General features: G+C 45.4%; 2 protein-coding genes across 8 annotated transcripts; one reads left to right on the forward strand and one right to left on the reverse strand.

Moving 5' to 3' along the window:
- Positions 1-54337: 54337 nt before the first annotated feature.
- On the reverse strand, positions 54338-88651 carry MOCS1 (molybdenum cofactor synthesis 1). 6 transcript variants are annotated; one of them, XM_068129291.2, is made up of 11 exons: positions 88459-88651; positions 77174-77288; positions 76259-76426; positions 72020-72184; positions 70887-70948; positions 66926-67037; positions 64490-64602; positions 62355-62465; positions 58701-58821; positions 56928-56990; positions 54338-56817 (listed from the first exon to the last, which is right to left on the reverse strand). In XM_068129291.2, the coding sequence occupies exons 1-10, from the start codon at positions 88573-88575 to the stop codon at positions 56935-56937; spliced, it is 1140 nt and encodes a 379-aa protein (XP_067985392.1). In that variant the 5' UTR covers positions 88576-88651; the 3' UTR covers positions 54338-56817; positions 56928-56934. The 6 variants fall into 6 exon arrangements, with proteins under 6 accessions (XP_067985392.1, XP_078640397.1, XP_078640394.1 ...); XM_078784271.1 differs by having other exon boundaries at positions 76259-76558; positions 77120-77288; positions 88459-88596; XM_078784268.1 differs by lacking the exon at positions 56928-56990 and adding an exon at positions 78612-78724 and having other exon boundaries at positions 88459-88497.
- A 583-nt stretch (positions 88652-89234) lies between these two features.
- Positions 89235-118045, forward strand: JKAMP (JNK1/MAPK8 associated membrane protein). Of its 2 annotated transcripts, XM_068129293.2 has the most exons (8): positions 89249-89413; positions 95491-95582; positions 97553-97710; positions 113203-113403; positions 116053-116234; positions 116353-116429; positions 117006-117066; positions 117402-118045. In XM_068129293.2, exons 1-7 carry the CDS (start codon positions 89410-89412, stop codon positions 117039-117041), a joined length of 750 nt encoding a protein of 249 aa, XP_067985394.2. In that variant the 5' UTR covers positions 89249-89409; the 3' UTR covers positions 117042-117066; positions 117402-118045. The 2 variants fall into 2 exon arrangements, with proteins under 2 accessions (XP_067985393.2, XP_067985394.2); XM_068129292.2 differs by lacking the exon at positions 117006-117066 and having other exon boundaries at positions 89235-89413.
- The last annotated feature ends 26134 nt before the right edge of the window (positions 118046-144179 follow it).

Consider the following 144179-nt stretch of genomic DNA (forward strand, 5'->3'; position numbering starts at 1 on the left):
CACTATTGTACTATAGCAACCTAGTACATGCACTATTGTACTATAGCAACCTAGTACTTGCACTATTGTACTCTAGCAACCTAGTACATGCACTATTGTACTATAGCAACCTAGTACTTGCACTATTGTACTCTAGCAACCTAGTACATGCACTATTGTACTATAGCAACCTAGTACTTGCACTATTGTACTATAGCAACCTAGTACATGCACTATTGTACTATAGCAACCTAGTACTTGCACTATTGTACTCTAGCAACCTAGTACATGCACTATTGTACTATAGCAACCTAGTACTTGCACTATTGTACTATAGCAACCTAGTACATGCACTATTGTACTATAGCAACCTAGTACTTGCACTATTGTACTCTAGCAACCTAGTACATGCACTATTGTACTATAGCAACCTAGTACTTGCACTATTGTACTATAGCAACCTAGTACTTGCACTATTGTACTCTAGCACCCTAGTACATGCACTATTGTACTATAGCAACCTAGTACTTGCACTATTGTACTCTAGCAACCTAGTACATGCACTATTGTACTATAGCAACCTAGTACTTGCACTATTGTACCAAGCCATTTTGTGGTTCATGACTTTTTGCATGCGCTTGCGCCTGTGAGTGTGAAATCATCATGGTCGAAACATGTTTGACAATGCTTGAAACACGTTTGAAACATGTTCATACATGTCTGACTCATGTTTCGACCATGAGGACCTCACAGGGGTATGTACCATCAATGACATTATTTAGGAAAAAAATATTTCTAAAGTCTTTGTAAGCCTCTCAACATGGACGATTTTCATTAAAATTGACCAAAATGACAAATTTATATGTTGAGTGTGCATGAGTTTATAGATGACTCAGATGCAAAATATTTTTTGGGTGAATGATTTAGACCATTTCTAACAATAATCCAATAGAGCATCAAAATCCAGATAAAAAAGTGATTTTTTTGCATTTTTGGACCACCCTATTGTGGATGCACTGAGGGACGAGACCCCACCCATAAGTCCCGGTTTTTTTTAACTAAGTCCAATGGCGGCTAAAAGGTAATAAGACCATAACGCACACAGGGGCATTTCTGCTCAATTTTACAGCGATTGGTTCAGTATATAAAGCTGGGATGGAAATATTTTGCTTAACATGATAAAAGACATATATTTAGATAGATAAAAGGTACGCATGCAAAACTTATATTTCCAAGCAAATTATGTCGCCCAATGGTCTAAAAAGAACAACGTTATTTGTGCATCGGTCACCACTTAATGTCCTGAGATGTTTCACTGTCCAAAGCTAATTTCAGGTTCGATAAGGGGATATTCCCTAAGATCAGCACAAAGAGCCATTCACATAAGTACTGACAAGCAGCGCAAGTTGATATTCCCATTGCAGGTTATGTTTATTCCCTCGTCGCTTACAACTATATACCTGGTGTCGGCCTCATTGTTAGGGTGGCGGGCTTGGGATCCTTAGGTCCTGAGCTAGAATCCTGTTGAATTAACGCCTGGTGGGGTTGACTCAGCCTGTCCATCCTTCCGAGCTCGGATAACTGGCACCAGATAACTGGTTTGATGGAGAGGAGTGGCGACCCCCCCCCCAACATTCCCCGTCTATATCACACACTTACCCATGTGTACCAGCCATAGAAAGGCAATGAATTGTCGGAGGAGACTCGACATCATCATCATCACAACTACCCGGAGAGACAACTATCGGACACGACTCTTCGCTGTGGTTGTACCTCCCAACGCAAGTGTGACGCCAAATCGTCCCCAGTCTTCCCTGCTGCCCGGATTCGTCAGGACTGTGCGGTCACGGTTCGAGTGCTGATCGGTCGTCATGGACCGACTCTGTCTCTCTATTTCTATCTCTCTCTTTCTATCTATCTCTATCTCTATCTCTATCTCTCTCTCTCTCTCTCTCTCTCTCTCTCTTTCTTTCTCTCTCTCTTTCTTTCACTCTCTCTCTTTCTTTCACTCTCTCTCTTTCTTTCACTCTCTCTCTTTCTTTCACTCTCTCTCTCTCTCTTTCTTTCTTTCACTCTCTCTCTCTCTCTCTCTCTCTCTGTCTTTCTTTCACTCTCTCTCTCTTTCTTTCACTCTCTGTCTTTCTTTCACTCTCTCTCTCTTTCTTTCACTCTCTCTCTCTTTCTTTCACTCTCTCTCTTTCTTTCACCCTCTCTCTTTCTTTCACCCTCTCTCTTTCTTTCACTCTCTCTCTTTCTTTCACTCTCTCTCTTTCTTTCACTCTCTCTCTCTTTCTTTCACTCTCTCTCTTTCTTTCACTCTCTCTCTCTTTCTTTCACTCTCTCTCTCTTTCTTTCACTCTCTCTCTTTCTTTCACCCTCTCTCTTTCTTTCACTCTCTCTCTTTCTTTCACTCTCTCTCTTTCTTTCACCCTCTCTCTTTCTTTCACTCTCTCTCTTTCTTTCACTCTCTCTCTTTCTTTCACTCTCTCTCTTTCTTTCACTCTCTCTCTTTCTTTCACTCTCTCTCTTTCTTTCACTCTCTCTCTTTCTTTCACTCTCTCTCTTTCTTTCACCCTCTCTCTTTCTTTCACCCTCTCTCTTTCTTTCACTCTCTCTCTTTCTTTCACTCTCTCTCTTTCTTTCACTCTCTCTCTTTCTTTCACTCTCTCTCTTTGTTTCACTCTCTCTCTTTCTTTCACTCTCTCTCTTTCTTTCACTCTCTCTCTCTTTCTTTCACTCTCTCTCTCTTTCTTTCACTCTCTCTCTCTTTCTTTCACCCTCTCTCTTTCTTTCACTCTCTCTCTTTCTTTCACTCTCTCTCTTTCTTTCACTCTCTCTCTTTCTTTCACCCTCTCTCTTTCTTTCACCCTCTCTCTTTCTTTCACTCTCTCTCTTTCTTTCACTCTCTCTCTTTCTTTCACTCTCTCTCTTTCTTTCACTCTCTCTCTTTCTTTCACTCTCTCTCTTTCTTTCACTCTCTCTCTTTCTTTCACTCTCTCTCTTTCTTTCACCCTCTCTCTTTCTTTCACTCTCTCTCTTTCTTTCACTCTCTCTCTTTCTTTCACTCTCTCTCTTTCTTTCACTCTCTCTCTTTCTTTCACTCTCTCTCTTTGTTTCACTCTCTCTCTTTCTTTCACTCTCTCTCTTTCTTTCACTCTCTCTCTCTTTCTTTCACTCTCTCTCTCTTTCTTTCACTCTCTCTCTCTTTCTTTCACCCTCTCTCTTTCTTTCACCCTCTCTCTTTCTTTCACCCTCTCTCTTTCTTTCACCCTCTCTCTTTCTTTCACCCTCTCTCTTTCTTTCACTCTCTTTCTTTCACTCTCTCTCTTTCTTTCACTCTCTCTCTTACTCTGTCATGGCCTCGACTTCATGAGGGTGGGATTACACAATCCTAAATGTGTGGGATATCTGGGTCGCTCCTGGAAGATTAATCGGCTGTCTCCCTGCCACGGGATTGTTGAAGAGAACTGTCTGGGGCTACGCAACAACAACAACAACAACAACAACTATTGAGAGACTATCAACAACATGTATTCAGTACTCCTCCTCAGCAATCCGCAGGCAAGACAAAGATAAATGTTGAATGCCTGTGGTTAGCATCATGTAGCCACTTTTGGCCACAGATAGAGCTCAAGAAAGGCTCTGAGAAACAAAGACGGATTGTTTGGGGCGTTGTGGGATGTGTGTTTTCGGAATCGTGTTTCGGCAGGAGGAGTCGCCTCCATGTAAAACAACAATTCCCAGAAAAGAAAGGACAGCCCTGACATTATCACATTACGCTTTGGTGGAACACGTTCTGCAGTCGGGCGGACACAATAGGCCGAGCTATAGCGAGGTAGCTTTGCATGTTTATAACTGCAAACCACCGTGTTTAATCACGACCGACGTCATGGTACTGCTTTGTGCTCTGGCAAATTGTACAATCTCCTAACTATACAGTACTAATGATTACAGCAGTATATTAGCCAAAGCAACGTCGTAATGAGTCATCGGTTGTAGTTGTACCTGTGTCCCATCCATTCCCGTGTTATCACAACCTTAATCCCATCCATCACCCATTGGCACGTCTACAACGTGAGGAAGGCATTGGGGAAATGAAAAGAGCTTCTGGTGGTGGAGGTGAGATTGGGAGGGGCCTCAGGTTGGATAACAGGGGGAGATTGGGAGGGGCCTCAGGTTGGATAACAGGGGGAGATTGGGAGGGGCCTCAGGTTGGATAACAGGGGTAAAAAAAAGAAATTTGGCAATAATTTCCTCCAAAGAAAGGAAGAATCATCATTTGTCATTGTAAAAACGAAGATTTATTTGGGTCTTGGGATGAGCACCTGCAGCATCTTGGAGTTGTGTGTCTTTCGAGCCATGTACATCTCAATCTGTCTATCTCATACATAAAATAAACTTTGTCGTTGTACTATTACTTTAACATGACTTGGAGAAATTGGCCATCATTGGAATCTCATGCAAAGAAGCAGGAGGACAAGACCCGTTGCTCGCTCATCGCAGGTACGTTTGTGGCCTCTTCCACCTACCACCGTGCTCTCTTTCATCTTTCTGTTCCTATCCAGACCGTGTCGCATGTGCTCCCTCCAGAAACCTACTCCTTGTGAAAAACCTAAAATCCAGGCTCACTGCTCAGCTCCATTCCTTTGTTCCTCTCTTCCCTCACTCGCGAAACCGCTTCCTTAGTCCGTTTAATCCCAATTTTCCCTCCAGTATTTCAAGTTGGCAGTACACCAAGACATCAGGTGATCCTCCGTCTCCACTCGTGATCTTTTCTACGCCCATTAACCCTTTCGGTGGCTGCCCCCTTTTACTTCCACGTCGTTGCAGTATGTTTCCATTCTGCTCTTCTCACTCATCCTATTCGTTCTGGTTGCATCTACCGCGGTTCCTTCTACTCACTGTCACTTCTGTATCTACCCTTTGTCTTTTGCATTTGAAAAACAAGTTCCACCTTTTTACAAAGTTCTTGAGCATCCGTCTCATTTCTCCAAAGCCTGCAACTATGTCGTGCCCTCGGTGAAGGAATGTCCCTTGTAGGTCATTCTCTTACACATTAGGCCTGTGAGAGCTTGTTTTGCCAGAGGTAAGCCAAATAGAAGTGTTGTTCCTGCACTCTTGACCTGCTGCTCCGTGGAGGTTCCCAGAGGAATATATTTGTCCACGACGTACTCTACTTAGTCTATTGCAAAGGTAATAGAACCACATACCATTTACAAGTGAATCTACCCAGTCAAAATAATTTATACCATACACTCATACTTGTGGGGTTCCAATGCGTGTGAGGGCACGCCTAGGTCATTGCAAACCTCAATTGTGGTAATTTTGTGGAAACACGATAAGGCTTAAAGCGGTATTTGCACGTGCTACCTTTTCTTAGAAATACTCATTTACTCCCCTTATGTGGAAATTGCCAAATTGATAGGTTGAGTGTAATTCCTGGACCACGAGATTGAGGTAGAAAGTGCAAATGTGGGCGAAACTACCTTACTAGGTCCCAAGGCCACAGAGATAAGAAAATCCTGGTCCAGGTGACCCGATCGAATCCAGAGGTCATCAACCTGAAATACCCATTAATTAACTTGTTGGTTTTGACATCATGATGTCATCACTGACCATGTGATGATCAAATTCGAAACGAGAACGACACTCAGTAGAGCTCATGTCTCCACCAGGCTGAAGAGTCTACGTTTTGGATCCCACTGATAGGCCCGATCTGGATGCGGACCTGAACCAAAATCGAATCTTGTCACCTTGTTCTGGCTTGTTCTTGTCACCTACCCAACCTGTCTACCGAGTTTTGTCATAACCCGTTCAAGACTTTTTGAAATATCAAGCTATATATCGTGTTTGGCCCCAACTCTCAACGGTGAAGAAGCGCTTTAAAAATTAAATAATCCTTGTATCCGGATTTTCACCAAAATCGAATCGATTCTTTGTTGTCGCACACCAAACCTGTCCATAAAGTTTCATCAAAATTCGCCAACAACTTTTTGAGATATTTTGCTATATGTCATTTTTGGCCCAATCTCTCAACGGTGAAGAATCTTTTCAAAAATTCATTGATCTGGATCCGGGTCCAGATCTTCCCCCAAGCTCGAATCGATTCTTCCTTGTCACACACCAAACCCGTCCACCAAGTTTAATCCAAGTCTATCAAGAACTTTTTGAGATACCCTCCTCAGACAGACAAACAGGGGTGAACACATAACTTCCTTCCACCTTCGGTGGCGGAGATTGCACAGCACACGCAGGAAGCATGATGGACCCTTGAGGATCTCAATGTCCCACCTTTAAAAGGTCATAACCATGCTATATGTAACTGGACATCCTGAACTAACCTTCGACCTCTCGAGGGCATCGTAGGACGACTTGCACGTGCAAATACAACCTTAAAGGACGTAAAATCTCATCGACTCCTTATCGACAAGAAAAAACAACTTGTTGTTCTGTAATTTTTTGAATCCCTCAGATGATTTGGGAGTTTGAGAAATAATATAAACTCCAAGAGCGATTTTTGTACATGCCCATGATAAAACTACAACAACTCATAAAATGGAGGGTGCCAAAAAAACTCAATTCGTAGCGTGTTCTCAGCCATTGAGCTACCTGGTCTGGGGTTCGATTCTTGGCAAGGTACCAAATCAGGTTACAGGTATCTAGCTGACAATTGGTATGTTTTCCTCTCCTCCGTTTTAGCTCAATTGTCGTTTCTCGGAAAATGTTAATTTAAAGTGTTCAAACTTAATTTCCAATAAAAAAAATTCCGAATTTTTTTCCCGAAATTCCCGAAATTACTTGAACAAGTTACAGGTTTAAATACTCGAGCATGACAGTTCAAGTACTGGGTCATTTCAAGTGTTCACTGTTCAGCCTCGTAAGTCTCATGTTTGTGACTCGATAAGCCGATGGATTGGATTCATGTCCTGTTGATGTAGTGCGGGCATGATGGGGAAAATGGCCTCCTTTTATAACCTAGTGGCTGACTGTGCTAAATCGCGGGTGACTCCTTAAATCCTATCTCAAACGAATGGCTACACCTGCAGTGAAGGCCGGGCAAACAATATTCATTGACTGTAGAGTTGGGTTTTAGGACAATCTAATTATAATGGGATGAGTCATTTCCAGATATTAGATTTCAAATAGTTAATCCTGTAAAACTTAATTAGCCTGTGGACTCTGAGTCTGAGGGGGAAACGGGGTCTTAAACCCCCCCTCCCCCTTGGTACGTGGACAGACCCGGTATCCACAAGCCGCCGGCCGCGACTAAACTCGTGGTCGACGGTTGTGAAGCAACTTCAATCGCCAGTCTCCCAGCCACACGCCGAAGGGTTGCTGGTCAATGAATCCCAAATACCTTCGAGGCACGCGGCCAGAAAGTCCGGGTATTCAACCCTCGCGTTCCCACACCTTGTGGTGTGCCGAGCGGATAACACGGTGTGGGTCGCGGCGTTATCTTCCGTGATTGATGGGCCTGATTGACTAGTCGAATTCGGTTTCGGACGACGCTAGGCCAATGAAGGAAAATACGTTACGAACAGGTTTGAAAAGAACACAATGTACAGCCTTTTATTTACAAGGCACAGAAAAAGAGACGAGAAGCAGTCTTAACAATCCTTCCCTAACCTAATCCCAACAGGCACCTTCACACACACACACAGGGAATGAAGCACACTGGTTATTTTTGTAACGGGAAACGTGCGCTCACGGCCGTTCAGGACGCGCCGCTTGAAGGTCCGCACGAACGACGATTCAGCTTGGATGAATTGCAGCGCAGAAAGGATGACCCAGCACGTCGGACAGCCAGCTTCGAGATGAATGGTGTGAGAGATGAACGCCAAGAGAGAGCCCAAATGACGATGGGCACGGACCTTTATCGGGTGGAAGTTCTTCTCGTAGGTTCCATGGCCTCCCATTGGCCGAAGTTTGTCACACGCGGTCATTCACATTCAGCCCTGCCTCCCGCTAGGAGGGTTTCATTCCTCCTTCCCCCTTTCATTCGGGGAGATTTTACAATCCACCATTGGTCGCCTGCTGGTGACGTAGTTTCAACCTGATTGGTCGCCTGCTGGTGACGTGGGCTTGTTATTTTAGCCACGCCTTCCTGCGCATCGAAATATCTTCCCTCAACTACACGGAGGTTTGAAATCCTGCCTAACTCGACGCATATTGGTGTGGATTACTAAACATTGGGAGGGGAGATAATCTTTACATTTAATAAGAAATAACTAACTACTGCAGGCTACATGTCATCGTGCAATTAACTATAGGGGGTTTGCCTTTATTGCAAAACCACAACTATATATATATCCGATTACATACATATATGTTATATATACATACGTACACACACACACATATATATATATATATATATTGTTGTGGTTTTTGGAATAAAGGCAAACCAAACCCCCCTTTTAGTTAGTTGCACCACAACATGTAGCCTCGCTTAGTTCAGTTATTTCTTATTGAATGTTAAGTATAGTCTCCTTCCCGGTGTTAGTATGCGTTGAGACAGGTAAGTAAGTGTAGGCCTCATTGGGCTGGAATGCCATGTGCTCGGACCAGGACAAGTCGAGGAGGCCCGGAGGGAGGAGCCGGAGGGAGTCGCTGGCAAGCAGCAAACAGCCAATGGAGCTAAGGGGGAGTGGCCAGCAACGGCGGCCAATAAGGACTAAGGGGAGTAACTGATGGGGGGAGATTACGACACGTGAACCCCGGTGGCCAGTGGGGGCCTTTGGAACATTCTAGTGGGGCTCCGGGGGGATATAAGCCCCGCCCCGGACCGCCAAGTAAGAAGGTGTGGTCAAGCTCTCTCGGTGGTGGACATCTCTCTGTGGGCCCAGATCGCTCTCTCTCTGCCCCCGGACTCAAGAAGCTCTCATCGCTCTCTCTGTAGTCAGCGTTCTGCCCCTGCTCTCTGCTGCCCTGTTATAAACGCCTTCGCAGGACGATCCCTCCCATGGCCCGATACTCTAACGATCTCCCTGCCTGGGCTCCCTGCACGAGCGCTTCGCCTCGTTAACTTCGGGACACGCTGGGTGGATTCCCGTGCGTGCACGACCGAGGTCGACGTCCCGTGCCGGGAACATCACAAAGGGGAACGCCCATCGAGCCGTCCTGGGCGAGCTGCACACAGCGGCCGCGCTTTGAGCGCGTCCTCTTCTTCCTTCCTTTCCCCGCGTGAGTGAGAGGGCCCTTGTCTGGGAAATTAAGTTAAGAACAGTTAAGTTTCTACTCTGTGTCTCTTCTCTCTCTGGCCATTGTACAAATTATAATAAACCTGTGTTTTTGCTTCAACTTGGCCGTTCACGTCTTTTCCCAATTGGCCTCGCATTGCACGAAATAAAACCGCTCGATCGGGTCAGTAATAATTAACGGCACGAGTCACGTGACACTCAAACCGCTCGGGCGTATCAACCCAGCATGATTCGTGCGAGGTTCAACCCCCGTCCTTGCAGCGGCACGTGTATCGAAGGTACCAGGGTATTTGACCGGAAACCCTTCCGCGCGCTCGCTGCGGGGTTCGCGGCTGGAATTGCTCAGCAATCCGCCCCTACGAGTGTAAAGTGGGGAGCGGCCTCATGGACTCGAAGCTCGAGGGGGAGAAGGGTTTAACCCCCCTTTGTACGTCGACGGGCTCGAGATCTGCAACAATATATATATATATACACCACCGGTCAAAAGTTTTAGAACACCTCAATTTTTCCAGTTTTTATTGAAATTTACGCAATTTAATGTCTCAATGTACTCTGAAATTAAGCATGGAACAAATAAACAATTGGAGATTTAAAAAAAGGAATCATCGAATCATTTTGTTCAACAAAATTTAATTTAAATTTTTGACTCAGCAAAGTAGCCACCTTTTGCAGATGTAATTGCCGAACACACTTGTGGCATTCTTTCTACAATGGAAATCAAATATTGTTCGGGAAGTTCTTCCCAACACTGTTGCAGAAGTTCCCACAAATGTGTTGCACTTGTAGGTTGCTTTGCTTTCACTCTTCTGTCCAGTTCATCCCAAACCAGCTCGATGGGGTTTAAGTCTGGAGACTGTGCTGGCCATTCCATGATTTGAAGCCTACCGTCTTGTTCTTTTCCTCGAAGGGAGTTTTGACATAGCCTGGAGGTGTGTTTAGGGTCATTATCTTGCTGTAGGATGAACCCCTGACCAACTAGGCGTATACCAGAGGGTATTGCAATTGCATGGCGCTGCAAAATGCTGTGGTAACCCTTTTGGTTCAGGGTGCCAGTCACTCTGTGTAAGTCGCCGACTCTGGATCCAGCAAAACAGCCCCAGACCATCACTCTTCCTTCTCCATGTTTAACAGTTGGTGTCACACACTGAGGAATCATCCTTTCGCCTACTCGACGGCGTACAAAAACCCTGCGTGGTGAACCAAATATTTCAAATTTTGATTCATCGGTCCATAAGACCTTCTACCAGTCTTCAGTATTCCACTGGCGGTGCTTCATGGCCCAGGCAAGCCTCTTTTTTTTCTTATTTTGCCATCTTAGCAATGGCTTTCTTACTGCCACTCGACCTGTCAAACCTGCAGCTCGAAGTCTTCTCTTCACAGTTGAAACTGAGACTTGCTTACTTTGACCAGTGTTAAGCTGTGCTTGAAGCTGTTGTCCTGTGAGTCGCCTATCACGCAAGCTTTAACTCTCAGATGCTTGTCTTCTGATTCTGTTGTGGCTTTGCCAGACCTCTTCCTGTCAGAGTTTCCTCCAGTTTCCAATATACTACTTCCTGCAGTGCAATATTGTACAAATAATGCTTCAGAGGGTGTAATAACAGTCTGTTCCAATACTGCTTTTATACAGACAAGGGGTTTGTAATCAAGTAATCAGCAGAGGTTGGGACACCTGTAGGAATTGTTTGCATCAACTTTCAAGGCTTAATTTACTTACATTGCTCCAGAACAGCTGTAAGTTGTTAACCCATTACTTGTTCCCTGAAGGCCTTTTTTTACAACATAACTGTGCAATTTACATTATTTTCTCGTTTTTGCTAACCTAAACTTTTTTTTAAACCTCGAGCAGTTTACTGCTTACCTTTGTACTATTTCAGGTTATTCACTGGACATTAAACTGCGTAAATTTCAATAAAAACTGGAAATATTGAGGTGTTCTAATTCTTTTGACCGGTGTACATACAGACTTGGCATTTAATATGGAATATATATTTTTTCTTGACTTGGGTTTACTTTCTTAACTCAGTATATCAATCTGGTGAGTTTCCTTTACACTTTGGTGATTTATTTGTTTAAAGAACCATGTCACTGATTGTCTGTCACAGCAAGAATTCAACAACAGGATTATATCACAGGTGGCGTGGCAAAATGTACGGACAGGTGCATTTGATGATTGGCTTCACAGTCGGGTATACAAGGGTTGTTGCATTCTGTATTAGTGGAAAACAACTGCTGCACGTCTCCAAAAGTTATTGCCGCCTCCTCTGGAGATGGTCCGTCAACTCGACAATGCTGTTTGTCATGGAGTGGTGGCTTTATGAAATTACGGCATGAAACAGCGTGCTATTGCTCGGCAGTATGGCATCACTCAAGGTCAGGTGTCAAAGATCCTGAAACGAAATGCTCAGAGGGGTGTCCCTACTCCAATACCGAGGCCAGGACGTCCCCGCAGAACTACAAGGAGGGATGATCGCCGGCTGCACCGGGTAGTCCGCAATGGCCGTACCAAGTCAGCTAATTGGCTTCGGGCTGAGTGGCAGCAACTGACAAATGTGCCTGTATCCAGAAGGCTAGTCAACCAACGACTGGTTCAAGCAGGCTATCGTGCCAGGCGTCCCCTTAGAAAGCCACGCCTGACCAGACAACACCGCCTGCGCCGATTGCAGTGGGCCAGAGAGCACCGTCAATGGCAGCCAGGACACTGGAATCACGTGATCTTCAGTGATGAGTCTAGATTTCTGGTCTATCATCAAGATGGCCGCGTCAGAGTGCGCAGACAATTGCATGAAGCCTACAACAAAGATTGTATAGTGCCAAGAGTCCAAGCTGGAGGTGGTGGGGTGACCGTTTGGGCTGCTTTTCATGCAGGGGGCAAAACTGACCTGGTTGTTCTGAATGGAACCCTGAACCAGTTCAAGTACAGGGCCATGCTGGAAGAAACATTGCTTCCATTTGCTCATGCAGCCTTTCGAGGAAACTTTGTCTTCCAAGATGACAATGCACGGCCTCATCGTGCTCGCATGATCCAACACTTTGTTGCTGACCGTGGTGTAGAGCATATGGAGTGGCCTGCCATGTCCCCGGATATGAATCCGATAGAGAACTTGTGGGCAGAATTAACGCGTCAAATCGACCACTTGGACCAGCAGCCGACCTCTGTGCGTGAATTGCAGCAGGCTATTGTCACTGCATGGCAATTGATTCCTGTCCAAACCTTGGCAAATCTCGTGAACAGCATGCCTTAACGTGTACGTGCTCTCCTGAATGCTCGTGGGGGTTACACGAAGTACTGAACTGTAATTTTACTGTCCGTAATCCCAGTCGTAATTTAACTTTTGTTTTTGGTAAAAAAAAAATTGGCTAATGTGCAAAATAAAGAGATACTTCTGGAAAACGTACAGAAGTTTAACACAGTACTGTCCATGAATTGAGTTCGATATCAGTTTACATCACTTTCAAGGATCAATTTATTTGTTTCGAAATGTCAAATGTGGTTTTTGTTTCTTTTAAAGGTCACATTAACAAAATCTAGAATAATTTCAACATAATTCCAATGAACTTTTGGTTCTAAGACATCTTGAAAAGTAAGTTCACCCACACAAAAAAAATATTCCATATTAAATGCCAAGTCTGTATATATATAATATATATATCCATGTATATACGAGTACATGCATATATATTATATATGCATATATACATACACGCACACACACAAACACACACACACACACACACACACACACACACATACACACACTCTACATAGATAATAAAAAACACCTGAGCGTGTCTGACTATCGTGAGTAACTCGTTCCAAGAACCCTTTGAATGTTCCGGTGTAACCTTTGTTTATCTGTTCAACCAGGCACTTGCTTTCATCATACTTCGACAATTTCCAAAATAAGATGTAAATAATATAATAATAGCTCAGTTCAATGTTCAGCTGATCCGGCCGGTTGTATATTTATTCGCAATACCAGACTCAGTGGTAGGCCTATGATTGGCTCGTCTGCTCTCAGTCTGCGAGGTCGATGGTTCGAACCCCTGCCGAGCCATGTACCAATTAAGCACTTCAATAAATGGTACGTGCTGTAGTGCTGCTACCTGGCTTGATATTCAGCATTTAAAAGGATAGAGCACAGACAAACTACGCCGGGAAAGCAATGGCAAACCACCCAGTGTAACCCTTAACAAGAAACTGCTAGCCTCCCACACTACCACTATCTTTTGTACAGGCAGGGGTAGTGTGGGAGGAGTGGGGAGAGAAAGGAAAGGTGCTTGGGCAAGGATATGAGTAAAGGGACCGGAAGACAAAGGGTAAGTATGATACATACCTGTGAGGAGGGCTGGAGAGGAAATGGGTGGGGGTGGAGGGAGGAGGGAAGGTTGTCCAAATGCCTCCATATTTGCAAACGTAATAAATAGATTGCCACTTATTAAAGTCCATATGTTTCGTATCTTCCAAGTTTAAAGACACGTAGTCAACTCCCCTGGACAACGTCCAACATATTATCCGCTCCCTTTCCCTGAAAGCGAACGGTTTGTTGACAGTCAGGTCCCATACTCATCTGCATGTGACGGGTCCCATTTATCCTGCAGCGACGTTCGCCATTGCTTTTGAAAACGATTCTTTGCCGAAAGGTTTGCTTGATGTCCGTGCGGTTTGCGACCAAAAACAAGTATTTGGCGGGATGGAAAAAGTGCTTTTGAGAAATGAGGAAGCAACCATGAATGAGCAGGACAGTTTGAGCTGAAAGTAAATAATGCAAGGTAAACAGGAGTAATAAAAAATGGGATTTTTCTTGGGGGGGGGGGGGGGAGGGGGGAAGTTCACCCCAAGTAATTTATACCCACATGTGCATTCCATGAGATTGGATGTAAAAGACAGTCTGGAGTTTATTTATTTTTTTGTTTAATACAAGATCGAGGCTCATGTAAGAGCTAACGTCAATCACAAAAAAAACAAACGGACACACAAAACATACAATAAAGGGAGCGGGAGACAAGATGGGGAGAGAGAGGGAAGCACACAAGCACAACAGCAGAGAACAGGGACGACGGAGGATCTGTGGGAGGGAGATGGCTTGGGGGGGATTAAAAAAAAAAAATGGTTGTCACTAATGTTTGCGTGTACGACCAAGTTTGTATTCGAGTAGGACTTGCTAAACTACATTAGCAGCAGCTCAGCAGTTTGGTTTCTGACCTGATGCGAACAGCTACCGATATTGTTCAAACCACAGGAACACGCGTTGGGCGTAGCGAACGGAGTCCCAAGGGTCACGCAAGGGACACACGTGTTCCTCAAATGTTTTCCGCAGATGTTTTTCGATGAGAACGTTTGAGATTATGACTCAGGCATTGCACAATCGAATAAAATGCTACATATATATATATATAAATATAAATACTGTGGGAAAGCCATTATATGTTTTCTTAACATGGTGGGAAAGCCGCCATATGCATTAGATATCTTGGCTTGAAACAAAGAAACGCCCGACAATTACAGCTCGTTTAAGGTCCATGTCAAGCCCTGAAATCTGGTCACAATCCACAAAGTCCATTAGTGGAATGGAACACAGACCTTAAGATTGACCAGGGGACCAAGTCCATGCCAAGGCAACACCCTCAAGACCATGAGTCGACCTTCAGAAGGTTAAAACAAAGTGTCGGGTTAACTTGATTTTTGTTGGGGGGTTTGGGAGGGTTACCATGGAAACCCGTCTTTTCGATGGATTTTTGGTCTTTCTGGACGAACAAAGGTAACTTGGCTGTTGCAGGAGAGATCAACAAGCGGCAACTTTAGATGTCGGAGCAGCGGTGTTCGCAACAGGGCTCCGGGACGTGTGCACCGAGGAGCGAAATGTAGGCCATGAAATGCGCCTTTGATCCGCACAAGCAAAAGCCCTGCCGTGGCTTCGTCCGGTGTTTGGCAGAGCCACCTGCCAATAACCGGAGCTTTCCCTGGTCCAATAAGGTCACACGGGACCGGATTGTCCGCTCCTAGGGGCCAACGCCAGGCGGGCCACCCGGAGGGTTCGGCCACCTGGCCCGAGCACCGAGCCAGCTGTGTTTGCGAGTGTCCACAGATCTTCGATTGCCGGAGATGTTGCCGGCGACGGTGAAATCCTCCGTCGGTGTCATTGGTATGCGTCGAGCAGCACTACGGTGATGTCATCCTGCAGCAGCTTTGGCAGCTTTCTCTGGAACCGCCGCCATAAATCAAACCGAGTATGCCTCCAGCTGTGATGCTTCAACTTGTGTACCATTCATTCTGTGCCCACAAAGCCTGCTGGGAAATCAACTCGAACATTGATTGCTTTGGTGTTTGATCAGCAAGTGGCTGCTGGCTTTGTATGTAGGTTACTATAACTTTTTTATTTCATTTCAGGAAGCCTTTGTTTCAACATGGCGACCATTTCATTACGTAATGAGCAATGAGCAGAAATTATTGCAATAAAGGGACGCGCATGGGCATCAAAATGCGATGGGGTTTATCGGACAGGTGGTTTCAATTGAGAAATGCAAAGTATTTACAAATGGCAACATATGTTCAAGTGATGGATTAGTAAAGTCGTCATTTCAATAATTTTTGTGACGTCATGAACTAAAAATAGTCAGAAACGGTGTGCATGCAACTCAGGTTTGCTATTTGAAGTTTTTGAAAACCCATGTGATCTTTCCAAACAATCCTAATAGATGCTGGTTTGCAGACATGAATATACTAAAGCGCGGCGTTACGCGCGCTGCTTGCGAGCAAGGAGGAAGCGGACAAGCGGTAACTTATAAGCGTCTTTATTTCAGGAGCTCACTGTAACACTAGCGCGCTCCGGGCTGCGCGCCCCATGTATATCCTCAGGCCACGCCTACCCCTCGGGCGTGGCCACCGCCCACTTGGTGCGCGGAATGATGTCACCACGCCAGTGGGCTTTTGTGTCCGCCACACGCGCCCCCCCAGAATTCCCGCGCACCTGGAGGGCCAGTTTGCGGGGCGGACGGATGACCCGGCCGAAGCGCCCCCTGGCGATCGGCGGCGTCCGGGGTGCAGGGATGCCAGGTGGGATGCCCCTGGCTGCCCCTGGGATGGGTGCAGGACCGGGGGGTGGCATGGCGGCGGGGCTGGGCGGTGCCGGGGGTCCGCCCGCAGGGGGGCGGCCCCGATGCGGGGGTCGGGCCACTGGCGGTGGATAGTCCACGTCGAGGTGGGCCGGCTTGAGGCGGTCTACAGAAATGCGGTCAGGAGTACCGCCGATGTCCAGGGTGAAGTGCTTCGCCCCGGTCTCCAGCACGCGGAAAGGCCCGTCGTACGGGGGCCGCAGTGGTGTCCGGTGGGCATCGTAGCGGACGAAGACGTACTCCGCCATGCGAAGCTCCGGGGCGACGTGCGTCGGTGGGTGCCCGTGGCATGCCGTTGGCACCGGGGCGAACCTCTGGGCGGTCTCTTGCAGAGCGGAGCGCTGCTGTGCCGCGGACCATGGTGCCGTGGAGTCGGGGAGGAACTCGCCCGGCACCCGCAGCGGTTGCCCGAAGACCAACTCCGCCGCGGATGCACGCAGGTCCTCCTTGGGCGCCGTCCGGAGGCCCAGCAGGACCCAGGGGAGCCTGTCGACCCAGCCGCCATCACGGAGTGTGGCCCGGAGCGCGGCCTTCAATGAGCGGTGAAATCGCTCACACAGGCCGTTAGCCTGGGGGTGGTAGGCCGTGGTTCGGTGCAGCCGGACCCCGAGCCCCTGCGCGACCGCCCCCCAGAGCTCCGAGGTGAACTGGGGGCCGCGGTCGGACGAGATGTCTGAGGGGGCGCCGAACCGGGCGACCCAGGTGGCGATGAAAGCCTGCGCGACGTCCGCCGCCGTCGTCGACGCCAAGGGCACGGCCTTCGGCCACCGGGTGGTGCGGTCCACCATGGTGAGGACGTGGGTGAAACCCTGCGAGGGGGGCAGAGGTCCCACCAGGTCCACGTGGACGTGGTCAAACCGGCGTTCCGGCACCGTGAACGGGGCCAGCTGGGCCTGGGTGTGCCGGTGCACCTTGGCGCGCTGGCACGCGAGGCACGTGCTGGCCCAGCCGCGGACGGCCTTCCGGAGGCCATGCCAGACGAACTTGTCGGCGATCAACCTTTGGGAGGCCCTCGCGCCCGGGTGGGACAGGCCGTGGATGGCGTCAAACACCTGGCACTACCAGCCCGCGGGCACGATGGGGCGAGGCCGCCCGAGGGAGACGTCGCACAAGAGGGCCGCGCCCGCGCCGACGAATGGCACCTCGGTGACGCGGAGGCCCGTGACGGCGGTCCGCAAGGCCTGGACGTCGGGGTCAGCGGCCTGGTCCGCTGCCATCCGGGCATAGTCAATGCCGAGGTGGACTGCGTGGGCGACGGCCCGGCAAAGGCAATCCGCCACCGGGTTGTCCTTCCCCGCGACGTGCCGGATGTCCGTCATGTACTCGGACACGGCCGAGAGGTGACGCTGCTGCCGGGCCGACCACGGCTCGGTGACCTTGCCCATCGCGAAGATCAGCGGCTTGTGGTCGACGAAGGCCGTGAACGCACGGCCCTCGAGCAGATGGCGGAAGTGCCTGACCGCCAAGTGAAGCCCGAGCAACTCGCGGTCGAAGGTACTGTAACGGCGTTCGGGCGGGCGAAGCTGCCGGCTAAAGAACCAAGCGGTTGCCAAGCTCCACGCACCCATTGCTCGTGCACCGCGCCCACCGCGTAGTCCGAGGCGTCGGTGGTGAGGGCGATCGGTGCATCGGGCGCCGGGTGCGCGAGCATGGTGGCGTTAGCCAAGGCGAGCTTCGTGCCCGTGAACGCCATGTACATCTGCTTGGTCCAGGTAACGTCGCCTTTGCCCGGCTTACCTCGGAGAGCTTCGTGCAGGGGGCGCAGGAGCTGGGCAATACGGGGCAGGAACCGATGGTAAAAGTTCACCAGGCCCAGGAACTCCTGCAGCCCTCTGATCGTGCGGGGGCGCGGAAACCCCTTCACCGCCTCCACCTTGGCCGGCAGGGGGACGGCTCCGTGCCTGGTGACACGGTGCCCCAGAAAATCGATTACGGCGACGCCGAACCGGCACTTTGCGGGGTTCACAATCAGGCCATGCTGGCCCAGGCGTTCGAAGAGCGTGCGGAGGTGGCGTAGGTGCTCTTCGCGGGACGCGCTGGCGACGAGGATATCGTCCAGGTAGACGTAGACAAAATCCAAGTCGCGCAGGACGCTGTCCATCAGTCGCTGGAATGCCTGAGCCGCATTCTTCAGACCGAAGGGCATCCGCAGGAACTCGAAGAGTCCGAATGGCGTGATGACCGCCGTCTTCGGGACGTCCTCCGGCCTGACGGGGACCTGATGGTAGCCGCGTATGAGGTCCACCTTTGAGAAGAAGGCCATGCCCGCCAAACGGGCGGAAAAGTCCTGAATGTGGGGGACGGGGTAGCGGTCGGCGGTGGTGGCGTCATTGAGACGGCGATAGTCCCCGCACGGTTGCCATCCCCCGCCGGGCTTCGGCACGATGTGTAGCGGCGACGCCCAAGCACTCTCCGAGCGCCGAACGATGCCGAGTCGCTCCAGGGTAGCGAACGCCGCTTTTGCCACCGCCAGCTTCGTCGGCTCGAGGCGGCGTGCCCGGGCGTAGACCGGTGGCCCGACGGTGGGGATGTGATGGGCCACCCCGTGCTTGACGGCCCCCGCCAAGAAGGTGGGCCGCGTGAGGGCCGGGAAGCCGGCGAGGAGGCGGGTGAATGCGTCCGCTGCCGGAAGCGTACAGATCAACGTGGCCGGAACCGAACCGTTCGGCAAGCCGCTTGGCAAGCCGCTCGGCGAGCCGCTCGACGAGCTGGGCAGCGCACAAGCGAGCGAGCTGAACTTCTCGGCCTGGACAAGACGTCTGCGCTTTACGTCGACCAGGAGCCCATTAGCGCACAGGAAGTCCGCGCCAAGCAGTGCCATGGGCACGTCGGCGGTGACGAACGTCCATTGGAAAACCTGCCCTCCGAACCGCAGAGAGAGGCAGCGTTTTCCGTACGTACGGATGGGCGTCCCATTCGGGGCAAGCAGCGCGGGGCCCCCGCCCACGGCGTGCTTGTCTGACGTACCGGCGGGAACGACACTCACCTGCGCTCCCGTGTCGCACAGGTAACGGCGCCCGGATAAGGTGTCCGTTATGAACAGCAGGCTGCTCGAACGGCCGGCGCTCATCGCCACTATTGAGCGCCGGCCCAGGCGTTTCCCGACCTGTTGAAGGAGCATGGCGGATGACACTGCCGAGCCTCGTGGCCGAACTTGGTGTGGAACCAGCACCAGGTGATGGAGCTGGAGGAGCGCGGCTGGCTCTGCCAGGCCGGTGGAGTTGGCGGTTTTCCCCACGGTGGCGGTTTTCACCGCGGCGGTGTGCGGGGCGTGGCGGCAGTCACGAGGTGCGTATCAGCATGCTGCGTATGCTGTGTAAGCTGATGCTGTGGTTCAGCATCATCAGCAGCATCAGCCTCGAGGTCCGTGACGGCTGCAAAGTACCTGTCCGCCTCGGCTGCCAATGCTCGGGGTTCCGTTAGCACGGTCCCGGCCAACGCGAGTCGAACCTGCGCTGGAAGTTGGCGATGGAAAAGCACCCGGAATAGAGAACCGGGGGCTTCGTTGCCCAACAGTGACAGCATATGGTCCATTCGGACCGACGGGCGTGTGTCGCCGAGCTCGGGGAGATCCAGGAGGCGGTCGGCCCGTGCGTCGTCCGTGAGGACAAACGTGGCTAGGAGTAGCCGCTTGAGTGCCTCGTACTTGTGGCCGTCCGGTGGGTGGCGAAGGACGGACACAACTCGAGCGGCCGTGCCGGGCCCGAGGGAGGCGACGACGTGGCAGTAGCGCGTGTCGTCGCCGGTGAGGCGCCAAAGCTGAAATTGGGCTTCGGCTTGGATGAACCAGACTTCGGCCTGGGCCTCCCAAAATTCGGGAAGTTTGATGAAGTTGGCCATGGCAATGGCGTCGTGTGTGGAAGGATCGCTCCGGCAGATCCAACATCGAGGTCACCAGTAAAGTGCGGCGTTACGCGCGCTGCTTGCGAGCAAGGAGGAAGCGGACAAGCGGTAACTTATAAGCGTCTTTATTTCAGGAGCTCACTGTAACACTAGCGCGCTCCAGGCTGCGTGCCCCGTGTATATCCTCAGGCCACGCCTACCCCTCGGGCGTGGCCACCGCCCACTTGGTGCGCGGAATGATGTCACCACGCCAGTGGGCTTTTGTGTCCGCCACAATACCCTATTTTCGCCATAAAAACTGATACCTTTTCGCTGGAAATCTTGGCATCGACTTGTACTCAGAATCAACTTATCTATGGTTTAAGACATTGAATTGCATTTACTAGCAACGGTGCGCGGAATGATGTCACCACGCCAGTGGGCTTTTGTGTCCGCCACAATACCCTATTTTCGCCATAAAAACTGATACCACTTGGTGCGCGGAATGATGTCACCACGCCAGTGGGCTTTTGTGTCCGCCACAATACCCTATTTTCGCCATAAAAACTGATACCTTTTCGCTGGAAATCTTGGCATCGACTTGTACTCAGAATCAACTTATCTATGGTTTAAGACATTGAATTGCATTTACTAGCAACGGCCCGCCCTATGGGCAGGGCTTCAATTGGGAGGCCCAAATGAAAAGGCAAAATATCAGAAGTTGAAGGCTTTATTTATTTTAAACGATTTATATAAACATCTGTTAAATCATATCACACGCAAATCATCAAAATCTAAACAGTATTGGTACAATTTCAATAAAAGCCACATCACTGTTCATATCGGTTAAATATTATTCCATCGTGTTTGGAAAAACTGGAAAATTGGAAATTGGGAAAAAATTTGGGTGGGGAAATTGAAAAACAATTTAGCCTATTTTACTCCAGGGGGTCCCAGGATTACCCACCCAAAATTTCGTTGCGATCAGTTCAGCCGTTTTTGCGGTACCTGGGAACGGACGGACAGACAGACAGACATTTGGTGAATTATAGTAAGATGATTTAAAAATTTTTTGTGATGTTTTCAAAGTGTGATGTTTTCTGAAATTTTATAATTGTTAATTTAAAACACCACAGAAATCATTGCATGGAACATTTTCCAATTGAGTGAGCAATAAAATGTTAATCCGCTCATTGACGCATGCAAAATTATCCAATCAATAGCAAGCATCAATATATCGATATCATCAATCGATAATAACAACTCATCAATTAAATTTGATGCATCCCTTTCAACCCTAATCATATGCATCCTTCCTTCCGACGTCATCTCAAAATGTGTTTCGAGTAGGTTAGATTGCCATGTAACAGGGATCTGTTAGAGTAAGTCATTTGTTACAGCAACGCTGAGGCAGCATATGTAATTTATAGACAGGATAATCAGGGTAATATTAGATGCGTAAACACCTCGTTTGTGGGCGGTGCCAGGTGAAGACTTCCCATCACAGTGCCACATGTGTCATGTGTGTGAATAGGCTGATCACGTCCTCTTGGGGGCAGTGTGTGCCAGCCATGGCGGTGTAGTGTGCTGTAGAGCCATAAGTCACACTAGAGTTATTATTTACTAGCAGAAATACCCGGCATTGCCGGGCGGGGGAGGAGAGGGGAGGGGAACGGGGGGAGGGGAGAAGAGGGGGGGAGGGGAGAAGAGGGGGGGAGGGGAGACGAGGGGGGGAGGGGAGAAGAGGGGGAGGGGGAGGGGGAGAGGGGGGGGAGGGGGAGAGGGGAGAAGAGGGGGAGGGGGAGAGGAGAGAAGAGGGGGAGGGGGAGGGGGAGAGGGGAGAAGAGGGGGAGGGGGAGAGGGGAGAAGAGGGGGAGGGGGAGAGGGGAGAAGAGGGGGAGGGGGAGAGGGGAGAAGAGGGGGAGGGGGAGAGGGGAGAAGAGGGGGAGGGGGAGAGGGGAGAAGAAGGGGGGATGGGGAGGGGAGGGGGAGGGATGGGAGGGGGAGGGGAGGGAGGGGGAGTGGGAGAGGGGAGAAGAAGGGGGGAGGGGGAGGGATGGGAGGGGGAGGGGTGGGAGGGGGGAGGGGAGGGAGGGGGAGGGGGGAGGGGAGGGAGGGGGAGGGGGGAGGGGAGGGGGAAGGGGGGAGGGGGGGAAGGGGGGTGGGGTGGGAGAGGGGTGGGGTGGGAGAGGGGAGAATGGGAGGGGGTAGGGTGGAGGGGGAGGGGAGGGGGAGGGGGGAGTCACGTCGGAAGTCATTGTCGTCAATTGAATGTCGCATTTATTTTTTATTCCCTGTCAAATGGCATTGGTCCCGCATTCCGAACCCGGAAGTCGGAAGTCATTGTCGTCAAATAAATGTTTCACTCTCTGTCACATGCCGTTGGTCCCATGTCAATCCGATGAAGTTGAAAAATTAACGTTACGAAGTTTCTCTGGGACGTACTGATTCCGAATATGAAGTTAAAAAATTAACGTTCCGAAATACGCTGATGACGTCATAATTTAAAAACGCGAAGTTTTTTAATTTTAAGGTGTGCTGTAGTTGCTCTGAGACGTACTGATTCCGAATATGCCTTTGGTTTTGCTCTGCGATGAGTAGTTCTCGAGTTATAAGAGGTCAAACAAACAAACAAACATACTTTACTGCTTTATATAGATAGATTGATGCCGCCCTTTGGGTGGGATGGCCCGGGGGTAGGACTCCGCCCAGGAGGAGAGGAGGACGAGATGCTGATCACGAAGGAGTTTGTGAGGCAGAACATTCTTTACTTATAGTTTTCTCAGAATAAGTTTGACATTGACCCAATAGTATAGGCATATTTGGAATTTCGTGTATTTTTTTTGTTAAAAGCAAAAACTCAATTGATTTTGTAAGAAGGTATCATAAGCTTTAAAAAAAATTAGGGTGGCATTTTTTCTGAACATTCTAAGACTATGAAATCCAAGATGGCGTCCAAAATGGCCGCCAAACACTAATAATGCGATATCTTCGCTAGTACATGTGATACAATTACAAATAAAGTGTCTAAATATATGTTTTCTGAGACCAGGAATCGAATGGAATCATCAAATTTATGTTATATGTATGATCTACATGCCAAATTCCAAAATGGCCACCGCGCACCCGCAATGTAAACTATACCTTCTCCCTTCGCATGTAATTACAAACAAAGTATCTATTTAAAGACATGTATTTTTCACATTTCGATTGTTTTTTTAACGGTATCAATGACTTTGTGTCTGCTTCCTGAGTCTGCATTGATGTCTTGCTGATAGGCTTCTCCCAAAAGAGTGGATGTTTCCTTCAAGAAAGCTTCTTCATCAGGCTGAAGTTGCAGGAACTTTCGGAAGTACAAACTGTACAAAGCAAGCAAGGTAACTGAATGAGCTTCCAGTGCTCGATACATGTGTTTTCCGTAGAGTATTTGTCTTACGGTTGTAGGTGAGTAAAGTCCAGCTTCGACCCATGCTTGGTCAATACCACTCCCTTCCACATATTTACCCATGGCAGCCAGTGCCCAGAAGACGATGTGCAGCTCGCCAGGTCGAAACAAGAACTGCTTCTTGATGTCCTCACGCTCCATCCACAACTTCATGGCCATGTCGTATAGCTGAAGATCAAGAGTCACGACTGTGATAGATTCTGGTCCCATGACATGAGTGGCGATAGCACGTGCTCTCATCAGACCTGTGAACAGGGTGTCATACTCTGTTGGTGGCAATCGTATTAGTGGTGGTACAAGGGCAATGTTTGTCTTGGAACCAGATGGAGACAACAGAGAGTTGAAGGCGCCCCATGTTCCTGGAGAAGTAGAGCTTGATTTTACTTCAACTTCACTTTCGTTGAAGTCCAAACAGCCAATAATCCATGCCATATCCTTCTCTTTGTTTGACTGTGAGCTGGACTTGCAGGAATTCAGTGTGCAAACACACTTTTTGTTTGTTGGTATTGATTTGTCACATGATAGTATTTCACATGGAATAGCCTCCTCTAATGTTTGAGACCTTGATGACCAATCGATATCAAGTGGTGTTGCTGGGGATTTGTCAGATGGCAGTCTGATATATAGCGGTGGCAGTGCCATGGAGTGTGTTCATGCCACAAGGCGTGGATTCGAGAAAATCTATGTTGTCCAGTGCAAACCAAACAAACATGTCGTTAACCAACCAAGGTGGTCGATAAATTCCTCCCATGGATTTTATCCTTTCAAGAACAGCATTTGCAACGGCAGTCTCTATTTCCATTACCTTGTTGTACGGGACAGTGAGGTCTAGTTTGCCTAATGTCTCCACAAGGCCTTGGACCTGGTGTTTTTGTGCACATCCAGAGCTAAGCCGACGGTAAGGGGAGTCTCAGTGCGGTGTTTGAAAGTGACATCTTCATGTTTTGTTTCATAGGTGACCTGCCGATCAGACTTGTATGCACATACGAAATGTTGTGCCAGCACAGATGCACTTTGGTTCATAGATTCGGCCCTGCTGATTGTTTTAACAGGATGTAAACCTTGGATAGCAAGCTTGCAGAGGAGTTGAAGCAAAGCAGGTGGTTCATAATTATCAAATGTTCCTTCGAATTTCCACGGGGTTGCACTTGCAATGTCTCTTCTCAGTATTTTAGATGCTTTCAGAAGGACTTTCACATCTTCTCTTAGGTCTTTTGTATCGGAGGCCAACGCACCAGCTAACAGGGTTTCCTTGGATTTTGTAGAAAGTACTTGCTCAGGTTTGGTTTTGTCTGGAGGCCTGGTGAAGTGCACATCAGCGATGTTGTCCAAAATCAGTTGCTTTAAGTATGGTTTGTATCGCGGATTGTCGGGTAAAGGGAACCCATTGGCTTCTAGCAAACCAACATATGATTGTTCAATGTCGTTCATATTCAAAGCTGAACTGTTAGATGGGTCATTGATTTCAGTTTCCACCATGTCGAGCATCTCCAGGTCAGACACTAACTGTGCAAAATGAACATGCTGTTTTGGAGGTCTGTTAGCTTTTTCTATGTCTCGTTTTGCATGGCCTAAGCACAGAAGGTGATACTTCATGTCCTCAGCAACTGCTGTAAGAAGATCAGATGAGCCTACAACATTGCTCAGTCTAACTTTCAAAAGTTTTCTGTCTGTTTGTTGACCAATGGCTTTGAGCTGAGCTCCCATGTTTTCAGTTGAGACGTCGTGCAATTTGTCTGCTTTGTCTTCCTGACAAATGACACACATCTCCTTGTCGAAAGCCTGACTTCTGGTAGATCGCTGTGATGTGGAAGCACTTGTAGATGCAGCATCAGATTTTTTCGGTCGTCCTTTTGTCTTCTGTTTTATATAACTGACGCTGCCTGTCGCTTGTCCTTTCTCATATCGGGTCTTGGCTCGTTCAATGCATGTTTTATGTGTGAGATCCTTATAACATGTCTTGTGGTATGAAAAACCATTCTGTAACAGTTCATGGGCTGACAAACCTTTTATGCGATTCTTTAATGTGGAGAATTCTGTTTCCCCATATGAACATCGAACATCAGTTGTTGTAATTACTTTCTTTACTGAAGGCAAAGAAGGACGAAGCACATAGTTTGTATAATCTGTTTGCTTGCTGCTCAACTGGCAAATAAAGCATAGTTCAAAATCCACCGTTTTTGACTTCTTGTTAGATGAAGACTCTGCCATTTTGGTTAATCTAAGGTCTCTAAGCTATGTTATCCTGGGTGATGGTTGCTGTGGGTACTTGCAGCCTGCAAAAGAAGAAAAGAATATGTTAGTACACCATAAAATGGACAAGTGGAACCTAACACTATAAAGCGAACAAACTGCTGCCGGTGACTGGATTCGAACGTCAATTTTCCGGCCGCCATGTTGAAATAAAAAAGGCAGCCTCTGTCTGAAATTGTGCAAAATAAAAAGATTAGTAGTCAGGTGGAAGTTATTGTTATTATAGTCACCTCTATATACAAGTTCCAAGCAGTTCATGCTGAAAACAAAAATATTTAAACCACATTAAGTTAATTTTAGCGTCAAATTTAGGGCGTTTTGCTACGGTGGCGGCCATCTTGGATTTCAGGCCGTTAGAATGTTCAGAAAAAATGCCACCCTAAATTTTTTTAAACCTTATGATACCTTCTTACAAAATCAAGTGAGTTTTTGCTTTTAACAAAAAAAATACAAGAATTTTTTTTCATGACAAATATGCCGACAGTACAAGCTTCTGTCACCCTGTTTTTGAAAAGGGGAGAAGCGATCGTGCTTAAGAGGAAGAAGAAGCTCCTCAGAGATAGAGGAGAGACAGAACTCCACATGCATGGAGTGCAAAGAAGACAAAAGTGTGTGAAGAAGAAGAGCCTAGAGAAAGTAAGGAGGGCAGACCAGGAGGCCTCGTCTAGAAAGGACAGAGAGCTACAAGGGCTGGTTGATGGACTGATCATCGCTGGTGCTCCTCGTGACTGGTTCACTTCATCGTGCTCTGTTTGGCTTTCTGCATTTAGGGTGGTACTCGTCGCTGGCGCTGCTCGTGGCTAGTTTACTTCGTCTTTGGACTGACTTCATCACTGGCTGTCGCCCTCTCGCACCTAATTTCCAAAGCTGGCTACATTAAGTCCTGCGTCCACCCTGCACATTATAGACAAAGGAAAGTCCCTTCCTGTATTATTATCTTGTTTGTAAAAGTTTGTTCTCTGCCAGATAGTGGGTCAGGTTTTGCGCTTTATTCCTCATTCCTATCCTCGCTTGGTTCATACTGTTTATGATAACGTCTCGTCTACCCTCTTCCCTGTACGTTTCCTTACAAATAAACCCTTTAAAATGTATGCAAATGGTTTGAGCCATCTGCTTCCCATGCGTGTGTTAACATACCGTGTTAATGGAGCCTCAGACGTGACATTATGTTATTGCAAAAATTATCCTTGGAGGTTAAATAAATCCTTAGTATTGTTACGGATCTCAGAGTACGGCACTCCCGTTAGCAAGGGGGGGTTAATCCCCTTGTCTTGTTAAGCTGGCCGTCTCCAGTCCTGGAACTATCCCGCTCCTTTGCGGGGTGAGATTGGCCAGGGTGATTGGTCAAAGGTTTCCCAAATACCGTCACCAATCTCTCCGCAAAGCAGGGAGTTGAGTCCCTGCTCGAACCGCGGATGTGATGGTAATTGCCGAGCGGTTTAGCAATCCATGATCCAAGCCGTTAACAAAAGGACTAAACCCGATTAAAAGCGGTTGGCCAAATCGTGCCACAGGTACTCAATTGGGGACAGGACGCAAGCGATCGGATGAGAGGAACCAAAGAATAAGAAGGGTGAAGGAAGAACAAATATGATTTATTAACTACACTAAAAGAGGAAACGAAAGGCAAGAAGAATATACAAAAGAAGGAAATAAAAGGACATAGGGCAAGCTTATCTAAACAGTCTTAACTTATCACGACCCCAGGACAACCAGACAGACTCACACGGAATGGTAGCTGGTAGGGGAGGAAGGTCCAGGCAGATGGTTCCAGGCGATGAGATCCGTCCAGGTCCGCGGGCGAAGAACGGCAGGCAGATTCGTGTATCGTTGGTGTGCGACCGGACCTTACATATACGAGGGGCTGGAATGCTGTGTACGTATAGCGTGCCGAACACTCTCAAAACCAAACGGCAGTTCGTATCAAACGATCGTCCCAAGCGATCCTCCGCGCAGTGTTCTTATCATCCGCCGCTGGTGTGCTGTTCTCTCCTCGTCTGCCGATCATCTGCCGCATCTGCCGCATCTCCCCCGCATCTGGCGAAGTAGTCCGCGGCGGCGCTTTTATTACAAGCCTCGCGTATCAAGCCGCGTCCGCTTCGCTCTGCCTACCGGTGAACACGCCTCGGCCCGGATTGGTCGCGAGGGTTCATTGGTACCTCCCTTCATGATGCGTTGATGGGGCCATGCCTATGTTCCCGGCGCTCCTCCCCCCTTCTTCTCCAACTTGACCACGTGCGTAATGGCGTCTTGCTGCGGCTGGCAGAGTAGCACAATATGATTTGGAGGGCAGATTACGTCGCAAAATGAATGGAATGGGAATTTGAGAAGGGGCCTAGGTTATTTGATTAATACAACGCAGATTCAACTATTGGAAACAGATCCTTACCTGAAACACATACTAATGAAATAACTAAAGAAGAAGCCTATGGTGTGCTACGTGTTGCTCGTGGCCTAACTAGGGTGCGACCTTTTAACGTTACAAAGGTAATATTTACAAGTTGTTATTTACAAGTATTTACTCGTGAAGGGTTCTCAAAACTGCAACAGTATAGCAGCAGTTATTTGTTAAGTATCTGTTTAGTTAAGCATGTTATACTCCATGTGAATAGCCATGTGTTTCCTATGTAATAGGTAGACATTCACCTGCCTAGTGTTTTTCTAACCCCAGCCTCCCCATCTCATTACATGTATTTTTCCCTGTATCTGTCTCTCTTTCCCCCCTTATGGATTTAACTCTTGCCAGTGCGAGATAGCTTTAGCGACACCCCGGACTTGGTTGAAACATTGCACTACAATTCGGGCCAAAAATAAGATCACACTGCATTAATTCCCTCGGAAAAGCAACCAATCGGCTGATGGGCGTAATGGATCAAGTAACATTCACGCCTCAGTGTTAAACAGCCAATTGGGGGAAGTGCCACCTGTATCGAGAGGAGCTGTAAGGTGTGGTTACACACACTCGATGCTGTAATAAAAGACCATGTAATAGCTTGGGCTGGTAGTCTGGTTGGAGTATCGCTCGTTCCAGCGGCTCACTGATTGGTTGATTCCCACTTCAGTGTCTCTGACTGTACATTCCTGATTCACTCCATGGGCACAGGTGTGGCATAGTGGATCATTGAGGGAAACATTGTCTGTTTGCTGTGTTGGTCTCTTGTGAGGGAGAGGGGAGGGAGGAGAGAAGACGGGAGGAGGATGGGAGGGGAAGGGGAGAGGAGGAGGGGAGGGGGAGAGGAGGAGGGGAGGGGGAGAGGAGGAGGGGAGGGTGGATGAGATGGGTGGAGGGGAAGGGAAAACAGCGTGAAGGGAGGATAATGGAAGGCAGCGTGAGAGGAGGGGATGCGTAGGCAGCATGCTGAGAGGGGAGGAGAAGGCAGCGTGAGAGGAGGGGATGCGTAGGCAGCATGCTGAGAGGGGAGGAGAAGGCAGCGTGAGAGGAGGGGATGCGTAGGCAGCATGCTGAGAGGGGAGGAGAAGGCAGCGTGAGAGGAGGAGATGCATAGGCAGCATGCTGAGAGGGGAGGAGAAGGCAGCGTGAGAGGAGGGGATGCATAGGCAGCATGCGGAGAGGGGATGGGAAGGCAGCATGAGGGGATGTGAAGGCAACGTCAGAAGAGTGGATGGGAAGGCAGAGTGGGGGGGAGAGGAGGGGGGATAGAGTGAGGAGAGGGGAAGGCAGTGTGAGGGGAGGCTAATGTAAGGCAGCTGTGAGCAGAGAAGGGAAGGCAGCATGAGGGGATGTGAAGGCAGAGTGAGGGGAAGGGAAGACAGCATGAGGGGAGGGGAAGCAAAGGCAACGTGAGGAGAGTGAATGGGAAGGCAGAGTGGGGAGAGAGGAGGGGAAGATAGAGTGAGGAGAGGGGAAGGCAGTGTGAGGGGAGGGGAATTTAAGGCAGCTGTGAGCAGAGAAGGGAAGGCAGCATGAGGAGAGAGGAGAAGCCAGTGTGAGGAGAGGGGATGGGGAGGCAGCGTGAGGTGAGGAGAAGGCAGCATGAGGAGAGAAGAGAAGGCAGCATGAGAGGAGAGGAAGCAAAGGCAGCGTGTGGAGAGGAGAGGAGAAGGCAGTGTGAGGAGAGGAGAAGCGAAGGCGCAGCATGAGTGGAAGAGATGGAAAGGCAGCATGAGAGAAGTGGAAGGGAAAGCAGCGCCATAGAACATGGGGGTTTGGCAAACTTAACAACAGGCTCAAAAGAACTCGCACCCAAACCCTACCCCTCCTTCCAGAGTCCCACCCCCACTCCTTGCTCTCCCCACTCCTTCCCCTCCCTCCTCCCACCCCACCTCCAGACTCCTACTCCAGGGGCATATAAAATTATTATTTTGTGAATAATACTGTAGTACAGTACATTATTGAGGTTTTAGAAGCACCCCCCTTTTTTCTAATGATACAATTCACACTTTGAATCGGGAAACGGATAAAGTGAAACTCACCCTAACTTCAAGGACCTAAGAAAAGTACTCAAAGTTGAGCATCAAAGTTATGTATAATCATCAAAGTCAAATGACAAATAAAGGAAATGAAAGGTAAGAGAATGAAATGGTGAACAGCTGGGTTTTCCATCACCAAGCTGCTTATAGAATGCTCACGAAGCGGCTTAAGCAATCAATCATGCTCCTCCGATGAAACGGTTGAGATGCCTGGAGTATCCAACAATATCCGAATTGGACAAATGAACACCTTTTTAGGAGTCGGAACTGCTACCAAAGTCAATTTGGCAGTTCAAATTTTGCAATTCGGTTCAGGTGATTCTCGACCTTATCGCATGTTGGATGTAAAACATTAGTGGAAATTAAATAAAGGCACGAACACTGGCGTTTATAAGCATTGTGATGTATACAGGAATGCAGCGATTCATAGGTATGAAGATCAGGTATATTGCCATTCATAGATATGAAGCTTTATTGTACAGAAACCAACCTGTTCTGAGGCGAGGCATATTTCAGCTGAGTGGACAAAATGGCGGAATGAACACCCAGAGCTGAGCGAGCTGAAAGCAGGCTGACCAAAGGTAAGCCTGTTGCTAGTTTTGTTGTAAATTTTAGCATAAATTATCTTCAAAAGGGGTGTTTGAACACACTCAAACACCCAGTTTCCATTCATGCATTCCATTGGAGGTCAATAAGTATGCACGCAAAGTTTGGGGTCACTAGGGGTCAGTTTTGGAGTTTAGGAGGACAAACACACACTGACTGACACACACAAACACACACACACACACACACACACACACACACACACACACACACACACGGATACACACACACACACACACACACACACACACACCTTTATTATTATTATCAATAGATTAATCATGTTGGAAATGGGGGACATTTCCTTCAGGACGAGTCTCCCATATATATATTGCTCCTGATTTTAACTCAGCCTGGGAATTCTTCCACAGAAACATGCTGTCTGTCTCTATCTCTCTCTCTCTCATGCACAGATTCATCCCACCTCGCCTTCAATTATCTTACCCTTCTTCCAACCCATGGTACACTGAATATTGTGGTGAGGCAGTTGCTCTGAACAAAATTGCCTTCTCTTCCTGGAAGGCTAATCAGACCAAAGTCAAGTGCATTACAAAAAGTCCTCAACAAGTGTGTCCACTCTCAGTAGAGCCAGAAAACAACATCTGCCCAACCTCAAGAATGAACTTTCAAACTTGTTTCCCTCCTCTAAAACATGGTGGCACTTTGTTAAGTCTGTCTCTGGAATACGCTCCCCTTCCATCCCTTCAATGTCTTCAAATGGTACCACAGCCGACTCTGTTCATGAGAAGGCCAAATGCCTCAATTCTGTGTTTGCTTCCAAATATTGCATCCATCCCCTCTGACTCTCTCTCTCTCTCTCTCTCTCTGACTCTGCTACTGAACAGGACGGGATCAGCTCATGTGTCCTAAAACCCTGCTCTGCTGCTCTTGCACATCCTCTCTCTGCCCTTTTCACCCTGTCATTTTCACGAGGTCAACTTCCATCTGCTTGGAAATCTGCCAACATCACTGCATTACTTAAAAGGTGCAAAACTGACCCCCTTAACTACGATCCTATCAGCTTGCTTCCAAGAAATCAGCAAAGTCATTGGATGCATCATTGTTGTTAATATGAAATCCTTCCTTTTCTCCAACAAGGTCATCTCAGATCACAAGATTGGTTTCAGACCAGCTCATGCCACCTTGGACATGCTGTTTCACTCACTCAACAATGGATGGAGGCTCTCAATGTCTGACATGAGGTCAGGGCCGTCTCTCTGGACATACCTCGTGCTTTGATACAGTCTGGCATCCTGCCCTGCTCCCCAAACTCTCCATGGCATTCAATGCCAACTCCACATATGACTTACTGGCTTCCTCTACTCTTGTAGCCTTTGTGCTCAAGGGAATCCTTTCATCTGCTCTCCCTATCAAGGCAGTGGTCTGGGACCATTCCTATTCCTGATCCTCCTCTACTCTTGTAGCCTTTGTGCTCAAGGGAATCCTTTCATCTGCTCTCCCTATCAAGGCAGTGGTCTGGGACCATTCCTATTCCTGATCCTCATCAATGATCTCTCTGACTCTCTGGAAAATGTTCTTTATATATATTTTCTGATGACTCCACCCTCTGCCATGACATCCCTCATCCTTTAGACATGCGGGCTGCAGCCTCTTCTATTCGCTCTGCAGCCTCAGACCTTGAAACAAAAATCACAAGATGGTCCAACACTTGTAACATGTCTTTCAATCCTGACAAATCTCCCACTCTCACTACCTCTCTCCAAAAGGACCATCTGGAAAACCCTCCTATCTACATTCTTAAACATCCCTTTGAGGAAGTTCAGTCATTCAAAATCCTGGGTCTCACTGCCATCCATGATCATTTTTAAGCAAACCAAATTTAAAAGTTGGCCTCCCATTACCGCCGCCAACTGGGCATCCTCCATCATACAAAGTCCTTCCTTGGCACACCTAAACTCATATCCACCTACAATACTTTCATCTGCAGCTTGATGGTGTACTGTTCTCCCCTCTGGTCTGGCTCGCCTGCATCACATCTAGCTTAGCTTGATGCAGTGGAAACTACGGCATTCAAGGTTATTAAACACTTGTGTCTGTGTCTCTATGTCTGTCTGTCTGTGTATGCCCGTCTGTGCCTGCCCATCTGTCTGTCTCTCAGTGTCTCTCTCTCTCTTTGTGTGTCTTTGTCTCTCTCTGTCTGTCTCTCTGTCTCTCTCTCCCTCTCTCTCTCTGTCTGTTTGTCTCTCTCTCTCTTTTTCTCTCTCTGCCTCCTTTCTGGTCTTGCACCCAGTGCTCTTTCTGTGTTTGTCCCACCTCCCCCCCCCCCTCTTGGAGTTTGTGAAAACACACCTGAACAAGCCACAATCCTTCTATCCTTCTATGGACAGATGAGACCAAATTAGAGCTTTTTGGTAAAGCACATCATCTCTATGTTTACAGAAAACATAATGAAGCCTTCAAAGAAAAGAACACCTTCCCTACAGTTAAACATGGAGGAGGTTCCGTGATGTTTTGGGGTTGCTGTGCTGCCTCTGGCACTGGGCGCCTTGAATGTGTGCATGGCGTCATGAAATCAGGAGATTACCAAGGGATTCTGGAGCGCAATGTTCAATGCAGTGTCAGAAAGCTGGGTCTCCGTCGAAGGTCATGGGTCTTGCAGCAGGAAAATGACCCCAAACACACTTCAAAAAGCACCCAGGAATGGTTCAAGACAAAACGCTGGACTGTTCTGAAGTGGCCAGCAATGAGTCCAGATCTAAATCCCATTGAACACCTGTGGGGAAATCTGAAAACAGTTCAGAGAAGGCACCCTTCAAATCTGGGAGAACTGGAGCAGTTTGCACAAGTAGAGTGGGCCAAACGGACAGTAGAGAGGTGGAGGAAGGTCATTCTTGGCTATAGGAAGCGTTTGACTGCAGTTATTTTGTCCAATGTGTGTGCTACCAAATATTAAGTCGAGGGTGTCAATAATTTTGTCAATGCCATTTCTTTTTTTCTGATTTAAAAGGATATACTGTATTAAGTTCTGAATAAAAAATAAAGGTTCTGTAATATTAACAGTGAAATAAAGAATTGTGGAGACCAAATACTTTTGTCAATTTCAACTTATTTTGAGAGAAAATTGTGAGTTCTTTGAAAAAAGTGCAAGGGTGCCAATATTTTTGGCCACGACTGTATGTTACATACCATTCAAATGCAGTAAAATATCCAAAAGTAGAACGTCACTCGGTCGAGCGCATACCTCCTCCAGGCTCAACAGTTTATGTTTTGTATCCCACTGATATGCTGGATCTGGTTCCGCACCTGAACCAAAGTCGAATCAGCTTGTTGTTGTCACCGAACCAACTCATCCACCTAGTTTTGTCATAACTCATCCACAGCTTTTGAAATATTGTGCTATATATAGTTTTTTCCCATCTCTCAATGGTGAAGAATCACATAGAAAAAAAATAAAAAACTCTCTTTTTCAAAAAAAATGATTTTTCAGAATTATTGGAATCTCCCGCGATGAAGCTAACTCCAAGGGCCTCTCACTCACTCACCGCAGGCATGTTGGTGGTCTTTCCGTCTTCTACCGACTCCTCTCTGGCCTTGCCCCCCCCAGCTCTCTCTGGGCTCTGTCCCCCAAATATTCCTACAGGTCGCACAAGATCTGCCTGCAACCCTCTTGTGGTTAAACTGCCAAAATCAAGACTCTCTGCTCACCTTCACTCCTTCATTCCTCTTTTCTCCCACCTCTGGAACAAACTCCCTCACTCTCTTAAATCCCACTCCACCCTCCAGGTCTTTAAAACAGCTGTTCTCCACCATCTGTTATCTTCCCCCATCCAAAACCTTGATCTTTTCTACCCCCGCTAATTTCACCCAAATTCCACTTTTTTGAAATACCAACTTCTGTCCTGGAAGTCCTTGGGTTTTATACTTCTCCCTCCCCCCCCCCCCCCCTTCCCACGCCTCCTCCCCCCAAGCCCTCTCCCTCCCACACATCTCCCTGCTCTCAAATGTTGTGTTTGTGTGCTTCCCCTTCTCTCCCCATCTTGTTTTCCGCTCCCTCTTTTTATATATTTTGTTTGTCTGGTTGATTTGTTTGTGAAGTAAATGTCAGCTCTTTCACGAGCCTCGATTCAGTATACAAAAAAAAAGAAAAAAGAAAAAAAAAAGACGTTCACCAAAATCTAATCAATTGAATGTTGTCACACACCCAACCTGTACACCAATTTTCATCCGAATCCATCCACAACTTTTTGAGATACCCTGCTCAAAAACAGACAGCGGTGTATATATCCTCCATCCACCGGTAATGACGTTTAATATGAGGTGCTCACCTCTGGAGGAATAATGCCCACCTTCCCCCATAAAATAGAAAGTTTCCCTTTTCTTCATCAGTAAATGGACAGTTATATCCAACATTGAAGCTCTTTGGTGCTCTGCTCACATACAGTAGTTCACATGCTTCTGATGCATTTGATTCCTCTGAACTGCGCAAGTGTGCTGACTTAAATCCTCAAAATTAGAATACAAGTCCAAGAGGTACCCAAGTCTTCCTTCACTGTGTGATTTATTGGACGATGACAGCTGGGGGATCCAACAAGCAAGGTGACACACACTGAATGGTCTATTAGTAATCCCATCTGAACCCTCCTCTCAGGATGCAGGGATCTTGGGGTGAAATATCATATACCATAAGTGTTTGACCTTTGGCTCCTAATGTCCTTGGAGATCATGTAAAAGTGCACTGATTACTTCTGCGTTTGTTCCAAAGTTATTTAGATACAAGCTTCCATGAAAGTCTTAAATCGATGTACAATATTCCAGTAATAAAGTAATGATATCCATTTTATCAGCACACATAGCTTTGGCGAGTCAGTTTTAAGCGACTGGTGAGCTTGAGCAATCCAGACTATGAAAGTAACATCAATTCATTAAATTTGGCTCCTTCTTTTTCTTTTGTTTTTTAGATTCAAAATGATAATTAATCTTGTCAAGAAAATGTGCAAAGTCTTATCACATGAAGTTTGGCTGCATGCGATCAGAGGGTTGAAAAGATATACGGTCTTTATAATGCCCACTGGTGGATCTTTAAGATCTTACAATGTCCTTCAAAAGAGAAAGTCAGTCAAGCAGTATAAAAGTACCCTGGGCAGAATGCAAATTAGTAGGACTGGTACCCTGGGCTCAATGCAAATTAGTAGGACCGGTACCCTGGGCAGAATGCAAATTATTAGGACTGGTACCCTGGGCAGAATGCAAATTATTAGGACTGGTACCCTGGGCTCAATGCAAATTAGTAGGACCGGTACCCTGGGCTCAATGCAAATTAGTAGGACCGGTACCCTGGGCTCAATGCAAATTAGCAGGACTGGTACCCTGGGCAGAATGCAAATTAGTAGGACCGGTACCCTGGGCAGAATGCAAATTATTAGGACTGGTACCCTGGGCTCATTGCAAATTATTAGGACTGGTACCATGGGCAGAATGCAAATTAGTAGGACCGGTACCCTGGGCTCAATGCAAATTAGTAGGACCGGTACCCTGGGCTCAATGCAAATTAGCAGGACTGGTACCCTTAGGCTCAATGCCAATTAGTAGGACCGGTACCCTGGGCAGAATGCAAATTATTATGACTGGTACCCTGGGTTCAATGCAAATTATTAGGACTGGTACCCTGGGCAGAATGCAAATTAGTAGGACCAGTGCCCTGGGCAGAATGCAAATTAGTAAGACCAGTACCCTGGGCAGAATGCAAATTATTAGGACTGGTACCCTGGGCTCAATGCAAATTAGTAGGACCGATACCCTGGGCTCAATGCAAATTAGTAGGACCGGTACCCTGGGCTCAATGCAAATTAGCAGGACTGGTACCCTGGGCAGAATGCAAATTAGTAGGACCGGTACCCTGGGCAGAATGCAAATTATTAGGACTGGTACCCTGGGCTCAATGCAAATTAGTAGGACTGGTACCCTGGGCGGAATGCAAATTAGTAGGACCGGTACCCTGGGCAGAATGCAAATTATTAGGACTGGTACCCTGGGCTCATTGCAAATTATTAGGACTGGTACCATGGGCAGAATGCAAATTAGTAGGACCGGTACCCTGGGCTCAATGCAAATTAGTAGGACCGGTACCCTGGGCTCAATGCAAATTAGCAGGACTGGTACCCTGGGCAGAATGCAAATTAGTAGGACCGGTACCCTGGGCTCATTGCAAATTAGTTGGACCGGTACCCTGGGCCCAATGCCAATTAGTAGGACCAGTACCCTGGGCCCAATGCCAATTAGTAGGACTTGTACCCTGGGCTCAATGCCAATTAGTATGACCGGTACCATGCACTCAGTGCCAATTAAAACGGCCGGTACCCTGGGCTCAATGCAAATTAGTAGGACCGGTACCCTGGGCTCAATGCAAATTAGTAGGACTGGTACCCTGGGCTCAATGCAAATTAGTAGGACCGGTACTCTGGGCAGAATGCAAATTATTAGGACTGGTACCCTGGGCAGAATGCAAATTATTAGGACTGGTACCCTGGGCTCAATGCAAATTAGTAGGACCGGTACCCTGGGCTCAATGCAAATGAGTAGGACCGGTACCCTGGGCTCAATGCAAATTAGCAGGACTGGTACCCTGGGCAGAATGCAAATTAGTAGGACTGGTACCCTGGGCAGAATGCAAATTATTAGGACTGGTACCCTGGGCTCAATGCAAATTAGTAGGACTGGTACCCTGGGCAGATTGCAAATTAGTAGGACCGATACCCTAGGCAGAATGCAAATTATTAGGACTGGTACCCTGGGCTCATTGCAAATTATTAGGACTGGTACCATGGGCAGAATGCAAATTAGTAGGACCGGTACCCTGGGCTCAATGCAAATTAACAGGACTGGTACCCTTAGGCTCAATGCCAATTAGTAGGACCGGTACCCTGGGCAGAATGCAAATTATTATGACTGGTACCCTGGGTTCAATGCAAATTATTAGGACTGGTACCATGGGCAGAATGCAAATTAGTAGGACTGGTACCCTGGGCAGAATGCAAATTATTATGACTGGTACCCTGGGCAGAATGCAAATTATTAGGACTGGTACCCTGGGCTCATTGCAAATTATTAGGACCGGTACCCTGGGCAGAATGCAAATTAGCAGGACTGGTACCCTGGGCAGAATGCAAATTAGTAGGACCGGTACCCTGGGCAGAATGCAAATTATTATGACTGGTACCCTGGGTTCAATGCAAATTATTAGGACTGGTACCCTGGGCAGAATGCAAATTAGTAGGACCAGTGCCCTGGGCAGAATGCAAATTAGTAAGACCAGTACCCTGGGCAGAATGCAAATTATTAGGACTGGTACCCTGGGCAGAATGCAAATTATTAGGACTGGTACCCTGGGCAGAATGCAAATTATTAGGACTGGTACCCTGGGCTCATTGCAAATTATTAGGACCGGTACCCTGGGCTCAATGCAAATTAGTAGGACCGGTACCATGGGCTCAATGGCAATTAGTAGGACCGGTACCATGGGCTCAATGGCAATTAGTAGGACCGGTACCCTGGGCTCAATGCAAATTAGTAGGACCGGTTCCCTGGGCTCAATACAAATTATTAGGACTGGTACCTTAGGCTCAATGCCAATTAGTAGGACCGGTACCCTGGGCAGAATGCAAATTATTAGGACCGGTACCCTGGGCTCAATGCAAATTATTAGGACCGGTACCCTGGGCTCAATGCAAATTAGTAGGACCGGTACGCTGGGCTCATTGCAAATTAGTTGGACCGGTACCCTGGGCTCAATGCCAATTAGTAGGACCAGTACCCTGGGCCCAATGCCAATTAGTAGGACTTGTACCCTGGGCTCAATGCCAATTAGTATGACCGGTACCATGCACTCAGTGCCAATTAAAACGGCCGGTACCCTGGGCTCAATGCAAATTAGTAGGACCGGTACCCTGGGCTCATTGCACATCGCGTGTATGACTCTTTCACCAACTTTTGTAATTTTTACCCCCTGTCCGTCTGTTTGTTAGTTGCAAAATCGAAGATTTTTCAGGGTATATTGGTTGGTCTTGTGCGTTATTATTTGGCAAAAACAACAAAAAAAAATTTGCAAGTATGTTGATCACTCCGGTTTTTGTGTGTGTTTGTCTGTCTGTCCACTCACTTATACTTGCCTACAGGTCACAATTTTAAACCGATCTTCACGAAACTTCACCAAATGGTAGAGTTCGTGGTCCGACAAAATCCAATATATTTTTGAGGTCAAAAGGTCAACATAGGCCAAAGGTCAACCACTTTTTATGAATCTCTAAAATCCTCAATTTTCATCCGATTGACTTAAAATTTGAACCGGGTATTCATAGCAGCGAACAGAATTCAACCGCCAGCTATTTTTGAGATGAACATGGGCCAAAAGGTCAACATAGGCCAAAGGTCAAACACTTTTTTCAAATTTCTGAAATCCTCAATTTTCATCTGATTCACTTGAAATTTGAATGGGATTTACATATCAGCAAACGGAATTCAACCACCAACTATTTTTGAGATCACCATAGGCCAAAAGAGCAACATAGGCCAAAGGTCAACAACCATTTCAAATTTCTAAAATCCTCAATTTTCATCAGATTGACTTGAAAATTGAATGGAAGAATCAGGTAACTGAATTCAACCAACAACTATTTTTGAGGTCAACATAAGTCACAAGGTCAACATAGGCCAAAGGTCAACAACCTTTTTCAAATTTCAAAAATCCACAAATTTCATCCGATTGACTTGAAATTTGAATGGGATTTTCATATCAGCTAACTGAATTCAACCACCAACTATTTATGATAACAACATGGGCCAAAAGGTCAACATAGGCCAAAGGTCAACCACTTTTTTTGAATTTCTAAAATCCTCAATTTTCATCCGATTGACTTGAAATCTGAATAGGATTTTCATATCCTTAGGTAGTAGGTTGTAGACGGCAACCGCCCAGGGTAGTACTACCGTCCTGACTTAGGAGCGTTAAAGTGGTGCCCGGAACCGTCTTACACTCTCCATGTCATGATTGCTGGTTTTACTTTCTGTCTCATTCAAACTATCGCTACCGGGCTAGCTTCAATCTCTCTTTCTCACAAACAAACATCACACACTTTTTATCATAAACTTTTCTTCTCTTCTATTTAAGGCCTGGCCTCGACGAGGGCTATATAATCCGTGCCTGGAGCCTCCGACATAAAAAAAAAATATATATATATATCAGCTTACTGAAACCAACCACCAACTATTTTTGAGGTCAACATAGGCCAAAAGGTCAACATAGGCCAAATTTCTAAAATTGCCAATTTTCATCCAATTCACTTAAACTTTGAAGACTATTTGCATATCAGGTCACTGAATTCTACCACAAATTATTTTTTGAGGTCAAAAGGATGCTCTACTGAGGGCCATTCTACTTTGTTCTGTTTTGTTCTTTGTTCTTTGCCAAGTGTCATTCTATGAGTGATTTTTCATTCTGTCTGTCTGTCTGTCTGTCTGTCTATCGCCTGCAGGTCACAATTTTAAACTAATCTTCACGAAACTTCACCAGATGGTAGAGTTCGTCATAACAAAGAAGCTTATTGATTTTGAATTCAAATGTCATAGGTCATCTTGAGGTCGAACTTCTAAAATTGTCATTTGTCATCCAATTGACATGAAAATTGAACAGCATTTGCATATTGAGTCAATAAATTGGAAAAACCAACTATTTATGGGGTCAAAGGTCAACTCAAGGCCAAACTTCTAAAATCATCAATTTTCGTCTGAAAAATCATCAATTTTAATCCAATTGACCGGAGCTTTGATTAAGAGTCAATTTTAATCTTATTGAAATGGATAATTTGATGTATCCATGGCAAATTTTTATTTTGGGGAGGGATGGATTTTGCAAGTATCGTGCTCTGCATGACGTCTTCTTGTTTGCGTATTTGTCTCTGAGAACGATATCTCAACAAGTTATAGATGGATTCAGGTGAAACTTGGTGGACAGGTTGGGTGTGCGATAAGGCCAAATCGATTCGATTTTTGTGAAGATCCGAATACGGATCCAGATACGAGATTTATTGAAAATTTTAAGTACGGTAACTCTTTATCATCGATTGGGCCAAAACCATATGTAGCATGATATTTTCAAAAAATTATGGAGGACTTATGAGAAAACCTGGTGGATGAGTTGGGGGAAGTGACAAGAATAAGCCAATTCGATTTTTGTTAATGTCTGGATCCAGATCTGACGTCTTAGTGGGATACACATTATAAGGTATGCCCTCTATGGAGTGTCGTTCTAGTTATGAATGTTCCTCTTGATCGAAGCGTTTTTGAGTCATTGGGAATGAAATTGCACACTGTATATCACACGTCCCGAGAAAGTCTGATTAAAGCGAATACAGTATGTAGAAATAAACCAAGTATGAAGTAATAAATTATACTCCATGCAATGAAATAAAACCTCAAGATGTTGGACCATGGTAAAGTCAGCACGTTTTGATCGCTCTTATGGTTTCTTTATCAGGAAACGAAACCAAAGGAGGAACCCACGCTTATCGGTCTGCCTCTGTTTGTTTGCATAGAGCAATCTCAGCACAGTTAAAAGAATCCTTTCTCTCACGAACCCAACTTGTGTGAAATGTGTTTTATAAAGATTGCATTGCCACTAATACCGTGCAAGGGTCAATTAAAGGTCTTATTACTTGGAATATATACATATATATACATACATACATATATACATACATACATACATATATATATATATATATATATATATATATACATACACAGTCGTGGCCAAAAATATTGGCACCCTTGCACTTTTTTCAAATAAATTTTCTCAAAAAATATTGTTGCAGTTATGCCATAAAGGCAAACCCCCTATAGTTAATTGCACGACAACATGTAGCCTGCAGTAGTTAGTTATTTCTTATTGAATGTAAAGATTAGCCCTTTCCCATTGTGTAGTAATCAAGACCAATATGCGTTGAGAGTTAGGCAGGATTTCAAACCTTCGTGTGGTTAAAGGAGGACATTTTGATGAGCAGGAAGGCGTGGCCAGAAGCACAGGCCCACGGAATCAATGACGAGTCGGGAACACGTCCCCAGCATGCGACAAACCTCAGCCAATGGGAGGCTGTGGAACATTTTGGAGGCGTGGGCGGGTGTGATAAAACCCCCGCCCATCGCATTTTCTTTCTCTTGCTTTTGGGATTTTGCTGCGCCACGAGATCTCTCTTGCCTTTAACCCTTCGTCGACGACCTTTCTTGCTTTGTGCTTCGCCAATCTCTCGCTCTGATCCGGTGGACCTGCAAGCGTTGGCCGCTCCCGCGACCCATCTTGAAGCTGGTCGTCCCACCTGCGCTGAATCTAGCCCAACCTGCGCTGAAGGGTTTCAACCTGCGCTGAAGTTTATCAACCTGTGCTGAAGTTCATCAACCTGCGCTGAAGTTCATCTACCTGTGCTTAAGTTTGTGGTTCAGATACCTCGTCCAGGCTGCAGGTCCGGATCGAGGATCGAACTGCGCACAGCCGCGGCCACCAGCGAGGCAATCCCAGCACGTACATCGATAGGTACGAGAATAACCAGTGTGTCATTCTGTGTGTGTGAGAGTGTGAATGTGCCTGTGGGGTTTATGATAGGCAAGGAATTGATAAGCTTACATCTTCGTCTCTGTTTCTCTGTGCCTTCAAAATAAAAGGCTATACATTTTGTGGTTACTTTCAAACCTGTTCGGATACGTCTTTTCTCCATTGGCCTAGCATCATCCGAGACCAAATTTGGCTTGAATCAGGTCCGTAAATCACTTGAGGTAACGCCGCTTTCCACACTGTGCAAATCTGCTTGGCATTCGATAAAGTATGGAAGCGAGGGTTCGATCCCCGGTTTCTTCGGTTGCGTGTCTTGAAGGTATTTGGGAATATTTGACCAGCAAACTCTTCGGCACGTGGTTGGGAGGTTGGCGATCGGAATTGCTTAGCAATCCGTCAATCACGAGCTTAGTCGCTCGCGGTCGGCGGCTTCAGTGGACTTGGAGTTTGAGGGGGAACGGGGCATAAACCCCCCTTTGTACGTCGACGAACCCAGGATCCGCAACAATATTGTTATGTCAGGGGGGTAGAGGAATACATAGATGGAGGTAGATCTGTGTAGGTCGAATGCTCCGGGATGTCGCGATAGCTAGAACCCACTATGTACCTTTAACTTAGTATGTGTAGGCGTATGCCGGGATAATTGCGTATGTGTTTCCTGTACGGGGACAGGAAGTGCTAAGTAGTCAGGGTGATAAGGGTAACTTTGTGTGTTTTCCCACCTCTGTGGTAAATCCAATGTCCCTTTTGGCACTGCACCGAGACAGTAGGAATTCATGCCCCTAGCACACCCACATTAATTAATTCCCTTCCCTTTCACATCAATAACACAACATTAACCAAAACGGGCAGGCTGAGACACGCCCTGCCGAGACACGATGAAAAGGGGGCGGATATTTTGACGTCCTGGGGGAAGGCGGACCGATGGACGTCATGATAGGGCCGGGCGAGGACGTGAGGGAAGTGACGACACGAAGGAGAAGAAGGAGAGTTCGGAGTTGGACACGAGGCAGGGCAGATGCCATTTCGGAGAGCTGAGAGAATTCAGTAGTGATCGAGTGCACTGGACATTTCCCTCTCGTTCTTTCCTGCCTTCGTTCTCTCCCATCTTCACTGCGATCAGATGGCGTGCTTGCATGGGCGGCTGTTGTGCCAAGGTTCGCCCCGTTGTTGGCCGCGTTCGTGGCCTCGTGCATACCATTGCCAACCACCCACAATCTCCAAAGCGCCGAGCAGAGACGACAGCCCCAGGGACCATGGTCCTTTGGACGGGACGAACATTCGAGAGTCGCGGTGCGAGAGGACCGGGCCCGGCGAGCGAGTCGCGTCGGGGAGGCCCCCTTCCCACCCACGTATCGGGGCCTAGCTGTCTGAGGCCTGCACTATCTCCACGCCACGCTCCCGAGCCAGCAAAGCTAAGAACGCACCCCCACACACACACACCCTCTTTGTTCATTTCATCGTCTGCCCTGTTGTTTGTTTAATAACTCTGTCGAGTGGGAGTACTCCATATAAGGGGTTTAGAGCATCACATTTCTTTGTTCTCGGAACCATTAATAAATCGTTGTATTATTTTCTGTATATACTTGAATGCAGTTTTCCATGTGATTTATTTAATTTGCAGCGGCATTGGAGACACCCCGAGAACCGGTAAGACTGCAGGGGTCTTGCGCCGCCTCTCCACCCCGCGCAAAAATTTGTATAGCTTTCTGTCTTCGAGTCCGCCATTGAGTTTTCGCCTCGAGAGCTAAGGCCTTCGCGATCGGCTTCCGTGACCACCTGATTTTCATCAGAGGCGGCCACACAACAATATGTTGAAATTGACAAAAGTATTTGGTCTTCACAATTCTTTATTTCACTGTTGATATTACAGAACCTTTGTTTTTGATGCAGAACCTAATATAATCTTTTAAATCAGAAAATAAAGAGAAATGGCATCCACAAAATTATTGACACCCTGGACTTAATATTTGGTAACACAGCCTTTGGACAAAATAACTGCAGTCAAGCACTTCCTATAGCCATAAATGAGCTTCCTACACCTCTCTACTGGCAGTTTGGCCCACTCTTCTTGTGCAAACTGCTCCATTTCTCCCAGATGTGAATGGTGCCTTCTCCCAACTGCTGTTTTCAGATCTCCCACAGTAGTCTAGTCAAATTTCTGGGAAACGTGAATTCATGAGGCATTTTTGAGTAAAAGCAAGCAAACCACTTTTTCTGGGGTAGTTTTTCGTGCTGAATACGAATCTGTTGTTTGCCAAGCCCAAAAATGCGTAATTAGGTCACTAATCAAGGTCAAAGGTCAATGAGTGCAAAATTCAAAATTTTTGAAAAAATGTTTTATTTTACATCACCTATCTGTACATTTCAATTATTTTACAGTATTTTGTCTGGTAAGGTTACTACAGCTTTTCACAATTATGAAAGTAAAGGGAATTGTGAAGGGAAAAAATCAGATTTTTGTGAATATATCCGTAATGAAGCAACTTTTCGTTTTTTGACATACTGTTTTAATTCACTTGAATTGTTGCCTTAAATACCATCAGTGAAGTGGTTTACCTGAGTCCTATATAATAGCAAGATTGTTTTCTACACTAAATGTCAATATTTGACTAATTAGCCACTTAATTAAGGCTAACGGTCACAAGGCGCAAAAGTGCACTTACATGGCAGAAGGCGCAAAATGCACTTCATGGCAAACATGTTTGGAGTGCAGGCAGTTGATCATTATCACATGTATTCTTAATTAATCCTGAATCAATTGCAGTCTGTCAGACTGATTGGCTGGAAGGAGGAGCCATCCAGGGTAATGCCAATTAGCTTAACTGTGTAAGCTCTGACCCCCCCCCCCCCTACTTTGGCCTGTTTCGACATGGTGTTTCACTGGCATTGTACTTGCAGGCCTCAGTGCAGAACTGTTTCCCCCACTTCCGACAAGAGCAACTATCAGAACTGCAACCTTTCTTGCAACCACACTGAGTAAGTTCTCGGCATCCCTTTGGAATTGACGGTAAAGTTGTAAGAACCGGTGACAACTTGTCATCAACGAGTTTCCATCCACAATCAGTCGGCGGTGGCAGATCTGTCATTGGATTACTGGCCTCTCTCCAAATGAAACTTTGGTAGTTTGCACGCTCTATGTGGAACTTTGCTGCATCACTAGATAGAGGTAGGGTCTCCGTTGCATGGCATTTGTTGAACAGTTTAATGCGGGCTTGATTACAGTTCTCAGATGGTTCCTTGTAGATATGGCAAATGAACTTTGCAGCATCTTCTGTGACCTTCTTTGATGGTGTCGGAAACTGCTGTTGTTGGATCTTTTCAACTGCTGTTGGTATATCCAACGTTGACGTATTGGATGGTTTGATGTCTCCAAGACCGCTTTCAGCAGATGGCCCCCTCTGCCAGGCAGCTAACTGAGTAGCGTGAAATGTATTTTTGCCATCTAGGGTAGAGTCATTGATGTCAATATTGTCGCCAGAAAAATGCACAAATCGTCCCGAAACCAGGTTGCTGGTAACAACTGCCCCAGTTTCTTGATCAAGCACTTTCAGAGTGTTTTCAGCCATGGCAGTGTCATACCTAAGAACCCGGTTATAGCTGATTATGTGCCCAGCATTATGGAATAGCTCAACTAATTTCTTTGATCGAGTTGACTGGTGCAGCGTCATACCCATTCCAACGTGTTTAGGCGGTGCCTTCTTGTCTCCACATACACCATAGACCATGTCTTGTCCAATGCTAAGGACCCTTGTCTTCTTCACCCAACCAGTTTCAGACATCTCACTTTCGTCAAACTCAGCATCGACACTACTTTGGCCTCCAAGCAAGATATTCACAAACATGAGTACAGATGGTGGTACACTTGCCAACTCTGCTTTTTCGCTTACATCGCAACCTTCGAATGCAGGATGTGACATGATATCACTGCGGAGTTGCAGAGCAACGTGCACTAAAGACAGAAAATGATCATCCTGTTGCCTAAATATGGGAATATAGTCTGCACTGTTCTGACCGCACACCATTTCTGAAAGAGGTATGTGACTGAAATGTCGTGGAAGAAGCAAAGTTTGTTTCTCTGAAGGCGCCAAATTTCTTAGCATAAGAAATTCATAAATGTCCCCAATGCAATTCGACAGTTTCTTTAAAAGTCCCCAGTCTACTAAGATACGATGTAGGAATTGTGCCGTCGCACTCACTGGCTAACTCTTTGTACCTCTCGAACACTGCAGATAGTTCAAATACGTGCCCTTTCTCAGCAGAGTGACGCAGCTCTTGACACAACCATGATATCGCCATGTCTGCTGATTTGCTTTCAGTTTCCGCCCTTTTGACATCCCTAAAGAATTTACTAAGACAGTTAACATGGTAACATGCCTCAGCTGAGATTAAATCATTCTCATTTGCAGTACGGACTAAGATGTTATGTACAAATTTAGCTTTTTCCGTAATTTCATTACTCATTTTGAAGGTTGTGACACGACTTGTCTTCTGCTTCTTGTCAAAGTTCTGGCAGAACATACACAATGTCCAGTTCATCTTAGTAGTACTACTGCGTAAAAACGGACATGCTTCAGCCGAAACACTCTTTCTTTCAGGATCTTTTTCGTTTTTCGATTGTTCCTTGGCTAGCTTAGCATTTATTTTCCCCTTGTGTGTGTATGCAGAGTAACATAGCTTATGCCATTTAAGTTTGGGGAGACTTTCTGGAGGCTCTGCAAAGAGAGTCGAAAGCCTGTCCACGGCTGATCGAAATTCATAGTGTCTAAGTTTGCATCGGAGCTCGGTCGCCTCTCTGATGGCAGCAATACCCTGGTTTGTCTGGTTGAAAATCGTATCTTTGACCTGGCTAGTTCCCTGACAAATGATACAAAGTTCAAACGACACATCCTCACGCTGTCGCTTGAGGCTGGCAATAGGTTCCATGGTTGGCCTGAGGGGAGAAACAGAAACCAAACTAAGCACCAGGAACGCATGTTCTGACCATGAAAACTACAACGTTGTATGATATACTGCAACAGCCCTTAAATGATCGAATAAGCGCAGGCAGTGTTGGCCCGGGTTTTAATCTTATTCTCAAAGACACAAAGTAAAGCTTCTTCAAGACAAAACATCTAACCGATATCACTAATTCATTAGTGGTAGATGCATTAGGCACTCATCGTCAATGCCCATGCCCTGCCTGTCTTTTTGCTACTGTTAGGTAAATGTACATGTATGTAGGCCTGCCTATGATGTGAGATGTCAAGCATACATTACACATTTGTATGTACATGTAGCTCACCAAAGAAGAATGCATTCCTTTACTTTCATTTGATTTTATATTTCATTTTTTAACAATCTTAAAAAGACCCTTACCTGTACTCCTGAAATGTTTAATGCCTGATGCCTAGGGTACGAACTAGATGGCTTATGCTAGGCTATTAGATTCATTCTTCATCATTAAGGGTCTATTGAAGAACACCCTGCTCTGTCTGAATGGAAATGATTTGACAAACATGGCAAATGCATTGGGGTCAGAAAGATGAAGCCACTTTCACTGTTGAGTGAAAGGGATGGTTTCAAGTGCAAGTAACTGTTACGTCATTGCAAGACTTTCGCACTCATTGACCTTTGACCTATGTTGTTTACCGGTGACATTTAGATTCTGTCTTTATAAAATCTATCTCTAGACCATCAATAGGAGCATAAAAACTCTGCCCCATTGTGCATTTAGAGGTTAAACTGCAAGCAAATTACGCAAAAACTATTTGTCGCCCCTTACAGAGATAAAGGCAAATGAGCATAGATGTGTCCTCACGTTTTCCTTTAAAAATAAGATTTTGAAAAGCTTTAGCAACCTTACTAGACAAAATATTGTAAAATAATTGAAATGTACAGATAGGGGATGTAAAATAAAGCATTTTTTCAAAAAAATTGAATTTTGCACTCATTGACCTTTGACCTTGATTAGTGACCTAATTACGCATTTTTGGGCTTGGCAAACAACAGATTCATATTCAGCATGAAAAACTACCCCAGAAAAAGTGGTTTGTTTGCTTTTACTCAAAAATGCCTCAATCATTCTATAAAGGCACATTTTCAGATTTTTTGACGAGGCTACAGGTGTTCAATGGGATTTAGATCTGCACTTATTGCTGGCCACTTCAGAACAGTCCAGCGTTTTGTCTTGAACCATTCCTGGGTGCGGGGTCATTGTCCTGCTGCAAGACCCATGCCCTTCGACGGAGACCCAGATTTCTGACACTGGGTTGGACATTGCGCTCCAAAATGCCTTGGTAATCTCCTGATTTCATGCACACATTCAAGGTACCCAGTGCCAGAGGCAGCACAGCAGTCCCAAAACATCATTGAACCTCCTCCATGTTTGACTGGAGGGAATGTGTTCTTTTCTCTGAATACTTCATTTTGTTTTCTGGAAACATCGAGATGATGTGCTTTACCAAAAGGCTCTAATTTGGTCTCATCTGTACACAGGATATTCTCCTAGAACGATTTTGGCTTGTTCAGGTGTGTTTTGGCAAACTCCAGTCAGGATTTCTTTGTCTCTCTCTCAGCATTGGGGTCCTCCATTGAACCCCCTTTCATTGAGTTGGTGAGAGATGGTGCGAGTTGAAACTGTCGTATCATGTGCCTGAAAGTCACCTTGAATCTGTTTGGCAGTTGACAGTTGATCGAGGTGCTTTCTCCACCATTCGAACAATCCTTCGCTGCAATCTTCGATCAGGTTTTCTCTTGCGGCCACATCCAGGGAGGTTGGATACAGTGCCATAGTCCTTAAACTTCCTGACAACATTGCGTACGGTGCACACAGGATCATCAATGTCTCTGGAGATGGACTTTTAGCCTTGAGATTGTCCATTCTTGGCTACAATCTTGTGTTTGACCTCCTCAGATAATTCTCTGGTTTTTTTTCTTTTCTCGATGCTCATTGCGGTACACACAGTGACACAAAACAGCAGAACGACTCCTTTTCTCTATTCAAACTGGTTGAATGAGTGATTTTTATATTGCAGGCACCTCTTCCAAAGGACAATTACGAGGAGAGCGATGACAAACATAAAACAGCACTTTCTAGTTTGGCTTCCTCCAGATGTTTTCTTATCTTCTCCTTCAAGGTGCTCACTGTGGGCAATGATTCCTTCAACACAATCGAGTCTGAACCACTTCCTCAGACAGAAAACTACTGTACATTCAATGGTATATTGGTCACAGCGAAACAACTGAAATTGAACTCGGCTTTACACAGATCAAGAAGAACAGACAACTGATGTACAACAACAATAATTATAAACTGCCACCATAGAGCAGGAACAGGAAGGAGTAGAGGTAGACAAAGAATTGGATGAAGAGACGAAAGTTAAACATCCGCTGGAATGCAAATAGCTCCGATATGTGGAGAATCTATGATAAATAAAATGCAATGTATGTGTGTCAGTGTGTGTCTCTTCCATAACTCAAAAACAATGAAACCTAGCAGCCCCAAACTTTGCATGCATACTTATCAAACTCACTGGGAGTGCATGAATGAAATCTGGGTGTTTGGGTGTGTTTAAACACCACTTTTGAACATAATGTAGAGATGCTCATCACAGAAAAATTGTGGTGCACCATCTTGGTCAGTCCTCTTGAGTCACATCACTGGATTCTTCAGCCGCAATTTGGTTTCGGCCTATTAAAATGTGCCTCACCTTGGCAACATGATCTACTCTCACGGACTAATTAAAGCATACAATCAAAATCTGGATTTGACAATCTGATGCAGGACACTAAATAAGTATCGAAACCTGGACTGAAATCTGAAAAATTTAAGACATTAACGATTTTTATAACTAAGTGTACATACCCATGTATTTTAAGCAAGCAAAGCTCTGTTCCCTCCTTCACCATATTTTCACAAGAAAATGTGAAATTGCCAAAGCATTAAACTTAACTTTTTCTACTATGTGGAGCATTATAGTGGGTGAAGAAAAGATTAAGGAATGTGCTGAAATTAACGAGCTTCATTGAGCTGGTTTCATCGAATGCAACAAAATAATGAAGATGTGCCCTGCATTGGAAAAACGATCTACTCTCACGGAATAATTATATTATATAATCAGACTTCTGAGATTTTGAAAAGAGAGCAGGAAATGTATATAGTATTACGGATTACATCAAGGCTCCTTCGTTCACCACTGTTATGTTTGACTGTGTGGTGTATATAGAGCCTCGTGAAATAATGCCATAAAACCAAGCCATTTCTTATCAACCGATGTTTGTAAGCCATGGCGATGGTCACAAGTGGTGTGATTGACTTTTTATTTTATCACAGTGGACGTCGTTTTTGAAATTTAAATTACAAATGTTAAGAACAATGTTAAGGTGATAAAATAAATGTGTTATTCTTCAACTGTTTCATTGAAGTGCTTGCTTGAGTGCTTAAGCAACTTGGCTTCCATGGTGATACAGCAGCTCAATACTTGGTGGGGACATCCCAGGAGTTAGAAACGCAAAATAAATTAGAGGATTAAAAGCAACGGGACAAGCACGATGGCTGAGAGGTATGCCCACCCACTCCAAGTCGTCTATCCTGGGTTTGAATCCAGACCCAGCGATAAACTTTCATCTTTGTGTTTCACATGCATGGTGATTTACTAGTACCCTACTGCAAAGCCGCAATGAGCCAGCGAAGCCAAAGCCTCTTGCCACTATTTTACCCATCACTATGGCATCAGTAGGTTAGGTAGTTGGTAGTAGGTAGGTGTAGTAGGTACCGTACCTAGTTCAAAATGACACAATTTGCATTCTGGATGAGATTAAAATTTATAAAATTTCCTTCTTTATTAATTCGGTGAATTCTGTCTCAACTTCGGATATTTCCGGCCGTGAAAAACTATCCCCTACGGCTGCGAGATTTCTAAAAAATAATTTTTTGTCAATTTTAGAATATTTGACGCCGTTTTCAGCCTCCGAAACGCGGTAATAAGCTTTTTTGAAATATTTTTTCAAATGCTCGAATCTCATTGGTTCCGGTGTTTGGTGATGATTTTCGTTGAAGATAACCAGGGCCCATGTGGGCCCAGGGAACAAGGTTGGTCTTAAAGTATTTTAATGACCAATTAGAGGTGCATAAGATTGTGAATCAAAAAAAGACTGGTGAAACAAACTCCTATTGAACGTTTTCGCAATTTTTTATGCATACTTCCGCATCTGCAAGATGGCGGCCTCCATGGAGCGATTTGGTGCGTCAAAGCTTCGAAATTCTCAAAGGATTCAGCAAAATCTGGCTTTTCAACATAATACGTACGCGTTCATTCACAACACCGGCTTCACCGGCTATTAATGTGTGTTCTGTCCCTAAAATTGAGTTATACTCGGCGTCACATCTGCCAGATTTTCAATGCCTGCTCCTCTCTCCTCTCCTCACCCTTCTCTCTCTATCTCCCCCCTCCTCATACACACCCCTCACTGTCCCACTCCTCCTCCCTCTCCCCTACCCTCCTCTTCCTCTCCTACCCTCGCTGCCACTCCCCTCCTCACAGCACCCCTATCTCCCAAAGTGTACAGTATAGCAACATGTGGTGAGGCTTCGCTCTCCCCCCCCCCCCTCCCACTCCTCCTCCATCTCCCCTACCCTCCTCTTCCTCTCCTACCCTCGCTGCCACTCCCCTCCTCACAGCACCCCTATCTCCCAAAGTGTACAGTATAGCAACATGTGGTGAGGCTTCGCTCCCCCCACCCCTCCTTTATCTCTCCGGTCCCCACCTGAATCCCTATTTCTCCTCTCCCTCTCCCCCCCCCCCCCCCACCGCTCTCTCTCTCCTCTACCCGTCTGTCGCTCCTCTTCCCTCTGCCTCTCTCCCCCACCCTTCTCTCCTCCCATCTCTACCCCTCCTCTCCCACCAGAGGATTGCTCTCCTCAAACTCTCTACTGCCCTCCTCACACTCTTCTGTCTCTTCCCTCCACTCCCTCACCTCTCTCTCCCCTCCACCCCCTCACCTCTCTCTCCGCCCCCTCTCAATCCTCCCATCATGAAATGACTATGCATTGCCCAGCAACACCAGGTACCTTTGCTAGTAGAAAGTAATGGATCTGGTCGAGGGAGGCATTGATCCTGCATTGAACTGAAGCAGTCAAGTTCTCATTCTTCCCTCCAGGTCTTCAAGACAGCTATTCACTGCTACCTCAGATCATCCCCAATCCATGATCATTATCTTTTCTACCTCCATTAGCCCTTCTCATGCTTACCTTTTCCCAAGTTTCCAGTTTTTCCTTCCTCAGAGTTTGTGGCTGTATCCATCTTATTTACTCATTGTCTCTTCCCCTAGCCCTCTTATGTCCAGGTCTACCTTTATTTTGTCCCTCCACAATGCTGTTGGGGTGTGTTTCCCTCCTCTCTTTCTACTATTCCTTTTGTTCTGTTGCATTCTGATCCATTCTATGTTCCATCTCCTCCACAAGCCTCGACATTGGATGTATACAAAAAAGTATTTATCACAGTCTTCATGAGTTTATTATAAATGAATGAAAGTTGTTTCCAATGATGTTGATCTCCTCAATCAATAGTTGAGGACAAGAAAGACTTCAAGCAATTTAAACGACGTCATCAACATGTCGAGAAACTCGAAACCACTTTGCTTGAGCTGTCATTTGCTGCCACCTGGTGAATCAGAGAATTGTTGCAGCTTTTAAGAATCGTTAACAAGTGTGTGGATTCCTAATCAATTCCAGTTTTCCCTCTTGAGAATTTCCTTATGTATCCATCTTGTCCACCTGGTGTTGGCTTAGCGGTTAGGGTGCCGGCTTGGGATCCTAGGATCCCGAGCTTGAATCCTGGTAATCACGGAATTAACGCCAGGGGTGTTGACTCAGCCTGTCATCCTTCCGAGGTCGGAAAGCTGAGTACGAGCTTGCTGGGATGAATAATCCCAGTGTGTACCCCAATTTAGAATAGGTACACAGTATCTCTGTGCATCGTCAGAGGCGACTAAGGGTTGGCGTCAGGAAGGGCATCCGGCCGTAAAAACATTGCCTCAAACAGGGAACCATGAGTGTCATGGGACCAGAAAGGCTAACCCCCGCTCTACCGGGGAAAAAATGGCCTTAAAATGATCATTCATTCATCCATCTTGTCCACCCCATGCATCCTCTTATGCCCCCCCCCCCATTCCTCCTCACACCCGTTGTTTGGCCATCAACCTCTGTCTTGGCCTTCAACTCCACTGTTGGTGTTTTTTCCCCTCTCTCAACTGTTCCTTTTGTCCTGTTGTGTCCTGATCCGATAAGTGTTCTAATACAAGCTCTTCCACTAGCCTCGACTATGTGTACAAAAAAGGCATGTAGCCGAATCTTGTTTGTGTTCCAATATTGCAAGATGTATAAACCTGTGTTGTGAGTCAGCAGGTTTAGACATATCAATTTGCGGGTCTTTGAACAGCCATCTTGAAGCCCTGGAGGGAATAATGAGATTGAATAGACTGTTGATGTTGGTTCCACAGGTGAAAGGAAAGAGGAACCAATGATCGGAGGTGAGCAGAGCCTGCATTTTGGGAGTTTCACCAGAAGTGGGTTCATAGCAGCGAGAGCAGGGGTTCCCAACCTTTTTTGTGTTATGGCCCCCTTGGCTCCCAGAGCACATCCCCAGCACCCCCCTCCCTTTCGCAAGGGTTGAGCGGCAGAGCACGTGTAAGCAGGCTGAGTGGTCTGGGGGCATGCCCCCCAGAAATTTTTGATTTCTAGATGCTCTGTGGTGCATTCTGAGACGTGATTTTTCCTTTAATTGGCTATTTTGTTTGTATGAGAATTGGTAAATTATTACACAAAAAATGAGGAATTCCAAGTAGCCAACATGAACATTTAGTTCCATAGTTTTTTTCTGTTCCTTATTGCCTCCCAACTACATCGTTTTTGGAAGAAGCAAACAAAGCAACGTCACTCGAATGATGCATGTTTGATATGAGATTTTAATATTATCAGTAGCAACACTATGGACAGCATAAAATAGAACTGTCACACAAGAAAACAGTATGAAAAGGTTCCAAGTCAAGAATATGTGAAAACTAAAACCTCTGTTGTGTCTGTATTTAACGTAGTGTGTTATAATCTCACAAAAAGAAACTCAATTCGACAACTCAGGTAAACAAAACTAGGGACGCGGTGCATGCACCGTAAAAGTGAATTAAAAACTCAGTGGGATGGCTGAAATTGCATTTTAGCTACCAATTGGGGTATCCATGGTTGAGTCACAGTCAGGGCACAGCGGAGGTCATCTTCCACATGGAGCCGATTACACTGTTTCGATTTGATATTCAACAGCGTGGAAAACCCCGCTTCGCAGAGATAGGTAGACGAGAATGGCAGAAGCACCCGAATAGCTATCTGGCTGATATTAGGGTAGCGACCAATTGAATGAATGAATGAATGATCGTTTTAAGGCCATTTTCCCTGCTAGAGCGGGGGTTAGCCTTGCGGGCCCCATGACAATCATGGATTCCCTGTTTGATGCAATGTTTTTATGGCCGGATGCCCTTCCTGACGCCAACCCTTAGTCGCCTCTTACGATGCGCAGGGATACGGTGTACCTATTCTAAACCGGGGTACACACCATGAAAGACCCATTCCCACCCAAAATTCCATCAAGCTCTTCTCTTCGAATGTGTCTTTGGCAAATGAATCGTTTCGGAGATCCAGGAATTCATCTTGCATTGCCTCTGGCAAATTACCCCATAGCCCCCCGAGAAATACACCATGGCCCCCAGGTTGGGAACCACGGAGCTAGAGGGTATCCAGGCACACGTGTTACTGAAGATCGTTACAAACATCAATACATTTCACTCCACATGGAACATGAGGGTTTAACTGATCATCAATCAAGATACAACAACAGATCGTTTGTTGGTGGAATGCTTCCCACTCTACTGAAGACCCTTTAGGGATCAAATGCTGCAAGTATAACATTTTATTAATCTTGAATTTAAAGAAATCAGGAAATAACAAAGATGTACAAGGAGGTCTTGACACAGGTTTAGTGTACATATTGTGCTTTTTAAGAGAACTAATGTTCCAGTAGTGATTGGGCAAAGCATAATCTTAGAGTGCAATAAACAAACAGCAAAAGGAATTAAAGAAACTTAAACAAAAGAAGAAATGTTAAAATCACAGCATCTTAGATTACGGACATTATTCTCACATTCATCGGTTGTGGCTGGAAGGATGTCTTTGAAAGACGTACACTCGCCTCGTAGCTATCTATCCTGGTTTTGGATCCCGACCCAGCTAAATCTGTCATCCTGGTGTTTCACAGGGGCAGGGTGATTTATCAATGTGTGTGCCGTCCCTCAGATGATATCCTATCTGCTGCCATTAGCTGGTGGACGTTAAAGATCCCATGGGGTCCTTCGCAAGGAGTACGAGAGTCATCGCTGGTACCCTGAACAAATTACAAATTCGTGCCCAAACTACTGTGGGGAAAAGGATAGCAAACCACCCAGCATGACCTCGGCCTAGAAACTGTTTTTGGCAGAAACAATGTTCTGTAACTCAGAGTATGGTACATCGGATCGGATCATCAATGGATTTATTAAGTGAAAGAAAAGGTTAGTTGAAGTGACATGACAGAATCGAGGTCGAACTAGCTAGCTCATTCGGTGATAATCACCTCGCTGTCCACCTGTCTTCTTGCAAAGCTGCACGTCTCGTATGACAATGTCACGTGACACCGCTTTGCACATGTCATACAGAGCTAAGGCAGCAACGCTCACTGCTACCAGCGCCTCCATCTCAACACCGGTGCGAGCACATGCCTGGCACTCTGCGGTTACCAAAACCGTGTGTGTGTTCGGCTCCGTCGTTAGCTGTATGTGGACAGAATTCAAAGGCACAGAATGACAAAGTGGAATAAGATCGCATGTACGCTTTGCAGCCATGAGGCCAGCGAGCCGAGCCACGGCGACAGCATCCCCCTTGGGAAGGCCTCCGGTGCAAAGCTTTAAAAACGCCGTCTCACCAAGTTGAACCCTTGCCTGAGCGACGGCACATCGCTCAGATTCAACCTTGCTGCTCACATCTACCATCCGTGCCTGCCCGTGTTCATCTAAATGGGTCAGTTCTCCAAAGAGATCACCTGCAGCCCTTTTATCGAAGTATATATTGTTATCTTTGGCAGTCGTTTGAGATGTGTTGTTCGATTCGCCTTCCTTCTTTTGGGATGTTGTGCAAAGCAGTTTTCGTGACAATAAACGACCATGTCCTCCAGGAGTTGCAATGGCCTCGTATTGTAGGCCACGCAAAAAGTGTCCGGTAAAGTCAGAGCCTTTCTTGTAGACAGCAGGCATTTGTAAAAAGTGCAAAAGGGATGTTCCTAAAAAAGGTGTTCGGAAGGAAGTCGCATTGCTTTCCAACAAACCTCTCAGTGGTAGAACCTTGCCTGAAACAAGAGAAAAGGAAACGTGTTGCTTGCAACAAATAATTTGTCAAACATGTGGACATGCAAACTTATTAAAGGATGACAGTTGAGATGAAAGAAGAAATACGTACATAATTATTAACCGCCAATAAGGATCATTGGTCTGTTCTTCAGCTTCGAAATGTTAAACATTCCTGTTTTATGGAACACAATGCCATTCTTCAGAAACATTTTTAAAGACACCATCACACCGGTTATTTGTACTATGTATAAGGTACAGTCGTGGCCAAAAATATTGGCACCCTTGCACTTTTTTCAAGTAATGCACCATTTCTTCCAGAAAATTGGTGCAATTAAAAAAGATTTTGGTATCCACAAATGTATTTCTTTGGTTTGCAGTGAAACAAAACAAAGAAAAGCTGAAAAAACTACTAAATCTTAGCTTATTCCACACAAAAATCCTAAAATGGCCCGGACAATATTATTGGCACCTTTGAGAAGTTGTTACAAATAATTAGATTTCAAGCTCATTGACTTTGGAATTGAACTCACCTGTGGTGAGTTGCAGGTACCTGCAATATAAAATCATTCATTCAACCAGTTTGGATGAAGAAAAGGAGTCATTCTGCTGTTTTGTGTCACTGTGTGCACCGCAATGAGCATGGAGAAAAGAAAGAAAACCAGAGAATTGTCTGAAGAGGTCAGACACAAGATTGTAGCCAAGCATGGCCAATCTCAAGGATACAAGTCCATCTCCAGAGACCTTGATGTTCCTGTGTGCACCGTACGCAATGTTATCAGGAAGTTTAAGGCCCATGGCACTGTAGCCAACCTTCCTGGACGTGGCTGCAAGAGACAACTTGATCGAAAGATTGTTCGAATGGTGGAGAAAGCACCTCGATCAACTGCCAAACAGATTCAAGCTGACCTTCAGACACAAGTTACGACAGTTTCAACTCGCACCATCCATCGCCAACTCAATGAAAGGGGGTTCTATAGTAGGAGACCCAGGAGGACACAATGCTGAGAAAGCGTGACTGGAGTTTTCCAAAACACACCTGAACAAGCCAAAGTCCTTCTGGGAGAATGTCCTGTGGACAGGTGAGATCAAATAAGAGCTTTATGGTAAAGCACATCATCTCTATGTTTACAGAAAGCAAAATGAAGCCTTCAAAGAAAAGAACACCTTCCCTACAGTCAAACATGGAGGAGGTTCAGTGATATTTTGGGGTTGCTGTGCTGCCTCTGGCACTGGGTGTCTTGAATGTGTGCATGGCATCATGAAATCAGGAGATTACCAAGGCATTTTTGAGCACAATGTTCAACCCAGTGTCAGAAAGCTGGGTCTCCGTCGAAGGTCATGGGTCTTGCAGCAGGACAATGACCCTAAAGACACTTCTAAAAGCACACAGGAATGGTTCAAGACAAAATGCTGGACTGTTCTGAAGTGGCCAGCAATGAGTCCAGATCTAAATCCCATTGAACACCTGTGGGGAGATCTGAGAACAGCAGTTGGGAAAAGGCACCCTTCGAACCTGGGAGAAATTAAGCAGTTTGCACAAGAAGAGTGGGTCAAACTGCCGGTAGAGAGGTGTAGGAAAGCTCATTCATGGCTATAGGAAGTGTTTGACTGCAGTTATTTTGTCCAAAGGCCGTGCTACCAAATATGAAGTCCCGAGTGTCAATAATTTTGTCAATGCCATTTCTTTTTATTTTCTGATTTAAAAGGATATATCAAGTTCTGAATAAAAAATATCGGTTCTGTAAAATTAGCAGTGAAATAAAGAATTGTGGAGACTAAATACTTTTGTCATTTTCGACTTATTTTTTAGAGAAAATTATGAGTAATTTGAAAAAAGTACCAGGGTGCCAATATTTTTGGCCACGACTGTAGGTGTTCGTACCAGCATGCTGTTTCTTCTTCTTCTTAACAGCTGCATCAACTATGACCAATAGATCTTCTTCACTGGCTCCTGAGCGAAGGGCATCTCGGAGAGATACTTCGGAACTTCCAAACAGGCAAACCTGTGGAAGGTACAGCCATTGATAACATTAATCACCCTCCACCTTACCCAAGTACACAAAGCTACAGACAACACAGTCATCATTAGTTTGGTTTGAGTGTTCTCTGGTGAGGTCAAATTGTGTGCACATTTGTATTGGGGTGGTTTGTTGATCAAGTGCAGGCGAGATGGGCAGAACCAACACCTTCTATGTCACCTCCAAACCAACCCTTCATCTTCTTCGTTTGTATGCGCCACAAGGCAGAAGGGGGCCGGCGATAGTTTACCTACTCTTCGCAAATGACACCGTGGGATATTCAACATCCACCAACTAATGCTGGCAGCCAGGACACCCGTTTATCGTCCATCCGAGGGATGGCACACACACATTATTGACTCATCCTGCCTCTGCATGTACACAATTGCCAGCAGGATGGCAGTTTGTATCTGGTTCGCGATTCAATCCCAGGATAGACAGGTTTGAGGTGAATGTGACAAAGGATGAGTAAATGGACTCCAACTATTTGGTTACAATTATTCAGGAGCAGAACGGGAGGCAAAACCAGAGCGTGCCATATGGATAATTATTAGCTTAGTTTATTCCATCAAAATTGGTTATATGCCACGGTACGTAGCATGAGCTGTATTTTTGGAAAGGCTACAGAGAATCTATACCACACCGCCGTTTCTCTGAAAAAATGTGAAAGTTGGAAGGAGATGAGATAAGAAAGTCAGAAGAGGGTGGAATTGTGGTAACATGGCACGATACCACTACGTATACTATCACAGCCCCACTTATTTTGACAAGATGACTGGGGAACGTTTTTGACCCAAGTGTTCCACAAACTGGCCAGTCAAGCCTGACGTTCAGCTGGAGGTGACAGGCATTTGGAATTTGTTCAGGTTGCAAGAGATAACTCGCCTACTCTTTAGAAATGACACCATTGGATCTTCAATGGCCATCACCAATCAGTCATGGCAGATTTCCTTCTGATGGACGTCCTTCCGGTTGGACAGTGCAAACATGGATATTCAGTCCCACATGTCAAACACCAGGATGAGAGTTTATAGTTGGGTCGAGATTCAAACCCAGGCTAGATGGCTTGAAGGTGAGTGGTACATATGTATACATTTGATAGAAGCACGATAAATTTGATTTTTCTTGCATTCTATCTACCACTCTGGGTTGGGATGGCAGGAAGGACTATGAAGGGCATGAAGAAAGACAACCATGTATGACTGGGAAGGGAGATGGGGCTGAGGTTTTCAGGCAACCCAGGAATGAAACAGAAAGGAAGGGAAGAACAGGAGGCCATATGGGGAAGGATATTTGAAAATGAGAGTATGGGAAGATTAAACATTTTAAAATTGTCATTTAAAACATTTGAGTTGACAGGGAGAGAGGGGTTGGAGTAAGAAAAAGGTAAGATGAGGAAAGAAATATTCTTGGGATATTGAATGACTTCAGGATTGAGTGTTCTGAATGAATGAGCTAGGAATATATTACTTATGGTCATTTTGAGAAGCAAGAAGAAAAAGAGGCAAAGTTTTTCAGGCAGGGTGGAAAAGGAAGAGTTTGACAAAAGATAGAGTTTAGCAAGGAGTGAATGAGGAAGCAAAGCTGTTGAACACGTGGCCAACAAGGAATGAGATGGACCATCAGAACATGAGAAAAGGGGCCTTTTTGGTTTTCTTGAAGATATTGTCGCGTGGACCCTTCCGGTTAACACCAGGGACTGCGGATGGACCAAAACGGACTTACTTGAGGCGACGACCAAACACGGATTGTGCTATCAAACGCGGGAAGAGAAGAAGGGAAGAGGAAGAAGCGGGAGCAGGTAACTGTGGAAGGGGAACGAACTCAAACGGGCACAATATTTGCAGGGAATGGAAAATAATACAAGGGTTTATCAAAATAAAAGGTAGGGACAGGTAAACGCGATACTAATTCTAATTCTAAATTGGGATCCCACACACCAGACTGCAGATACGAGATGAGGGAATGAGTTTCCGAAAAAACACGTTCGTCGTGTATTTGTGAAATGGTGCGTCCTTATCTGTCTTGTCGTCTTGCGTCCGTCGACCAACGCGGCTGGTGTCCGGCCCCCGCTCGTGCGCCACCAGGCTTCGAGCGATCCGCTCGCCCTGGCCTCGTCTGTTCAGCAGCACACCACGAGGTCCCTCGCTCCAAGCTCCAAAGCACCGAGCACCGCTCCAAGCACCACGCGTCCAATGCCCTAAAAGCACCACGCGGCCCAAATCACTGCCAGCGATCTCCACATGAGGTCCACCGTGAGGAGAGACAGGAGAGAGAACAGCGTCTTGACGAGGAAAGCCACAGGGAGGAATGCGACTGCACCACTAAGAGCCAAGTCCAAGTCCAAGTGAGCTCCTACTCCGAGCCAAGCACATCCTTTTTATAACCTTCCCGTTGACGTCAATCTTGGCGCGCTCCCCAATCAGCGTCGCGTAGCTTCCCGCCAGCCACCGAACCTTCCAGTGACTTCCCTCCAATGAACAACCTCCTTCTTAGTTGCGTCTTCGCGCCTCCCGCACTGGTTGGCTGGAGGTTCGCGCTGACCAATCACAGGCCTCCTGGGCATGTTGCTATGCAAGTTCGTGATGCGACCGGCGGCAGCCATCATCCACGGTGTCCTGGCCTGGTTTCCTGTCCGTTTTCTTCCAAAGTCATTGTCAGGGAAGGGAATTTAATTACTGTGTGCAATAAAGGGCCTATCTAAGTGTCTACAGGTGTGTGTTGCCATAAGGGACAAAGGTTTGATTACCAGGTGTGACGCACAAGGGCTGTTATCTTTAATCCCTATCACTACCTAGCACACGAACATCCTGGTATGTTCACAGGTATACTCCTTAACCGACAAACCGGACTAAACACACAGAACATATTACAGGGCAGATTCCCTACCATGACAGACGAAGCATGTTACCTATTCAGATCTACCTGACCAGATATTGCTCTACCCCACCGACATAACAATATAAAGGAAGGAATTAGTGAGGGTAGGAATTGGGATTGAGAGATGATTGGAGGAAGATGACAAATGGGTATGTGTGAGTCGGGGGAAAAAGTGGATATGTCCAAGTAGTCGAGTCAGACGCTCAAGGTCAAAACAACCAAACAGGCATGCAAAAAAAACACATGGCAATGAGCACATGATCTGACTAACAATCAACACAAGCAAAAGAACACAACAATTTACAAATCTGGAACAATTTACTTGACCTTGGAAGCAGGCCACTCGGAGGGGATAAGAAGAGTTGCTGCCACAGAAAACGGAGGTCAATTTTGCATTAACCCATTAATTGTGACTTCCAATGTCTTTCTCCTCGAGGTAATACAAGGAAAGCATCCTCCATGTTGACGTCCGTTTTGTATCGTGAATTTTGTTTTTCGTGATATCGTGAATATCGTGAATTTTCGTGAAATATCGTGAAATGAATCGTGAAAAATATCGTGAATCGTGAATTTTGTTTTGTATCGTGAGGAGAAAATTGAACATGGACAAGCATCCTGAAGATAAATACACGAAGTACCTTGAGGTTCCCGTCGGCTGTTAAGCGCAGCCTGTTGCAGGAACTGCAGAAGTGCTGAGACATCGAAGTGATGAAGGCAATTTGACCAACAGAACCTGGAATTTTGTAGGCCTGAAATAAAATGGAGGTGGTTATAAGGATATTTTTCAATTTGCCATATCATATGAAAATGTGGAAACATGTTTTTAAAATGGGGATATGTTTTTGAATCACAATGAACAAATGTGACACTGAGAAGTAAACAGGACTATCCCGCACTCAGGGCCAAACCGAGTGCACCAAAGTCATCTTTCGTGGCCCATACACCTTTGGGTGTTAATGGCAGTTCTGAAGAAAATATGTGAAACTGATAGTGATCTTCAATGAGAGTTGGAAACTGAACTTTGGATCCCTCTTTATCAAAAACCCTATCGTGTGGTGTATCCAGGAGTGAGGGGGCGACTTTTTTGTGGTAATTGAGAAGGATATAGAAACATGTGAATACTTGAATGGCACACGGTAGAGAGCATACCTCCGCCAGACTGAACAGTTCACGTTTTGTATCCCAGTGATAGGCCAGATCTGGATCAGGACTTAAACCAAAACCTAATCGGCTTGTTCTTGTCACGTGACCAACTCATCCACCAAGTTTTGTCATAACTCATCAACAACTTTTTGAAATATAATGACATACAGGATGTATTGCAGACAGATTCAGCCAAAGCTTGAACAGGTTGGGTTTGTGGGAAGATGTATTGTGGAATGTGGTATCATTTTGGCTCCCTCTCTCAATGGTGCGGAATCACTTCAAAAATAAAAAACAAATTCTCATATCTGGATCCGAACTCAGATCTTCACCAAAATCTAAACAGTTCGTCCTTCTCACAAACCCAAACTGTTCACCAAGTTTCGGCGGAATCTGTCCACAACTTTTTGAGATATCCTGTTCACAGTCAGACAGACAGACAGGGGTGAAAACATAACCTCCACACACATTCGGTGGTGGAGGTAATAAAGTGTGAAATTAACATGTTAAACATCAATAAGAAAATATTAAGGGGAAAGCGAGTGAATTGGGTTTCCCCCATTTTCACGTTAACAAGTAAGGCCTCATTCCACGAGAATATTTTGGTTACATGCAATTTCATTTGTATTACCGAGCAGACAAGATTAAATAAACATAGCAGGTACTTGGAATGTGTTAATTGGTTTCATTGATCTTTTGTTATCTGGCTTCTTTAGTTGTAATTTTCAGTGTTTTGACGTTTTTGCCGATCATACGTTTTTGGCAGCATCCATACTCTCCTTCCTTCTCCCAATCACTCTTGTGAATGGTGGGGATGGACGGACAGTGAATGGTGCTGGGCCAAGGACATCTTGGTGCCGGGCCAAGAGCGAGTGGTTCTGGGTGGAGGGTGAGGGCGCCGGACCGGGGACGAATGGTGCCAGGCCGAGGGTGAATGGCACAGGGTCGAGGGCGAATTGCACCAGGTCGAGGGCGAATGGCACTGTGTTGAGGGCAAAATGCGCCAGCCCAAAGGCGAATGGCAGGGGCCAAGGGCGAATGACAGGGGCCGAAGAAAAATGGAGCCAGGCCGAGGGCGAATGTCACTGGGTTGAGGGCGAATGGTACTGGGTCGAGGGCGAATGTCACTGGGTCGAGGATGAATGGCACCGGGTCGAGGGCGAATGTCACCGGGTCGAGGGCGAATGTCACCGGGTCGAGGGCGAATGGCACCGGGTTGAACGCTAATGGCACTGGGTCGAGGGTGAATGTCACCGGGTCTAGGACAAGTGACACCGGGTTGTGGGTGAATGGCACCGGGTCGAGGGGAATGGCACCGGGTCAAGGGTGAATGGCACCTGGTCGAGGGTGAATGGCACCGGGTCGAGGGTGAATGGCACCGGGTCGAGGGTGAATGGCACCGGGTCGAGGGAGAATGGCACCGGGTCGAGGGAGAATGACAGGGGCTGAGAGCAAACGAACAGCAGCATGTATGTTAAGGTGTAAATGCAGAGCTGAGCGAAGTATGACAAACAGCATACACTGTGGTCCCATATCTAACATAGCGTCGATTGTTGTCATGCTGCAAATGAAATACAGCGTTACCAACACTTTTGTTTTTCTTTTGCTGAAAGATCTGCTAAAACGTCACCTTCGAAGTTCCATTTTCTTCATCTGGTAACCGAGTGAGATTTGGCCACCTTTGCTTGATCAAATCCAGCATCTCCTGGTAGCTCACCATCTTTTTGAAATTCCAACGATTGCCTAAAACCAATCAGGATACCACCATTTTCAGTTATCAAATGATAAACAATGTTATTAACAATAGCTGAAGACAACACAAACAACAACATGCATTTTAAGGCCATTTTCCCTGCTAGAGCGGGGGTTAGCCTTGCGGTCCCCATGACAATCTTCTCCATTTTGCCCTATTTTCTGCATCTCTCCTTGTACATCTCTCCTTGTACCACACGATAGGGTTTTTGATAAAGAGGGATCCAAAGTTCAGTCCATCAACGGTCCCTTGCCCGCATTTCTTCTTCCACCATCTTTAGCCAAGTCTTTCTCGGTCTTCCCCGTCCTCTACTTCCTTCTACATTCATTTCCATCACTTCTCAACCAGTCACTTTCATCCTTCCTCAACACATGACCAAACCATCTCAACCTGTTCCTCTTCACAGCATCCATCACAGGCTCTATTCCCATCATCTTTCGCAATTCATCATTTGTCTTCCTGACTCTCAACGATACGGCGCACATCCACCGAACCATTCGCATTTCCACCCTTTCCAGCCTTCGTTGCTGCTCTACGTTCATTACCCATGTCTCACTCCCATAAATCATAACACTTCTCACACATGCAGCATACACCTTTCCCTTCAGCTTCAACGACACTCCCCTCCTCATCAGCACGCCACTCAGTACCCGAAACTTCTTCCATGCACATCTCACTCGAGCAACCGTTGCCGAGTCTGATCCACCTTCTCCATTCAGCATGTCTCCGAGGTAGCAAAATGTTTTCACACCTTCCAGCTTCACGCCATCTCCATGATCCAACTCAACATTTCCTCCATCTGCAGCTCCCTCTGTGCACACCTTACATTTGAATGTAGCTGCCACACTGATTAATGACCCTCTCAGACCACTACATTTTTGATGAACCCACTCAGCGCACATTGTACATTGAATGGAGTTCACTCCAACACCCTTCCTGCACACAGCACACGGCCACTTCCCAGTTCTTTCCACCTCACCACATGCTTTACCACTTGCCATCACCTTCGTCTTTCCGATATTCACCTTCAGACCTTTTGTCTCCATACATTCCTTCCACTTGTTCATTTTTTCCTTCAGTCCATCCATACTTTCCGCAATCAACACCAGATCATCTGCATACAACAACTCCCACGGTAAACCCTCCTTTACGTTCTGAGCCAGCACCTCCATCACAGCTACAAATAGTAGTGGACTTAGTACCGACCCCTGATGCACTCCCACCTTCACCTCAAACTCACCACTGTTCCCGTCCTTCGTCCTTACAGCTGTGCGCGCTCTTTTGTACATTGCCATCACTACTCTGATCAACCATTCCTCCACTCCTAACTTCCTCAATGCCCATGTCAATACTTTGCGTGGAACCCTATCGAATGCTTTCTCCAGATCAACAAACCCAAGAAACAACTATTAACAATTGCTATTAACAATAGCTGAAGGACGAGGAGAAAACAACTCCCGAATCACATCCCAAGTCGCATCATTGCTTTGCATATAATGGACTTGGGTTTCCCTCATGGAGAAGTTTGCATAACCACTGTTATGAACACAACACTCTTGATGCCATCACACCTAAAGATGGAATTTTTTTTACATGCTAGCCAATAAAAGCTTTTGATATTGCAAATTACCTTCACAAAATAAGTGTGACTCGTAGTAAACCGGTTAATTCCCCCAGATTTACAGATGGGATAATTCATCCAAAATTGGCGCATTTTATACAACTTGTAACAACCACCCCCACTGGGAGCAGTGCTATACAAATACACATTTACGTAGAGAGAATAGGTATCCTGCCTCCATCCTGTACAAATGCAAAGTAAAAAAAAACAAAAAACATTTAATAAGAATTTTTTTGCAAATTTTTTTTTTTAAAATAAAAATATATTTGAAATAAAATGTTTACCCCCAAAATCCTTTGTGTGCACAGCCAGAGTACAACCACCAGCTTTCAAATCATTCCCTCTCGTGGTTCAGGGGTGCATGGAAGTAAACAATCCAACACTTCTTGAATTATATACAGTATCGTTTTTTGCAAGATCTCTCAATGGTGAAGAATCACTTAAGAAATTAAATAATTCTCGCATCCAAATCCATATTCAGATCTTCACCAAAATCGAATCGATTCGTCCTTGCCACACACCCAATCGGTCCATCAAGTTTCGTCCAAATCCGTCCATAACTTTTTGAGATATCTTGTTCACAGACAGACAAACAGACAGGGGTGAAAATATAACCTCCATCCACATTCGGTGGCGGAGGTAATAAATGACATGAAGACACGACAATCAATAACATTGCAATTGATACGGACCGTCGAATGGCATGTACTCGATGAAACGAACATCCAAAGGCCTTTCTGAAGTCATGGACACGAAGTCGACAATCTCATCTTCGTTCACGCCACGCATAACGACGCAGTTCACCTGCAATGCAGAGTTCATCACTCATTTAAATCAAGTGATGTCAATAAGCAGTTGGTGAGACCTCCCATCGTTGTCCTCATTATCTGCGTGACTCATGATGTTGAAGACAAGCGATTATTATGTTATTAACGAAACCTGAAACGTTTGACTTGGGGAAATGAAAAATAGAAATTCCCCAACCAAAAACGAACCTACAGAGTTCAGAAAGGGGGATAGAACACCAACAGTAGAGTTTAAGGCTAAGATAGAGGCAAACCTTGACAAACAATCAGTGTGAGGAGGAATGATAGGCAGGAGAGGATGCATGTGGTGGAAAAGATGCAAACAGAAGGAAACTCTCAGGAGGGCAAGCTGGAAATTTTGAAGGAGGAGGGATTGGGGTGGGAGTTATAACAAGGGTAGAAAAGATTATGGTTTTTGACTGGGGACGATTTGAGATTATGAACAGCTGTCTTGAAGACCTGGAGGGTAAAATGAGATTGAAGAGAATGTGGAAGTCGATTCCACAAGCGGGAGAAAAGAGGAACGAATGAGTGGAGGTGAGCAGTGATCATGGATTTAGGTTGTTTAACCAAAAGGGGGTCGGTGCTGGACCGTGTGTGCCCAGTGGAAACCTGCGGGGGCGGGGGTAAGGAGGGAGGTGACAAAGCATGTAAAGAGCAGAGGGTGCAAGACCAAAACGTGCACAACTCGGACAGAGGGTTTGCACCACTCACACAATGAACTTGCACCACTTAAATAGAGTACTTTCTTTATCTTAGAACAGCGAGATTTATGACCAATAAGTTGCATTACAAAGTGCTATCGGTTCAAATTCCAAAGTCAAGGAAACAATCTGTTTCAGTTGATGGACAGCAATCTTGTCATGCCACAGATTTTCAATTGGATTTAAATCAGGGCTCTGACTGGGCCACTTAAGGACATTTATCTTTTTGTTCCTTAGCCGCTCCAGTGTAGTTATGGCTGTGTGCTTTGGGTCGTTGTCATGCTGAAACGTGAACTTCCGTCCGAATTTTAGCTTTCTTGCAGAGGGCAGCAGATTTTCCTCGAGGATTTTTCTGTATTTCCCTCCATCCATTTTCCCTTCAATCCCGAAAAGTGACCCAGTCCAGGCTGATGAGAAACATCCCCATAACATGATGCTGCCACCACCATGCTTCACAATAGGGATGGTGTTCTTTGGGTGATGTGCTGTGTTGGGTTTGCGCCAAACGTAACGTAACAAAAAGTTACATCTTGGTTTTGTCAGACCCCAACGCTTTTTGCCACGTGGCTTAAGAATCTTCCGAGTGGTTTTTTGCATACCTCAAACGGGACTCAAGGTGGGCTTTTTTTGAGTAATGGCTTCCTTCTTGCCATCCTACCATATAGGCCAGACTTGTGGAGTGCTTGGGATATTGTTTTCACATGTACACAGTGACGAGTATTTGCCATAAAGACCTGTAGCTCTATCAAAGTTGCCATTGGCCTCTCTCTGATCAGTCTCCTCCTTGCTTGGTCATCCAGTTTGGAGGGACGGCCTGATCTAGGCAGGATCTTGGTGGTACCATACGCCTTCCACTTCTTAATGATCATCTTCACTGTGCTCCAAGGGATATTCAAGGCCTTTGAAATATTTTATACCCATCCCCTGATCTGTGCCTTTCCACAACTTTATCCCGGAGATATTTTGAAAGCTCCTTGGTGCTTATGGTTGAGTCTTTGCTGTGAAATGGACTATCCAACAGAGGAAACCTAGAGGCACAACTGATTTTATTCTGAAATAATCAGAATTACAACAATTTAACACAGGTGGAGGCCAATTAACTTGGTGTGTGATTTTGAAGGTGATTGGTTACACCTGAGCTAATTTACAATTGCTATGATAAGGGCGGTGGACACTTATCAAACAAGATAATCCAGTTTTGTATTTTAAATTAATTTTCTGTAATTTGTAGCATTTGTTTTTCACTTGGAAATTGTGGGTTAGGGTTAGGGTTTGTAGAATTTGTAATGCATTTTAATTCCAGGCTATACGGCAAGAAAAGGTGAAAATTTGAAAGTGGGTGTGGACTTTCAAAGGGTACTGTATGTGTGCTTTTTCGAATTCTTCAACATACTTTTACGTTTGTAGGGGGTAGGCAGTTCACTTTAGTTCAGGTAGAATTGTATAGATTACCATGCTCCGTATGTTGCGTGAAGAAGAAACCTCGATGTATCATAAGTAGGAAATTCGTGTAGACCGCATGTCGGGTAAGCTTGTATCTTCGACCCCAGGCGTGGCGACCCAATTTTCAATAGCGTTCTTCGATATGCCTAGATACACCCACACACCAGATTAGAAGTTGGTACTTCGCTTATTTTTCAAGATATTCCGCTCACAAGGTTCAGACATACATGGCGGCGGCCATCTTGGATTTTGACATGGCGACCCAACTTTCAATAGCCTTCTTCCTTATGCCTAGATACACCCACACACCAGATTAGAAGTTGGTACTTCGCTTATTTTTCAAGATATTCTGCTCACAAGGTTCAGACATACATGGCGACGGCCATCTTGGATTTTGACGTGGCGACCCAATTTTCAATAGGGTTCTTCCTTATGCCTAGATACACCCACACACCAGATTAGAAGTTGGTACTTCACTTATTTTTCAAGATATTCCGCTCACAAAGTTCAGACATACATGGCATCAGACGCACATGGCGGCGGCCATCTTGGATTTTGACGTGGGTTGCACCCACACACCAAATTCGAATGCGGTCCTTCGCTTACACATGCATGCATGCACGGACGGACGGATGGACGGACGGACGGACACACGGACGGAGGGGAAAACCATAGTCCCCCTTTCGCTCCGTGGTGCGACGGGGGACAATAACGCTAAATAAAAACCAACAGGTAAACCAGGCATCGAACACTACCGCAGGTGCCGCAGCCACTACATCACCACCTCAATCAGGCAGGGCCGTGGAGCCACGCCTAGAAGAGCAGTGATTGGTCCGGGATTTGATTGGCACAAGGACTGGTAAGATGGGACTCGCTGATCAGAGAGGATACGGAGACGTCGTGGGATGACGTCAGAGCCTCAAGTACAAAATAATTAGAACGGCAGACATTTTCTGCTTCTCGTTCTGGATCCCATAGCGAATGGTCACTAATGCTCTTGCACAAGGAAATTCATCACGAACGGTCATGTTCCAACATCTTAAAAGTGATCGTGAGGAGGAGGCACTATGGACCGAGAACTGCGGTTTCCCAAGCAAGAACGACGAGTGGACAGGTGCGGCCTCCTCGCTGCGCTCTCGACAATGCCAGGAGTGAGCGGACGCACGGTGAGGCCGAGTTCGCACCAACGAGAGCATTTTCCCCGCCAAGGACGCAAGGGGGTTTTGACGATTCCTGAAGAGATTCAAGAGCCGATTTGAGCTAAGTGCCACAAATTACACATTTATTTTTCAGTTATATTTCCCTTTGTTTGTATTCGGGTCTGCATGGGAGCGCTCCAATTAGGAATATAGTTTTATCATGCATTATTTTGTGATCGGCATTTTCTTTAATAATTCCGGTATTTTTGTACATTTTAATTCCGTGTCGGTTTGAGTTGATTTATTGCAGGGTCGTAGGACGCCGGGTGGACTCGTGAAGGTAAGCGCTTACGGCTTCTCCCCCACTTGCTCCCCGCGCGTATAACGAAGGCCGCCATTGAATTGAACGCCTCGGAGTGTTAAAGCTTGTTTGGTCATCTGTGTCACCCTGCGTTGTTCACCAGAGGGTAGTCATATGACAATACGTACGAACTTACGTTTATCTCGTACATTATCACCATAAAAATGAAAATGACAAAATATAAGTGCATTTGTGTTTACCTTCACCGGTTTGTATCCCAACTCGATAGCCTTCTCAATCCCTTCCATCACTTTATGCCAGCCTAGCAAATACAAAAACATGAAACAAAACATGAAGCTTAATTGACAAGCGAACTGTAGATAGCTCGATAAATAAACAGATAAAACTAGAACGGGCACTCGGTAGAGCGCATACCTTCGCCGCAGCTACTTTTGTTGCCAAAATAAAAGACTACAAGATCTGTGTAGCAAAGCATTTTGGCATTAGTTTCATACAAATTGGACACAAATTGACCGCGCTATGGTAAAAAGACGATTTTGACCTTTTCATGACCTTGACCTTGACCTTTGACCCGATCGATTCCAAAATCTAATCAAATGGTTCCCGGATAATAACCTATCATCCCACCAAATTTCATGCGAATCGGTTGAATACTTTTTGAGTTATGCGAATAACATACACACACACACACACACAGACATACAAATAAATACACAGCGATCAAAACATAACCTTCCGCTTTTGCGAAGGTAACAAGGAAAATGTCGTGCATAGCACAATACTTAGCGAAATCCATGAAATAAATTTGACCTTAAAATAGTTGGTGGTTGAATTCAATGACCAAATATGTAATTCCTCTTCAAATTTCAAGTCAATTGGATGAAAATTGATGATTTTATAAATTCGACCTATGTTGACCTTTTGACGTTTAGACCTCAAAAATAATTCGTGCTTGAATACAGTGGCCTGATATGCAAATCGTGTTCAAATTTCAAGTCAATTGGATGAACACTGAGGGTTTTAGAAATTTCACATTAGAATTGACCTTTGGCCTATGTTGACCTCAAACCTAATTGGTGGTTGAATTAAATGACCAAATTTACAAATCCTCTTCAAATTTCAAGTCAATCGGATGCAAAATTGTGCATTTTAGAAACATGGCCTAAGTTGTTGACCTTTGTTCTATGTTGACTTTTTGCATTCAAAATCAATAGGCTTCTTGCCTATGACCAACTAACTCTACCACTTGGTGAAATTTCATGAAGATTGGTTTAAAATATGACCTGCTGTTTATTGACATACAGACAGACAGAATATAATGCACATGACCAATATACTTTATAAATCTTCAAATTTCGCAAGTAACCAACACCTTTCCTGCGTGAAATGAACTCAAACTTCTGAGGCACGAGCGTGTCCAGGCTGACGTTAAGATGACCAAGTCCAGCATGCTTGAGTGACGGCAGCATCCGTGCCAGGTTTACACCATTCGTTGTCATGGCAACAGTACTGAGGCCTTCAAGTTTGCAAAGATTTTCTGCAAAACAGAATCCTTTCCTTAAATAAGCATTTCCTGGCTTGTCACAAATAAAAGTTATAGTATGGATGGACTGCAGATGGATGGACTGAAGGAGAAGATGAACAAGTGGAAGGAATGTATGGAGGCAAAAGGTTTGAAGGTGAATATCGGAAAGACGAAGGTGATGGCAAGTGGTAAAGCATGTGGTGAGGTGGAAAGACCCAGGAAGTGGCCGTGTGCTGTGTGCAGGAAGGGTGTCGGAGTGTACTCCATTCAATGTACAATGTGCGCTGAGTGGGTTAATCTAAAATGTCGTGGTGTGAGAGGGTCATTAACCAGTGTGGCAGCTACATTCAAGTGCAAGGTGTGCATAGAGCGAGCTGCAGTGGAGGAAATGTTGAGTTGGATCTTGGAGACGGCGTGAAGCTGGAAGGTGTGAATACAATTCGCTACCTAGGAGACATGCTGAATGGAGAAGGTGGATCAGACTCGGCAACGGTTGCTTGAGTGAGATGTGCATGGAAGAAGTTTCGGGAACTGAGTGGCGTGCTGACGAGGAGGCGAGTGTCGTTGAAGCTGAAGGGAAAGGTGTATGCTGCATGTGTGAGAAGTGTTATGATTTATGGGAGCGAGACATGGGTAATGAACATAGAGCAGCAACGAAGGCTGGAAAGGGTGGAAATGCGAATGGTTCGGTGGATGTGCGGAGTATCGTTGAGAGAGAGGAAGACAAATGATGAATTGCGGAAGATGATGGGAATAGAGCCTGTGATGGATGCTGTGAAGAGAAACAGGCTGAGATGGTTGGGTCATGTGTTGAGGAAGGATGAAAGTGACTGGGTGAGAAGAGTGATGGAAATGAATGCAGAAGGAAGTAGAGGACGGGGAAGACCGAGAAAGACATGGCTAAAGGTGGTGGAAGAAGAAATGCGGGCAGGGGGGTTAACAAGGGGAAATGTAGAAAATAGGGCAAAGTGGAGAAGATCGTCATGGGGCCCGCAAGGCTAACTCCCACTCTTGCAGGGAAAATGGCCTTAAATGTCTGGAGTATGACAGATGCACTTATGGGCAGTTGGAGGCAGAAAACAAGATTAGTGAGTGAGAATTGAGGTCCCACCATAACTCCTACACCGACACCTCACAAAGCTGTCCAAATTCACCCACAGCTCACAGCTGAGCAATTTACGTTTTGTACACCTTACTTTTGTATCCATTTATATGCCTGGTGTTGGCTTAGCAGTTAGGGTGCCAGCTTGGGATCCTAGGATCCTAGGTTTGAATCCCATTCGATCGCTGAATTAACACCAGGGGGGTTGACTCAGCCTGTCATCCTTCCGGGGTCGGCAAATTGAGTACCAGTTCAGTGGTAATTCCCTGCGTGTCGCAAGAGGCGACTAACAGGGTTGGCGGCAGGAAGGGAATCCGGCCATAAAACATTGCTTTAAAAAGAGGACCATTGTGCCCAAAAAGGCAAACCCCCGCCCTGCGGGGAAAAATGGCCTTGAAAGGCAGTTCATCTTCTTTCTTTTATACCACTGATAGACCAGATCTGCATCCATATCTTAACCAAAATCTAATTGTCTTGTCCCAACTCATCCAGCAAGTTTTGTCATAATCGGTCCCCAACTGTTTGAGAGATATCATGCTGGATATCGTTTTTGGTCCCATCTCAGTGGTGAAGAATCACTTAGAAAAATAAAAAAATTAGAGCAATGTGACTGTCACCAATATGTCTCCGCATAGTCCCACAACGGGTAGATGCCCTCATTCACTGTCCTAAAAATATATTAAAAGTTTGATTTAAACTTCAGCTGTTTTCAAGTATTACATTTTCACCAGCCATGACAGGTTTCACATCGATTGGTGAAGCAGTTTCAGAGAAGGGATTTTTTTTAAATATCGGCTTTCAAGCTAATACGGCTGCCACACCACGTGACATATGAGCTTAAAAAATGCACACTCTGCATATGTATGGGTAGGGGGATCATGTTTGTGAAGTTTCGTGTTGATCGGATAAGGTTCGTTTTTCTATCCAGGATGGCTGCCAAACCACGTGACCTATGACATCATCATTTTCAAACTATATGCAAACTATATGTTAGATGATATTTGTAAAATTTTGCATCGATAGGGCAAGCGGTTTCAGCGATATAATTATTTAATATTTTCCTTCAATCCAATATGGCTGCCACACCATGTGACCAATGATGTTTTCATGATCATATTTTAATCGCCATGCCTTGTGAATGACACACACACATAAAGTTTCGAGTCAATCGATTTGGTGGTTTGGGAGAATATGTTTTTATTATTTTTAGGTTTTAGGTTAAATCCAATATGGCTCCCAAACTCTGTGACCTATGATGTCATAAATGTAATATTTCAAAACAAATGGGTCATATATCATGTCAATTTCAGATTTTTAGGATAAGAAATTCGATTTAAACATTTTTGGCTGGTATACCACTTCACCTATGATGTCATTATTATCATGCTTTTGTTCCCCATTGGGAGTACTGGACAAGGTGCTAAGTTTCAAATTTTTCCATTCAGCGGTTTCCGACAATTTTTTTTAATTATTTGCGTTTAATCCAAGATGGCTGCCATACCACGTGATCTACGACGTCACAATTATCATAATAATGCCTCCGGCCACCTTTGGGGGTCGAGGCATAAAAACATTTTGCATGGGTGTCACTCCTACCCTGAAAGTTTCGTCTCAATTGGAGATGTGGTTGCTGAGAAAAACGAGGTTTAGCCCGTACGGACGGATGTATGGACTGCCGGACAACCCGAAAACATAATGCCTCCGGCCACCTTCGGGGGCAGAGGCATAAAAATTCTCGCATCTGGATCCAGATCCGGATCGTCACCAAAATCGAATCAATTAGTCTGTGTCATAAACCCAAACTGTCTACCAAATCTATCCGAATCTGTTCACTACTTTTTGAGATATCTTGCTCATATCTCAAACAGTCAAACATTATGATCAGGATATCTCAAAAAGTAGTGGACAGATTCGGATAGATTTGGTAGACAGACAAGGGTGAAAACTTAACCTCCATCCACCTTCAGTGGCGGAGGTAATGGATGCAGATGTTGTGTTTGTGTTCCTCCCCCTCTCGCCCCATCTTGCCTACCGCTCCCGATGTTATATGTTTTATGTGTCGGTTTGTCTTTCTGTGTAATTAATGTTAGCTCTTTCACGAGCCTCGATCTTGTATACAAAAAAAAAAAGAAAGAAAAAAAAAAAAGAAAGAATGATTATAATTTTAAATTAAAAAATCCAAGTAAAAATTCTCAGCCCAGTGAGAGCTCGGCCTAACTCTGAACAGGTGATTCTCAACAATTTGCCCAGCATCATGGAACCGCCGAATGAACCACTTGTCCACCAGTCAGACTGCAACTGGTCATCTTAAATATTTAGCTTGGCGTGGGTGGCATGAGCAGTTGTACGGAGTTAACTTTAGTGACCTTTAACAACTTATTTACAACAACATGTGAATGTTGTTGGTGAATGCATATCGGACTGGATTTAAATTCGGAATTCAGCCCGCCAGTTCCATCTTTATTGATGTGTGGCAGTGCCACTTATGCAGTGCCCCATGACATTCGGGCAGGAATTTGGAATTTTGTCGGGGTGCAGACAATAATTCAGATACCCTTCGCAAAAGACACCGTGGAGTCAATAACACTCACAAAATATAATGCTGGCAGTGGGACACCCAGATTAGCGGCCATCCGAGGTACAGCACACGCACGCACGCACACACACACACACACACACACACACACACACACACACACACACACACACACACACACACACACACACACACACACACACACGCGTATCGACCAGTATGCGGAAAACAGGATGACAGTAATTATTGGTTCAAGCTGCAGGTCCATCCATCCAAACATTTGTGTGCAGCATGTGGCTGCTGGTTGCATCATTCCCAGGATGGGGGAAATGATGCCTGACATCATTCCCTGCCTGATAAGCTACAGGTGATAAATTGAAATCATCCGATGAATGCAAAATTACTCGACAAGATTCAGAACGATTACCAACATTTCCGACCAGCTCACCAACGATGGACGTCACATCAGGCCTGATGAGGGGTTCCCCTCCTGTTAAGCGGATCTTTGTTACACCTGCTTTCACAAAGAGTCGTGCCAAAGTCACAATTTCATGGCTCGTGAGCAGCGACGCCTTGGGAGTTAGTTGGACACCCTCTGTGGGCATGCAGTAGTGACCTGCAAATTAAGGCGCAGCAATGGTATGCAGTAGTTAACACCAAACTGAAGAGTTATTGTCCAAAGCTGCAAGTAACCGTGCAAACCAACATCTCAACGTTGTTACAACAGAAGCTCAACATCCTATGAGAACTACGAAGGTATTCCTGCTTTCAGAAAGTACACAAATTAATGCAAATCTATCTGCATTTGCAATTAAAATGCACAATTTTAGTGCCATGCACGACGGTGAAGCTTCTTTGGCAAAAGGCATTCTTAGGGTTACGGGTACAACGAAGTTTAACACAGGAGGCCCCACAGTGACTGCGCTAAATCTTTAACACAGGAGAAGGCACCACAGCACCTGGCCCCCCAGAGCCTGGCCCCCCAGAGCCTGTCCCCACAGAGCCTGGCCCCACAAAGCCTGTCTCCACAGAGCCTGGCCCCCCAGAGCCTGTCCCCACAGAGCCTGGCCCCCCAGAGCCTGGCCCCCCAGAGCCTGACCCCACAAGGCCTGACCCCACAAGGCCTGACCCCACACGGCCTGACCCCACAAGGCCTGACCCCACAAGGCCTGACCCCACAAGGCCTGACCCCACAAGGCCTGACCCCACAGAGCCTGACCCCACAGAGCCGGTCCCCACAGAGCCGGTCCCCACAAGGCCTGGCACCACAGTACCTAACCCCATCGTGCCTGCACTAAACAAACAACACATTACTTCAATAAATCAAATCATGAATCCAATCACCGCCGGACGGAGCACATACAGCGCAGGTTGCATTTTTCAGTAATGGAAACACGCAGGTAGGTGTGCTTCCTTCCAAATGTGTCGGTGAGTGGGAACTCCTTTGACGTCTGTCGAAATGGCATGTCTTCCACATCCTAGAGGAACGATACGTTGATAGAACCAGAAAGTTAAACGACTGCCGGTTATTCACAACACCATCAAGTTCTTATTGACAAATATACAACAAGCATTGATGCCAAACAGCAAAAGCATCAAGTTCCATCAAACTAAAATTCAGCAATTAGATGTACATAAGGCCGAGAAAAATATATTTCCGGTCTCTGGTCAGCGCGCGCATCGATTTTGACCCTGCGCGTCAACAAATTTTTTTTTCTTCTAATTTCCAACGGTACCTACAACAGCACGCACCTGTTGTTGCCGGGCCGACGCGCTATCTCGGGAAATACGGGTCTGTGAGGGTCGCCATTGGTGCACGGTTCTCCCCCACAACACTACGTTTAGTTTGTCCAAATCCATCCAGCCGTTCCAAAGATATGAGTAGTTTTGTGTGCCGTGACGTCATGAATCCAATCGGCTGGATATTGTCATTTATTGAAACGAAGACGTTCTTTGTCGGGTTCGTGTGAAGCAACCAGAAGGCCTAGAGAGCTGCGAGTGGTCTCCTTGGTTAGGCCTGGATCCTATCTCGTTTGTCATGAAGTTGTAAGTGTCTGTGATAATCTGGTGGGCTGGGAGAAGAGATCGTGGGAGACCATCGGCCTGTTAGACCACTTGCGCATGCGCAGTGTTGACGCGATCGACGCATTGGAATGTTTGACGGTACGGCGAGGCGATCTCGAGATCGAAATGGCAGTCTATAATATGCTTGAAGAACTTAATGCTTTTCAGAATAAATACATTTTAAAATAACTTAAGCTTGTGTTCATTATTTACAAAAATGCCTACCTGTCCCAATGGCTATCTTTAATTTCTCTCTGGATGGCGCCACGGCAGATGAGGACCGCAAGGCATGAGGACACAAAAAACACCTCTATATGTGCAATCCATGCTTTTCAAAAAAAGAAAAAAGAAAAAAAAAAACGCATCGCCGCATCAATTCTGGAACTTTGGTCTGACCAGAGACCAGCAATATATTTTTTTCGGCCTAATGTTGCGGTTCTGGAAAGACCCCAGGTAGCTGCACTCAACAAGTCTGCAGAAATTTTGATATTCCAGTTCCAGAAAACTCATGGAAACAGGAACCAAAAGCAATCACTGAAAACGAGGCCCTAATGGTCATGTGCGACCTGATGATCCCATCGAGTGTGAACATAGAAAACAAAGTACTGCGATGGGACATGGGACATAGTACTCAGACAGAAAAAAAAGAAAAGAAGGCATTGCTAAATGAGGTTTCAGTCCACAACGATTTTGGTTTCAATAATGCAGAAATCAAAAAAATGACCAGGTACCAATACCTCAAGAATGAAGTGAAAAGATCATGGAAGCCGAAGAGCGCCGAAATCGTACCAGTGATAAATGAAGCAACGGGAATGATGAAGAAGAACCTGACATTTCGAAAGAAACATCCCTGGGAACATTACCACAAACAAACTGCAGTTGGGGTATGTACGGGGCTCAGTGAAGACCCTGAAAAGATCCCTTGGAACAAAACTCTGAGAACAACATAACTTCACAACTTAGCTCATGAATCGCAATCCTTCACCGAAGCGGGGGTGGATACTTTTGATCGGTGTATAATTTTATAACTTCCAAACTTCTGAGTCCTGGGAGGAGACCGTTCCAGCCTTCTGAAACCTGAATTATGGAGATAACAACCAACGACACACACATCGAGATACATTCCAGGAGAATATCTGGGTATGAACTGGACTTTATCCCCATTTACTTCGCCATATTTGCAGTCGAAATTGGCTTTGTTTCCAAACTAAAAGTACCAATTAGAGATTGCAGACCCTTAACAGGACTCCTTTTGTGTGGTGTATTCTGTGTGGAGTAGATGATGCATTGTCAATTTAGGTTTACGCTCATACAACGGACAAGCAGACCTTTGCGGTTTCCTTGTACAGATTCATATTCCAATTGTATGTATTTTAAAAACTGCGTAGTACATATTTTATAGATGCATGCACATCTATATAATAATAGCGTAAGGACTCGACTTTGTTATCCCTTTTACGCCGCACCCAGTGACCCGATGCCCATGGCACTAATGGATTTACTATCTACGAACCGCGCTCTTTGTTTATCACGTACAGACATACTCGAAAAATCTGAATTAGCCGACATTGGGGCCCAAAAGCATCCGATTAACTGCCGATACGACGCCATCTTACGACGCCATCGTATTGGCGTCTGCTGGGTGAAGGCGAAGCAAGCCGTCCGCTGAGTGGACAATCCAGAGCATGCATTTGTGCCGGTATCGGCGATCGTTGTTCATATACGCACTCTTCATTCTCATCTTTCTTCCTAACTCTTACTCGGACAAGCAAATCCCCTATGCCATCCATAATGGTACACTCTATCCATACACCACATCCTCCCTTCCGTGGATGTTCCACGGGTTTCGGCTAGTATTTTACTGATGTAGACACATTTTATAGTACGTCATTTATAGACGTATTCACGTTCTCACGAGTATATACATCCTTTGCAGACATACTCACATTCTAATATTACATACTATGTAGATGTGCTGACATTATAATTGTAAAGTTGTGTTGTTCTCAGTTTTGTTCCAAGGGATCTTTTCAGGGTCTTCACTGAGCCCCGCACATACCCCAACTGCAAATCGTGCGAGTGAAATGTATCACACGAAGGCTCGTTCGATGAAAGCAAAGTGTTTCATCACACCTCAATCACAGCTTACTTCACGCAGGCCGCCATCTTGCCCCTGACCTCACATGGAAGCCCAAACATACTCCCGATCAGGGTCATTACAGTAAAGCACAATATGCTACATTCCTTCCTTTTTTTTATTATTATTTAATTTAATTTTTCTTTTCTTTTCTTTTTTTTCATTTTATTTATTTATTTCATTTTATTTATTTATTTTTAATTTTTTGATTCAATTTTATTTTTATTTTTTCCCTTACACAAGCAGATCAAACATTCTTCCAAAAGCACTCATAACAGCAGATGCCCCTGTGAACAACACTCACGATTTGTGAAGAAACATGGAGTTGATAAATCCCAAATCTTCAAAGTCACAGATAATGATCAACTATTCATGTCAAAAATTCAGTAAACAGAATGCGATTTTCCCTTTTCCTTTTTGTAACCACAAATAAACAAACAATACCATTGGCTGCCTTGTCGGACCATTGCAGTTTGCCTTTGGCACCAATACTGGCCAAAAATTATGCATAACAATAAAACCGAAACTTCATGGAAAATTAATTCCCAGAATGCTTAAATAATGAGCACAAATACAAACGGTAAAGAGGGAGTTCTTCTGGAGCGAGGAGCACCCCTCTTCCGATGAAGCCACAGTTAATGATGGACCATTTCCCAACTCAGCACGAGCCCCCTGGTAAGATTCTTCGCGAGAGCCTTCTTCTGGAGCGTTGCCCTCCGGAATAATAATTGCCGATCATTCCAGTGTGGTAGCCCCGACAGATGGTTTTAATGCACCAGGTATGTCACTGGTTAAATCAGAAGGAGACAGTCTCACATGATCCACATGTGTCCTGTCATTCAGGCCAACCAAGAGTTTCACAATGAGAGCTCCGATGGTGCCCTCCTAGTGGTCGAGTGGGGTATTACGTGGCATTTAAAAGGAATTGGGCCACTTTCAACTCAATGCTACCCTGATTGAGCTTTGACATAGCCCCCTTGAAAGTTTGCATAGAATGTTCAGCCAACCCATTGGACCCAAGTTGTTGTCATGGGGTGCACACCCATCCACTTAGAATAGGCATCAGTAATGACCATGAACATTTTGCTCAAAAATATCCCAGCAAAGTCCATGTGTATACACTCCCAAGATTCCTGGAGCAATTCCCAAGGATGCATTGGTGATGGCGTGGGCAACGTTGCATTCGCCTGACATGAGGGGCATTTGCCAACTGTACCCTCAATATCTAGATCGAGATTCGGCCACCAAACAGCTCCGAGCAAACGCCTACATTCGCATTATTCCTGGGTGCACCTCATGGAGCATTTCCAGCACTTTAGATCTCCCTAGGGGGGTCACCACGACCCTACTACCCTACAAGATCACATCATCTTGAACGCGCAGTTCAGATTTATGCAGGAAAACACATGGAGCTTTGTATCTGTCGAGACAGGCCAACCATTGGTTATGCTGCGACACACCCGTGACAGAATAGGGTCACAATTCGTCCACTGATGAATCTCATCAACCATTACTGGTGAAGAATCTAAGAATTCCATGAGGCGCACATAATTTTCTGGAGCTGGTACGAATTTGGGGCTGTCCTGTAAAGGCAAACGACTCAAGGCATCAGCATGCCCCATATCCTTGCCAGGCTTGTACGTGGATGTGTAGTCGTACGCTGCCAGGATTAGAGCGCAACGTTGCATCCTTGAAGAAGCTAATACCGGCACTCCTTTGGTAGCACTGAATAAGGTCTGCAGTGGCTTGTGATCATTGGTGATTTTAAAATGCCGACCAAAAAGGTACAAGTGTAATTTATTTACCCCAAAGACCAATGCCAAGCACTCTTTTCCAGCTGGGAGTATTTTTTTCTAAGCTGATGCCAGGCACGGTGAAGCAACACTATCTCCAACACTGCCCGAACCTTGATAACTACAGGGTGCTGCCCCTCTGCGTCGATCCTGTAGCCCAATACTCCACCTCCTTGGCTTGGAAAACACATTTTTCCTTGTGCACAGTCATCCCTGCACCCGGCAGCCTCCGGAGCACTGCATTCGGATTTTTCACATGGTCAGCCTCCTTCTCCGCTGATATTAATGCCATCTATATCGACACAAACATGTGGAATACCCTGCAGAAGTGTCCAGACTGCGCTGGAAGATTGAAGGTGATGAGGAGATCCCTAGAGGGAAGCGGGTATATCTGAAAAGGCCATGGTGAGTATTTATGGTTGTGCAATCCTTTAATGCCTCGTCCAAAGGTAATTGCAAGTAAGCACTGCTGAGATCAAGTTTTATGAAAGTCTGTCCTCCATTTAAGGTGGCATACAAATCCTCAATCCGCGGAATCGGATAACTGTCTCTTCTTGCTGCTTGATTTACAGTAAGCTTATAATCACCACATATGCAGACTTGGCCATCACATTTTAGTACAGGCACTATTGGAGCTGCCCAGTGTGAGAACTCTACTGGTTCTAAAATTCCTTCTTTCTGAAGGCACTCCAGCTCACGGTCTACCTTCCCATTCATGGCACAGGGAACGATCCGACATCCGTGGTTTAAAAACTTTGGCTGAGCTAATGGATCTATATGAACTTTGGCAGGCATGTTCTTCACTCTGCCTAGTCCACTCTGAAAAACATCTGGGTATTGATCCACCATGGGTTTCTGGGATGCCGATATCCCAATGTGACAAATCTCGGCCCAATTCAGCTTGAACAACTTCAGCCAGTCATGCCCCACGAGACTTGGGCCGGCACCATCCACCATCATGGTGTATCTCTGGCCCCAACATCAACATCAACATCGGGGGTCCCAACCACTTAGATCAGCTCCCCTGTGTAAGTGCGTAGAATAGCCCCAGATTTGTGCGCCACTGGAGATTGAGACAAAATGTTTTTGAAAGACTTGGCACTCATCACCGAAATGGAGGCTCCTGTATCAATTTTCATTTTGCCATTTTTTCCATTTATGTCAAATTCTGCTACCTGGGGGGGAATTCCCATATTCCCAGAACTGACACTACACATGGGATAAACATTGTCCGAAACCTCACCATCATCGACGTCAGAATCATGCTGCACCACATTCGTTGCACATTGCCCCTCCTGTTTCCACATTGGCTTATGGGACCTCCTCTTCTTTTTCTACAAGCCTTGGCAATATTCCCCACATGGTGACAGCAATTGCACTCAGCATCCTTAAACCGGCATTCGTCAGGTGAATGCAATGTACTAGAACATCGGGTGAAATTTACATTTGAACTTTGCCCCTCGCTTTTGTGTTGGGGCTCCCAGTTACCGTGGTTGCCAGTGCTGTCTGTACCCCTGAACTGAACTAATTGCACTGGTGGTTCGAGGCCTGAACTTTATGTACTTTTTCTTCCCTGCCTTGGGGAAAAGCAGAGACATTCATTGCCTGAATATCTGTTGCATTTTTAGCAGCCAACTCCATTCCTTGAGCTATGTCCAATGCTTTTCTGAAATCGAAATCCCTTTCTGACGGCAACTTAAGTTGGATTTATGCCAGCCTCCATCTTGCCCCGCTCTGTCAGGCCCATCCCCTCACGGAAGTCCAACCCCACGCCCGATCGGGGGCAACTGCCCCTTACTGTAATTTTTTATTTTTGTATACACGATCGAAGCTCGTGAAAGAGCTAACATTATTTATCACACAAAAAAAAATGGTAGACAAGATGGGGAGAGAAGGGGAAGCACACAAACACAACATTTGAGAGCAGGAACATCGGGAGATCTGTGGGAGGGAGAGGGCTTGGGGTGAGGAGGCGTGGGAAGGGGGGGGGGGAAGGGGATGGGAGAAGTATAAAACACAAGGGCACTGCAAGGACTTCCAGGAAGGAAGTTGGTATTTCAAAAAAGTGAATCTGGGGTGAAATTAGCAGGGGTAGAAAAGATCAAGGTTTTGGATGGGGTAAGACAAGAGATGGTGGTGAACAGCTGTTTTAAAGACCTGGAGGGAGGAGTGGGATTGAAGAGAGTGAGGGAGTTTGTTCCAGAGGCGGGAGAAAAGAGGAATGAAGGAGTGAAGGTGAGCAGAGAGTCTTGATTTTGGAAGTTTAACCATAAGAGGGTTGCAGGCAGATCTTGTGCGACCTGTAGGAATATTTGGGGGACAGAGCCCAGAGAGAGCTGGGGGAGCAAGGTCGGAGAGGAGTCGGTAGAAGACAGAGAGGAGTCGGTAGAAGACAGAAAGACCACCAACCTGCCTGCAGTAAGTAAGTGAAAGGCCCTCGGAGTTAGCTTCATCGCGGGAGATTCCAATGATTCTGAAAGCTTTGGTTTCAACAGCGTGAAGCTGAGCTAGGTGTGAGGCAGGAGCACCGGCCCAGAGGGGAGAACAGCATTCCATTGAGCTGCAGATGAAAGCCTTGTATGTGGTGAGGAGCTCAGGTGTGCCAAGGAAGGACTTCGCACGACGGAGGATGCCCAGTCGGCGACTGGCTTTGGAGGCCAGATTTGAAATGTGGATTTCCCAGGAAAGATCATGGCAGACAGTGAGACCCAAAAGCTTGAGTGACAGAACTTCTTGGAGAGGATTATTCAGAAAGTAGATGGGAGGGTTGTCCAGTCGGTCTTTTTGGAGAGACATAGGAAGAGTGTGAGATTTGTCAGGATTGAAAGACATGTTCCACTTGTTTGCCCAGTTTGTGATTTTGTTCAGGTCTGCAGAGAGTGAGGAGGCTGCAGACTGCCGATCTGAGGGATGAGGAATGGAGCGGCAGAGAGCGGAGTCATCAGCAAAGAGATAGAGAGGATTTTCAAGAGAGTCAGAGAGATCATTGATGAATAATATATGTAATGCACGATATGGTACAGTGAGCACATTGTGTGTGGACAGACACACAAACAGATCCAAATGCAATTCCCTCTCATCTGGCAAGATATTAAATATTATACACTCGCAAAGGTACCTGGCATTGCCAAGCAACACAGATACATTGCAAACATTTCATAATTGTCCTGTACCTCACCAGATATCATGATTGTGCACAATAAATAAATTACTGGGGAGATTTCTGTGTCACTGCGAGAGGGAAGGCTATTCTGGAGGTGGGGTCTTTTGGAGGGGTGGGATTAATTTGGAGGGAAGGGAAGTATTTTGGATGGGGGGGGGGGGGGGGGGGGGTAGTATTTTTAGAGGGAGTGGAAGTATTTTGGGGAGGAAGGTATTTTGGATGGGTGGGAGTATTTTTAGGGAGGGGGAGTATTTTGAATGGGTGGGAGTATTTTTAGGGAGGGGGAATATTTTGGAGTGAGTGGGAGTATTTTGGAGGGAGCAGGGGTATTTTGGGGGTGGTGGGGGTTAATTGGATGGCGGGGGTGTTTTTATGTTGGAGTGACTTTTTTTTGGTTAGGGGAGGGGGGCGGGAGGATCATCTGAAGTGCCACACGGTGTCACAGGGGGAAGGGGAGGGTGCCAAAATAGCGTCACGCCGTTTATGTACGACCCCCTTTAACCAGACACACATAGACATCAGAACTCAAGTTTTTGTCTAAACTTTATGAAAGTGTGCAGCTGCACTGCCCACACTTACATCACAACGACTTAGCGATCTTGTGGGAACAGGCTAACACTAACAGCATAACCACAACAATATGGTAATAAAGCAACTGCAGATGTAGCAGAAGCACAGCGGTTGCACAATAAGTCAACCACAGTAGTGCTCGGAGTTTAAATTTTGATCATGAATGTGGTGGTAAAAGCAAAGATACTAGAACAGAGCAATATGAACCACTCGATCATAAACGTGAAGTATCCAATGGGCGTGCTCGGCCACCATTTTAGTAAGCAACTGTGCAAGCAATGCTAGCTTTGAGCAAGGCATAACACAGCATTAGATCCTAAAGACTTGCCAACAATCATGGACGTCCAAAGGGGAGGTTGCGGGAGGGAGGGGATCTGCCACCAGACCTCTCCCCATTTGCCCTTTCAATTATACGTAACACGTAGCACGTAACGTAAAGATAGCAGGTCCTTTGGACCGACTTTTATGTGTTGCACACCACTTTAAAACGCGATTTTAATGTAAATACTCAAAACAATTGTGTAAATTCCTTCTTATACACTTTAGTAGGTTCCAATTTACCGAATTGTGTACATTTCAGCGAAAAGTTGTGGTTAATTATCGTTTTTGTGAACTTAATGTCTGGGAGCTTCGACAGGCCAAGTCACACAATTCCCCCCCCCCCCCTTCAAAGTTTTTGCTCCCCCCCCCCTCTAAAATTTAGCTGGCGAATGCCCATGCCTACAATGTAAGTTGCAAGTTAGTTTGCCTACATGCCATCCAAAAAACACAAAAAAAAAATAATAAACTTGCCATATCTTGTGTAACAGTTGTGGGAGTAGTTTGAATCAGATTTTGACATGAAATATTTAACTACTTAGACTCGTCTGAACCAGGACGTCGTAGAGAACCTCTTCTTTTGGAGTTTGCAAAATTTGCTGAAAAATATGGCTTTGAACACGTGACCCAAAGTGCAAGGTATCCACAGGCCAACCAACGGATGTGCTGAAAAAGCTGTACACATTGCGAAAATGTTCCAGCACCAACCTGATCCGTATCTAGGGCTGATGTCTTACCGTAATACTCCTATTGAGCCTGCAGGTTTTAGCCCTGCACAGGTGATGCTGGGTCGGAGGTTGAAGACAACTATGTCGACCATGTCCCAGAATCTTCTACCAAACACAGACAAGATGGACCCTGATATCGTGAAGAGCAACGATGACAAAGCCAAGGAAAGAGACGCTTTATACTACAATCGGAGGCATTCCCCTCAGATTCTCCCTGAACTTCAGGTTGGTGAAAAAGTTAGAGTAATAACAGGTGATCAATCGACATGGGAACAGTTGGGTACTATCTATTCCACCCCGACACCCAAAACTCCTCGCTCGTATGGTATACGCATTGGTGACAAAGGTTTTAAAAGGAACAGACGCAACCTCAAACCTGATACATCCGTACCTTCTTCACCTTCCGCATTCCCATGCTCAGAAGACGTTCCTGTCGAGCCCGAGGATGAAACTCCAATTGATATTGGAACTGAAGGCTCTGAGAAATCTGTCGAGTATAAAACTCGCTCTGGCAGAAAGTTAAGCCAATTGAAAGACTTGATCTTTAGTTAAAGCAAGAAAGAGGCTCTAGGCCAGAATAATACCCTGGGTAATTTATACCAAATACTAAAGGCGGGTACTCTACCCTGATAGTGTCGCTCAGTTTGCTTTAAAGTTTGGTTGGATTTTTGTTGTTCTGATATGGGTTCTCGTTAGATACTTTAGAAATAACCATTTATTAAACATTTTGTTGTGCTTTGTTCTGCTTATGAATAATTGGGGGTTTGAAGCCTTTCAGGCTTATTTGTTGGGGGAGATGTTATGGAAGTACAGCTCATGCCTCCATCCTTCCTGGGCTTTCGGCTATTGTTACAATGATCTTCTCAGTTAATTAGGCTAATTGACTACAAATAATCTGGAATACTGTAATTCCAGTGACGAAATTTATGTGACGAAAGCATGGATTTTTTTTTACAGTCGCACTTGGAGTGTTTTATAATAAAGCAAAAGTGATTTAAAACCTCTGAGCGTTGGTAAGCTGCCTGGAACGTTCCTCATTCAAAATAATCTGGACACGAGGGGCGTTCCAGGATATTCATAGTTTTTTTTTTTTTTTTGTATACACGATCAAGGCTCGTGTAAGAGCTAACATTCATCACAAAAATACAAACTGACACATAAAACATAAGATAAAGGGAGCGAGAGACAAGATGGGGTGCACACAAGTACAACATTTGAGAGTAGGGACATCGGGAGATCTGTGGGAGGGAGACGGCTTGGGGGGGAGGGGGCACTGGAACGGGAGAGGAGGGTGGGGAAGGGGAGGTGGGAGAGGTATAAAACACATGGGCACTGCTAGGACTTCCAAAAAAGTGAATCTGGGGTGAATTAACGGGGGTAGAAAAGATCAAGGTTTTGGATGGGGGAAGATAAGACATGGTGGTAAACAGCTGTTTTGAAGACCTGGAGGGAGGAGTGGGATTGAAGAGAGTGAGGGAGTTTGATCCAGAGGCAGGAGAAAAGAGGAATGAAGGAGTGAAGGTGAGCAGAGAGTCTAGATTTTGGCACTTTAACCATAAGAGGATTACAGGCAGATCCTGTGCGATCTTATCGAATATAATGTATCGAATAGAATAGAATAGCATTAGCTTAGAATTTATCATCGAAAATCCAAGAGGGGGAGGGACAAAACACCCCCACCCCCCGGGATCCGCCAGTGCTGCAGGAATCATGGAGCGCCACAGATAAGTTGCTTATTAAAATGGCGGCCGTTCCACCCCCGTGCTTCACTCTTTTATATGGGTTTACGGCAGAGTGGTTCATCTTGCTCTGCTCTTGTATCCTTGGTAAAAGTGCTACCTATAACGAGAGTATAATTGCAAACCGCATACTCACGCTGTTCGAGTGCATCGCCCAAGTTTTTTCAGCTCCTCTCGCACATGATCTGTGGACTCTGCCTCGTTGAGTAAACACAGCGCAAACCGGACCAACTACACGCCGACCCCATAACATGATACAGTTTACAGTGACGATGGAGTGTTTACGGCGATGGTCTAAAACATGGGGCCGCCAGCGTGACGTGAGAGGGGCGGGACATGGAGAGGGGCGGGACATGGAGAGGGGCGTGGCATAGAGAAGGGGCGTGGCATAGAGAGGGGGCGTGGCATAGAGAGAGAGGGAGGAGCCATCGGTAAATATTAGATAAAGGAAGATATTTGGGAGAACATAGGGTATGGGGAGGAGAGGTAAAGGGATGTGTGTTGGACATGCAATGAATTGGGTTGGGGCATCGTGGCTGTGATGTATATAATAAATAGATTGCTTCTTGTACACTGTATAGCGGCCATGTTGAGATACCTCGTCCTAGTTATTTATTGATTAAATCAACGTTTTTTTTGTTTGTTTGAGTGAACTTGAAACAAAGAAAAGCTAGTGCATTTATTTATTATTAGCGTGTTAACTCTGAAGCGATTTGGGAATTTGGAAGTGGCAAAATAATGAAGTAAAACGAATAAAGAACAACAATGGAGAAAAAAATAAGAAGCGAAGAAAAATACATATTTTGAAAGATGAATACAAATAAAACTTTGCAAAAAGGAACGAAAGTTAATTGAGAATGAAGGAATGATAAAAATTGGGCGAGGATGATGCCAGTACCTGCGGTACCAGATATTACGCGAGTGGTACAGGATGTGACGCGTTAGGTAACGTCACGTAAACGAAATAGACACGAGACGTAGACAAACGGATCGAATTTGTGTCAAAGAAAGAAGATATGATGAGTTTTCCTGAAGTCGAGCGTTGGTGCATTGACTTAAATTCGCCTTGAGCTTTCAAACTTCAGAAATGTGTGAGTTTGTGTTGTATATTGTAGGCCTATGTTTTTGTTATCGGCATGTATAACTATAAACTGAACTCAGTTCGAAAATTATTATGAAAATTCGAAAATTATGAAAATGTTCATATTATTATTATTATTATTATTATTATTATTATTATTATTAACGTGTCCAACATGTAAAACAGTCACGGACACAAAATGAACATTTCCTATGACTATGAGTGAGTATGACCTACGGAGAATCTTACAAAGCAAAGATTTCATATAATTGCTGTACAATACACACTGTCAATACCCTTACGTAACGTTTCAGGACGTGCACAGTACACCACACGAAACACTATCGTGTACAAATATACAGTTCAGAACGTGTGTGCGAAACACCAGCCACCAGGGCCGTGTGTGCGTGTCCGTCCATCCAGGGGCGTGTGTGTGTGTGTGTGTGTGTGTGTGTGTGTGTGTGTGTGTGTGTGTGTGTGTGTGTGTGTGTGTGTGTGTGCGTGCGTCCGTCCAGGGGCGTGCATGTCCGTCCATCCAAGCACGTGCATTCCCGTCCATCCAAGGGCGTGTGGGCGTGCGTGTCCGTCCATCCAAGCGCGTGTGGGCGTGCGTGTCCGTCCATCCAAGCGCGTGTGGGCGTGCGTGTCCGTCCATCCAAGGGCGTGTGGGCGTGCATGTCCGTCCATCCAAGCGCGTGTGTGCGTGCGTGTCCGTCCATCCAAGCATGTGCATGTCCGTCCATCCAAGCGCGTGTGTGCGTGCGTGTCCGGCCATCCAAGTATGTGCATGTCCGTCCATCCAAGTATGTGCATGTCAGTCCATCCAAGCGCATGTGTGCATGCGTGTCAGTCCATCCAAGCACGTGCGTGCGTGTCCGTCCATCCAAGTGTGTGCGTGTCCGTCCATCCAAGTGCGTGCGTGCGTGTCCGTCCATCCAAGGGCGTGTGGGCGTGCATGTCCGTCCATCCAAGCGCGTGTGTGCGTGCGTGTCCGTCCATCCAAGCATGTGCATGTCCGTCCATCCAAGCGCGTGTGTGCGTGCGTGTCCGTCCATCCAAGTATGTGCATGTCCGTCCATCCAAGTATGTGCATGTCTGTCCATCCAAGCGTGTGTGTGCATGCGTGTCAGTCCATCCAAGCGCATGCGTGCGTGTCCGTCCATCCAAGTGTGTGCGTGTCCGTCCATCCAAGTGCGTGCGTGCGTGTCCGTCCATCCAAGCGCATGCGTGCGTGCGTGTCCGTCCATCCAAGCATGTGCATGTCCATCCAAGCGGGTGCGTGCGTGTCCGTCCATCCAAGTATGTGCATGTCCGTCCATCCAAGTATGTGCATGTCTGTCCATCCAAGCGTGTGTGTGCATGCGTGTCAGTCCATCCAAGCGCATGCGTGCGTGTCCGTCCATCCAAGTGTGTGCGTGTCTGTCCATCCAAGCGCGTGCGTGGGTGTCTGTCCATCCAAGCACATGTGTGCGTGTCCGTCCATCCAAGCACATGCATGCACGTCCGCCTATCCAAGCGTGCGTGTGCGTGTTTGCCCATCCAAGCATGTACCTACCACATGGAAGAGGTTTATCTTCAAGATGCCTAGCAGAATGATTTAGGTGTTGTCATTCACAATAAACTCCACTTCCATCATCACGTCTGATCAACAATCCTACAAAAACAAATCAAATCCTTGGGATTATCAAACGGATGTTCTCATAGATGACGTTGAAGATGCTACCAATCATGTGCACAACTTTGGTCAGACGCCTTCCTGAGTATGGGAACGTTTTGTGGCGCCACCTGTGATACAAGACTGGTGAGGACAAGATTGAGAAGGTACAGAGACAGGCAAGTCTCTTGATTCCTGAGAAGGACCCTACGAGCAGCGACTGGAGAGACCGAACCTGCACTCATTGTAGTGCAGACCTCCAAGGGACGACAAGATTACCATGTACAAATTACCACATGCGGACCACAGGGTTCCAGTCAATCACTTTCTCACACTTTCAGCAAACACAACACCAAGAGGACACCATCTGAATTTTTTTAACAGTAAGTCCAGTCCGGAAGTGAGAAACAGGTTTTTCAGCGAAAAAGTCCTTATCTAATGGAATTGACTTCCACAAAACGTTGTTGGGGCTCAAAGTGTTACTTCCTTCAAAAATAGTCTTGATCTGTACTGGTGGAACCAGATATTCCCAACCGCTAGGCCATAGCATATGTGCAGTTGTATAAAACCCAGATTTGTGGACCTTTATAATGTTACGGATTTGTCACTTCCGTCTTTGTGGTTTTCTTCTACTTGAAGCATTTTTAGTTTCAGGTACTATTATTGTTGTGGTTTCGGTGTGAAATGGAGATAACTGTCTTCAAAGGTAAAAATAGTGTTTCAGAAGAAAAACAAAATGGGTGAAGAAGAAACCGGAAAAGAAGAAGAGGCGGGCGCTGGAAATCGAGAGAGATCGAAGAAGAAGGGCTTCTCTGCTTCGTGGTGGCGAGCGGACCTTCTGGACATTGGTCGTGAGTGACTGTTGGTTTCCCCGGGAAAGGGATTCCCGTGACGGTGTCGTTATTGCAGTTGCAATTAAACCTGTGTGACGGGTTTTGGTTCCGAGAGTGAATCATCGTTGGAGAGCAAGCTGACACCTTCATTATCGGCCGGTCCGCCATTTCACCTCGCACAAGCCATTCGCCCTGTTCCAGGTGTGTGTCGTGGGTTTTCCCGGAGCGACCTCAGCATGGGAACCGCCGATTGTTCATGTCGGCTTCATTGTCGGGTGAACGGAAGGTGTGAGTGTCTACTCACCTTTTGGGTGAATCATTACCGGACCGACTTCGGCCCGACCTCTCGCCTCGCGGCTCTGCTGCAGCTTTGACTGTCGACCGACCTGGGTTCAGGTCCCAGTACGACCTTTTCGTGTTGATCGCCAGAGCGGGGATCGACTTTGGCCTTGTGTCGTGACACCGTGACTTTGGTGAATGTTAAAGTTCACTCACGTGGGAGTACTGTGAGTTATTGATTAAGGAATATATTGGTGGTACCATCATAGGAATTGTATGGTTTATGATGTGCAAGTGAGAGTTTCCTTGTACTTGCGTAAAGTGTTATTATTGTGTGAGTTTTGAATACAATAATTTGTTTTGTATCAATTGCTTGGTGTGGTTCTACCATTGGTCATTGGGACACACACATAATAGCACATTTTTCTGCCGTGACTCCTTTCGAAGCTCGGAGGTACACCGTGGTCGGGGTTTGGGGAGGAAGCACATAACCATTAATCACAGGATTAAACCTACTTTCCCATACCGTGATGTGCTGTACATGTCGGTGCATCCACCTATGTATGTTTCCATACATGTGCATACATTTGTTTGTCCAAGTGTATTTGTCTGTGTTGTTTTAAAATAACATTTAGTGTTGTGTAAGCTCCGTTGGTATCGATTTTCCAACCCTCCTCCCCCAACGTCAGTATCGATATATTGGTGGTTTCATATGAATGAATGAATGATCGTTTTGAAGCCATTTTTCCCCGGTAGAGCGGGGGTTAGCCTTGCGGGCCCCAGGACAATCATGGTTCCCTGTTTGAGGCAATGTTTTTATAGCCGGATGCCCTTCCTGACGCCAACCCTTGGTCGCCTCTTACGATGCGCAGGGATACGGTGTACTTATTCTAAACCGGGGTACACACCGGGATCATTCATCCCAGCAAGCTGGTACTCAATTTGCCGACCTCGGAAGGATGACAGGCTGAGTCAACCCCCCTGGCGTTAATTCAGCGATCGACCGGGATTCGAACCCAGGATCCTAGTATCCCAAGCCGGCACCCTAACCGCTAAGCCAACACCAGGTTCATAAATCGGTATAAAATATATATCGGTAAAATTGTTTTTAACACAGGTTCCAAAAATGAGTAATGGACCAATGGACCATTACGTATTCATATATGACATGCACATTATTGACGCACAGTAATTCACAGAATACATGAATGCACTTGATCTTTACAAGTTATGGCAATTTTTTTCGTATGATATAATTTAGTTGATAGAGAGTAAAAAGGGGTTGAGTTTTGTCCTTCACTGACTTTATTCTTGCAGTGTAATTTCTAAAGACAATAGTCGATGACCATTCATCGTTTGTAGCAGTTGAGTACTCTGTTATGTAGTTGAGTAAATATTAGTTCAGTAAAAAGCAGGCTCGGTGCCCAATATTGGCACATGCAATGATGAGGTGGACAGTGTCTGTATCGGTAATCGGCACAGGCTTTCTAAAGCACACCCGCTTCATATAAAACTAGAAAGAGCAATCAGAGATTGCAGACCCTCGCAAGGACGTGTTTCAGTGGTTTTTAAGGCTTTTGTGTTAAAACAAATATGGTGGCCGAACCACGTGATCGATGACGCCATCGTTATTTTTATTTTTTCTACACAAATTTATCCATAGATGACGCTCAAGAAATTTCATCTTCATCATATGAAGTTTTGTACTTGTTGAATTATGACATCATAATCAAGGAACCTATTACATCATCTTTAACATATTTTATTCCACATGGTGAGTAATTTCAAATGAGCCATGTCTCAATTTTTTTCTATGCAGCGATTTTGGTGATAGAGGTGCAAAGTTTTTCGGTTTTTCCAAAATGGCGCCCATAACACGTGACCTATGACGTCATAATTATCATTTAAAAAATCGACAGGTGGAGTTGCACTTATGGTGAAAATTTCCTGTCAATCGGACCAACGGTTGCAGAGAAAATCATATTTATTCTGTTCAGACAAACGGACTCAAATGCAATACCCTCTCCAATGGCGAGGGTAATAACCAATTATTTAAACATAGGGGCAATACCCTTGGCGCTCACCTGGTAGAATAAACAGTATACTGCACAGACTAAAGGTATTTTAAACCAATTTCAATGGTTGCTAGAAGACAGGGCAGCATGTAAAATCATACTAACATAATCATAAGACTTTAAGCAAACAAACAAAAAAATACATATTTTGGGGGTCACCCCCCACCCCATGTACCTCCTCAGACCGCAATTTTTCCAATGCCTTGAACAAACATTGGTGCATCACGGGTGATGAAGGTTGTGGTGAAGTTTCATCAAAATAGTGTGTGTAGCTTTCAGAGAAGAAAGCAAATTCTGATTTTGGGGGGTCAAACCTGGATCCACTCTGACCCCAGTAAACCACCTTAGACCCAGATTTTTTAAATTTTTTAAATTTATTTATTATTAATGCCGTGAACAAACCTTAGTCACAACATAACAAATATCATTTGTGCCAAATTTGGTCGCAATCCCATCAGTGGTTTCGGAGAAGAAGTTTCAAGTGTTTATGGACGGACTGACTGACTGACGGACGGACTGACGGACGGACGACGCGCCATCGCATAAGCTCCCCTGAACTTTGTTCCAAGTGAGCTAAAAACAGGCATGAGGACAAAGGAAAACGTTATTGCTTGGATGCTGCTGAGGGGTAAAAGTTAAAACCTACTGTGTAGCTACCTACTTCCTGGTACTTCTTAAAGTCATACGTTCTACTGTTCCAGGCCTAGCCAAGTGCCCCTTTCTTGTGAGATTGTAAACGCCTTTCTTCGATTTGTTGGTGATGCACCAGTATTTTTGTGTATATACCGATTTTTATTTTTCATACAGGTTTTTTTTTTTTTTGGGATATACCGGTATATCAATATGAAAAATTATACCGATATAACCGGTACATTGATATATTGCCGGACCCTAGTCAGAGTTGTGATACTTTGTGTGACATTACATAGTCTAAATAAAACTACTTTTAGATTGTATGAGTATTTAGTGGTACTCATTCATCACCTGGTGGGTTGGAAGGTAAACACAATGAATTCCTTGTGGTGCCACCAATCAATCCATCTTATGAGTCAATCATTGGGATGGGTTGTCCCTTGACGGTCCTAGTTTATTGGAGTTTAGAGCTCTTGATACCTTGTAAATCAATTATGTGTTGAGTTCATCGATTTGTACAACTGGTGAATTGGAGATTTTAAGGCAGCCTGGATGATCTGTAGGACTTGCCTCCACTCCGTGTCTATTCGCTGACTTTCCTGTTCCCTTCCAGCTGTCAACTTCCCTGCTAAATGCCCTGGCCGGTACTGTGGGCGGATTCTCATCCCCATCAAGAATGATAGCGTCACCTACAGTGAATGTGGTGTGAGTATAATCCATGAAATGTCATGTGGGATGATTATTTGGGATTGAATTGTTCCATGAAAACCATCAATACAGGTTATAAGTGAAGTTCATGCTAAATGCAGGTTTTCTTTACGTCGACATCTACATCTCGTTTGATCACAGCCACCTCTGTAATTCGGATTTGGACAAGATTTCTCAGTGGGGCAAATGTAATCGGGTTACGTTTAATGCTTCTAAAACTCAATTTCTTCCCATCTCTCTTCTCTAAAACTCCTCTCAACTCTCCAATCTCCTTTGAAAGCTCCACAATGACACCATGAGTTACAATAAACCTACTAGGTATTACCGTAACATCAAATTTATCCTGGAATCCACACATTACACAAATAGCTAAGTCTGTCTCGAATAAACTAGGAGTCCTGTTCAGATGCCAAAGAATCTTCTTCTATCAACAGTTGATTCAACTATATAAAGGATTAATTCGTCCTTGTATAGAATACTGCTCTCACATCTGGGGCAGTTCTAGCTCCACATACTTACTGGATAGAATTGAATCCAAAGTGATCCGACTTGTCAACTCTCCTAATCTGACCTCAAAACTCGACCCGCTCGAATTACACCACAAATTTGGGTCTTTCTCTTTTCTACAGATATTACTTTGGTTTCTGCTCCCAAGAACTTGCTGCTTGTATACCTCCGCCATTAGCAAGACCACGGAATACTCGACAAGTCACAACATCGCATGATTATTGTGTGGTCATTGGCAACTCGAGGGTGGGCTGTTATGATGTTTGTTTCTTCCTCTCCACTGTCAAACTCTGGAACTCTTTACCTTCCCATGTTTTTCCAAACACTCACGATCTTCCCCTTTTCAACAAGCAGATCATTTTTTTTACTTCCTCAAAAACTTACACTTTTCGCTCTTTCTTCACTTTTCTATCAATGCAGCTCTTCTATTTATGGCCTGGCCTTGATGAGGACTATGTAGTCTGTGACTAGAGCCTTCAACAACAACTACAAAAAAATACTGAAAACATAACTTCCGTCCACTTTCAGCGGTAGAGGTAACTGGAATGGCACTCAGTAGGGCACATTATCTCACCTTGCACGCTCATTCTGACCAAAAGTACCATCGTTAACTTGAACACGCTGCTATTATGGGCCACATACCCGTTTCATCCATGCACCCTATTATGTCACATACATTGCCATTATCCATAGCTTGATTGATATTATTGATTGATTATTTAGGATATTTAACGACCACTTTTGTGCACATTAATGCTAAATTGCATCAATGAAGGTGAATATGATTTATTTTTCCTACTATATTCCCCATGACTAGTCGATTATATTTATGAAGTTTCACATTGATCTGTTAAGCAGTTCTAGAGAAGAAGATTAATAAAAAATTTTTTTTTAATGTTCAATCCAATATGGTCGCCAGACCACATGGCCGATGACATACTAAATTTAATTCTTCACTCATTGGGTTGTAGTTCAGATATATGAAGTTTCAGATTTTTCAGATAAGGGCTTCGATTCAACCAATTTATGGTTGTAACACCACTTCACCAATGACATCATTGTTATCACTCGATATACTCAATGGTGAGTTGATGACATATGCCAAGTTTCAATTTATTTTTGTTGAGTGGTTTCAGAGAAAAATGATGACCACGTTTTTTCCTTTAATCCAATGGCGCTGCCATACTATGTGACTTGTGACGTCGGAGTTATCAATAAAATGTTCTCTATGGAGAGTCCCTCCTATGTTTAAAGTTTCGAAATGATCAGACAAGAGGTGGCAGATAAAAACATTTTTAAAACAAAAATATTTAGATGGGGACACACACAGATCTCTTGGACAATGTCTTGGACATGGACAATAGTCTTGCAAACCCTTTTGGGGCAAGACTAATAAATCGTACCCAATGCTCATTTGAATACTGAATGTAATTGCTAGTGATGGTGGAAATGTGTACCAGGCCTGCCCCAGGGGTGACCATCGTAATGACACTTCATGGCTTTGCGAGCGCTGTGACGATACACCTGAGCTGTACGACTGGCTCTACCTCGGCTTCATGGCAATGCTTCCTCTAATCCTCCACTGGTTCTTCATCGAATGGTACTCTCGACGGAAGAGGTAAACATTTAAAATAGCTTTTTATTGTCCTTCAACGGCTTGTTGAACCAAAACTGGTCATGTAACCTTCCTTGTTCAGGAGGACTCAACACACGAGTGGATTATGTGCATAGTCATTATAGCTAATATCCTGTGAATCGGATAAACAGGAGAACTCCGTTGTAATTTAGAAAATGCCCTGAAGAGGCTGGTGATTGGTTCGTCCACATTTTTGTTGAATGCTTGTAATCGTGGATTAATTTTTTTTTTGATCATTCATAACCTGGTGAACAAGAACGACACTTGGGAGAGTGCATACCTCCGCCAGGCTGACCAGCTTGTTTTGTATCCCACTGATAGGCCGGATGTGGATTCGGACCTGAACCAAAATCTAATCGGCTTGTTCTTGTCACCTAACAAACTCATCCACCACGTTTAGTTGTAACTCGTCCGTAACTTTTTTAAATATCATGTTGTATATCGCTTTTCACCCGATCTCTCAATGGTGAAGAATCACTTCAATAATTATCGTATCCGAATCCATATTCAAATCTTCACCAAAATCGAATCGATTTGGTATTTTCACAAACCCAACCTGTCCACCACGTTTCGTCCAAATCCGTCCATAACTTTTTGAGATATCGTGCTATGTTACGGTTTTAGTCCTATCACTCAATAGTGAAGAATCACTTAAAATAATTATACCAGCCGGATCCAGATCCAGATCCGGATCTTCACCAAAATCCAATCGTTTCGTCCTTGTTACACACACTACCTCTCCACCAAATTTAGTCCAAATCCGTCCACAACATTTTGAGATATCTTGTTCACAGACAGACAGGGGTGAAAACATAACCTCCATCCACCTTTGGTGGTGGAGGTAAAAATTGATGGAGATGAAGAGTGGGAATCGGTCCTCAAATGTGGTGCAAAAGAGAAGGAATAATTGTTTTCTTTGAGTGATTGAATCTGCACTGATGGCAATTTATGTGATGTTGTTCACAGCTAGGAAGTCATTCGGTATTTGTTCCATGAGGTGAGAGTGTCTGTGTGACTGACAAGACAAGATTTGAACAAGACTTTGAGGGTAGGGGAGGAGGAATGGGGTGGACAAGATGGATAAAGAAGCAAACTCTCAAAGAATTGAAAACTGTAAATTTGGAAGGAGGTGGGCTGGAGGTATGGGTGGGGAGAGGTTAATGAGGATACAAAATATCATGGTTTTGGATTGGGGATGATCTGCGATGGTGGTGAACAGTTAGTTATCTTGAAGACCTGGAGGGAAGAATGAGATGGAAGAGGATGTGTAAGTTGGTTCCACAGGCGGGGAAAAAAAGAAGAAGAAATGAGTGGAGGTGAGCGATGATTTTGGGTTTAGGTTTCCCCAGGAGGGGGTTGATGGTGGACCATGTGCACCCTGAAGAAACCTTGGGGGGGGGGGAATAAAGCAGGAAAGAGCAAGGGGTGCAAGACCAGAAAGGAAGTGCCAGAAGACAGAGATCACCAACCTGTCTGCGATCATATTTCCTTGATCCCATAGAATCTAAAGCTCTCGACACTATTGGAATCTCCGATGATGCTGACACACGATGAGGCCTCTGTTTATTTATTGTCCCCGGCCCCTCCGTGAAGGTCGGAGATGGGGGACCTTAAAATAGGCTCCATCCGACCGACCGACTGATCATCTGTCCATGTGCTTTTTGTACGCGATATTTAAAAAACCGTTCAAGATTCAGCTTTCATAATACGTACATCTATTCCTCATACCACCCAAAAGGCGGGGGCTGTAGAGTATCGGCTTCTTGTTTTATTCTCCCCCATTGGAATTGGTTCAAAACAAGGACTTATGGATTGGGTCTCGTCTGTCCGTGCATCCGCAACCATATTTCGGAGATGGATGGACCGATTTTGTTCATACTTGGCAAAAAAAACAACACATGATGATATACATATATATGCACAGCATTTTGTTTCGCGATGTGATTAAACATCGCCGACTGGCGGCCATTTTAGTTTTAAAAAACAACAACAACAACCTGACGTTGAACATGTCCTCAACCATTTCTCAGACATGTAATTACAGATGTTTATAAAACTTGGCACGCGTATAATGAATGATGGTTCACATATGCACATCATTTTTTTTCGAGATCAGATCCAAGATGGCTGACTTGTGGCCATTTTGTTACTTAAACGTGTACCCAACCATTTCTTGAACATGCATGCTCTGATTTTATTCAAACTTGGCCAACGTACAGTAGATGATTGCATACACTTGCACCTCGCTTTATTTTGCGATCTGATCATAGATGGCTGACTGGCGGCCATTTTAGTTGTAAAAAAAACAACCCGATGTTGAACACTTCTTCAACCACTTCTCAGACATGCATTTATCGATCTAGTTCAAACTTGGTACCCAGAAAGTTAATGATGAGTTACATATGCATGTCATTTCTTTATGAGATCAGATCCAAGATGGCCGACTGGTGGTTATTTTGTTACTTAAGCATGTCCCCAACCATTTCTCGACATGCATGTACCAATTTTGTTCAAACTTGGCACAAAGACTATACACGAGAGTATACATATGCAGAAGATTTTGTTTTGTAATCTGACTAAAGATGGCTGACTGATGGCCTTTAACTCCACACAGGGAAATTACTAAAACCATGGGGGGCTATGACATTTTATGTCTTTTTATTTTTGTTTTAACTGCTTCTCCATTCTAGCTCCATCTATTCTCGCATCCTTCCAACCTTCGCCAATTCCTCCAGGATGCATGTATTGTTCCATAACCCGCTCCTCGTTTAACTCCAAAAATACAGGCTTACATGGGTGAAACTCCTGTATAGTATAGAAATCCTTTTTGTTTGTTTGTTATGACCCACATGGAGGTTTCCATATTTTCGTCGGCAGAAAAATGCCGCAATTATAGGGAATTGAGGTACTATTCTGAGGTGCTGGTTCATTTCTTCACCCATTTGGCAAATGGGGTGCAATGCTAGCATGTCATGACCACATTTATGTGAATTTGACCCATGGTCGTTTTTTATGAGGTATTCTTAGGTCATCTCCATCTCAAAGCTCGAGGAGATGAACTTTTATAATGGGTCGTGATGTCCGGATGTCCGTCTGGTTGTCTGTTTACGTTTTGCTGTTCCTCCCTTATCACCCGACTGGTGTTTCTGAAACTTGACACATGGATGAATATAATAAGACAGTAGCCCGCGCAATCGCTCGGGCTTCAATTTTGGATCATGGGGCTCCTCAGGTAGGAGAGAAGAGGGGTGGGGGGAAGAAGGGGAGAGGGAGGAGGAAATTCCCTAAATATCTCACTTTTTTTTTGCATTTTTATTTTGTTACTATCTGGACAGGATCATTCCCAAAATGCATATTTTGATATAAAATTTTCAAAAATTTCAGGAGCGGCATGCTCCGGGACCCACGTTTTTCAAAAGTTCTGCAGTTTCACCTGTGGGATTACCACCCACCTTAACTCTCTTGCGTGTACCCCGGTTTAGAATAGGTACACCGTATCCCTCATGTCGTAAGAGGCGACTAATAGGGTTGGCGTCAGGAAGGGCATCCGGCCATAAAAACATTGCCTCAAAAAGAGAACCATGACAATTACAACTACATATGGGCAGGCTACAGCCCGAAGTACCCCGTGGGGGACCCCACTCCCTCTCGTCAAAACTCAAGGTGGGGAACCCGATCGAAGCAAGGGTGGAAAACATTCCATTTATGACGACGAAACGTCTGATGCCCGACGTGGAGATCGGTTTCTGAGGTTTGGGACATGGAATGTAGGGACAATGACAGGGAGATCAGGAGAAGTGGTGGAAGGATTGGTCAGAAGAAGAGTGGACATATGTTGTGTGCAGGAGACGAGATGGTAGGAAAGTGGTGGTGTGAGAATGGTGAAGGGTAGGCAGGGACAGAAATACAAGTTTGTGTGGCAAGGGTGCCCAGAAGGCGTGAATGGTGTTGGTGTCCTATTTTCTGAGGAGTTTGTAGACAGTGTGGTGAGTGTGACTAGAGTGAGTGAAAGGTTGATGATGGTGAAAATGATGATTGGAAAGCTCTTGGTGGACGTCATCTCGGGATATGCTCCGCAGGTTGGTCGGAGCGATGAAGAGAAGGACAAGTTGTGGTGTGCAATAGAGAAGCTGATGGAAAACGTGAAAGATGAGGAAGTTGTTGTGGTAGGAGGACACCTAAATGAACATGTGGGAAGGAGTATGGACGGTTTTGAGGGAGTTCATGGGGGTTACGGATATGGTGTGAGAAATGGAGAAGGTGAAAGGATTTTGGAGTTTGCTGATGGAGCTGATTTGTTGATTTGTAATACTCAGTTCCAGAAAGAGGATAATAAGCTTGTTACATACACGTCAGGTGGGTCGACGACAACCATTGACTACCTGCTGGTGCGTAGGCGAGATAGGGGGCACCTCCGGGACACAAAGGTGATGCCGGGGGAGGAGGCTGTTTCACAGCACCACTTGGTTGTCTGCGACATAAGGGTGAAAGGTGCGAGGAGAGCTCGGCGGCTGAAGTACCAACCGAGAATGAAGGTGTGGAGGTTGAAAGAGGTGACGGTGAGGGAGGCATTAAAAGAGAGGCTGAGTATGGTAGAGGATGATGTGGTTGAGCTTGAAAGTGGTTGGATGTCAATGAAAGATAGTCTGTTGGGAGCTGTTGGTGAGGTATGTGGATGGACAAAAGGACCACCGAGGCACTCGGAAACATGGTGGTGGGATGATGAAGTTGGAAAGAAGATTGACGAGAAGAGGATGAAGTTCAATGAGTGGCAGAAGGCGAAGGGTATGGGGGCAGAAAAGGCAGAGCATGAAAGTTATAAGGCAGCCAAGAAGGCTGCAAAGAAAGAGGTAGCAAAGGCGCAGGAAGCATGTAGGAAAATGTTCAGAGAACGCTTCGATTTGGAAGAGGGTCAGAGAGCGGTATTCAGGATTGCAAAGCAGATAGTGAAAGAGAGGTGTGATGTGATGGGGGTGAGTTGCTTGAAAGATGAAGTGGGACAAATCGTTGTGAACCCAGATGGAATTAAAGGAAGATGGAAGAGATATATGGAAATGCTGTTGAATGCAGAGAATGAATGGGATGGCAACATAGAGAGTAATCCAGTTTTAGGACCGGCAGAGAAGATAACCAAGAAGGAAGTTGAGGAAGCGATAAAAGCAATGAAGAGTAGAAAAGCGGGATGACGGTAGTTGTGGGAGATATGTTGAATGCAGCGGGAAATTGGGGTGTGAAGAGAATGACAGAGATCTGCGATCTCGTGGTGAAAGAAGGCCGCATTCCAGTGGGTTGGGAACTGAGTACCCTCGTCCCTCTATACAATGGGAAAGGTGACCCTCTGGACTGTGGCTCGTATCGAGCGATAAAGTTATTGGAGCATGGAATGAAGGTATTGGAAAGGGTGTTGGAGAGGAGGATAAGGAAGAAAGTGAAGATTGACGAAAGGAGAAGGAGAAACATTAGTCCATGGGTCAGGGCAGATGTCGGTACCACGTGGGGGCACAAAGGCTCACTATATTTTTTGGAAAGAACATTGGCTGGGGCATATATTTTGATATGATATCCATTCCAAATTGGTAGCTTCATAGTATTTTGGAGGGAAAATGTGTATTTTGGGGGCAAAATCCAGTTTTTTGAGAAAAAAAATTGAAAAAAAAACTTGACAGGAAATTACTTTTGAAAGTTGAAATTAATAACTATCAACAGTGTTGATTTTTTCAGGATGTTTACATTACGGTTTTTCTCTGGCTGCCATTGAAACGGCCGTTTTGGGGCAAAAAAGGTGTTTTTTACACTATTTTCTAAAAAATTCATATCTCCGTAACAATTCTATATATTTGAATAGTTTCAGCTGAAATTAATTCCTTAGACCCCAAGGTAAGTTTTTTAGTGACATATAAGCACAAGATCACATGTCAAAATAGGGAATTTTTGTGGTAGGAGAATATCATTTTCTGGGGAATTTTCAAAAAAATCCCAAAAATAATGAAAAAATGAAAAATCAATACATTCATAGTTACCTTCGCAAAAGCGGAAGGTTATGTTTTGATCGCTGTGTATTTATTTGTATGTCTGTGTGTGTGTGTGTGTGTATGTTATTCGCATAACTCAAAAAGTATTCAACCGAATTGCATGAAATTTGGTGGGATGATTGGTTATTATACGGGACACATTTGATTAGATTTTGGGAGCAATCGGGTCAAAGGTCAAGGTCACGAAAAGGTCAAAATCGTATTTTTATTTGTCATAACTCGGTCAATTCTTATCCGATTTGCATGAAATCAGCACCAAACTGTTCACTGTTCTGTTCCCTACACTCCCATGCCAAGTACAGAACAGTAGCTGCGGCGAAGGTATGCGCTCTACCGAGTGCCCGTTCTAGTTTTTACATACATTGATCAATACATGTATATCATCACAAAACAAAGAAAATATGCATTCTAGACATCCAAATCATGTCCTTGTTGCTATGGAAATATTTGTTTTGCATAATGTGACATTTCTTGCAATACATCAGTTAAGGATAAGTTATCACCGTTATTGCAGTCTGCTTATTTCCCAGCTATTTTACATGCTTGAATACAATTGATCTGGAACCAATGGTCTAACTAGCCATTGTTGCATCATTTGAAAGTCCCCAGAGTTACATATACCACTTTAAGAGACTGGTTGCCAGTAACAGAATGGGTGAAATCTTAATGTAATATATGTTGACAACATTCATCACTTCTCAATTGCAAATGTGCTAAAATGTCTCATTTTGCTAAGAAAAAACATCAACTTGACTGATACATGTTAATAGTTAGTTCAAGTGTGTTAAATTGCCAAAATTCACATGGTCACAGTTTGACTGTGGTTTACATTTAAGAAGCACTGTCATCATCACTATCCTCACTATATACATCTGTTTGCGTGTCGTCCACAGTTTCCTCGAACTGGTTGTCACATTTTTGGTTTTTGCACATTTGGGTACATTTCAAGCCATTCGTAATGCATGGGCAATTCGATGCATCACATTAACGAACACAATTACAGTTCATCAGTTCCAAGACTGCTGATGGTGCTGGCAGACCAGTCATCCATAGAATCTCTCGGCCCCCATTGTCACCTATGGTCCAGCCGCAATCGCTAGGTCGAGGAACTTCGGGTATACACTGGAGCGAGCAACGCCATATGCCAGCTTGGTAGTTTGCCCGTTGAGCATGCTGGAATAGGCAATCCTTGCATGGAGGTAACTGTTCGGATTCCCTGTTGCCCCTCTTTGCACAGAAGAGCTGATAACGACACTCATTCACGTCTGTCAATCCAGTTGATACATACAGATTGCATGTGAAGGCTTCAAGTTTCTGCATAAGTCCCTCGGATACCTGCCAAGACTGACCTAACTCATTGAAGCACTCTCGGTAGGCTACCACTGACTTAGTTAGTTTTAATCCACGAAGTTTTCCTCTGCCAGCAAAAGCACTGACTGAATCGCAGCCTGTAAAGGCATGCAAACCTATTGGAGCTGTGCACAACTCCTCACCAAGGCTGCTTGCAACTTTGCCTATGTCAATGTATGTTCGACGGGTTTTTGTGCTAATTCTCTGATACAATATTGGGCAACGAATACTGTAGAAGAAGGCAATGTTGATCACAAGAATGTCCGTGTCTTCAGCAGTTATGATGACGGCTTTATATCCATTCATTGCTGCATTTGCGGCATGCAGGAGGACTCACGTGTCTGCTTCCTCTTGTGTACACAACATCGTATTGTCTTCTTCCCATTTGTTTATTGTCAGCTTATAGCAATGTTCCTCACATGTTACATACAGAACCTTGGTGCCCAATCTGCCCCTGTGCTCTGGTCTCCTCCATTCTTCAATAATGAACTTGTTCAGGCAAGATTTGTTCTGAGGGTCTGCAAGAATTTTCTCCACTGTTTAATCTTGTGTCCTCTGGTTATATTCTTGAACTGCAGGCCCTCTTCCGCCCCACGGCTAGATCTTTCAGCATTCTTTATCGACTCATCACGGTAGACATCAAACACGATATCAATCCTCTGGCTGTTGGTGCCCTCATGAAGTGCTAATGTGAGACAACTTTCTGCAAGCTCTGCAAATGTTTGATTGTCCCCTTTCAATCGCTGAACCAAACTCATTCCATCAATGATAGTAGCGGATGGCTGTGGGATGGTTTCAGCAGCATCGATATCCTTTACCAATGCTTTGGCAAGAGCTGATTTGTTGGTTTTTCTCAATGAACCATCCGGTGTCGCCAGGGACCATGGAACGGGGCCAAGTGGGTGCGCGAGTACTTGCTGAAGATTTAACTCTCGGCTCTGAGCTGCAAGAATCATGTGTGCAAACAATTGCTTGTCAGCTCGTAGGATTATTTCCTTCCCATTTGATTGTGTCACACATTTCTTCTTGGTCATATCTGAGAATGTTTTCAGTTTCTGTTTGACAAGTTTGCTGTGGAAGGTCTGAGTGGGGGGATCAGCCTCCAGACGATTCTTCTTGAAGTTGTTGTATGCTTCAACACCAACAGCATATGCCTTTTTAAAGTCATCAGCGATGTCTGTGGTGGCAAGCCGTCCAGTAGAAATGCTTACAAGTTCTGACTGATCACCACTCATAGGATTCATCCATTCATGCTCAAGGATATCTGCAACTGCCTTGGTATCGATATGATCCTTCTTTATCCATGGAGTCTGAAGATCAGAGTGAGAAAACTGAGGAGTTGGATGATGTACCATCTCACGCATATGCCGCAGAGCAACACTACGGTATTCTGATGTCATGTAGTATCGGTGAAGTGATTTTGATTTTAGACTGAACCCTTTGGTGCCCCCAGGTGTTTTGGTGTCCCTGTTAACTGTCTCCTCTATCGTTTGATCAGCTGGGATTCTACCGAAAGGATTCTGGCCTCCTCGTTGGACTGAGAACCCTCCACTTATGAAATGGTCATGTATCTCTGGGTGACTTGATGGAAGTTGTGACATCTGAGCAAAATATATCGGTAGATAACGAGAATAGTTTATTTTGTCATATGCAAATGCCCAAGGGATCAATTGCCTGATGTAGCTCAGATGCAGTAGCCAATCTCCCTCTCTTGATGCCTGTATCAGACCTAGCATGATGTCGACCATATCAACATATGACATCCAGAAGCTGGCTAATTCACCTCTACTGCCATCTCGCAAATTTTGCAGGAATATGTCAAAGAGATGGAGAATACGTTTGACACTAGGTTTGTCAAGGACTGCATTCACAGAGTCTTGATTGATGTCATCACATGTCAGTTCAATGCATTGAATGGCATCATCTAAGATGACAACATCTGCCATGTGATTGGTTTGCAACCATGGGATGAATTGCTTCCATGCCAATCTTAGAATGGTTTCATAGACTAGCTTGTGAAGTCTGACCACTCTATTGTATTGATGTCCGTCCATCACTGCTTGCACAGAGCCCAGAGCGATTATCCCAGATTCTACAGCAAGTTCTCGCAGACCTGCATCTTGAAAACGCTTGCCTATGGTGGATTGGAAGTTCATTATTGTATGGAAATCGCCCATCCTGAGAACAAGACCGCTAAATTTTTCAGGTTGCTTCCAAACAATCTCAGCACTCTTTGCATACAATGCTTGATCAAACACTAATACCATGCTAGGCAGCTGCAATTCACATCTGATCATCTCAGACTGAATCAGAATTTCAAAAACAGTTGACATCTCTGTTGCTGGTGCATTTATAGTTGGTAGATAACTTATGGTGTTAGGCATAACATTGACATTGTTACGAGCCAGAATGTTGAATCCTGTCCAGCTCGGCACAGTACCATCTTGTTGGCGAAATATCATCCATAACCGATTCTTTAACTGCACTTCTGTAACTGCATCTGTAGCATTTGGTTCAATCGAAATAATTGGTGCTGGACCAACCCGTTCCCCAGAATTGTACTGAGGAAGAGGGGCCTCTTCAATGTCGATGGATCTCTTTTTGCTTTTTGTAACAGGTGTTTTCGGCTGTTCTTGTATGGGTCCAATAAACTTGTCCTGGATTGCAATGCCGTTCACACGGTGTGCAGTTCCGCCACCACTCAGTGTTTCTTCAAGTTTATCAATATTGTCCCACACAAGGGTAGTGGCCTGCAAAACCAGAACGCTGGCTGGCAGACTGACCTCAGATATGGAGCCAAACTTCTGCATACACAATGCTGTCTCTATTTGCTCCATCATTGAGTATGAGATACAATGTCCAAGTCTGTGAAGAATTTTAATGAGCTCAACATTTCCTGTGATACACTTGACCACAAGAGCCAACAAGATATGTTTTGGTGGACGACGCCTACCATCAGTAACCGCATATATTAAATCTTGGCCTATTGAGCAAACCTGCCTTTCGACACGAACACTAGAGTTTGTTCTACCTTGCTGACCTGTTATGATCATTTGCAGAAAATGTGTAACTGCATTAGGTATGTGTGCGGATTCACCAGTGAGTTCTGATGGTTGTGGTGGCCAATCTTCCATTAATCTCTGGTTTCGAATAACAGTACGCATTTGTAAGGCAGCTTTGGTTACTACTGACATAGGGTCACTTTCTGATGCTTGTAATGCATTTATTGTCATCTTCAGTTCCATGTTATCTCTGGCAAGTTCATCCTGGCAAGGCAAATATCATCTGGCAAGGTATCAGGATATACTAACAATTTGCCACTGTCATTTTGAACAAAATGAAGCAATCCACCAAACTCGCTCTCCAATCTGCGGCGGATATGCTTTTTGGTGGAGTCCTTTACCTCCACAATGCCGGACATTTTCATTGATAATTGTAGTCGCAGTGTCATATCAGTCAGATATATCACTTTGGGCTTTTGAATGATTTCATTTCGAATGAATTTGAATAACTCATTGTATGAGAGTTTCTCAGCAGCCTGGTAGACAGATTCGTCAGTTTCCATATGGGCAATGTCGCCATTTTCACTGCAGCTGGCAGGTACCTTCTCTTCTCTTGTATAATGACGATAGCATGACCTATGGTAATGGCCCTCTGCAGCTACAAGATCCCTGCTAAGAACAGCAAGAATTCTTTGGTCCATCTTTCGTATGGCAACCTGTCTGATTGTTGAGTCAGCCTGTAGCTGAGTACATTGTACAAGTCTTTCCTTAGAATGCTGCCCCTTCAGGTATTTGTTACTGTTTTGACAAAATATGCACTTTGCTTCATAAACTCGAGAAGAGCTTGACTCCTGCCTCAGTACCACTTGTTGGGAATGTTCAGCCATGTCTACATTTTCCCCGGGTTCCGTGGTACATAATCGATCAAGGTTCCTTTTTAATGTGAAAACTCTGCGGCATTTACGATGATATTGCACAGGTGGGATATGTCCCTCAGCCAGGTCCACTGCGATAGTCAGAATAGGCTGATGGTTTCTGATTTCTGCTGCCCTTAACAATGTCTGCCATGACTGCAAGTCCTTTGGTGACACCAGTTTAGAATCGTCATCTGTACAGTGGATCAAGCAGTCTGTACACAACCGCTTTGGTGGAATTAGACTAGGGCTGTCAACCGATCCGAGACCGGGACGAAATCCCGGCGGTTTCGGCTTTCGAGACGGTCTCGGGACGGTCCCGAGATAAATTGACTGACGCAATTTCTCGGTAAAAAAATCCCGGTTAAAATTCCAACTTCTTGCAGATATTTTCCATAATAGAGGCATTTATTGAGCCTTGCTTTCATTACTCTGCTTCTGCACAAGCATCATTTTTCGCAAGTGCAGCTGAACTGACACAAACGATGATAGATAAAGTGAACTCACTGTTCCAGGATTTTCCCCTTGTCAACAAACAATGCACTTCTTAAGTCATATTTATAAGCCTATAATGCATTTCGGATTGTACACGTTGTAGTGGTTAACTTATTCACATGTCGCGGTTAACTTATTCACTTGTCACGGTTAACTTATCCACATGTGACGGTTACCATTACGAATGTTTGGTCGAACCCACGCACACGGACGTTTGGTTGTGTCGTCATGACGCACGCGCGGCTGTTGGAGCCACGCCCTCCGAAGAGGGTTCTTGGTTTTCTATAAGCCGTTACGACTTCCGTTCGCTAGCAGTTGCTGGAGATACCTGTACAATAAACAACCTTTTGTACCTAACGAAATAGCCTCTTCTTATCGTCTTCGGCAACCGCTAAAACGTAATATATAAAGTACACTATTTCCTGACATCGCTTTTCGCTCTGCTTTATGTTGTCGTTATCCATCGTGTTAGACTGAAAAAATGAGTTTAATGTTCGTTTTGTACGAATTAACTTCAAGATTCCAGAATGAGTTCACATTCAAACTTTTCAATGGCTTTTTTAGTTAATTTGTTTCTATCTTGGCGTTTAAGATAACGAATATGATAAGACAGCATGGCGATAACAATTGTGAAGATAAGGACTCGGGCCTCGGGGGGGGTGGGGGGGGGGGGGGTAGGGGGGGGGGGGGTTAGGCTTGACGGTTTGAATGTGAAAGTATTTTGGTTATCTTATCTCCACTTTAGGCCTGATAAGTTGGGTAGTGGGACGTGCGTCAGGTCGGTGAGCACGCTATATTGAACGCTTAGCGTTAGCGGTGGCCGATCATCTTCATGTAGGCGGTGTATTTTATTTCATCCCGGTAAATGGAAGCTAAGTCGCAATTTAAGTACTCGACATCAGAAATGAATTTTTTTCATTGTTGTTTATATATTGTAATGAAATTCCTTTATTTCTGAAGCGTTATTTTTTTTTTTTTTTTTTTTTTTTTTTTTTTTTATATGTATTACTTTGTCAGGAACCGAGCCGAACCGAGATCCCGTTATGAAAATTGAAAATTTATCGAGACGGTTCCGAGACGGGATTTTGAATCTAGCTAACAGCACTAAATTAGACCATCTTCCTCCATTCTCAATGTGCCTGTCTGGAAAGATATAAATGGATAAATGCCCATTACCAACCATGCATACCTGACAAATGTGTGTAAAAACTATGAATGTATTGATTTTTTATTTTTTCATTTTTTGGGGAATTTTTTGGAAAATTTCCAAAATTTTCTCCTTCCACAAATTCTCCTTCCTATATTCTTATATTCTCCTTCCACAAAAATTCCCTATTTTGACATGTGATCTTGTGCTTATATGTTACTAAAAAACTACCTTGGGGTCTAAGGAAATGATTTCAGCTGAAACTATTCAAATATATTGAATTGTTACTGAGATATGAATTTTTTTAGAAAATAGTGTAAAAAACACCTTTTTTGCCCCAAAACGGCCGTTTCCATGGCAACCAGACAAAAACCGTAATGTAAACAACCTGAAAAAATCAATACTGTTGATAGTTATTAATTTCAACTGTCAAAAGTAATTTCCTGTCACAAGTATTATTATTTATTTTTATTTTTTTCGAAAAACTGGATTTTGCCCCCAAAATACACATTTTCCCTCCAAAATACTATAAAGCTACCAATTTGGAATGGATATCATATCAAAATATATGCCCCAGCCCATCTTCTTTACAAAAAATATAGTGAGCCTTTGTCCTCCCGACTGGTACCGAAAAGTCAATTTTGAGTGATTGGCCCATGGATTGGCCCATGATACATGGAGAAGAGGAAAAAGTTGTTTTTTGGGTTTGTTGATCTGGAGAAAGCATTCGATAGGGTTCCACGTGAAGTAGTGACATGGGCATTGAGGAAGTTAGGAGTGGAGGAATGGTTGATCAGAGTAGTGATGGCAATGTACAAAAGAGCGCGCACAGCTGTAAGGACGAAGGACGGGAACAGTGGTGAGTTTGAGGTGAAGGTGGGAGTGCATCAGGGGTCGGTACTAAGTCCACTACTATTTGTAGCTGTGATGGAGGTGCTAGCTCAGAAAGTAAAGGAGGGTTTACCGTGGGAGTTGTTGTATGCAGATGATCTGGTGTTGATTGCAGAAAGTATAGATGGACTGAAGGAGAAGATGAACAAGTGGAAGGAATGTATGGAGACAAAAGGTCTGAAGGTGAATATCGGAAAAACGAAGGTGATGGCAAGTGGTAAAGTATGTGGTGAGGTGGAAAGAACTGGGAAGTGGCTGTGTGCAGGAAGGGTGTCGAAGTGAATTCCATTCAATGTACAATGTGCGCTGAGTGGGTTCATCAAAAATGTAGTGGTTTGAGAGGGTCATTAACCAGTGTGGCAGCTACATTCAAGTGTAAGGTGTGCACAGACTGAGCTGCAGATGGAGGAAATGTTGAGTTGGATCTTGGAGACGGCGTGAAGCTGGCAGGTGTGAAAACATTTTGCTACCTCGGAGACATGCTGAATGGAGAAGGTGGATCAGACTCGGCAACGGTTGCTAGAGTGAGATGTGCATGGAAGAAGTTTCAGGAACTGAGTGGCGTGCTGACGAGGAGGGGAGTGTCGTTGAAGCTGAAGGGAAAGGTGTATGCTGCATGTGTGAGAAGTGTTATAATTTATGGGAGCGAGACATGGGTAATGAACGTAGAGCAGCAACGAAGGCTGGAAAGGGTGGAAATGCGAATGGTTCGGTGGATGTGTGGAGTATCGTTGAGAGAGAGGAAGACAAATGATGAATTGCGAAAGATGATGGTAATAGAGCCTGTGATAGATGCTGTGAAGAGAAACAGTTTGAGATGGTTTGGTCATGTGTTGAGGAAGGATGAAAGTGACTGGTTGAGAAGAGTGATGGAAATGAATGTAGAAGGAAGTAGAGGACGGGGAAGACCGAGAAAGACTTGGCTAAAGATGGTCGAAGAAGAAATGCGGGCAAGGGGGTTATCAAGGATAGATGCAGAAAATAGGGCAAAATGGAGAAGATTGTCATGGGGACCGCAAGGCTAACCCCTGCTCTTGCAGAGAAAATGGCCTTAAAATGCCTGTTGTTTGTTGTTTTAACTCTCTTGCATCCCGTTTGTGGAACTCCCTTCCTGATGCTGTTCAAACCCACTTTCCTCCAGAACTTCAAGCTGGCCATTCATCATCATCTCTTGTACACCCCCGTCCATACGTGTGACCTTTCATACCCCCATTATCCCTACCTCATCCAACCCTTTTACTTCCAGGCTACTGTTTCTTTCACTACTCATTTCCTGTTTGTTCTTTCCCTTGTTTGTTGTGCTCTTCTGAGAGGAAACTTTTTAATTCAGCAAATTAAACTGTCTTTTCAGATTCCCCATATCAAAGAAGCTGCCAATGAAGTTTCATCTTTTTTTAAAACTCTCATGATATTCTACCTAACCCGATACCCGGCCGGACCCAGACGGTGTATTCAGAAATGAGTGAAAACCGCTCTGGATACAACATCCCTCATTGTCCGTTATCCATTGGGCTTTTGCAATAGTAGCTTGAGTTGCGCACTCCACATGCATCCTTGAATTACTCGAATACTTGTTTTCCGTTTTGATGCAAGCTGCCCTTTTAAAACTTCTCTGTCCCGGGTGTTCCGGGTTCCGTGTGCAGTGCCCTTCTGCTGCATGCCTCCGCCTTGCTCGAGTGCGTTGTCGCTGCAGTTGTCACTCTCCTGCTCAGCGACCCTCTGGGCTCCTTCCACATGAGGTCGTGCCGGGTAAAGTTGCTCTCCGATTGGTACACCATGCTCTACAATCCAAGTCCTGACTACATCACTACACTTCATTGTACATATGAGGCCGTCTACCCACTGTAAGTCCCAAAGTTGTTTTGATGTACTAGTCAGAAATTTGTATTTCACACTGAGCTTGGCCGTTCTTTCCAAATAGAGATACGTCATTGCTTCCAGCAATGGTAAGATTCCCAGAGTTGTTGCCGATGATTACACGTATGGATTATTGTGCTGTGGCGCACCCAATCAGGAACACAAGAATGACACTCAAAAATACTGTGAAATTCACCAAGTTGCATTTGTTTTGCTGAAATGTCATAACATATCGCACATCTTCGCTGATTATGCAAAAAAACCACCTTTTAGAGGCCATTTTTCCCCGCAAGCGGGGGTTGGCCTTTTTCGGGAACTGTGGTTGTTGTTGTTTTTCGGTCCCCTTTTTGAAGCAATGTTTTACGGCCGGATGCCCTTCCTGACGCCAACCCTTTTTGCCGCCTTTAACGACAAGCAGGGAATTACCAGTGAACTGGTACTCAATTTGCCGACCTCGGAAGGATGACAGGCTGAGTCAACCCCCCTGACGTTAATTCAGCGATTGACCGGGATTCGAACCCAGGATCCTAGGATCCTCAGCCGGCACCCTAGCCGCTAGCCCAACACCAGGCTGATTATGCAACAAAGCATTTTATAGAATCTCGTTACATGGTTTGTATACATGTTGAATCGGCTTCCTTCCGGTACGGTCCAACTCTTTTCTCCAAGACTTCAAGACGACAGCACACTGCCATCCCATGCCTTTTTTAACCTCTATTAATGCCTTCTTAAAGGAACCTGAAGCACAGGGTCTGTTGGTCTCTCATTACAATAAGATCAGTGGCCTTGATGTTTTCTACCACCTCCTTTCTGGTTTTGCTCCCTCTGTTCCTCCAACACATCGGTACACAAACATTATTTGAGTAACATCCTCCTTGTTAATCTTCTAAAATCCAGCCTTACTACTTTATTCCTCTTTTCTCCTGCTGGAGGAATAGTCTCCCGGAGTCTGTACAATTTCGTTCTTCCCTTAAAAGCTTTAAGATGGCAGAACACAATCCTCTCCTGCCATCTTCCATCCCTACCTGTGATATTTTCTAACACCGTTCACCCTCAGCATACCCATTTGTCTCCCTTCTCCTCTTTACCAATTAATGAATCCACCTGTTTGTGTCCAGTTGTTTACCCACCACTCCGCTATTATTACGTTACCCTTCGATCGTCTGTCACATTGCAGATTTGTATTTGATTACCTCTGGAGGTTATGAAGGTGGATGGAGGTTATGTTTTCACGTCTGTGTCTGTGAGGCGGATTATGACAAAACTTGGTGGATGAGTTGGCCAGGTAACAAGAACAAGCCGATTATATTTTGATTAAGGTCTGGATGCAGATCCGGCCTATCGGTGGGATACAAAACAAACGTTTCAGCCTCGTCCAATGCCAGGCATCAATGATGATACGAATGCATGCTTTCAAATGAGCGTCCTCTCTCTGCATTAAATTTCTTTGCACAATTTAGGCTCGTGGAAGAGTGTGTTGACAGAGGGGGTGGGGGGGGGGGGGGAGGAAATGTAACGACGGTGGGGCAGAAAGCAGAGGAATGAACGAACAGTGAAAGAGGAATGGAAGGAAATACGGCAACAGATTCGGATGAGGCTCACAAGAGCATACGGTCTGCATAAGGACACGTACTCGGCACGAAAAAACTCCGAAGGGACCTGAGACTGCAAAACCTTTAAATCGGCAAATTAACAGCAAACGATGAACAAAAATAGTTCAACAAGACTATTCCGGAATGTGTATCTGAGCTTTGGAAGACAGCCATTCGGGGCACAGAAGATGGCATTTGGCCATGAAGGAACTGTAAGCAATGACAAAAGTGTTGCGGTGTTTCAAAAGAGGTATTTCTCAGTCTGTTGCACATCATGACGTAGTTTTAATTATTGCGAAGATTTGTAATCGCTTGTTTGTTTGGTGTTAGCGACTTCATTGTTTGTAAGATCTTCCCACTCTTGAATGTCAACATTTTGTATTGACCACATAATGGCCTATTTCATAAACATTCTATGCTGGGATTTTTATCCTAAAATACCTTCAAATGAGCATCATCCCGGGGATTCCACTTGTCTTTTGTTGTATTATTTCCAATTACATTTTTCCCAGAATGTAGGTTATTTCCAATCATGCGTACAACTTGCAAGGCCTTTGTAACTCGATGGAGAAATGCTCTCCCTTCTGGGCTGGGTCTCCAGCATCACATCCGTCTTCCCTGGAATCTGTCAAAACTAAAGCTCTAAACATTATTGGCGTCTTAAATCGTATCCCCACCTCGACCCACAATCTTTTTCTGCCCCCGTTAACCTTGCCAAATTGAAACCTCTTGCAGGTTTCTTCCTTTCCCCTCTCTCCTCATTCTCTCTCCTCATTCCCACTCTTCATTCCCTCGCTTGTGTGTCCACCTGCTTTGCCACTGCCCTAACGTTGGCAGGTGGGATTCCTGGTATAATGAACATTTGTTACGATTAATCCATGGAACCTATGTGCTTGTTTAAACAAGAGGCCTTCTGTGGAAGAAGAAAAACCCCACCTTTGGCCACAATAGGAATCGGGATGTACGTCATGGAGAGATTGCTGCCATTGTGAAGCGAACGATATATTTGTCCCACACGTTGTTATTGATACAGCGCTTCCTCAGATACACCATCGTGTTCATCTATTACGCGTTCTGCCTGCTCATGATGATGATGCTGCGGCCTTGCCTAGTGAAACGGCTGTCGTTCAGTCTGCGCAAAGCTGAGCGCTTGAACAGTGTCTACGCAGCTATGTACTTCTTGCCCATCCTGTCGGTGCTCCATGCCGTGGCCGGCGGCCTGCTGTGTGAGTGAGGCCTCACTGACGCATGTACTTGAAGATAAACATGGAGGAAAAAAATGTTATTTGCATTGATCTGCTTGATCGAGATGGCATACTTGCGATGTGATTTATTTATTTACAGATTACTCCTTCCCTTACATCCTGCTTGTGTTCTCAGTCGTTACATGTGCAGTGTACTTTGCACTTGTGAAAATCGTGGTAAGTATCTTCTTCTTCTTTTTACTTTACAAACTGTAAGTGATCATTAAAATTCTGGATTTCCAAAAGGCATTTATGAGGACGCAAAAAAGCGATGCTTAAGGTGATAGAGTGCACGGTGAAGCAATGATGACGTCATCAGCTTTGAGGCAAACTCCCTTGAGTCGAACGTGACATGGGACCGCCGACTGCTGCAACCTGCAGCGCGTGTATTCTACGATGCAGCACAATCTCTAGTTATAACCTGCGACTCACAGGATCGCAGCATGCTCACCTCAGGGATAGTTACACTTGTATGAAAGAAAACAGCTTTGGGAAATCTTAAAACGTCTTTTGCGTGAATTGCAAATATGTTATAGATGCTGCTATTGACTGCACAGAACAAGCGATCCCCTCCTGCATCCCCCAATTTTCCTTCCTCATAATATTCCGCATTGCCTCTCATCCTCATTACCATTTTCTGACTCCTCATCCCTACCTCCCTTGCACTCGAGTTTCTTCATTCTTCCCATTCAATTGTCTGATTTCATTCTTTGCTCAATTTTGCCCCCCTCCCCCATGCTGTGTAACATGTAGTTGCCCCACACCTGGGGTCATAGCATCGCTAAGTGAGTCATCGGAGAGCAACACCAAGCAAGTGAGCTAGTTCTTTTTTTAAAAAATTTTAATTTTCAATTCTCAGCGAAAATGTTTTGAGGATCTTCATTCATCGCGTGTGCGTGTGTTGTCAAATTGTCCCGAGACAAATCTGTCTGCCTGGTACCTTCACCCCTCCTCCCCCTTTCCCTTCCCACCACCACAACCCCTCCGACACCTCGCCCATCTCCTTCAGCTGCCCTCATCTCCTCCAGCTGCCCTCATCTCCTCCAGCTGTCCTCACACACACACACACACACACACACACACACACACACACACACACACACACACCACTTATTTATCCTTCCTTTCCACCCATTCCCTTGTGTGCAGAACCTGCGTACGCTGCTGTCTAACAAGCGCAATGTCATCGTGTTGTTGAGCCATTGGGCCATACACACATACGGAATCCTGTCAATCACGCGCCTCGAGCATCCTGCTGGGGACTTGCCCATGCTCACCCTGGTGCCAGGCCCTGCCCTGTTTTACCTACTAACGGCTCGTTTCACAGATCCTGACAGAATACATGAAGAGCAGACTGGAAACTAGATGAGATGAGAACAACTACTGTCCAATCCAACTCATCAATTCTGCTCCACGTACATTTTTGGCGTACGGTCGCGTGCACGCGTTATCTCCAATGTTACGGCAGTGCGGTCGCTCTCCAAGGGCATTGCGAAGCCACAAAGTACCGGCACTCACTACGTTTTGCAAAGTTGTACAAAGGTGTTTTTTTTGTTTTTTTTCCATAAAGGATTTATTTTTCAGAAAGTGGGAGATTGCTCCTGGACATTTCTTTCATGCCGGCTTTTCTTTCACCTCATTCCCATGTGGCATTAGTCCTAAAGTGGAAATCTTTGGAGCGGAGCCTTCTCTGTATCTTCCAGCACGATCCGCAATATTTAACGTTCCACCGTGCACTGTTAACCGGGATTGCATTCGGACAGGTTTAACAATAAAATGATTGTTAAACACTTGATGGCCTTTGAAAATGTATTTTTGGGGTTTAGTCCACGATTCCAAGTTGTGAATGTGGCATCACAATGACAAATACATCATGCTGGTTAACGTTCAGAAGGTCCAGAAGATGCACCGTACAGCTTCTCATTTTTAATGCCATGAGGTAAACGCAAATTGTAAATATAATTATGCAATGTTTTACAAAACCTCTTCTTTCGAAACACCTTTTCCATTTTGCCGTTTTCTGAGTTTTGCCTTCAAAGGAAAGAAAAGAACCGATGAGATGGATTTAGCAACTGGTGGTTAGTTGATATGTCGGGAAATGGAGGATGTAGCTAAATGCATTTGAGCGTTGCAGGACATTTGAGGAGATGTGACTGGAGCGGTGACTACTTGTGGTCATGAAGACCGGTCTCTTGAGCACCGTTCGCTCCGGGTTGTCCTTCTTCCCAAGTCACGCCCTGGAAACAGACTGCATGCGGTGGTCACAGGTTACGAACTCAGTTATTTCCGTGTTCTGAATTGCTGAAAATAGCATGTTTGTTATTTACCGGCGCATTCTCCGGCAGGCCGGCACATCCTTGTGCTCTGCAGTTTGTGGCCGAAGGATCTGACTTCCTGCTCCAGTCTAACGGAAAGGGGGCTGTTTCTCTGCACTCATTTTTCGATCTTATCTACCAGTTTGGACATGATTCCAGTAACGCAGCTGTCGCGACTTGCGTACTCCTGGCCGGGGTGGGAAAGAGGATGAACAATATTGATATATTTTGATTCAAATGTAAACTAAACTGATGTGGTATGCCGGCTATCGGTGCGTGGATGCTGACCAATGGGCTGGTCTTTGTGAAGGCTGTTGAAAGCAGATGCTGCTGCCCATTACAGACCCCTGCAGGGTAGGTCATACATTGCATCCCCTTCCCTCCCACACTGGTTGAGTTGGCCCATGGGGATCGAGAATGCAAAAATGTTGTCATGCCCATGACTTTGTAGTATGACCTATGCTGTCGTTAGCATGGGGCTCTGTTTGTATCAGCCTGAGCATAGCCAATGTGTGTATCCATTACTTATTAAAGCACAATTTGATAGTACATTATTTTTTAATTTTTTTTTAAAGAGGGAAACAGAGATTTACCTTGTCGGTCTCTGCAGCTTTCAACCGGCTTTCGTAGATTCTTCCTGTGAGGGTGTGCGAGTCCAAAATTATTTCTGCATTCATGATATCACTTTTGGGAATCATTCACAAACTTCTGCAATGAGATGCTGGGAGTATCTCAAAAAATGATTGCTTTATCCTTTACATAGATTGCAGTTTCGTTCTGTTGAGTGGTTGTGGTTGCTCTGGTATTGCCCAAGGGCAGGGGGTGGCAACCCAAATAACAAGAAGTCATTTTTTCCCACATTCCGTCAGAAACGCAATATCTTAAGAGCCGCAATGCACGTAACCCCAATTCCATTCCTTGTCGCAAAGGTGGATTTTAATATCTTTTTATTTATTTATTTATTTTTAAGCAATTTCATTTCAACCCCTTTAATTATTCAAATTTTGATTTGTTTGTTAAAATGTGTGTTGCCCTTCATGGTACTATTGATGAATGCCGCAAACTTGTTTCCTGGAAATAATTGGAAGATTTTGTAGGACAACAATTTCAAAACATGGATACAGTATGGGTATCCCACAAGGCAGTGCAGATATGGACAGTGTTTGGTGATGTCAGGAATTTATGCACGAACATGACCACATGGCCTGATTGGAGGACAAAGGAATGTCCATTCATGATCGGTGAAGTAGAAAATTCGTGTTATTGTGCTTTGTCATGGCCAAACATTTGAAGTCGCATCTTGTTCCGTAGCTTGGGTATGTCAATACGTTAGACATGCAGGTTTATAGGCAACACAGACCCGTATGAATTGTCAAACGAACCTCCCACCCATTTTATACCCAGATTTACTAGGTTTTTACACCCTGGAAAATATGAAGTAATGGAAAGGGTTGGATGCCAACAACTAGTCGAGGTCTGGCTGGATCAGTGATGTGGTTGTTTTTGTAAAGAATGGTATCATGTTGTACGAGCAAAGGTAGGCCTTTAATATATCAATGACGCAGACTTGTGTTTGCAGAGCAAATAAGCATGATGACGTCGGTTGACATCATGCTTATCTGCTCTACCTTCTATGCTCTCAGATGTTTATCCAGGGCCAAAGCTTTATCATATTTTGCTAACTCTTCAATAAATACACCAACAAAGCAAATTATGCAAGCAGACGGGACACCCAGCTTAATGTCCATACAAGGGTTGGTGCAACCCGTGATGCAACAGCCAATCAACAGCAAAGCATCAATCGTGTAGGAAATTGAACCTGGACAACACAGCTGAAAGGTAGGTGTGCTCCCTCTGTACTGTCTTCACACACGCATGCACACCTTACTTTGTGTACATACAGTCGAGTGAAAAAGTAAGTACACCCCATGTAAACTTTTGACTTTTTCAACATATTTCAACATACAGCTATTTGATCTTCATTTCAACAATATTGATAGATAAAGGTGATATAGTATAACAAATATCATGAAACATTTACATTTTGTAGTCCATTGTATAATTTAAATAAACATAAATGCAAATTTCACATGTGGAAAAAGTAAGTACACCCTTGGCTCTAATAGGTGGTATTGCCCCCTTTGGCAGAAACAATCTCAAGTTGGCGTTTCTTATAACTGTCCACCAGTCTCTGACATCGACTGGGAGAAATTTTTTCCCACTCCTCCATGCAGAATTCTTTCAACTGTGTGATGTTTGAGGGGTTTCTTGCATGCACAGCTCGTTTCAAATCCCCCCACAACATCTCGATGGGATTTAGATCCGGGCTTTGACTTGGCCATTCCAGAACCCTCCATTTCTTTCTTTTCAGCCTAGTCAGGTTCACTATGTTTTTTCGTTCAAAATCATGGTAGATTAGCAAACCTATACATTTTTGGAAACGTTATTACATGGAAAATCTGAAAATCAATGTTTGCATTTGCCAATTCCGACCAATTCGATTTGACCAATTCGACCAATCGACCAATTCCATTCGACCATTCGACCAATCGCTTCGATCGACCAATTCGATTTGCCAATCAATTTGACCGACCTTTGCTTGTGTGGAACGGACTGTGAAAACGATGCGGACTATATTGTCGGATACGACACACAGGACAGTGATGACGAACTCTAAATGGCATATTCTGTAATCGTGTATGTTTGATGCCATTGACTGCATGTGTATATTTTGTCATTGACTGCCTGTGTAGATGTGAAGTTATACTGACTGCATGTGTATATATGATTTTGCTGACTGCCTGTGTATGTTTGGTGATATGAATTATTGTGACACATTTTGATGTTATTAACTGCCTGTACAAAATGATAACATGTATTTGATTATGCAACTTATCGCGAATATAAAGACAGTATTTTGCAATTCAAAACCTTTGATTCGTGTCTTACCATTCCCCATAGCACTAATTTGATACTTTCATTGGATTCCTTGTCCCTGAAAATATAGGTTTAGTATATTTTAAAAAGTTTTTAGGGTAATTAGAGGCAGAAATAGAACAAAATATGTATGTACTTACTTTTTCCACATAATAAATTTGCATTTATGTTTATTTAAATTATACAATGGACTACAAAATGTAAATGTTTCATGATATGTGTTATATTATATCACCTTTGTCTATCAATATTGTTGAAATGAAGATCAAATAGCTGTATGTTGAAATATGTTGAAAAAGTCAAAACTTTACATGGGGTGTACTTTCTTTTTCACGTGACTGTAGTTATTGAGAAATGAGACAAATTTTCAGTTTCTTGAACGACTGAGAATCTCATTTTGGTGAGGTCACACGCACATGCTCTATTGAAGGGAGAATTATCAAATCAACATCTAGTTTGTTATTTAAATAAAAGTCGCCCATTATTGTGATTTGTTTTGCTCGATTTTTGCCCATCGAGGATCAGACCGTGGAAGGCTTTTTAAAAGAGGGATTTCAAATTCGAAACTGAGCCTGGAGGTTGAGGCTGCACTATTGCTGACAAAATGGCCGAAATAACTGCGCAGCAGACTTTTTGCGAAGCACAACGTGCAAGTCGTGCTTGGAGAATTTGTCGGTAATCTGATGCATTTTCCTGTTTATCATTGCTACAGTTCTCAAGTGTTGTGCACCGCTCCTTTCCTATTCCATCTCCAGACGCTGCATGACGTCATCGACGGGCACCCAAGGGGGCCGAGCACTGAAATTTGGGCACAATAGTGAGCACGTGCTTTGGCAAAAACTGTATTTTTACATACGTAAGATATATAATATACAGACTTGGCATTTAATATGGAATATTTTTTTTGTGGGGTTGAACTTACTTTTCAAGATGACTTAGAACCAAAAGTTCATTGGAATTATGTTGAAATTATTCTAGATTTTGTTAATGTTGCCTTTAAAAGAAACAAAAACCACATTTGACATTTCGAAGCAAATAAATTGATCCTTGAAAGTGATGTAAACTGATATCGAACTCAATTCACGGACAGTACTGTCTTAAACTTCTGTACGTTTTCCAGAAGTATCTCTTTATTTTGCACATTAGCCAAAATAAATTTCAACAAAAACAAAAGCGAAATTATGACTGGGATTACGGACAGTAAAATTACAGTTCAGTACTCCGTGTAACCCCCACGAGCATTCAGGAGAGCACGTACACGTCGAGGCATGCTGTTCATGAGATTTGCCAAGGTTTGGACAGGAATCGCTTGCCATGCAGTGACAATAGTCTGCTGCAATTCACGCACAGAGGTCGGCTGCTGGTCCAAGTTGTCGATTTGACGCGTTAATTCTGCCCACAAGTTCTCTATCAAATTCATATCCGGGGACATGGTAGGCCACTCCATATGCTCTACACCACGGTCAGCAAGAAAGTGTTGGATCATGCGAGCACGATGAGGCCGTGCATTGTCATCTTGGAAGACAAAGTTTCCTCGAAAGGCTGCACGAGCAAATGGAATCGATGTTTCTTCCAGAATGACCCTGTACTTGAACTGGTTCAGGTTTCCATTCAGAACAACCAGGTCAGTTTTGCCCCCTGCATGAAAAGCAGCCCAAACGGTCACCCCACCACCTCCAGCTTGGACTCTTGGCACTATACAATCTTCGTTGTGGGCTTCCTGCACTTGTCTGCGCACTCGGAGGTGGCCATCTTGACGATAGACCAGAAATCTAGACTCGCCACTGAAGGTCACGTGATTCCAGTGTTCTGGCTGCCATTGACGGTGCTCTCTGGCCCACTGCAATCGGCGCTGGCTGTGTTGTCTGGTCAGGCGTGGCTTTCTCAGGGGACGCCTGGCACGATAGCCTGCTTGAACCAGTCGTTGGTTGACTAGCCTTCTGGATACAGGCACATTTGTCAGTTGCTGCCACTCAGCCCTAAGCCGATTAGCTGACTTGGTACGGCCATTGCAGACTAACCGGTGCAGCTGGCGATCATCTCCTTGTGGTTCTGCGTGGACGTCCTGGCCTCGGTATTGGAGTAGGGACACCCCTCTGAGCATTTCGTTTCAGGATCTTTGACACCTGACCTTGAGTGATGCCATACTGCAGAGCAATAGCACGCTGTTTCATGCCAGAATTTCGTAAAGCCACCACTCCATGACAAACAGCATTGTCAAGTTGACGGACCATCTCCAGAGGAAGCGGCAATAACTTTTGTAGACGTGCAGCAGTTGTTTTCCACTAATACAGAACGCAACAACCCTTATATACCCGATTGTGAAGCCAATCGTCAAATGTACCTGTCCTTACATTTTGTCACGCCACCTGTGATATAATCCTGTTATTGACTTCTTGCTGCGAAAGACAATCAGTGAGATGGTTCTTTCAACAAAGACATCACCGAAGGGTAAAAGAAACTCACCAGTTTGATATACTGAGTTCAGAAAGTAAACCTAAGTCAAGAAAAAAAAAAATTCCATATTAAATGCCAAGTCTGTATATGCTTTATTAATGGGGGATTTCATGTCGATGTTGAAGAGTTGTGATGCCCATCTTCAGTTTCCTTAGTTTTTCATGACAATGCTTCAAGTTGAAGATTGTAAACCTGGACTTTTAAGTCCATGAATGTTGGAATGACTGATCGATTGCTAACTGGGCGGAGTTTTTTTTTTTTTTGCCTTAAGATCCTTTCTGACATCTTGTCTTGAAGAATGTTCCCTTCTGTGCTTTGAAGCATTGAACCTACGATTGTTTCTGCCTGACGTTAAACTGAACTTGTTAAACTGCCAACTGTCTGAATTTGGTGAAAATCAAAGGAAACTGTCCAGGTATTTAATCGATTAATCTATATGATACGAACCCAAGAGACGAGGTGGATTGGTGTTTCCAGAAGGGTGTACCCAAACAGTTTGTTAGAATATTGATGGTAATGTCTAAGTGAACCAGCGTTGTGGCCAGGACGGTCAAGAGGGAATCAACATTAGTGTCCGCCAGGGTTCTGCATTAAGTCCCTTCCTTTTTATGATGGTGATGGACGTGCCGAGTGACATCTTAGAACACGAATGACCGCTCTGTGGTCACAACCTACGACACGAGCCGATTGGGAAACACACATTTAATGTGTTATTAAAAGATTAATTTGACACCTCTTATCCATGTAATCCTTCCCACCATTATATCCGAACGAGCTGATTCGTCATACGGTCGTGAATTGCTTAACCCCAATGTGGTGCCATTCAAAAATTACCCAACGCTATTTTTTATAGGGAGGTGTCGACCGCACCGTCGTGCTGAGAGGCTTGATTGAACCTTAGTAATTTTTATTCAACATATGATTAGATTTTTAGGGGTCCCAATCCTGAGTAACACTTGACCCAAACAAAGCCAATAGAAATCTGTTGCAACAAACCCAGGCAGTGTACAATCATAAGAGGCCTACAAGCCTGATGTCTTAGGCCCACCAGATAACCAATATGGTGGCCATATCATTTTGTCTCTGTGCCATGGTGGGTGGAGTTGAGCTACAAATGTGGGTGGGGTCCAGCAGCTGTCTGACCAATGGGTGCACATTTCCAAAATGAAAAACAATATTTCACATCCTCAACAACAACCAGAAAACAGCAACAACAACCATGCTGAGTTATTGTAGACCTGTGATACGTCACAGGTAAAAAATAACTGTGGGAGCTCCTTTTCGCAGACTACTTCGTCATAACTGCAGAGTTAATGGAAGAGCTACGGGGAAGAGTGCTGGAATGGGAAAATACCTTCAAGAAAGAGAGAGAGAGATTTATGATTAATGCTCGAAAGACACGGGTTATTGTTGATCACGGATACTGTGGAAGGAAGTTAGTGGTGTCAATAGGACACCAAGGTAATTGAAGATAAGACAGTGATTAGACCGTTTTTTAAAAATTATTATTATTATTTTTTGTATGCAAGATCGAGGCTCGTGAAAGAGCTAACATTAATCACACAAAAAAAACGGACACAAAACATAATGAGGGGAGCGGGAGACAAGATGGGGAGAGAGGGAGAAGCACATAAGCACAACATTTGAGAGCAGGAATATCGGGAGATCTGTGGGAGGCAGAGGGCTTGGGGGGAGGAGGCGTGGGAAGGGGGAGGAGGCGTGGGAAGGGGGAGGAGGCGTGGGAAGGGGGGGTGGGTGGGAGAAGTATAAAACACAAGGACACCAAGGACTTCCAGGACAGAAGTTAGTATTTCAAAAAAGTGGATCTGGGGTGAATTAACGGGGGTAGAAAAGATCAAGGTTTTGGATGGGGGAAGATAAGAGATGGTGGTGAACAGCTGTTTTAAAGACCAGGAGGGAGGAGAAGGATTGAAGAGAGTGAGGGAGTTTGTTCCAGAGGCGGGAGAAAAGAGGAGTGAAGGTGAGCAGAGTCTAGATTTTGGCAGTTTAACCATAAGAGGGTTGCAGGCAGATCTTGTGCGACCTGTAGGTTATAATGTATGGTGCAGAAACAAGGCTTTAAGAAAAAACGAAGAGTTCTTGGAGAGAACAGAGATGGGAATGTTGACTTGGATTTTGAGCATCACAGAGAGCGGTAGAGGAATGAGGAGTTGCCTGTAGTAGAGTGGGGGTAGGTTGTGGTGGTTTGGGCACGTGATGAGAAGATTGGTTCTTCATCATATCAAAAAAGTATGGAATGAGCTTGTTTGGAGCGAAAATATCAAGAGGAAGAACGAGATTATGGTGGAGGGATGTCGTGGAAAGAGATTTGACCAAGCTGTTGAGAGAAGATGGGGTAATGGAGAAGGTGGATCCGAGTAGCCGACAATATATTACGGATTGAGGTTCAAGAAGGCTAGATTAAAGTAAATAATATCCTGTACCACGTTTCTTAACTCGTGTTCATGGAACACCTTTCCCTGCACTTTCTTGAGGAACAACGACATGGGCGGGATCTACGAGCGACACATTTGATTGGTCGTGACGTAATGCCGTTCGTCCAAGTACTACTAAAAGGAAGGGTTTTGAAGGTGCGAAAAAGGTTATGTGTGTTCTCGTGTTCAAGTACATAATTCAACTTGAATAAAATTAAGATTTTGAAGGTTGTCGAAAAAAACCAGCCAATTTGATTTTGGTTCGGGTCCGAATCCAGATCCGGCCTATCAGTGGGATACAAAACGTAAACTGTCCAGCCTGGCGGAGGTGCGCTCTCTATACCGAGAATCACCAAAGCAACTGTTCAATTCCACTTTTGTTCTTGTTGGGCATCATCTGACCTCTGATTATCCTTGTTCCGAGATACAAAACAGTTGTGGTTGATGAGTCGCAACTGGCCCTGGCATTTACTCAATCGGTCACGTGAATTGTGGCATCGAATTAAATGCTGACAACAATCATTTTCTTTGCGAATTATACATTGACAAATTAACAACGTTTTTTGTTGGACTGTTATGAGTAAGCATATCCAACCGATAACTTTTTGAACGACACTCGTACGTTCCCAATTCGGGGGTAAAAAAACAAAAAACCCGAAGGAACTCTGGTGTTGTTACTTAACACTACCGCTGAAGATGTTTATAATAAATAACAGTGCAATTACATTGCTATAAAGGCCGTGGTGCGGTACGAAATGGTATCGTCATACCTTGGAAGGTAAAGATTTCCTGTGTGAGCAATGGGATCGCTTCCTTCTGACGTTTCTCATGCATCAACGTGGCAATGCCCTTTTTCATCTTGGTGGTGTACTTGATGGTAAAAGATGAATAACAACAAAACACAATGAATGGCAGGATAGCCTGCATGTCCGCACACCCACCTCCAAAACAGTCTTACCTGAGTTTGAATCCCGACCCAGCCATAAACTTGGATGGACGTTAAAGCAGACGTCCTGTCTTCTGGCATTAGTCGGTGAAGTTAAAGATCCCACGGTGTACTTTGTGGAGAGTAGGTGAGCATTCATTGGCACCATGAAGAAATTCCAAATCCCTGCTCTAACAAGCCAGGGGGCACTGCACAAGCGGTACAGCATGTTCCCAGCAATTATGCAAAGCAGCAGCCACCAAATTAATGCCCAAACCCACAAGGGGCACTGCATCAGTGAAACAGACGTGCTTGCAGCAATAATGCAAAGCAGCACAGCCTGCTCCCAATAATTAGCCACCAAATTCATGCCCTCACCAGCAGGGGGCACTGCACCACAGCACAACCTGCTCCCATCAATTAGGCAAAGCAGCAGCCACCAAATCCATGCCCTAACCAGCAGGGGGCACTGCACCACAGCACAACCTGCTCCCATCAATTAGGCAAAGCAGCAGCCACCAAATCCATGCCCTAACCAGCAGGGGGCACTGCACAAGCGGTACAGCATGTTCCCAGCAATTATGCAAAGCAGCAGCCACCAAATTAATTCCTAAACCCACAAGGGGCACTGCATCAGTGAAACAGACATGCTTGCAACAATAATGCAAAGCAGCACAGCCTGCTCCCAGCAATTAGCCACCAAATTCATGCCCTCACCAGCAGGGGGCACTGCACCACAGCACAGCCTGCTGCCATCAATTATGCAAACCAGCAGCCATGCGATTCATGCCATAACCAGCAGGGGGCACTGCATCAGCGGCACAGCATGTTTCCAGCAATTATGCAAACCAGCAGCCACCAAATTAATGCCCAAACCAGCAGGGAGCACTGCACAAGTGGTACAGCATGTTCCCAGCAATTATGCAAAGCAGCAGCCACCAAATTCATCCCCTAACCAGCAGGGGGCACTGCATCAACGGCACAGCATGTTTCCAGCAATTGTGCAAAGCAGAAGTCACCAAATTATCGCCCAACCCAGCAGGGGGGGGGGGGGGGGGGAGGCACTGCACAAGTGGTACAGCATGTTTCCAGCAATTATGCAAAGCAGCAGCCATCAACCACCAAATCCATGCCCTAACCAGCAGGGGGCACTGCACCAGTGGCACAGCCTGCTCCCAGCAATTATGCAAAGCAGTAGCCACCAAATTAATGCCCAAACCCACAAGGGGCACTGCATCAGTGAAACAGACATGCTTGCAGCAATAATGCTTAAGCAGCATAACACAGCCTGCTACCAGCGATCAGCCACCAAATTCATGCCCTCACCAGCAGGGGGCACTGCACCACAGCACAGTATGCTCCCAGCAATTATGCAAAGCAGCAGCCACCCAAATCATGCCCTAACCAGCAGGGGGCACTGCATCAACGGCACAGCATGTTTCCAGCAATTATGCAAAGCAGCAGCCACCAAATTAATGCCCAAACCCGCAAGGGGCACTGCACAAGTGGTACAGCATGTTCCCAGCAATTATGCAAAGCAGAAGCCACCAAATTATCGCCCAACCCAGCAGGGGGGGGGGGGGGGGGAGGCACTGCACAAGCGGTACAGCATGTTCCCAGCAATTATGCAAAGCAGCAGCCACCAAATTAATGCCCAAACCCGCAGGGGGCACTGCATCAGCGGCACAGCATGTTTCCAGCAATTGTGCAAAGCAGAAGCCACCAAATTATCGCCCAACCCAGCAGGGGGGGGGGGGGGAGGCACTGCACAAGCGGTACAGCATGTTCCCAGCAATTATGCAAAGCAGCAGCCACCAAATTAATGCCCAAACCCACAAGGGGCACTGCATCAGTGAAACAGACGTGCTTGCAGCAATAATGCAAAGCAGCACAGCCTGCTCCCAATAAATAGCCACCAAATTCATGCCCTCACCAGCAGGGGGCACTGCACCACAGCACAACCTGCTCCCATCAATTAGGCAAAGCAGCAGCCACCAAATCCATGCCCTAACCAGCAGGGGGCACTGCACAAGTGGTACAGCATGTTCCCAGCAATTATGCAAAGCAGCAGCCACCAAATTAATTCCCAAACCCACAAGGGGCACTGCATCAGTGAAACAGACATGCTTGCAACAATAATGCAAAGCAGCACAGCCTGCTCCCAGCAAATAGCCACCAAATTCATGCCCTCACCAGCAGGGGGCACTGCACCACAGCACAGCCTGCTGCCATCAATTATGCAAACCAGCACAACACAGCCTGCTCCCAGCAATTAGCTACCAAATTCATGCCCTCACCAGCAGGGGGCACTGCACCACAGCACAGTATGCTCCCAGCAATTATGCAAAGCAGCAGCCATGCGATTCATGCCCTAATCAGCAGGGGGCACTGCATCAGCGGCACAGCATGTTTCCAGCAATTATGCAAAGCAGCAGCCACCAAATTAATGCCCAAACCAGCAGGGGGCACTGCACAAGTGGTACAGCATGTTCCCAGCAATTATGCAAAGCAGCAGCCACCAAATTAATGCCCAAACCCGCAGGGGGCACTGCATCAGCGGCACAGCATGTTTCCAGCAATTGTGCAAAGCAGAAGCCACCAAATTATCGCCCAACCCAGCAGGGGGGGGGGGGGGGGGAGGCACTGCACAAGTGGTACAGCATGTTTCCAGCAATTATGCAAAGCAGCAGCCATCAACCACCAAATCCATGCCCTAACCAGCAGGGGGCACTGCACCAGTGGCACAGCCTGCTCCCATCAATTATGCAAAGCAGCAGCCACCAAATCCATGCCCGAACCAGCAGGGGGCACTGCACCAGTGGCACAGCCTGCTCCCAGCAATTATGCAAAGCAGCAGCCACCAAATTAATGCCCAAACCCACAAGGGCCACTGCATCAGTGAAACAGACATGCTTGCAGCAATAATGCTTAAGCAGCACAACACAGCCTGCTCCCAGCGATCAGCCACCAAATTCATGCCCTCACCAGCAGGGGGCACTGCACCACAGCACAGTATGCTCCCAGCAATTATGCAAAGCAGCAGCTACCCAAATCATGCCCTAACCAGCAGGGGGCACTGCATCAACGGCACAGCATGTTTCCAGCAATTATGCAAAGCAGCAGCCATCAGCCATCAAATCCCTGCCCGAAAAAGCAGGGGGCACTGCACCAGCAGCACAGAATGCTCCCAGCAGTGATGCAAAGCAGCAGCCATCAACCACCAAATTCATGCCCTAATCAGCAGGGGGCACTGCATCAGCGACACATCATGTTCCCAGCAACTATGCAAAGCAGTAGCCACCAAATCCATGCCCTAACCAGCAGGGGGCACTACACCACAACACAGCCTGCCTCCATCAATTATGCAAAGCACCAGCCACCAAATGCATGCCCTAACCAGCAGGGGGAACTGCACCAGTGGCACAGCCTGCTCCCAGCAATTATGCAAAGCAGCAGCCATCAGCCATCAAATCCCTGCCCGAAAAAGCAGGGGGCACTGCAACAGCAGCACAGAATGCTCCCAGCAGTGATGCAAAGCAGCAGCCATCAACCACCAAATTCATGCCCTAATCAGCAGGGGGCACTGCATCAGCGACACATCATGTTCCCAGCAATTATGCAAAGCAGTAGCCACCAAATCCATGCCCTAACCAGCAGGGGGCACTACACCACAACACAGCCTGCCTCCATCAATTATGCAAAGCACCAGCCACCAAATGCATGCCCTAACCAGCAGGGGGAACTGCACCAGTGGCACAGCCTGCTCCCAGCAATTATGCAAAGCAGCAGCCACCAAATCCATGCCCTAACCAGCAGGGGGCACTGCACCAGCGGCACAGCATGCTCCCAGCAATTATGCAAAGCAGCAGCCACCAAATTAATGCCCAAACCCGCAGGGGGCACTGCATCAATGAAACAGACATGCCGCAGCAATAATGCAAAGCAGCACAGCACAGCCTGCTCCCAGCAATCAGCAACCAAATTCATGCCCTCACCAGCAGAGGGCACTGCACCACAGCACAGTATGCTCCCAGCAATTATGCAAAGCAGCAGCCACCCAAATCATGCCCTAACCAGCAGGGGGCACTGCATCAACGGCACAGCATGTTTCCAGCAATTATGCAAAGCAGCAGCCATCAGCCATCAAATCCCTGCCCGAAAAAGCAGGGGGCACTGCACCAGCAGCACAGAATGCTCCCAGCAGTGATGCAAAGCAGCAGCCATCAACCACCAAATTCATGCCCTAATCAGCAGGGGGCACTGCATCAGCGACACATCATGTTCCCAGCAATTATGCAAAGCAGTAGCCACCAAATCCATGCCCTAACTAGCAGGGGGCACTACACCACAGCACAGCCTGCTCCCATCAATTATGCAAAGCACCAGCCACCAAATGCATGCCATAACCAGCAAGGGGAACTGCACCAGTGGCACAGCCTGCTCCCAGCAATTATGCAAAGCAGCAGCCACCAAATCCATGCCCTAACCAGCAGGGGGCACTGCACCAGCGGCACAGCACGCTCCCAGCAATTATGCAAAGCAGCAGCCACCAAATTAATGCCCAAACCCGCCGGGGGCACTGCACCACAGCACAGCCTGCTCACATCAATTATGCAAACCAGTAGCCACCAAATCCATGCCCTAACCAGCAGTGGGCACTGCACCACAGCACAGCATGCTCCGATCAATTATGCAAAGCAGCAGCCACCCAATTCATGCCCTAACCAGCAGGGGCACTACACCAGCGGCACAGCATGTTACCCAGCAATTATGCAAAGCAGTAGCCACCAAATCCATGCCCTAACCAGCAGGGGGCACTGCAACACAGCACAGCCGAACCCAATCAATTATGCAAAGCAGCAGCCACCAATTCCATGCGCTAACCAGTAGGGGGCATTGCACCACAGCACAGCCTGCTCACATCAATTATGCAAAGCAGCAGCCACCAAATCCATGCCCTAACCAGCAGTGGGCACTGCACCACAGCACAGCACGCTCCGATCAATTATGCAAAGCAGCAGCCACCCAATTCATGCCCTAACCAGCAGGGGCACTGCACCAGCGGCACAGCATGTTCCCAGCAATTATGCAAAGCAGTAGCCACCAAATCCATGCCCTAACCAGCAGGGGGCACTGCAACACAGCACAGCCGACCCCCATCAATTATGCAAAGCAGCAGCCACCAATTCCATGTGCTTAGCAGCAGGGGCACTGCACCAGTGGCACAGCATGTTCCCAGCAATTATGCAAAGCAGCAGCCACCAAATTCATCCCCTAACCAGCAGTGGGCACTGCACCAGTGGCACAGCGTGCTCACATCAATTATGCAAAGCAGCAGCCACCAAATTAATGCCCAAACCCGCACGGGGCACTGCATCAATGAAACAGACATGCCCGCAGCAATAATGCAAAGCAGCACAGCCTGCTCCCAGCAATGAGCCACCAAATTCATGCCCTAACCAGCAGGGGCACTGCACCAGTGGCACAGCATGTTCCCAGCAATTATGCAAAGCAGCAGCCACCAAATTCATCCCCTAACCAGCAGTGGGCACTGCACCAGTGGCACAGCCTGCTCACATCAATTATGCAAAGCAGCAGCCACCAAATTAATGCCCAAACCCGCAGGGGGCACTGCATCAGTGAAACAGACGTGCTCGCAGCAATAATGCAAAGTAGCACAGCACAGTCTGCTCCCAGCAATCAGCCACCAAATTAATGCCCTAACCAGCTGGGGGCACTGCACCACAGCACAGCCTGCTCCCAGCAATTATGCAAAGCAGCAGCCACCCAATTCATGCCCTAACCATCGGGGGGCACTGCACCAGCGGCACAGCATGTTCCCAGCAATTATGCAAAGCAGCAGCCACCAAATTCATGCCCTAACCAGCTGGGGGCACTGCACCAGCGGCACAGCATGCTCCCAGCAGTGATGCAAACCTGATTATCGCAGAATAATCGCAGCAATAGTTTGTGTTCTCGCTGATTGGGGGTGGGAGTTAGTGCTGAATATCTTGCTGACACAGTGCTTAAAATGTCCGTAACATATGCACAATGCAATAAGCTATCAAGTCACAAAGTTTAAGCCATAGTTTATTTTCCATTCTGGAGCCATTACAAAAATTAGATAAAACATCATTATTTGACCCAATGTGACTTTTAATAAACCGAGAAATGTCCTTTAAGGTCAAATGTGAGAATGACATCCGGTCGTCACATCTTAATCGCCACCCCGTGCAGAGTTGAGGAAGCATGGATGACTGATTTTAACACAAAATGCCATCAAGTGTTTTTGCATCCCCTGGCTGGCCCACTAATACATATATCAAGTTTTAATGATTCTAATTTTATGCAAATCAGCCAGATTTATGCAAATCAGCCAGAAAATATTCAAGGCCTGGAAGAGCAGATTCAGGTATCTTTTGCAGAAATGACAGTTGGAATGCAACAGAAAGTGGATTTGGAGTATTGTGAAAGGTTGCACACATTGCTTGAAAATGATGGAAACCATGTCGAAATTCATAGCTCATTTTCTATACATCTGATTTGAATAAAATGTGTATCATAAAAAAATTTAAAATGTATCAATATCCTGTAAAAAAATTGGTATACTTAGTCTCGGCTTGTATGAGAGCTAACACATATACCATATAAAAAAGGGAGCAGGAGACAAGAGGGGGAGAGAGAGGGAAGTGCACCAACAGTAGGGAAAAGGGACATCTGCGGAAGAGAGAGTACTAGGGCGGGGTACACAGGATAAACAAGATGAGCACTAAAGGGGATTTCAGGAAAGAAAACAGGGAATTTGAAGGAGGTGGGTTTGGAGCGGGGGGGTGGGGGGGGGGGGTTGAAAAGACCGATGGGGAAGATAATAGATGGTGGTAAACAGCTGTTTTAAAGACCTGGAGGGAGGAGTGGGATTGAAGAGAATGTGGAATTTGTTCCAGAGGCGGGAGAAAAGAGGAATGAAGGAGTGAAGGTGAGCAGAGAGTCTTGAGAGTCTTGGCAGTTTCACCATAACAGGGTTACTGGCAGATCTTGCGCGACCTGTAGGAATATTTGGGAGCAGAGCACAGACAGAGCTGGGGGAGCAAGGCCAGAGAGGAGTCGGCAGAAGACGGAAAGACCACCTACCTGCCTGCGGTGAGTGAGTGAAAGGCCCTCGGAGATAGTTTCATCACGGGAGATTCCAATGATTCTGAATGCTTTGGTTTCAACAGCGTGAAGCCGAGCTAGGTGTGAGGCAGGAGCACCAGACCAGAGGGGAGAGCAGTATTCCATTGAGCTGTGGATGAAAGCCTTGTATGTGGTGAGGAGCTCAGGTGTGCCAAGGAAGGACTTCGCACGACGGAGGATGCCCAGTCGGCGACTGGCTTTGGAGGCCAGATTTGAAATGTGGTTTTCCCAGGAAAGATCATGGCAGATAGTGAGACCCAAAAGCTTGAGTGACAGAACTTCTTGGAGAGGATTATTCAGAAAGTGGATGGGAGGGTTGTCCAGTCGGTCTTTTCGGAGAGACATAGTGAGAGTGTGAGATTTGTCAGGATTGAAAGACATGTTTCACTTGTTTGCCCAGTCTGTGATTTTGTCCAGGTCTGCAGAGAGTGAGGAGGCTGCAGACTGCCGATCTGAGGGATGAGGAATGCAGCGGCAGAGAGTGGAGTCATCAGCAAAGAGATAGAGAGGATTTTGCAGAGAGTCGGAGAGATCATTGATGAAGACCAGAAATAGCACAGGGCCCAGAACACTGCCTTGGGGAACTCCAGCCTGAACAGGTAGGGGTGATGAGAGAAACCCATTTAGAGCCACACATTGACTACGACAGGATTTGAAGTCCATGTGCCATGCTTGGAGGTTTCTATGGATACCATAAGAGGAGAGTTTTAGTGAGCACAGCGGGGTGCCAGACCATAGTGAAGGCAGGAGATATGTAAAGTGACACGGCTCTTATTTCATGTTTGGCGTTGAATACCACCATCCTTTATTGAGACAGCAGAAGCAACATGTCCAGAGTATAATGACCTGGTCTGAATCCAAATTGATGATCTGAGATCAAGACATTCAAGAAGAGGAAGGATTTAATATCAGAAGTGATGATGGATTCCATGACTTTGCTGATAATTGGGAGCAGGCTGATTGGTCTGTAGTTGCAAGGATCTGTTTTTGCACCTTTTTGGGTAAAGCGATGATATTGGCTGATTTCCAAGCATTTGGGAGACGACCTTGTAGTGTAGCAGCATAGCAAACCTGTTGTGCATTTTGTGATACAAGCGCCAAATTTGGTACACTAGTAGACTATCATATTATGAAAAGATCTGGATATTGGGCCATCTCAGATTCAGAGATTTGATTTTTGCAAGATTTCGATTCGATTGGGATCGAAGAGAACACCTTCTTCGTCTTCTGTACAGTGAAGTTGCCAGCCCTGAATTCTCTGGCTACATCTGGGTGCTTCATTGGGAGTGCAACCGTGTCCCTCAGGTGAACAGGGACCCACCTGGCATAGTGTGTGTGGTCTAAGGCATGGAACCATGGGACCAGTTCCGTCAGGGCATCAAGGTACGTCGTGAATGAAGCCTGCCGCAGAGAACGCACGTAGACCAGTACCAACATCTCTAGTTCCAGCACAGTTGCCCAGTACTGAAAGTTGGGAATGTCTTCTCCTCTCTGGTGACACCAGTCTTCGAACTCAGGCAGGTCTTCTGCATCATCAGCATATGTCATACAGTGGCGTTCATACGCACGGTGTTGCAGGATGTGCAGTGCCGCTGCAGTGATTTGATGAGCTCTTCTTGTGCGGGTGACGTGGGCAGCTCGTAGGAAGGAGTCGGCCGTCCCTGGCGTTGCAATCTCAGCTTGCAAAATCTGCAAATCTTGCAAAAATCAAATCTCTGAATCTGAGATGGCCCAATATCCAGATCTTTTCATAATATGATAGTCTACTAGTGTGCCAAATTTGGTGCTTGTATCACAAAATGCACAATTCTTTTGAATATTTGGGCTAAGCCGCCCCACTATTGAGCAAAAGAGAGGGTGGAAAGAACAGAGAGAGGGTGTGAAAGAGTGGCAGGGCAGGATTTTAGGACCCGTGGGCTGATGCTGTCTGGTCCAGTTGCAGAATCAGAGTCGAGGATTGACAGAAACTTCTCCACCTTGTCGGGAGAGAAGGACACTGAGTCCAGGAGCAGCTGGGTACGACTGGGAAAGGTGGGTACAGAGAGAGATAGTTTCGGGACACAATATTTTGAAACAAACAGAATTGAGGCATTCAGCTTTTTCACGTGCGGAGTCAGCTGTTTAGCTGTTTGAAGTAAGGGAGGGGATGGAGGGGGAACAAACACCAGAAACAGATTTACCAGATACCACGAGGATTTGGAGGAGGGAGACAGGTTTGAGAGTTAAGCCTCAAGGTTGGCCAGATTATGTTTCCTGTCTCTCCTGAGGGTGGACACACACTTGTTCCAAGCTTTGTGAAAGGAACTGAGATTGCCTTCAGTTAGATTTTCCTTCCAAGAGGCAAAGGCAAGTTGTTTCAGGGCAACTGCCTCACCACAATTGAAGTCACCACATATGAGGAAGAGAGAGTTGGGATGAGTGGATAGAAGTTGGTCCATGTTGCTGGACAGCCAGATACAAATGGAGTCATCATTGTTTGGTGGACGGTACAACACACATATAAACAAAAGGTGGGAGTGGAGGGGAAGCCATAGCCAGACGTGCTCATGGGGTTTGGGAGGTGTAGAGCAGTACATGGAGAGTGACAAATAGTTTTTTTTATATGCAGTGCAACTCCACCACCAGGACGAGGCTCAGGTCTGTCATACTGGAGGAGGGAGTAACCAGGGAGAGATACTAAGGAATCAGAGACATCTTGAAGGAGGAAAGTTTTTGTTAAGCAGATTAAGTCTGGTTTGTGAGAAGCAACTTTTATAGAAAGATCAGTCAGGTTTGAGCGAAGGCCCTGCATGTTTGAGGTTTGATTTTGTTTCTCAGCAATATAATTATAGGGGTTCAAAATTGTGGATAGAGAAATGGGCCACCTGGTACATACCTGTATAGAAAAACGTCCAACGTCCAATCGGACGTCTGCTATGTTGGTTCTCACTGTCAAGGCAAAAACCGACATTTAGTGAGCTCTGTCGCTCGATGTATTTTTGAATTTAATTTCGCTAATTTTCAACTTGAATTCCAATTTTAAAGAACTCCATGCAGAGGCAAACCTTTGTGGTTGTCGTTTTGGTGTACACTTCGTGGCCTAGCTTTTTGTTATGCGATTAATGTGGACCCGTGCCGACCGTGCGGTTTCCTTACTCAAAAAAAGTCCATTCACAAGCACTCATACGAGACGTTAACCGACACCAAACTGTGTATATCTATATACGTCTGCTATGTTGTATATATATATGATGGATCCATGACTTAGGACTCAAGACTCATGATTGAGAGAAGGAACAACTGAGATATTTATTTGATTCGTCAAACACACAAGCTTGTGGAAAGCAAAATGCTTAAAACTGAGGCCCACAAGGACCAGGATTCCAACATGATGCTCTGAAATAATTTGGTCAAGCTTTCATTTTATAAAGGGAATATTGGGGTGTGGTTTTAGCTCTCGAGACAAAGGAAAGACAGAGTAGTCTCCAAGGTCATTTAAGGGTCAAACAACATGTTGACGATTTTCCAGAGTCCTGGTTTTTGGGGGAGAGTTCAGCAGGTCGTAAAAAATTGTCAAGCATGAAAGTGATCTAACAGTTTCAACGGGGACTGGAAAAGATAGGTTGGTCTTCACAGAGGGATTATATCATCAGGGTCTGGATTTACAAAGCATATAACTTTTTATAACAAGTTTCCAAAGGAATATTTCGACAGTAAGAGAACATGCCATCACAGTAACTTAATTCTTTAACAGGAAATATAATGGATAAGGTTTACAAAGCAACATATACAAATTAGTTATTTTTGGTAATTGAGCAACATCTTTAGCCTAATACTGGGATAACAGGTTTGCAAAGAACATGAAAGTATTATGAGTATACAGAAATCAATCAAAAACAGAACATATTCTTGTTTATACTTGGTAATAGGTCAAACAATAATAGAACACAAGGGGGGAGGGTCTGAACCCCCACATATATATATATATATATATATATATATATATATATATATATATATATATATATATATATATATATATACATATATATATATATATATATATATATATATATATATATATATATATATATATATATATGTATATATATACAGTCACGTGAAAAAGTAAGTACACCCCATGTAAAGTTTTGACTTTTTCAACATATTTCAACATATAGCTATTTGATCTTCATTTCAACAATATTGATAGATAAAGGTGATAAATTTATGTAAGGTGATAAATTGATAGATAAATATAACAAATATCATGAAACATTTACATTTTGTAGTCCATTGTATAATTTAAATAAACATAAATGCAAATTTCGCATGTGGAAAAAAGTAAGTACACCCCGACATTTATCACTACTTCAAATACCTAAAATTAGAATCAGGTGCACCAGCTTAGGTGCAAATGATTAGAACATCGTTAGAGAGGATCTTGGAGGAACCCGTCTTATTTAAACCTCAGATATTTAGTTTGGTTTGCTCTTTGTTGTTGAAGTGTGCGGCATCACCATGCCTAAATCAAAAGAGCTCTCTGAGGCCTTCAGAAAGAAGGTTATAGATGCCTACGAGTCTGGGAAGGGATTTAAAAAGATCTCCAAACAATTTGAAATCAATCATTCGACTGTCCGGAAGATCATGTACAAGTGGAGAAGATTCCAAACAACTGCCAACTTGTTCAGGCCAGCCCGAGAGCAGACCGCAAGATGCTGAAAGAAGTCTCGAAGAACCCCAGAATGTCATCACGGGACCCACACGTAGCTCTTGCCACTGTTGATGTCAAAGTGCACGAGTCTACCATTAGAAAGAGGCTGCACAATTTTGATCGACATGGGAGGTGTGCCAGGAGGAAACCGTTGCTGTCCAGAAAGAACATCAGGGCAAGACTAAAGTTTGCCAATGAACACCTAGGCAAAGATCAGCACTTCTGGAACAATGTGCTCTGCACAGATGAGTCAAAGTTAGAGCTATTTGGCCACAGTACCAGAAGACATGTTTGGCGAAAACGAAATACAGCATTTGACCACAAGAACCTGATACCAACTGGAAAGCATGGTGGTGGAAATATTATGGTTTGGGGCAGCTTTGCTGCATCAGGGCCTGGGCAGCTCACCATCACAGAATCCACTATGAATTCTTCATTGTACCAGAGGGTGCTTGAGGATAATGTGAGGCCATCTGTCGGCAAGTTGAAGCTCAACTGAAGGTGGACCTTGCAACATGACAATGACCCTAAACATACCAGTAAATCCACCAAGGAATGGCTGAAAAGAAAGAAATGGAGGGTTCTGGAATGGCCATGTCAAAGCCCGGATCTAAATCCCATCGAGATGTTGTGGGGGGATTTGAAACGAGCTGTGCATGCAAGAAACCCCTCAAACATCGCACAGCTGAAATAATTCTGCATGGAGGAGAGGGCAAAAATTTCTCCCAGTCGATGTCAGAGACTGGTAGAGAGTTATAAGAAACGCCTACTTGAGGTTGTTTCTGCCAAAGGGGGCAATACCACATATTAGAGCCAAGGGTGTATTTACTTTTTCCACATGCGAAATTTGCATTTATGTTTATTTAAATTATACAATGGACTACAAAATGTAAATGTTTCATGATATTTGTTATATTATATCATCTTTATCTGTCAATATTGTTGAAATGAATATCAAATAGCTGTATTTTGAAATATGTTGAAAAAGTCAAAACTTTACATTGGGTGTACTTACTTTTTCACGTGACTGTATATATATATATATATATATGACGAGCCGGGCTCGTGCTTGAGACGGACGAAGTGACGGGCAAGACTAAAAACTCGTCCGAGAAGATGTTTATTGTAAAAACCAACTCGGGAACTCTGAAAAGCCCATTTATCGGGCTGCATATATATCCAAAACCCGAAAGCATAACCGAAACCGAAAGCCACGCCTCTCCGTTTCGGTGGTCACGTGACCGACAGGTGCAAAGGATTATAACCGCACGCGCGGCACGCTTTGGTGGTCACGTGACCAGCCACCCCGGCGCCGAGGTTGTCCGCCGGTGATGTCACCGGCTGGGGCAAGGAGATTCTGCTGCTGGTCTCGCTTGGGGGACCCATGGGTCACTACACACGCCCCCCAGAATGGACTTGATCCAGGAAGGTGAACCTGAGGGGGGTCCGGATGACCGGACCGAAACGACCCCTGGCCAGTCACGGGGGGGGGGGGGTCCGGTGTGGTGGCGGGTGGTCGGACGGGGGGTGCAGGCAGGGGTGGTCCGGTGTGGTGGCGGGTGGTCGGACGGGGGGGGTGCAGGAAGGGGGGCGACCGAGGGGCCGGGCAAGTCCTCGGGGGAGGCTGCCGAGGTTCCTCGCGGGCCTCCCGAGGTTGCAGTTCGCGGGTGCAGTGCCGAGAAGGCTCGAGTGGTGCACGCGAAAAGCGGGTGAGCCAACCGAGGGGCTGGTCCAGGCCTCGGGGGAGGCTGCCGAGGTTCCTCGCGGGCCTCCCGAGGATGCAGGGTCGGAGAAGTAGTTGCGGTTGTAGTTGTAGGTGCGCGAGGGTGACGAAATGGCCGTGCCACGAACGTCAGTGCGCGCGAAGGTGACGAAGCAGCCGTTCCGCCAACGTCAGTGATGAAGCGAAGCGAAGGTGATGAAGCAGCCGTGCCTTCGGAGGGTCTTGGAATAGGTTCGCCCCTCCGGTCGTAGAGGAGGAGCCGAGCGCGGTGCACGAACCTCATAGTCATGGCCGTCGTCGTTACCCAAACTCCGGCATGTCGAAACCGCGGTCGAAACTGCGCCCGAAGCCGTGCGGGAGAAGCTGGCGTCACCAGCCTAGGTGGCTTCCCTGGCTAGGGCGCGCTTGCCGTGTCCGTTCGCAGCCCCCACATCCGTGCGGGGGCAGTCGGGGTTGCGTGTTCAGATCACGTCGGGGTCACCAGTGAAGAGCCGGGCTCTTGCTTGAGACGGACGAAGTGACGGGCAAGACACAAACTCGTCCGAGAAGATGTTTATTGTAAAAACCAACTCGGGAACTCTGAAAAGCCCGTTTATCGGGCTGCATATATATCCAAAACCCGAAAGCATAACCGAAACCGAAAGCCACGCCTCTCAGGCGAGGCGTGTTTCGGTGGTCACGTGACCGACAAGTCCAAAGGATTATAACCGCACGCGCGGCACGCTTTGGTGGTCACGTGACCAGCCACCACGGCGCCGAGGTTGTCCGCCGGTGACGTCACCGGCTGGAGCAAGGAGATTCTGCTGCTGGTCTCGCTTGGGGGACCCATGGGTCGCTACATATATATATATATATATATATATATATATATATATATATATATATATATATATACAGTGTATATATATATATATATATATATATATATATATATATATATATATATATATATATATATTGTTATGTCGGGAGGGTAGCGCAATATCTAGAGCCAGATAGATCTGTGTAGGTAGGTATCCGACTGTCGTGATAGGGAATCTACCTGTAATAAGTTCTGTGTGTTTAGGCGGTTTGTCGGTTAAGAAGTATACCTGTGGACATACCAGGATGTTTGAGTGTTAGATAGAGTAGGGATTTAAAGGTAATGCCCCTGTGTGTCCAACCTGGTCATCAAACCTTTGTCCCTAATGGCAATGCACACCTGTAGACACTTAGTTATGCCCTTTAGTGCACGCATTAATGAAATTCACTTCCCTGACAAGACTTTGGAAGAAAACGGACAGGAAGCCAGTTCAGGGCACCGCCGCATGGACCGCAGCCAGCTACACCTCCGCTAGGCCTCGAGTAGCACTCGCTATCACCACGCTATAGGGAACGAGTGATGGGTTGGTGCGGTAGGTGCGAACCTCCAGCCAATGAATCAGTGGGGGGCACTGATTGGGGGGGGCGCGCCGAGGCTGACGTCACCGCCGCATGGTTATAAAAAGGGCACGCCGAACTCTATGCGCCGTCCTCGTCCGAGTTCGTTCGCTTGCTTCTGGGAGTTCTCTTGAGTTGAGTGGAGTTCGCTTGCTTCTTGCACGTTCCTTTGCCACTCTGGCACGTCCAACTCTTGGGAGAGCTGACTGGGACTTGGCAGACCGATCGTGTGTGGAGATCCACCTCGTGTGGAGCCGCTAGCCTGCGTTGGACGCGTGGTGCTTCGAGCGGGGCCTTGTGGTGCTTGGAGCGAGGCCTGGTGGTGCTCGGAGGTAGACGAAGAGGGCCGCGTGGGACGTGGACGATACACTGCAAGACTACAGACGAGATAAGGCTGCACTCACACCCCACATTTACAAGTACACGATGTTTTCTTTTATTAATTCATATTCCCTTGTTCGTTTCTGAAGTCTGGTGTGTGGGATCCCAAATTAGGAATTAGATTTATCGTCGCGTTTACCTGTCCCTACCTTTTATTTGAATAAACCCTTGCATTATTTTTCATACCTTGTTAAACTCGTGTCCGTTTGAGTTCGTTCGCCTTCCACAGGTACGCACTTTTACCACAGCTTCAACTTTCCTTCTTCCTCCCGCGTTTCATAGTTAAATCCGTGTTCGGTCGTCGCCTCCAAGTAAAGCCATTTTTGGTCCATCCGCGAGCCCTGGTATTAACCAAAGGGTCCGCGCGACAATATATATATATATATATATATATATATATATATATATATATACATATATATATATCTGACCGTATCGAGGTTGAAGGGCCGAAACGGGATGATGCTGAGGACCTCGACTGAGGACCCGGTCAGTGCGGCACACTTGTGACCAGGTGTGTTTTGAACTTATATATATATATATATATATATATATATATATATATATATATATATATATATATATATAAGGTGTATACACTGAAAGGTGTCAGGGGTCTAAATGTTGTTAAGGTCTAAGAGGTCAAAAAGGAGTCAAGGGACTTAAGGGGTGTAAAGGTTGAAAGGGTCTGTGCGGTCGAAAGGACTTTAAATGGTGAACGGGTTTAAAGGGTCTTAAAGGTAAAAGAGGTGTTAGGGGTCTTAAGGGTCTTTGGATATTGAGGGTCTTAAAGGGCTTTAAAATAGTATTGTGCTCTTAAGGTGCTTATTGGGGGTCTTGGAAGTCTTAAAGGATATAGGGGGCTTTTTGAGTGGCCCTATAAGGGTATTGGGGGTTTTAAGAGTCTTGGAGGGTCTTGTGTGTTTTTAGCGAACTTTAACTGTCTTAACCCGAGATGTTTCTTCCCAGTGGTACACCGATCTAGGGTTAATGGCCTTAAAGTTCGAAACGGTTTTACGGTCTTAAGGGGTCCTCCAGGTGTCAAGGGATCTAAAGGTATAGAGGGGTGTGGAAGCCGCAACCTTGGCATCCTTAGCATCCTTATACAATAAATAGCACCGCAAAGCGGGCGTAACCCCTCAGCCCATGCATGGTGGAAACCAATTTCAGGATGGCTGCCGTGGCGGCCATATTGAAAATCGCAGCGCACCCATTTTCGAAAGTAACCTTCCTCTACTCAACCCCAACACACACTGCAAAAATGGATTTAATCGGACAAGCCGTTCTGCTTGAAATTGACGGAAACCAATTTCAAGATAGCTGCCGTGGCGGCCATATTGAAAATCGCAGCGTGCCCATTTTCGAAAAGAACCTTCCTCTACCCAACCCCAACTCACACTGCAAACATGGATTTAATCGGACAAGCCGTTCTGCTCGAAATTGACGGAAACCAATATCAAGATGGCTGC

The sequence above is a fragment of the Myxine glutinosa genome, chromosome 9, assembly GCF_964187855.1.
Source record: "Myxine glutinosa chromosome 9, kmMyxGlut1.1, whole genome shotgun sequence".
Classification (NCBI taxonomy): Eukaryota; Metazoa; Chordata; class Myxini; order Myxiniformes; family Myxinidae; genus Myxine; species Myxine glutinosa.

Bases quoted from the DNA above. Each gene is read 5' to 3' on its own strand.
- MOCS1 (XM_068129289.2), bottom strand. From the start codon at position 88,575: ATGTTATGGGGTCGGCGTGTAGTTGGTCCGGTTTGCGCTGTGTTTACT. The intron at 77,289-88,458 runs GTGAGTATGCGG...TCGTTCCTCTAG, and splicing joins GGGCGATGCACTCGAACAGC to GATGTGGAAGACATGCCATT. The intron at 62,466-64,489 runs GTGACGTTTTAG...ATTTTATTTCAG, and splicing joins AAGAAAATGGAACTTCGAAG to GCCTACAAAATTCCAGGTTC.
- JKAMP (XM_068129292.2), top strand. The intron at 113,404-116,052 runs GTAAGTCCCAAA...GCGCTTCCTCAG, and splicing joins TATGAGGCCGTCTACCCACT to ATACACCATCGTGTTCATCT. The intron at 116,430-117,401 runs GTAAGTATCTTC...CCTTGTGTGCAG, and splicing joins TTGCACTTGTGAAAATCGTG to AACCTGCGTACGCTGCTGTC.